The sequence below is a fragment of the Gastrolobium bilobum genome, unplaced genomic scaffold, assembly GCF_033153095.1.
Source record: "Gastrolobium bilobum isolate Gb01-03AN ecotype WA unplaced genomic scaffold, APGP_CSIRO_Gbil_v1 utg16185, whole genome shotgun sequence".
Classification (NCBI taxonomy): Eukaryota; Viridiplantae; Streptophyta; class Magnoliopsida; order Fabales; family Fabaceae; genus Gastrolobium; species Gastrolobium bilobum.
This window is the reverse complement of record NW_026899733.1, coordinates 12,628-156,806: the sequence shown is the minus strand read 5'-3', so window position 1 is coordinate 156,806 and position 144,179 is coordinate 12,628. Positions and strand designations below refer to the sequence as shown.

Genomic DNA, 144,179 nt, shown 5'->3' with positions numbered 1-144,179 from the left:
TTGAATAATGAAAGGATTACGTACAAGTGAAAATATTAATTAATCCTGAAATTAAAGTTTATATTCCTATTTTTCAGAAAGTTTCTGCAATAAAGCTTGTAGTGGGTCGGAATAGTCCAAGGGTATTATTAAACTGGGAATGTCTACTTGGCTAGCAGCAAGCCAGCAACATGTATGCCTAAAGGGACGCAAAGTATAGAGAGAAAAAAAATTGTAATGCACTGACGCCAATTAATTGTTGCAAACTATACTATCGTGCATGAAGATAAAGTAATTAACATTTTTATTTCAAGAGTTGCAATATAGAAGTATGAATATGCAAGTGCAACACAGAAACTTGTCGTGATCAAGATAGCCAGGTTGGCATGGAGCTGTACTGATGTTATTTTAAAAGTAGGCAGAATAACATATAAAATGATTTAACGAAAACAAACTAAAGAGAAGAAATAATAGTAAACGAATTAAGAGGCTCCAAGTATGGAGAGTCTACGGAGAGAGGATATAATTCAAGGCAATTAATGTTTTCTAATATGGTATTGGTGGAAGAATCAATTATTTATGTCCATCACAGGCGTTGTGGAACTTCCTCGTTCACATCTTATATATTGCGAATGCAAAAGCCTATATTCTATTGTTTTAGCATGCTTCCATGAATTGGTCTCAAATCTCATATGATCATTAGTCGGAGATAGGCAAAAAAAAATGTATTTATTGCAATTTAATTAAATAATTACGCAAATATCATAGTTTGGGAAATATTTACGCATTTATTGTACACTGTGACGCCCCTTTTGGGCGTCACATGTAATGCTCCACTGGGGCGTCTCCCATGAGAGGAAGACGCCCAAATGGAGCGTCTCTTATGAGGTGGTGACACGTGTCACTTGTTTTTTTTAAAAAAAATTAATTTAATCATAAAACTTTTAAAGGCCATAACTTTTGACTCGAGTATTCAAATCAGGTAATTCTTTTTTTGATTCCACATAACTTTTCGAGATCTACGCAATGACATCTCATTTGACATATTTTTTTTCTCACAAACACAATTTTAATTTGCAAGAATGATATTATAAGAGCGATTAAACCCAGAAGCCTCTGAGTTCTGGATTTGTGATTTAATATAAAAAAATAAATAAAAATTTTGATTTGTGATTTAAACTAAAAAATCAATTTGAAAAATCTGTAGAAATAAAGAAAATAATTAAATAAATATTATAAATTTCTAAGGAAGAAGGATATTATTTTTAAAATTAATGATTAATGCTATAAGCTTCTGGGTTATTATTCGTGATCTGAAATTAATGATGGCTTATGAATGTTTTTCAAAAATAAAATTACCTAAATTAGGCGTGATTTCCTCTTGATTGAAACACAATTTAGACGTGATTGGTGATGTGTTAGGTTTTGACAAGTACTGACACGTGTCACATTTTTAACCCCAGAAGCCTCTGAGTTCTGCGTTTGTGATTTAATACAAAAAATAAATCAAGATTTGATGTGTGATTTAAATTAAAAATAATAATTTTTTTTTATTATAAAAAAATTTGGTTTGTGATTTAAATTAAAAGTAACAATTATTATTAATAAGGAAAACAAAATAAAGATTTGATTTGTGATTTAAACTCAAAAATCAATTTGAAAAATCTGTATTAATAAAGAAAATAATTAAATAAATATTCTAAATATCTAAGGAAGAAGGATTACCTGATTTAAATTTAAATTATGTTGGTGAGAAATATATCAAATGAGATGTCATTACGTAGATCTCAAAAAGTTATGTGGAATCAAAAAAGAATTACCTGATTTGGATACTAGAGTCAAAAGTTATGGCCTTTAGAAGTTTTATGATTAAATTAAACAAAAATTGAAAAATTAAGTGACACGTGTCACTACCTCATAAGAGACGTCCCATTTGGACGTCTTTCCCTCATGAGAGACGCCCCAGTGGGGCGTCACATGTGACGCCCAAAAGAGGCGCTACAGTGTGCAATAAATGCATAAATATTTTTCAAAGGTGAAATAAGTAAAATTAAATAATTTTTTTTCCCGATTTTAGCAAGTGATGTTCCGAACCTTCATTGTTTTAGCCATGCTACTATGAATTGGTCTCAAATCTCATGTAATTATCAGTATCATTGGAGTTCAGACTTCAGAGTAATGAAGATATTTTTCACCGAGAGAGATATTCTTACAACCAAAATTTTTTACTACAAACTCGCTACTTATCTAATCATCATTGAATCAATATTTTTTCTTTTTTCAAAAACTTTTTAGTTTTCTCTCTCTTTGATTCAATGGTGATTAGATAGGTAGTAAATTAGTAGTAAAAATTTTTAATAGTAAGAATACCATTCTTCATTTTCCAATTGCAAATCTTATGTCATTACTGGAAGAGGGTAGGATAGACAATTCTCACAAAAAGAGTAACTTTTCCCGAAATATTTAAGATACTACTGTTGTATTATTAATTGGGTGCTTCAATAAAAATATTATCTTTTTATTATATATATATATATATATATATATATATATATATATATATGGAACATAAAAGAAGAAGAAAAATTCAAATATAGTTTTTTAAATGAAAGTCATATGTACCAGCAGTGCACAGAAAGTGCTCTCAACTTATTGAAACATATGTAGTAACATACAGAAAGTGCTCTCAAGCATGCAGGAAGCATCTGAAAAACAGAGGGGAAGCTAGAAATAAGGCCAAACAGAGCAACAACCATTAAGGAATTAACACGCCCTAAAAAAAATGTCACTAGCTATATACACGTGGCTATGCATCCCCTACGAATGTACTTAAAGCTCTAGCATGCATGGAGAGTCAGACATAATTGGTTTGCGTGTCAGTGTACTTGTGTAGATTTGGATGCCATAATTGGTACATGGACTTTCTTAATTTATATTTATTCACAAAAACGCGTATACGAACACTTTAGAAATCTGAGGTGCCTGGAAATTAAGCATATGAAAAGGATATACAAGTATACTTCAACACTTATGATATAAATTGAAGAGTTTTATAAGAGTTATGTTGTAAGAAAAATGATTGTGTTATATGTTATAGAGATTCGTTTTGCGTGTCAAATTTTTTTTTTTTTTTTTGCTGTGGATCCCACAAAATATTGTGTGTAGAAAAATTTTTGTAATCATGCTAAATAATGATGATAAACCCTAAATTGAATACTGTTGAGCAAATATAAATTGAAGGATACGGACGGCAGGAGGAGGGAAAACAACATAAACTTCAAATAAATATTATTAATATGACATGCCTAATGCAACCAATAGTCAGTGTATTTAACGTCCGACCTACTCAATATTTTATACTTATCTCTCTTAGACATAATATCCTATAATGATTAGAACAGAGATTCGAATTCCCGCGCGGCGTGTAACCTTTTGAACTACATATTCCGATAATATTCAATTATTCATGCTCTCTAAGGATGTATATCATAATCTTTTCTAAATTAGTTTTTTTTTAATTTTTTTTTCGAGAATAAAAATGGATAAAAAAATTATTTGGTAAAATTAATTTATCTTTTTTTTCAGGATGAACTAATTTAATTTTTGTGCTACGGAATAAAAAAAATTAAATTTTTTTGTTTTTTGTTCACGGACACAAAATAAGAAATACTTATCTCTCAATCACTCTCCACCTCTACCATCGTCACCACCACCACCATCACCATCATCCCGACATGACCACCGCCACCATTATAATAACCCTCACTAGTAATTGTGGATTTAATATTGAAGAATAATTAGAAGTAAAAGAAATAAAGTTACCTTTGGTGAAAAAAAGTTAAAATGACAGTTAAGGGATAAAAATGCGAATAAACAAAGTTACCCGAAAAGTGAAAGTAAAGTTAGAAATATGACTAGAAAAATATTCTAGTCCATTGGGTAAAGTTTGGTAATGAATGAAGGTGTGTAGATAGATAAGTTGTTACCCAGTTAAAGTAACTTAACATTTTATAAACCGTGACTGATGACTCCTTATTCTTCCTCGTCACTGTGTGTCTCTCTTTTCCCCTTCTTTCTCTCACTACAAGAAAAAAGTTTATTTGTGACGAAAAATTTCGTCATAAATTGTATCACAAATGACAATTTTCGACACAAATAATCAAATTTTGTCACAAATAAACTTAAGACGCAGGAATTTGTGACAAAATTTACTTGCGACGTAGGAATTTGTAATGAAATTTCATAAAATTTTGTCACCCATAAGATTTTTTCTTGTAGTGTCTCTCACCGTGGCTTCAATAGTTTTAGGGGGTTAGGGTTTTGTCTCTCTCTCTCCTCTCTTTCTCACTCATCTAGCCACTAAAATACAAAGTGTCATACATGAAAGTTTAAGTAGAGATCATGGTGAATCAATCCCACTACTTTGTTTAGGCTGAAAAAGGCTTGTGTGAAGAGCTCTCTTCCTCTCAAAATTCGGTTACTATTCATCCTAGTGAGAGAAGTGGATTTTTGGGTGAAATCAAGCTTGGGTTTTGTTCTCCAAGCCTTGTATAGGTGATTTGAGGCGTGCCTAGGGATTGGGAGGGTTTGAATTTCCGTTGGAGCTATATAAGTAACTTGTGCGACAAGTAAGCGAATTAGTAAAGCTTCAAGAGGTAAGCTCTATGTTTAAGGAGAATTTTCCTGCTTGAGTGTTCCACCATGGTTAGTGAACTATGGTTGGATTGTATGATTGTTTTTGATTCTTTGAATAGATGCATTCATATAGAGCTATTTGATAACATAATATGATTTGTTCTGATGTAATTTCTGTATTGATCTTTGGCCATTGATTTGTTTGTGCATTAATGTCTGCTTGGGGTCCTCCCTCGGGACTGACTGTGTACGCCTCTTTTATATTCTGGTTCTGCTTGGGGTCCTCCCTTGGGAACACGTACGTTGATTTCCACTTTGGGTCCTCCCTTGGGAATGACCGCGTGCGCTATAAGATATGTATATATGCTTTTTTCTGTTATGATATCTGTTATATGATATTTTGTATACTCTGTATCTGACTCTCATGCATGAGTGGGCCGAGGGGTATGGAGAATTCTCTATAAACCTGGAGCTTATTGAGATTTGTTATCTCACCCCTTTTTAGGGACATCATTTCAGGTTCTCAGATTCCCGGTGAGCCCTCACGAGGCAGGGACACGACCCGTGGGTAGAGGTGCTACGACGGACCAGATTTTGAGTAGTTGTAGGCTACTGCCATTTTGGAGTGTATTTATGTTGTTTCGTATGCCATCATTTTGTGGATCATGATGTCTGATCCTTTATTTTGTATATGATTTGTACATGTTTTATGCTTTGATGCATTTACAATTATGTATTCAGGCATGTTTATATTATGATGCAGTATTTAGTTATATGTTTACATGTTGGATTTGCATGCTGTTAGACATAGTGGCACAGAGCCAGATTATGCATGCGCCCATTGATGGATATATAGTCCTAGATGGATGTTTTGTATTCCTAAAATCATATATGGTATAAACTGTTTATCAGGAACCCTTGAGAGTGGGATTTGCAAATCCCCAGTTGTCCGATTTACAGAGGTTACTTTGTCCAATTTTTGTCTCCGTCAAATGAGAATTAAATTAGAAGAAGTATGCAATGTGATATGTTATGTGAAAAAGGATTAAAGAAAAATAAAAAGTTAGCTCGTATTTTCGTAAGTTAAGTCTTTCGTTGTTTCTGTTTGTATCATATGTATGTTAATTGAACCGGCTCGAGACGGGAATGTTACAACCATCGTCGCTATCGCCGTCGTCACCACCACCCCGCCACCACGATGTCACAGCCTCCATTATCGTCGTCGTCGCGGTCACCACCACTACCGTCACCGTCACCGTCACCACCATCATTACCACTACCACCATCATCGCAACCACGCGCTGCCATCACCGCTACAGCCACCATTGCCATCACCACGTCACTATCACACCACCACAACGCAATCACTATCATCACTGTATCGTCACCAACCATCACTATCATTGCCTCACCTATTGTTGTCACCACCATCAGCATGTTGTCCGCATCACCACCATCGCCGCCACCAACCACCACCAACGTCACAGCGACGACCGTCACCACCACCATCATCGTCACCATTACACTGGCATCACCTCGCCACTGCCACCATCACCACCTCCACTATCACCTTCCACTCATCACAACCATCATGATGTTATCACAACCACCACCACCACCATTGTCGCAGCCACTGTTGTCTCCACCATCTCCACCACTATCGTCGCTGCCACCACCATTGTTGCACCCACTGTCATCACAACCACCACCACTATCACCACCACGCCACTGCCACCACCACTATTGCCACCGCCAACACCACCACCACACCATATGGAAAGGAAAGTGATGATCCAAATTTTTTTTATGTTTAATAGGAATTATTTTTTATTATATTATTTGTTCTGTTACCAAACGTAATTCTCATTTCGGAATAAAAAAAATACATCTTACCAAATACATTTTTTTTTCCAGAAACAATTCCAAGGCACAGAAATAGAAAAAAAATTATTTCTTTTCAGAAACAGTGCTAGAGAATAGAATCATTGTCATGCATACTATAATTGACTGAGATGATAACCAGTGGAAATTACCTACCCTATAATTAGTCATATTGGACAACTGTTTTATTATCCTATACCTTTTTTGATTTTCTGCTAATTTTTCTTTTATATATATATATATATATATATATATATATATATATATATATATAGGGAGGGTTCTTTTGACTGTAGAGTAAGATTTTTAAGACTTGCTCCCCATCTCAGCCTTTGATGGACGAAAATCAACGGTTGTCATTTATAGTGTAATTAATAAATAAATAATTAATATAACTTCGTAAACTATAACCGTTGGATGGACGAAAATCAATGGATAAGATGAGGAGTAAAACTTATAAGTCTTACTCTGGAGTCAAATGATCTCTCTCCTATATATATGGGTTAGGATCATTTTACACCAGTGTAATCATTTTACACAAGTGTAAGTTACACTTTCAATTTTGATCGTTGATCCTACTTATATCTAAGGGCTCTAATTTTTTAGTAATGTGAGCCATTGGATACAAGTGGATCAATGCTCAAAATTGAGTGTAAGAATTCTAACTCTTATACCGGAGTAAGAATATTCTGCCCCTATATATATATATATATATAGAAGAGAGATCATTTAACTCCAGAGAAAGACTTTTAAATCTTACTCTCAATCATAACCGTTGATTTCCGTCTATCCAACGGTTATAATTTAGGAAGTTATATTAATTAATTAATTATTAATTACACTATAAATGACAATTGTTGATTTCCGTTCATCAACGACTGAGATGGGGAGTAAGACTTAACATGATATGATCCCCAATAGGAATGGAGGAATGGATCTACTAGGAATGGAATTCTAACCCCAAATTCATCCACCAACACGACCTGTTAAGAACAGAGCGTATCTCACGCCACAGACCTCAGAATCGGACGTTTCCAAATCGAGGTGAAAGATCTCTTTTTGAATCGCGACTTTGACTCAAGAATCACCGAAAACCGACGCGTTTATCAGGAGATATGAACCGAGACTATTTTGGACGAAAATTGAAGGTTTGGGTGATAGGGTTTGATACAAGAATTTGTGAACACAATCAAGAAACGATAACAGGAAGGCGCCACAATCCAAAGATTGATAAGCCTATGAACGCCACAAGGATTAGCACCCTTGATAAGTTCTGATATTCTCAAAAGAACCCTAGAGAAGCTAGTCTTACTTTGAGATTAGACTTTTAAGTCTTACTCTGGAGTCAAAAGAACCATTCTCATATATATATATATATATATGGGGAATGATCTATTTACAACTTTTTTGATAAATTTTTACAAATTACACTATCTTCTCCCGAGAGAACACTATCTCGGGAGAACATAGTGAAACTAGTGTTCTCCCGGGAGAATATAGTGTAGTTTGTAAACAAAAAAGTTTGTAAATATAACCTGCCTCATATATATATATATATATATATATCATTTTTTTAAGGATACCAATTGGTGTCCAAAATTCTAACGGATCCAATTAATTTGATTTTCAATTTGTATCTTTCTATCCTCAGTATAAATTGACTTTTAAAAATTGAACTCATTGTCCTTTAAGCAGATGAAATATAAGGATCTGCCACTATACAAGTTTTAGCATGGTTAAGGTTTTGCGGAGTTTGTAGCAGCCATGTATTAAATTTTTACCCCACAAATTTAAGTAGCAATTAATTAGCCCTAATATCAGGAGCAGTGCGCAGTACTTAAGGAGAGAAAAACTTAAGGTCAACTAATGCCTTTATGGTTAATCAAATTAATTAAGTACGGACATGATGTGTTTCAATATGCATTCCTTGCAATTATTGGTGACTGACCGAAATACTGCATTATGCAGTGTGGAAGTATATCTCAGTAATGTTACATATCCATATTTCTTTTAAACAAAAAGTACACAAAAGCGTGGCCCCTCTTTACTTTCAAAAAAAAAAAGAAAAAAGTACACATAAGCTAAAATGAGTGATTAAAATAGTTTTAGTCGTTATTTTGCATACAATAATTTCATTTGTATATTAAAATAAGATAAACAAAATTCTTAACAATTTTTTTAAAAGAAGTAGTTGTAAGTGTAAACAAAAGTTGTAAAAATATGACGAGCAATAATTATTTTCTTTTGGCTATTTACAGTTTTATGTGTTCCGTTTTTGTGTATTTATTTATTTAATTTCTTCACCGATTTATGTAAAGTTTGCTAATTCGATTCCAATTCTCTTAAATTCATATAGGGAGCGGTTTTCACAAAATTATTTACTCGATTTCGAAAGTTTAAACTTGATACTTCTTGTTAAGAGAAATAAACTTCTTAACTCTCAATTATTAATGGATATATGACAAGAGCTGAAATAACAAAGAATAACATTAAGAAGATGTGCGTTTGAGACGTTTTATTTCAAATGAATTAAGGGGGTGTTTGGAGGAATTTTTTTTGGAATAGTAGGGAAATGAGATAGATAGAGAAATGATTAGAAAGATAGATAAAGTGAGATAGGTAGAAAAATGTAAAAAAAAGTTGTTTGGTGAGGAAAAACTTTACTGGGAAAACTAGGTAGCTTTATGAAATCAACAGTGCATCAAAAGTCAGATAACCGGTTTTCCGAAAAATCCCACCTTCAAATTGAGTTTCTAAACAGTGCGGATATCTATGTTTCTCATAAATCCAGACAAATTGGATAGATGAGTTTTTGGTGAAAAACGTTGAAACAAACATGATGTTTCTAAAAGCCATACTTGAGAAAGATAGATATCCACTGGAAAGCTCTCAACCAAACACCACCTAATGCAATGGCACTAAAAGGACCGTAAAACCCCTCATTGTCATTTACAGTATCAAATATTTATTTTATTTTATTTTTGTGTACGTGTGTATGGGGGTGGTGTTGTCAAGATGAAAAAGACATGACATTTAGTACAAGTTTTTTCTCTTCACTTATTCATACAATCCAAACAAGAAAGTGATCTTTTTATTCTGTTTCTTACTTTTTCATTTCATTGTATCATTAATTATTATTTTTATTTTCTTTAAATCTCTCAAACATTCCTTTTTCTTAATTATAGACACAAAAATATTAGTTAGCAAAAGTGAGTCATTGAATACAAAAACTAAAAAAATAAATAAGAACCAATAAAGCGTGACAAAATTGTTAGATAGCTAAGTCTTTTAAACATGATAATATGGGTTCAATTCATGATGATATATATGGGAAAAAAAATTGTTAAAAGACTATACCCACTTTAGTGATATTAAAACCTCAAGGGAATTAATCTTCAATTATCGGGGGAATTTGTAAAATTACGATTCGGTTAGTACCGTGCTAACTAGCTAGGAAATATACAGCAAATTAGACAGCATGAAACATCATTTTATTTGAAAAATATTTCCCTTTGGTTGTTATTTTACTTGTTAGTTCAAGTGCAAAGCGTCGACATCAAGTGACATGATCTTGCCCCTTCACTTTGAGTTGACACTCTTAGCTGTTAACAATTAAGAAAAGATCCCCTATCTCAAGTACGTGTTGATTTTCTAAACTTTGGTTTAGAAAAAGTTGTTGATGTCGGAGAAGAGCCCAAGCGAACTAGTCTTGTAAACTTCCTTCATGGGCAATATATAGATCAGTAGTCGTTTTCACATCTTAGATTTTCAAACCAATATATTGATTTAAATACTTAAGATAGCTATCTAGATCTTCCTGATTCTTCTCTATAGAGATAATAATGCTTTTGTCATCTATTTATTTATGTTCTAACCAAAGGCTAAGGGTTATTTTTATTCAGCAAAGAGATCACTCGATGCTTTCCAGCCAATAATATTTGATTTATTTTATCTGGGTAGAAAAAGAGGTACTAGTCTAGTAAGAAAATATAAATGTACTTGTCCCCAACTACAACTCCATTATAAATCCCACAAACTATAAACAATGAATTTCTATATCTTCTGAGCCCTTTGTTTGATACTTGTCTCTACCCTACAGGCCGAAGTCGCTGCAAAGTCGTCATATACATGATCCCTCCAATCACGTTCTCTTTCTTGCGTTAAGATATTCACCATATTAACTGTAGATCTTATTAGAGTTGATCTTCTATACCACATGGATATTCATGATGTCGAGCTCCACACCCTCGTTATGAGGAAGCATATTCTTCTCATCATTGCTTATCATATCATCTTTCATTTTTTTATTTTATTTTTTTCTATCTTTGAACGATGCTTAATATTTCAAGTTAGTTAGTTGAAATCCACAAAAACAACAAGATCTCGACAAATATCTTAAATTCCTAACTCCTAAACGTTGTTGTGCATGCATATATACATGGCAAAAATTACTTCTCCAAATTAATATTATCCAATGATAAGATTGTATACAAGAAGATCCAAGCGATTATATATATATATATATATATGTATATATATATATATATATATATATATATATATGTAAAGAGAGGGAGGGGGAGAGAGAGAAGAATAGGAGAGAAGAGATAATGCACCCAGTTTATATGGTGCGCATATATCCTAGATACCTAACCGTTTAATCAAGTCAAATCACACTTAACTAATTAATTAATCTTGGATTCAAATGACAATTATTCATGTAGTGTTTCTTTCATTTAATTTTTAACATTGGTCTTAAAACTTATAGCTAGCTAGAGTATGTACCTACTATAAATAGGTTACGAAATAATTTTTTTTTGGAAATATATATTTCAATCGATTCATTGCTTCACAACTAATTCGATTTAGGACGAGTCCAGGATTAAGGCTTTAAACCCCTCTCAAAGGTGATACTGGAGAGATTCGAACACATGCTCTCATCCCCACCTGCTTAGCTCTCATGCGCCAACTGAGCTACCACCATTTGGTTACTTACGAAATAATTCAACCGTAGATTTCCTTGTAACTGTTTTCTTCCTTATTAATTATCACCTGAATGATCATATATATTCAAATTAACATTTACATTGAGATTTATCATAACACCTCTTAAAATTAGACGATCTATTTCCTCGATATAGGAGTGTAACTGATACTTAATTAATGTATTTAGTGTATGTCCTTTTAAAAGATATATATTTATGTCATTTCACCATTTATAACTATGTATTTTGAGGAATGCATATTTATAATATTAAAGCTATTTTTTTCTATATCTTCATAAACTTTTCAGCTAACGACGTAAGAGAAAAAAATAAAACTTTAATATTATAAATATATTTTCCAAAATACATAATTATAAAAGATAAAATGAGATAAACTTATATCATTTAGAAGAAGAAATAGTTTTCACTTAATTAATTGCCTTCCGTTTTTCTTAACCAAAAAGAAAGCCATATAAATGAGTCAATCATTACACAAATCACAATTTAATACATCCATATAACTATGTTAAACTGTGGAATGAAAATGAAACGATATACAAATCAATCATCATGAATGATTCAATCATTACAGAAATCACTTTCAAGTTCAAAACTTGAAAGAAGTCGTTAAGTTCTGTTGTTTGTTATTGCCTCCCTCTCTCGTGCGGCTTCAGTGTGGGGTAGCTTCTCTTATATACAAGATGCTTGCACATCAAAATCTTGTTCAATCTTTTCGGTTACTTGAAATATCATTGTCACATGTCAGGTCTACAACTATTGCAAATCCTTATCTAGCACAGTGTTAATCCTGTTCAGATGATCTTAATAATATGATTTGGTTTTCGCAAAGGAGTTTTTGGAGTTTGTGCTGCAAGGGATTTTATTAGTCATAGGTTGAGAACTGAAAATTCTTTTTGAGAACTCAACCACTTTTAATTTAATAAATAACAATTGAAATTTGAAATTGAAACCATATAAAATAGCCACACTACTAATTAACAAATTATATTATGAACACTACCCCATTAATAAACCGACATATTAAAAATCTTCAAGCTATGGAGAACTATAATGAGGAGAAATCCAAGACCCAAACAACAACCATATATTTTCCGTGTGATCTGGCAAGATGTACAGTTGTCACAACTCACAAGTCACATCAGATAAATCTATTTCAGTAAAAAACTAAAAGGTAAAGCTCCGATTTGTTATCAATAATTGATGTTTTTTTTTTTTTTTTTCTATTAGTGTTTTATGTAGAGACTCAAACCCTATATATAGAGGTGGTTTTGACAAACTCTAAATCAACAACTCTCTTTAGTTTCTCTCTTCCATTCTTCTTACTCTCCTACCAACACAAGTTTTCTGCTTCCTATAATAAATAAAAGCCTCTGCAATTGCAGTTTTTATTTTTAAACCCCCCCCCCCCCCCCCCCCCCATCTTTTCTTAGCAAGAAAAAGCTAGTTGTTATGGGTATTGAGATAGGGCAAGCTTGTGTGCAGCTTTCAAAAGTGGCAATTTCTGAAACTCATGGGGAGGACTCTCCCTATTTTGCTGGATGGAAAGCCTACGATGAAAATCCTTATGATGAAATAACTAACTCCTCCGGTGTTATACAAATGGGATTGGCTGAAAATCAAGTAAGTGGATATATCTTGCAACATGTTTGATAAATACTTATTTCAGATAAATATTTTTCTTGATTTTTGTAAGAAATTATAAAATAATAATCTTAAATGTTACAAAATAAATTAATTCAAATTAAACATGTTTCTGTTACTACTAGAAAAATTGTGTATAGCGAGGAAATTGCTATTCAAATTTCGTCGCTAATTTTATCCTCGCTACTACTTTTCCTTGCAAATTCCCTCGCAAACGATTTTGCGAGGGAATTTGCGAGGGAAAGTAGTATTAAGGATGAAATTAGTGAGAGAATTTGCATAGCAATTCCCTCGCTATATAGGATTTTTCTAGTAGTCATTCAAAATATAGTCAAAAAGCAAAACAATTAATAGAAGAATTAATCATCCCAGTGTAATTAGTTACATAGCATGTAATTAATTAATTAGCTATTAATCTTGTTATATTGTACCGTTCAGGTTTCATTTGATTTGCTGGAAAAGTACTTAGAAGAACACTCAGAGGCCTCCATCTGGGGAAAAGGAGTTTCTGGTTTCAGAGAGAACGCTTTATTTCAAGACTATCATGGACTTGAGTCATTCAGAACTGCAATGGCAAGTTTCATGGAACAAATAAGAGGAGGGAGAGCAAAATTTGACCCACACAGAGTAGTCCTCACTGCAGGGGCAACTGCAGCCAATGAGCTCTTAACTTTCATTCTCGCAAATCCAGGAGATGCTTTACTTGTTCCAACCCCTTACTATCCAGGGTAAGAATCAAACACTATATATATATATATATATATATATTTTTTTTATTTGGAAGCACGTAACTGCATGCTTGCTTAAACTAAGATCAATAACCTGGAATTTTTATTTATTTAATTTCTTTCTTGTTTTACAGATTTGATAGAGATTTAAGGTGGAGAACTGGAGTAAACATAGTTCCAATCCACTGTGACAGCTCAAACAATTTCCAAATTACTCCTCAAGCTTTAGAGGCTGCATATAAAGAAGCAGAAGCTATGAACACTAAAGTGAGAGGAGTGTTAATCACAAACCCTTCAAACCCGTTAGGTGCAACAATTCAACGCTCGGTTCTGGAGGAGATTCTTGATTTTGTGACTTGCAAGAACATCCATCTTGTCTCAGATGAAATCTACTCAGGCTCAGTCTTCTCCTCCTCTGAGTTTGTAAGTGTAGCAGAAATCCTTGAAGCTCGTCAGTACAAAAATGCAGAAAGAGTTCACATTGTTTATAGTCTCTCAAAAGACCTTGGTCTTCCTGGTTTCAGAGTTGGTACTATTTATTCATACAATGATAAGGTTGTGACAACAGCAAGAAGGATGTCAAGTTTCACATTAATATCCTCTCAGACACAACACTTATTGGCTTGTATGTTATCTGATAACAAGTTCACTGAGACCTACATTAAGACTAATAGAGAGAGACTGAGGAAGAGATATCAAATGATAATTGAAGGGTTGAGAAGTGTTGGGATTGAATGCTTGAAAGGGAATGCAGGATTGTTTTGCTGGATGAATCTAAGTCCACTCTTGGAGAAGCCAACTAGGGAAGGAGAATTGGAGCTTTGGAATGTTATTTTGCATGAAGTGAAACTTAATATCTCTCCGGGGTCTTCTTGCCATTGTTCTGAACCAGGTTGGTTCAGGGTATGCTTTGCAAATATGAGTGAGAAAACGCTTGAAGTAGCGTTGGAAAGAATACGTATCTTCATGGAACGAATAAGGACAGAAAAGATATGATCAGAGGAAAAAAAAAAGTAATGCTATTCGATAAATTACATTGCAATTATGATTTTTTTTTTCTTTTTTCTAAATGGTTCTGGCCATTTTGATAAATTCTTTAATTGGGTAAAAGCAAAACCCAAAACTCATATCAGGGAAGCACATACTGTAATGCAGATTCACCTTAAGTGTCCAAGTGTCTCAGTTCTTGTTTGCTTGCTTTTACTTAAGCAAGTTCCTTAGAAACTCTTTCTGTATCATCAAAGTGAAATTACTGATTAATGAAAATGTTTGTATCTGAATTATTTATTTCTGATTTTTATGGATTAAATTAATTATTTCTTTTCAAAGCTGTTTATGTAATTCTAAACTGCAACTCGGAAACAACATCGCTATACTAGATACCTATCGGTCAAAGGTTGATACACACGTGTGCGTGTTTGTGTGCGCAACAGCTAGCGAGGGACCAACCTTATATAGCTTTTAGTCTTCGTGTCAAGGTTGGAATCATTTAAATATGGAAACTCTTCACATTTAATTCTCATTTCAAAGCCGGTGTGTTGTTGCCATATACTTATTATATAAGAATAATTAATTTGAGAAGATATTATACTTTGTTTTCCTAGAGTCGCGCGTGATGTTCCAAAATAAATAATTAATAGTCCATTGCTTATAACTACTAAAAAAAAAAAGCTGATTTGCGACTTGCAATATCTATCGAAAATTTCATCACAAACATTAAATTTTATCACAAATGATCAAATTCCATTGCAAATAAAATTTACGACGATGGAATTTGCAATGTAATTCCACATAATTCTGTCCCAAATCAACTTTTTTTTAGTAGTATATGGCATCCGATTGAGACATTACAAAGCTCGATTATATTAATAATCTCACCACCAAACTTTGAGCTAACGCTGATCAATTACTTGTAGTATAATAAATGACATTACATGCAACGCTGCCGTCTTTAGTTTATGGAAAAAGCTGCTATTATAAGGTAAGTTTATCTACATAATTAATAAATAATTATATATTTGGCAATACAACCCCTCACGAATGAGTCATTTGAACTTGAAATGTTGATATTATATAGACTCATTTCTTGGTAATATTTTGTGTTGACTTAATTTCATTAGAAAGTGGGAATGATGATGATCGAATTCGTGACTCGTGATTATTCTGACTCTGATATCATGATAAACAATCGTTTCACCTAAAAATTTAAGTTAATAAGTGATGGTCTTCAATAATTTTATATTTTATCTCTTTTGACAATATCTACCTTTGGTTTAATCTAAAAAAAATAATTGTGATTTTAACTTATTGAATAGTTCAAAGTTGAATAAATTTTTATCAGCTCACTTTATTGGCTTTAAAGGAATCTTATTCTTAGTTTTGTCTACTGAAGAAATGATAAATTAATTTAAAAGCAAGAATTAACAAAACCGAGTTAAGCATAAGACACGTTATCAATTGGGACCACCGCGCATGGTTTAAATGAAAAAGGTATATATAATTAATACGGTCAACATTTGTAGATAGTCATTACTACTTGTAGAAGCTAGCTAACACACTTAATTGTTGTGCTATCTGGGGTTTCCTTAATTATTTTAGTAATTACTTTAAGAGAATGATTTGATTTTGATAATGATCTATCGACTTTTCAACTAAATCTTATTAATTGAACTGAATTGAATACGGTTTAACATCTTAAATACGAAATCCGATTGATTTGTACCATACTAATCAACCAAGATTATATCCAATCAAATGTAGTCAAATGGCTAGTAGTCTAGTTTCTTTGGCCTTAAAATAGGAGTTAAAAACAATGTCTTTATTCGAATTTGTTAAACAATTGCTGAATAAAAAATTATTTAGTAAACCTCAGTTGCGGTAAAAATTAACACTAGCTTACGATACTATTATTTTATATTTAAGTCTTGGAAGTTGGAGCGATATATAGATATCACGTTACACTCGACCCTTTCTTGTGTTACTTGGCAATAAAGAATATTCGTGATCAGATTAAAGGATAGAATACAATGAAATAAAAAAAAAAAAAAAAACTATTTTCACCAATTGGCTGGAAATGGAAAAGATATCCATTTCGTAGAGGGATTTGAAACAAGAAAATATTGGATAAAAGTATAACACATGGATTCATTAAATTAATAGATATCACAATACATGCAAAATGGAATTTTTTTATTAATCAATTCATCAGTACTATTAAATGTTTTTTATTAGATAATTATATCATAAATTTTCTAGTTCTTATTGATAATTTTTCAGAACCTAAAAAAAAGGTTCTGATTTCTGAATTTTTTTTTTGGATGGAAATGTGAACTTTTGGACCATAAATCATCAATATGATAATAGTTCCCAAAGACACTATATGCTACTATGATATTGTACAAACAAACAAGTAACCAACCAGAGTCGTAGATGGGGCTCGTGAAGGTGAGGAACAGAGGAAGAAGCTGCCCCTCAAGCATGGCTGAAAATTATACGACTCTAGTCTTATGAGCCAACTACTTTTTGGGATTTAGCATGTATGTGTGCGTGTGTGCAATGCTAGCTGGCTGCTTTAATTTTCTCTCATGGTCAAGTACATTAATTCAAAAGTCGGTGGGTGGGTGTGAAATGAAAATGCAACCCAAAGCTTTTTTAAGCCGTCATGAAAGATACCAAAAACCATATGCTACGTGTATATATATATATATATATATATATATATATATATATATATATATATATATATCATTATATTATAATCATTATATTATAGCGTGGTCCTCAAGCACAGGAAGATTTTACCTATTGGCGTGAATTAGGTTGTGTGTCAACTTTTGTTGCTCCCATGGTGCTTTCTGAATTATAAGTTTCAATGTTAAGTCAATTTTAATATGCTCGACCTATTCAATTTGTCTTATAAAACAATAGCATTCTCTGGTCTAATTACTATTTTTTTTTCCTATATTGATTATTCAGTCAATGAATGAGGAATGCATATCGTTTCGTTTGGTTTTCTATATCGAAGTGAACTGGATTGATAAAGCGGTTTTGATTATCGAAATTGAATATAGCTTAATGGTTCAATATTTAAATGAATTAAAAAAATGTAATTCATTTTTTAAATTTCTTCAAAAAATATTATTATTTATGATGCCATTTGATTCAATTTATATAAAAATTTTTTCTAGCAATACACATATAGTTTAGTTTTATTTTTTATATTAAACTGAATTAAATTAATAGGTGATCAAAACTAATTTTACTTTGGCTGACAATAATGATATTCCTCTACACAATTAACATAGGTGATTTGATATAACTTTTAACTCATAGGTTTTCATTGGAACAAGTATAAGTATACTTACAAAACACTCTAATACTTAAATCAGATTTTATGTAAGCAAGTGCATGTTTAAATATAGAAGAAAATATGTATCTTTGGTTAACACAATATAATGCAATTTCAAATCAGCATACTATCTATTAACTATGGTAATAAATAATACCATAGCAATAAGGAATAAAAGTATTTGTATTTATAGAGCAAGGGATGACCAGCTTTGGAGATGTCCCGACAAGTGATGAGGCAACAGGATTTCTCTATTGATTGTTGTATAGGTGGCTTGACATGGTTTTTGCATAAGAATTGCATAAGTTGCTTGGGTAGCCTTTGTTAACTTGAAGACCCTTTAGAAGATATTTGTCTTCATGGTAAACACTCACATGTGTTTTCTACCCAAAAAAATAAAAATAAGATTCACATGTGAACTTTAATATATTTATTGCGGATGAGTAGGTATTTAATTCATTAAACGTAAGTTGATTGATTACTTACCATCTCGTATTTAATTCATTAAAATGAACCAAGTAATACACTCAAGCTAAATTTTCTTCTCGAGTTCAGTCAATGATTTGGTAATAAGTCATTTAGTTGCAAAGACAGCCTCAGTTCTCTTTCAATTGGTTTAGTTTGCTTATATTTCTAACAAAATTTAGTCTTCAATTCTCACCAACAGTATTTGTCCACGACAAGAGAATCTGAAACAGCTAAAACCCACGTCATCATCGCATACATTGCCCTACCACAATTTTAAGCCAAGTTTTCTTTCGACTTTGGGCTGTATGAAGTTTTTTTAACAAATAATAAAATAAAGGGTTTTATAAGAGTTATGTTGTAGGAAAAGTGATTGTGTAATGTTATAGAGATTCGTTTTGCGTTCCGTAATTTCTTTTTTTTCTTTTTTCTTCAAAAAGTGTGGACCCCACAAAATGTTGTGTGTAGGAAAGTTTGTTGTGTCATGTTAAATGACAAATGCAAATCCCATAAATAAATTGGGTTTAAGTAGATAGGGCGTTTATTTTAGCTTTTTTATTAAATGAAGAAAATAAAGTAACCAAAAATAAAAATGAATAAAATAAAGTAACAAAAAAGAAGAAATAAAAATCAAATAGGATTAGAAAAATAATTAAAAAAACTTTGGAGTGCTTTCTTTATTATGTAAATTTAGCTTGTTACAGGGAAATATTGTTTTTATATATTTTTTATTTTGGTAATCAATATTGTTTTGATTTTAAATTGCATGTTGTGTGCTAATTTGAAGAAAAAAAATTGTTATCGTTTATTTATTTGCCCATATTGTCATAAGATATTATTTTCATTTCTATTTATTTGCTAAAAAATATATTTATCATTACTTGTCTAATTTTTAATGAAAATTTAATTCACACAACAATCTACTGGCGCACGCGCGCACACACATATATGTGTGTGTGGGGAAAAAAATATTTCTCCAGCCACTTGAGATAAGTTTATCTCAAACTATTTCTTTTTAACTATGTATTACGGATAATATATAATTATAATGTTAAAGTAATTTTTTTATCTCTCTACACATTAACAGACAAGTTATGAAAAATGACTTTAACATTATAATTATCTACTATCCGTAATATATAGTTAAAAAGAATAACTTGATATAAGTTTATCTCAATATGCTAGATAAATGTTAACCCGGATATACATGATAAACACAGCGATGTTAATTTTGAGGTGGACCAATCACCATTCTCTGGGGAACTTCCATGGGCTTAAACAGGTCGTGGACTGTGCTGATTTAGTATATCCAAACATAGTCCAGACTCCAAACCAAACTGTTCAAGAGTGAAGACAAAAAAAAAAATAGAAAATAGAAAAGAAGACACAAGGTTAAGACTTGACAGTAACACAGAAGAAAGAGCGTCCTTGGTAATTGCAACGTCGCAAGGTAGCGGCGGCGGCGACGGAAGCCAATCTCAACCAATTTCTGATTATTGCATTCATCTAGTCAACAAGGTAATGTCCCTCCCCCTTCTATTCTTTTTTTCCCTCTTTCTTTCATTACTGATCACTACACTTTAAGTTATTCATTTTTGCATTTCATCTTCAGATCTTGTCTCTCTTATTTTTTCGATCTTCATTCTGATACTCTACTCCCTACCATTTATTCTTTTTTTGTCTTTTTTTTTTATTTCCATTAAATTAGTTTCAACTTTTCATTTCTTGTTTTGTTTTGTAAGTGTCATAACGCAAAAAGGTTGAACGTTTAGGGTTATGACTTAGCACCACAACCCAATTTTCCATTCAGGTATATATAGATTTCCCAAACAATCTCTTATAGGAAACTTGGAGCTGTCGTTGATTGAGTTTTTATCTTAATCCATTGCTATTTACAGAATATAAAAAGGTTTATTAGATAATTATATCATAAAATTATCTAGTTCTTATTGATAAGTATTCAGAACCTAAAAAAACCTTGTGATTTCTGAATTCATTTTGGATTAAAATGTGAACTTTTCGACCATAAATCATCAATATGATAATAGTTCCCAAAGACACTATATGCTACTGCCTACTATGATATTCTACAAACAAGTGACCAACGAGAGTCGTAGGTGGGGCTCGTGAAGGTGAGGAACATATGTGTGTGCGCGTGTGTAATACTAGCTGGCTGTTTTTCTCTCTTGGTCAAGTACATTAATTCAAAAGTCGGTGGTTGGGTGTGAAATGAAATGCAACCCAAAGCTTTTTTATGTGGTGTTGACGTATGCACTTGATCAATCTCTCTCAAGATAGTTTACGTATGACAGCTGACGTGTCTCAAGCTGATTGGCTCCTAGCCTTATGAAAGTAGTTATATTTTTCTATTCACTCTTTCTTTTAGTTAGTTAACTAGTTCATTAAGCTTCTTTATAGTTTTCACATAATATATATGTGAACTTGTAACTCTGTATTCATTTATTCACAATATGAAATACAATCACGTTTCCACTCATAAGATGGTGTCAGAGCTTCTCGAGAAGCTCTGATTCTCCAATTTCTTCCATTTTCTTTTTTGTTCATTGTTCTTCTTCAAGAAATCCTTTACTGCATTAATGGCGAATCAACGTTTAGGTTTTGACTTCGTTTCAAATCCTTCTCATCCATATTATCTACATCCAATCAAAAATCCCTCTCAAGTGCTAGTTTCAACATTGCTTGATAAGAAGAACTACCACATATGGTCAAGAGCATTCTCTATGGCGTTGCTATCGAAAAATAAAATCAGTTTCATCGATGGAAACCTACAACCACCTCCAACAATGGATCCATCATTTGCTGCATGGCAACGATGCAACACTACGGTATTAGCTTGGATTCATCATTCTATTTCTCCATCCATACTTCAATCGATTGTATGGATTGATCGAGCAGACAAAGCTTGGAAAGATCTGAAGGAGAGATTTTCACAGGCAGATATTTTCAGGATCTCAGACTTGCAAGAAGATATTTACAAGTTGAGACAAGGAGATCGAAGCATTGCTGATTATTTCACATAGTTGAAAGGCTTATATGATGAGCTAGAGAATCTGAGACCACTGCCTATTTGTCAGTGTCCTACGGAATGTAATTGCCCTGCATTAGTTGAAATTCGAGTTCGAAGAGATCAAGAGCATACAATAAGGTTTCTGAAGGGATTAAATGAGCAGTATGCTCATGCACGATCCCAAATCATGCTGATAAATCCAATGCCTGATGTTAACAAAGTCTTCTCGATGCTGGCTCAACAGGAGAGAGAGTTTCATCTCAATCTTCCCGTTGATGATGCACCAAAGGTATTCTTAACTGAATCTGATGAAAGCAAAAGAAATTCCTTTCAAGGCAGAGGACGTTCCAATTATAATGGAGGTAGAGGGAAAGGATGTGACTCAAGGTTTTGTACTCATTGTAAGATGAGAAATAATACGATAGAAACCTGCTATTTCAAGCATAGTTTTCCTCCAGGTTTTAAAAGAAGAGCTTCCTGCCAATAGTGCAATGCTAGCTAAAAGTACAGATAAAGGCAATGATGCATCCTCCAATGTAACTTTGTCTTCTTAGCAATTTCATGATCTCATGCAAGCTCTGCAGCATTCAAAGGACATTCCCAATTCTGTAATAAACACTGAAACCAATAGTCATGTCAACCTTGTATCCACCTCAGCAATGAATGCAGCTACAAATACCATTGTTCCAGGTAGTCAATTGTGCTGGATCCTTGATACTAGCGCAACTGATCACATAACCTCTTCATTTTTAAGTCTTGTTTCAGTCCATAAAATCAATCATGTGTCTATAAACTTACCAAATGGTTCAAAGGTCATAGCATCTTATGCAGTAAACGTAAAATTTTCTGCTGATTTAGTTTTGTATAATGTACTATATGTACCTAAATTCTGTGTCAACCTTATCTCAGTTACCAAATTGCTTTCTACCTTGCATTGTTACTTGGTTTTATCTAATTCTTCGTGTTTTATCAAACAGGTGAGTACCAAGAAGAAGATTGGTACAACTGAACCACATAGAGGTCTTTTTATATTGGTTGATCCTTCTTGCACAAATATTGAAAACAAGTTCATTCCAAATATTGTTGCTATATACAATTCTAGCTCTTGTAATAATAATGACCATATTCTTTGGCATATTAGGCTAGGTCATATTTCTCCTACATCTATTAAACAAATGTCTATCAAGTTCCCTTTTATTCCTTCTAAAATTATGTCTCCATGTGATGTATGCCACTTTGCTAGGCAGCACAAATTGCCATTTTTTTGTTGTTGTAATAAAGAAGGGCAAAAGCCCCAAAAATTGCCATTTTGTTCTAGTACCATAAGATCAAATAAATGTTTTGAATTGTTACATATTGGCATTTGGGGTCCCACACCAGTCGTTTCTGTACATGGGCATAGATTAGGGGTGGCAATTTGGGTTGGTCCGCCATTGAATATGGGTTGAAAAATTGAACCCACCCCGTTTTATGGTGGGTTGACCCGTCAACCCACCAACCCGCCAATTAAAAAAAATTATTTAAAATTTAAAAAAAAATATATTTTATAAATTTTTCTAATATTATTTTATCTTATTTCACATTTCTCTTAATTTTTTTGACTCAATCTTAAATGTATACTAATATTTGTCAAACATTCTTTAGGAACTCATTTGTCTCCATATATAGATAACATTTGTCATAAATAAATTTGTTATTCTTTATCTTTTCTAGGAAGGATTAAGATAAATAAAAAATTGGATATCACAAGAATTTAATGACAAATGAAATACTACCTAATTGTAAAAAAATAAAACAAAATTATAACCCGGTGGGTCAACCCGCCCCGCGGCGGGTTGAACCCGTTTTGACCCATTTCTAGGCGGGGCGGGTTGAAGTGGGTTGGTGGGTTGAAAACCTCAACCAAACCCGCCCCGTTTTGGCGGGTTGGCGGAATGACCCGCTGGGCTCAACCCATATTGCCACCTCTAGTATAGATATTTCTTATCAATTGTGGATGACCATTCCCATTACCCTTAGGTCATATTTCTCAAAAACAAATCAGAAGCTCACAATGCCATTCAAAATTTTGTTACCTTTCATGAAAACCAGTTTCAAACAACTGTAAAATGTATTAGAAGTGACAATGGCCATGAGTTTCTCATGCACGAATTTTTCAAAACCAAAGGAATACTTCACCAAACTACATGTGTCGAAACTCCAGAACAGAATGACATAGTGGAATGTAAACACAGACACATTATGAATGTTGCTAGAGCTTTGATGTTTCAAGCCCATATCCTTAAGTCTTATTGGTGTTACTCCATAGCACACTCAATTCATCTCATTAATCGTCTATGTACCCCACTGCTTGCACATAAAATGCCATATGAAATCCTACATTGCAAACCACCCTTCCTTAATCAACTAAAATCATTTGGTTGTTTATGTTATGCGTCCACTTTACATTCTCATCGTACAAAGTTTGCACCAAGGGCCCAGAAATCTGTATTTCTTGGTTATCAAGAAGGTGCTAAAGGATATCTTCTCCTTGAGTTACCTTCTCATAGGTTATGCTTTTCTCGGAATGTCATATTTTATGAGATGGTTTTTCCATTTGCTAATTCATCCACTGTAAGTGAACATACCTCATCCATTTTTCCATGTACATCACCTATTATTTTTGATGACCCTTTTGTTCCTATCCATCGACCACCCAATGATATCCCTTCTGATACACATCCTCTTGTTAGTTCTGATACAATTCCATTAGTTCTCATTGTTACTCCTCCTCTTTATCGATCTTCCAGGACAAGAAGACAACCAAACTATCTTTTGGACTTCCATTGCAACCACGTTGTTTCAGCTGCTCAATCTTCTTGTTCTGGTACTCGCTATCCACTTTCTAATGTTTTATCATATGCTGCATGTTCTCCCTCATATACACGGTTCTGTTTTAATCTTACTACCCTGTTTGAACCTAAGTCCTATACTGAAGCCTCTAAACTCCAATGCTGGAAAGAGGCCATGGCAGCAGAATTATCTGCTTTAGACTTGAATCATACTTGGGATCTTGTTGATCTTCCACCTAGGAAACACATAGTTGGCTGTAAATGGGTGTATAAGGTGAAATATAAAGCAGATGGGACTGTAGAACGTTTGCAAAGCTCGCTTATTTGCTAAAGGGTACACACAATTGGAGGGTGTGGATTATTTTGATACTTTCAGTCCAGTAGCAAAAGTTACTACTGTCAGAATACTTCTTTCGATTGCATCAGCCAGAAATTGGATTGTTGAACAACTAGATGTCAACAATGCCTTTTTACATGGTGATTTAAATGAAGAAGTTTTTATGGCTTTACCTCCTGGTGTCCAAGCTCCATCAGGCAAAGTCTGTCAATTACGCAAATCACTTTATGGCTTGAAACAAGCTAGTAGACAATGGCATTCTAATTTTTCTTGCACATTGATCTCTCTTGGTTATATTCAATCTACAGCTGACCACTCCTTATTCATTAAGCGCAATGATAGCTCTTTCACAGTCCTTCTTATATATGTTGATGATATAGTCTTAGCTGGTGATAGTCATGCTGAGATTCAACGTGTAAAAGCAACCTTGGATAGTAAATTTTGAATAAAAGACTTAGGCCCATGGCGTTTTTTCTTGGGTCTGGAAATTTCAAGGAGCAAAACTGGTATTGCTGTGAATCAGCAAAAATATGCCTTGGATATCTTATCTGACACTGGCTTCTTGGGTGCTAAGCCATCCTCTACTCCTATGGTGCCTGCAACCAAGCTCTCTCATAATATTGGGACTCCACTTTCTGAATCAGAGGCTGCTTCCGATCGACGTTTAGTTGGTCGTTTACTATATCTTACAACTACTCGTCCGGATATTTGCTTTCCTGTTCCACAACTCAGCCATTTTGTAAGTGCTCATACTTCTGATCACTCTGCTGATGCTAATTGTGTCCTTCGATACATTAAAGGATCTCCTGCAACTGGCTTATTTTTTCCCTCTGTGAATTCTCTTCAATTGAGTGGCATCACTGATTCTGATTGGGCATGTTGCCCAGACACCAGGAGATCAGTTACCAAATTATGCATTTTTCTTTGTTCTTCATTGATTGGTTGGCATTCCAAGAAACAATCTACAGTGTCTCGTTCATCCAATGAAGCTGAGTATCGAGCACTTGCTTCCATGACCTGTGAACTCCAGTGGATTTCTTATTTACTTCGAGAATTTGATGTTCCTTGTTCCACACTAGCTCTCGTTTATTGTGATAATGTATCAGCTATATATCTTGCCAAAAATACTAATCTTCACTAGAGATCAAAACATATTGAGATTGATATTCATCTTACTAGGGAAAAGCTCCAAGCTGGTTTATTATGTTTATTCCCAGTTGCTTCATCTGCTCAGTTGACTGATTTATTCACTAAAAGTCTTCATCCTGATCCATTTGCTGTTATGGTTGGCAAGCTAGGACCTCGTGATATCCACCATCCTGCTTGTGGGGGGGTTGTTGACGTATGCACCTGATCAATCTCACTCAAGATAGTTGAAGTATGACAGCTGACGTGTCTCAAGCTGATTGGCTTTTAGCTTTATGGAAGTAGTTATTTTTTTCTGTTCACTCTTCCTGTTAGTTAGTTAACTAGTTCATTAAGTTTCTTTATAGTTTTCACATAATATATATGTGAACTTGTAACTCTCTGTATTCATTGATTCACAATATAAAATACAATCATGTTTCCACTCGTAAGATGTGGTCCTCAAGCATAGCGAGATTTTACCTATTGGCGTCATTTAGGTTGAGTGTTAACTTTTGTTGTTCTCCACCCCATGTTGCTTTCTGAATTGTAAGTTTAAATGTTAATTAAATTTTAATCCGTTCCACCTATTCGATTGTGTTCTTATAATACAATCGCACTCTCTGGTCCAATAACTATTTTTGAAACATAAGTAATTAATGATTTATCAGCTGATATTTAATTCAATTAATTGAACCAAGTAATACATTCAAGCAAAATTTTCTATACAATCACTCTCTGATCTAATAACTATTTTTGAAACATAAGTAATTAATGACATATTAGCTGGTATTTAATTCATTTAAATGAACCAAGTAATACATTCAAGCTAAAATTTATATACAATGGCACTCTCATATCTAATAACTATTTTTGAAACATAAGTAATTAATGATTTATCAGCTGGTATTTAATTCATTTAAATGAACCAAGTAATACATTCAAGCTAAATTTTCTATACAATCGCACTCTATGATCTAATAACTATTTTTGAAACATAAGTAATTAATGACTTATCAGCTAGTATTTCATTTATTTAAATGAATCAAGTAATACATTCAAGCTAAATTTTCTTCTCGAATTCTTTCAATGATTTGGTCATAAGTTGCAAAGACAGCCTCAGTCCTTTTTCAATTGGTCTGGTTTGCTTGTATTTCTTACCAAATTTCCTCTTCAATTGTTACCAACACTGTTTGTCGAGGACAAGAGAATCTGAAACAGTTAAATCCCACATCAACATCGCGAACATTGCCCTACCACAATTTCAAATCATTTTCAACCATAGTACCCCAACCCCAACCCATAATCATAAAAAAAAAAAACCCTCAAATTTCAAACACTTGTGCCTTCTCCCATAAAGCATAGCCCCATTCTCAACAACTTTGATTCAAGACCAACTGTCTCACTGCCAAATAGTTCACGCCTATGGTTAAAATATGGTTGTAAACGAAAATAGATTGTAAGGATAACCTTCCTTTTTATTTTGATATATTTAACTACTTAATTTTTGTTTGTTTGTTTGAAACAATATTTACCTACTTTTTCTAATTTTAGATACATAATTTAAAGAAAAAATTATCTATTTATAAGTTATGTTAGTACATTAAGTGAACTTCTAAAAACACACAAAATATATATATATATATATAGGAGAGAGATCATTTGACTGTTTTTACAAAATATTTGTAACTCAATTTAAATTATGTTTTTCCTTTTCTCTTACAATTTTATTAAACAAGACTATTTTCATATACTGAATATTTAATAATTCATTAATTACTTTTCATTTAAGATAACTTCAATTAACTTGATAATTAATAATAATATTAAATTCATAATAATATATTTTTTGAAATGTAACAATGAAATTTATATGTAGATATAAAATTAAATTCTTAATAGGTCAGATTTTTTTAATTCAAATAAAAATTTATTTTATTTTACAATTCATTTGATTTGTCAGCATTAGGCAAACTCATAATTTTAATTTTGATATATTGAAATATTTTATTTAATTTTTTAAATAATTTTTTAATAATAAAATATTTAAATATATATAATATAAGGGTTTAATTTTCTTCTTGCAAGTAGAAAATAAAGTTATTTGCTAATATTGACGTGTGTGTGAGCAGTGTTAAGAAACCTGGACCGACCCAGCCGGGTCGACCCGGGAACCGGTAAATCGGTCATATAACCGGTCCGGTTGAAGCAACGGACTGGTCATGCATCAGAACCGGTGTGACCCGATCCGACCCGGTCGGTTTTCCTGAAAACCGATGACCCGGCCTGGTCCCAAAAAAAACCAATTTCTTTTTATAAAAAAATGATAATGACATATTTGAATATTTTTTTCTTATTGACTTATATAAGTTATGAACCTACAACACTAATATTATCTCAATTATCCACTATGCAGAAAATTTTGATTTGATTTATTGTTAGAGATATAGTTTTCTTAACCAAAGCCCCATATCACGATCATTATATTTTTGTTTGATCTTTTATTTGATAATAATATGTGATTTATTATTTTTTTATATTATAATATTTGAAATTTTTATCATCTTTTTTAGATATATGAATATGTTTATAATTTTTTAATATAAATTATAAAAATTCCATGTAATTACCGGTTCATGCGGTTGAACCAGTTACCCACTGATTGAACCAGTGACCCAGTACCTCGACCGGGTCAATGACCGGGCCGGTTTTAATAGCATTGGATGTGAGTCCTTGGGAGGAAAAGATAAATAAAAATAAAAAAGGACCCCACGCAATCCCCTGTGTGGCTTTGTCTATAAAATATATTTTTATTTCTAATCCATAGGAAAAATATCAAACTAATGTGCATCAAAGCTTTTAGTATACCTTCTTCCAATCCATTCCTTCACTTCGCAACCAAGAAACTTTTGTTGAGATGGCTCAGGTGAGGCTAGGAAAGAAGCTTAAAACTGCTAAGAAGGCTTGGAAGAGTTTCTCCAAAACACTCAACATTCCAAAAGACATCAAAGCCATCAATGCCACCTTTACATGGCTTTTACCCTCCAGAGGCCGTGCTACAAGACCATTTGCTGCTGCTGCTTCTAACTACAATGTTCATAGCAACAACATGTCTACCATACCAATAGATGACCTCTTTGCAGAACCTGCTTCTGATTCCATGCACGTGCATGCCTACTACACTCATGCACAAGGGGAAACAATCATTGGCAACGAGGTGATTGGAAGCAGTGTCATTGAAACGCTTGAGGATGCATGGAGGGTTGTGGTTGCTAACTCACCTCAGCTGCAGGTTTATGAGAGGGCAGAACAGTTCATCTCCATGTTTTATGAAGATTTAAGGATTCAGAAAGAGATGTCTCTATTGGAATTCCAAGAAATGCTTGCAAGAGGTATCTGAAATTGATGTCCTCTACTCATTTTATCCGTCACATCATGGTATGAGGTTCATAGTGATCTTTGGAGCATGGTTGTTTGGGATTTGCTTTTCTTGGTCTTTATTTTGTGTTCTGTTCAAAGGGAGACATAAAAATGTTTTGCCAAAAAGCGTGTCAAGATATACCCTATAAGCTTTTGTAAGGGGAGTGTTTTTTTCGGTTTCCCTTGTTTTTATTTTTCATTTCCTTGGTTCAGAGAGTCATATGAACATCTTGTCAATGGTGCATTAATCTAATAAACACTAAGAGATATGTGTTAATTATACCTCTTCATATATGACCTCAGTTTCACTTGCCTGCAAAACAGAAAGCAAAAGAAAACCAGAAGAAAATTAATTACAGATTAGTATGGGATAATTGTGCACAAACCCAGAGAGAGAGAGAGACCACGAAGAATTGTTGACGTTGAGCTCTGAAGTTTTGTCGTGATCTTTTTTTTAATTTTGTAGAGAAGGGTATGAATGGGAAATAAGGTAACAGAAGAAAAGTGGGTTTTGGATTACAAAAAACAGAGTCTTTTGATGAGTGAAATAGGAAACAGATATTATTGCATGGAAATTAGGGAATCACATAAGTGTGAGATAAGAGTGCCATTAGCTTCTCCTAATCTCCTTTTATAGACGAGAGAGAGAGAGTGTGCGCGTGTGTATCCATTTGCTGTGTGTATCCAATGAAGCAATGTTTATCCCACTAGGCTTGGCCCACCCTTTAATTCTTTGCTAATGTAAAAATGCTTCTAACTAAATTGTAGATATATTATTAATTAATAGTTAATTATATAACAATAATTTGTTGATCAAACATTTGGATGCTATATATAATAAATTTTCCTTATTTATCTCAATCCTTATCAAGTTGGAACGAATGACGTTGTGGATCACTTGGCAGGTATTAAGATTTGGTTTAAATTTTCAATTCATAATTAATAGAAGATATGCACACACACATAAAAAAATAAGAACAAAGAAAAAAGAAAAAGAGTGGTTGAATTGATCAATAGAAAGGGTCAAGAAGGTGTGGCATAGGTTTTAGATTATTATGCAAATTTAATACAAAAGAAGCACTTCTTTTGTGGATTGAATCTTGGCATTTAATTCATTTAAATGAACCAAGTAACACATTTAAGCTAAATTTTCTATACAATCGCACTCACTGATCCAATAACTATTTTTGAAACATAAGTAATTAATCACTTATCAGCTGGTATTTAATTTATTTAAATGAACCAAGTAATACATTGAAGCTAAATTTTCTATACAATCGCACTCTCCGGTCCAATAACTATTTTTAAAACATAGTAATTAATGACTTGTCAGCTGGTATTTAATTCATTTAAATAAACCAAGTAACACATTCAAGCTAAATTTTCTTCTCGAATTAAGTCAATAATTTGATCGCAAAGACAGCCTTAGTCCTTTTTCAATTGGTCTAGTTTGCTTGTATTTCTTACCAAATTTCCTCTTCAATTCTCATCAACACTGTTTGTCGAGGACAACAGAATATGAAATAGTTAAATCCCACATCATCATTGCTAGGGGTAAAAGTAGATTAGGTTAAGTCAAACTTTATCCTAAAAAGTTCAAGCCTATATTAAAAAATTCAAATTTGATCTGACCCGATAATATAATACGAGTCTAACTGTTAACCTGACTTAACTCATTTATAAAAAAAAAATAGTCTGACATGATTCACTAATCTTTTAATTTTTAACTTACTCAAACATATCTATTAATAAAAAATTATTTCGGAATGTAGGAGTTTAGAAGAAACCTCCGTTCAAAATGAGGAGGGATATATTCATAAATTTTCTCTATTAGTTTGCCAGGAATTGGATCTCCCCTACAAAATTTTAGTTACAAGCATGAGAGGCCATCATACAAATAAAAAACAGTCAACACAATCATTCATCATAGAAACTAGCATGTTACGGAAGCACATCGGCAGAAGCAACAAACGAAACACAATTATCATGCGAGATGCATGAATAAAGTACAATTAAACGAGAGTTTATGAATAATAGAAGAACACAGCTACTAAAATACGCAGTTTTTTAAGCTGGAAAAGTCATAAAAATTTAATAGATAGACTCCTTTTGAACTTTAAACTTCAAACTGCTCAAAAGACCATTCGATTGCCAATTGTATGCATAAAAAAATATGGCATTTTTCCTTATGTTCATTTCTTACGTGACCTGGAATATTTATATTACCAATTTTTTTACTATCATTTTAATTATCATTGGATTTAAAAGTTATTTTTCTTTTTACTCTCTTCATTTAACTTTTCATCTAATCCAATTATGATTAGAATGATAATAGAGTGATAGAAGAAATAATTTATAATATTAATATCCTACCTCTTCTTCCATATCATCAAATTCAAACTATTATTTTAACAAGAAATCAAAGAGCCCTAAAGAAGAAAGTGTACCACTTGGTCAAACGGCTTCAGACATCCTTCCTCTTCTTTGTTAAAATTATGGATTCTGTTGTAGTGTTTATTTCTTTGTTATATGAGTTTCTAACCCTCAAAACGACGTAACTTTATCTCATGTGGTAGGAAAAATAATAAACCCTTATATATTTTGTACAAATGTAGAATATTTTTTGTGCAGTCAATGTAGAGAAATTATTTACATTGATCCCAAAATAATGTCATTTTGATATGAAAATTAATGTATTTTTATAATTATAATTTATTTTAGGATTATAATAGTCTTTCTCATTATAATTTTTAATATTTCAACCTAAAATAACATCATTTTAGGAGTGAATGTAAATAATTTATCTAAATTAACTATAGAAACATTAAAACCTATTTATATTGATGGGTTCATTTTTTCTGCACTTAATGCAGATAAGTTATCTGCATTGAGCTTAAAACGACATCGTTTTAGGACGAAAATCAATGTATTTTTGTAATTTTAATTTATTTCAGGGTTATAATAGTCTTTATAATTATAATTTTTTTAATATTTTAAAATCAAAATGACATCGTTTTTGGAATAAATGCAGATAACTTATATGCAGTAACTGCGGAAACATTTTTCTGTATATTAAAGGTGTTCGCGGTCTGGATTGGATCAGTTTTGGAAGCAAAAATCATCCGATCCAATCTCTTCGCTTTAGATTTTTTTTCAAATCCGATTCAATCCAATCTAATTTTTTTCGGTTTGGTTTAGATCAAATTTCGATTTTTTGAAAATCTTAAAATTTGTTTCAAGATTATTGTGCAAATAACATCTTTTGTACATATTGACTTTGAATATTTATTTTTTTGAAATACAAAAAGATAATATAGCTTTTTTTTTTGGGCAATGAGATATAAAGCTTTACAAAGATGAAATTTTGTTGATGGGTTAAAGGATCTTTGGTTTAGGAATTTTTGGATTATGATTGGGGAAAGACCCAAGTAGATAGAGAAAAATTAATATACTGGATCGGTTTTCATCAACCAATCCGAAAACCGATCTAATCCAATTAAAAATTGCGGTTTTTTTTTTCGATTATTGTTTTTTCGATTTTCGGTTTATTTGGTTATCGGTTTTTCGGTTTGGTCATCGTCATCGCGGTTTGAATCGGTGGATGAACACCCCTATTGTATATTGATATATTTAACTACTTAATTTTGTTTTGTTTGTTTGAAACAATATTTACCTGCCTTTTCTAATTTTAGATACATAATTTAAAGAAAAAAATTATCTATTTATAAGTTATGTTAGTACATTAAGTGAACTTCTAATAACACACAAAATATATATAATTTTTTTATCTTTATTTATTTCTTTTGAAAAATTTTATAATTAAATTTAAATTATGTTTTTCCTTTTCTCTTACAATTTTATTAAACAAGACTATTTTCACATAGTGAATATTTAATAACTCATCATTTACTTTAAATTTAAGATAACTTCACAATTTACTTGATAATTAAATAATTAATAATAAGTTCACCAAAAAAAATAATTATTAATAATATTAAATGCATAACAATGAAATTTTATATAGATATAAAATATAAACTCTTAATAGGGCATATTTTTTTAATTAAAATAAAAGTTTATTTTATTTTACAATTCATTTGATTTGTCAGCATTAGGCAAACTCGTAATTTTTTTTTTCCAAAAAAAAATTAATTTTGATATATTGAAATAATTTATTTAATTTTGTTTGAAATAATTTTATAATAATAAAATATTGAAATATATATATATATATATATATATATATATATATATATATATATATATATATATAATATAAGGGTTTAATTTTCTTCTTGAAAATATTGGTTGGGTGAGGCCTTGGCAGTAGGGCTGAAAGTGGGCTAGGCTGAGCTTTATCTCGAAAAGTCTAAATTTATGTCAAAAAATTTCAATTTGACCTGATTCGATATCATAATACGAGTCCAACTGTTAATCTGACCTGACACATTTATAAAAAACTAAATGGCCTGACCTGACCTATTAGCATGTTAATTTTTAACTTCCAAGCAGAACCATGAATTAACTTCACAAAATACTCAAATTCTGTTGTTAAAACAAAAATAACAATTTCAACGTCCCAACAGAACCATGAATCACAACAACTTATCACAATCTCTATTTAAGTCGCTTGAAAAGCAAAATATTCAAACTAAATAACATATATTTCATCAGATCCAACAAGCAAATCCATACTATGTAAATTAAAATAACTTTATGAATTCTACAAACACATCATGATGCTTGTAGTAGCCAAAAACTTTTCATCATCTTCTATCCCGAGTAAATACAATTTCAAGGTTACATAAGTTGGCAAACAATTTGAATATGTAGAAATCGAAAAACAATATTAAAGAATAGAAAGAAAATAAGATTAAGAAACAAAAAATCTTTTTATACCTTTTGTTTTGTCTTCAAGCCGCTATACTTATTACGTAGCCAATCTCTCCACCACATATTTAAGCTTGGATGGTATCCTATGCCAAGATAGAACGATAAACATCAATTTCTCTTCCTCCATCACTAAATGTTGATTCTGATGTTATTGTAGAGATTGGTATAGATCTTACGCCCCTCTTAAAGATGGTATTGATAGGGATTGAACCTAGATCCTTCCACCACCTACTCAGCTCACATGCACCAACTAAGCTATCACCATTTGGTACTACCATGAATAATATTATTTTATTTTATTTAAAATAAATAATACAATATAGATCGACCTATAAAAAAAGCCTATGACCTTCTTCCTAAATAGGCTTTCTTAAAAGTGTGGGCTTGTTCTATTTACCTATATATAGTTGGCGAATCTTGCATGATTTGGGCTAGGTTGTGGGCCCCTATAGGCTGGCCGACCCACTTTCATCCCTACTTGAGAAGAAAAGATAAAGAAAAATATAAAAGGGCCCCACACAATCCCCTTTCTGGCTCTGTCTATAAAAAAAATTATTGTAGGAAAAATATTAAACTCATAATTTAAATATAATTATGCACACAATAACTTTTTAAGTTTTTTTTTAAATTATTATCTCATGCTTAAATTTTAACTTTTTTCTATATTTTTTTACCACAAGAAAGTGGGTGGCAAAGATTGAATTCTAGACCTTTTAGTCATTATGCAATTAACTCTTCAAAAAAGATTAAATTATTTAGTGAAGGCACATAAATAATTTTAGACTCTATTTGACTTGTACAAACTACTTTTAATTTAAAGTTAAAAAAATTAAAAAATAAAGATAAAAGTTATTGGTTATTATAGAAAGATTTTCTCAGGATTTAAAGAGGAAGATAGAATAATTTATAATTAAGGTAAATTATAAGAGTACATGATAAAATCTATGAATACAAATTTTGAATAAGGAGAAAATTGAAAAATAAATATAAGGACTCAAGAAATTTGATATATATCTTAAAAAATTCCTTATGAGAACTGTTAACTTTTTCTTTTTTTATTCATTATAAAATGTTTTTTATAATAATTTTTTTAAAAATTATATTTGGTTAAACTTTTATTTTTAAAGAAAGGAGAAGTGAGAAAAAGACCTACCAAACATGTACTTGTTATATCTAAAATAAAAATAAAAATCAATCCCTTCAAATAAATGATTATTATTAATAATTTTTTAATTAAATAAATAAAAGAAAGAAGTAGGTGCAAAGAAAATATATCTTTAAATTATGGTCAATAATAAAAATAATAAAAAATTATAATTCCATGGGCTTTAAACAGGTCATGGACTGTGCTGATTTAGAGTATATCCAAACAAGTCCAGACCAAACTGTTCAATCAAGAGAGAAGACAAAAAAAAAAAAAAAAAAAAAAAATTGAAAATAGAAAAGAAGGCACAAGGCTAATAGACTTCCCAGAAACACAGAAGAAAGAGCGTACTTGGTACTTGCAGCGTCGCAAGGTAGCGGCGGCGGCGACGGAGGCCAATCTCAACCAATTTCCGATTACTGCATTCGTCTAGTCAACAAGGTAATGTTCCTTCCCCTTCTATTCTTTTTGTTCCTCTTTCTTTCATTCCTGATCACTACACTTTGAGTTATTCGTTTTTGCTTTTCCTCTTCAGATCTTGTCTCTCTCGTTTTTTCGATCTTCATTCTGATACTCTACTTCCTACCATTTCGTCTACTAAACTAAAATACATGTTTTTTATTTTTTTTATTTCCATAAATTAGTTTTCAACTTTTCATTTATTGTTTTGTTTTGTTAGTGTCATAACGCAAAAAGGTTGAACATTTAGGGTTTTGACTTAGCACCGGAACCCAATTTTCCATTCAGGTATATATAGATTTGCCAAACAATCTCTTTAGGAAACTTGGAGCTGTCGTTGCTTGAGTTCTTATCTTATTCCATTGCTGTTTCCAGAATTTAAACAGGTTTATTTATAAATAGATTTGTTTGTTGTAATGGGATTTATTTAAGAAACAAAACCTTTGTGTTTCATGCGCTGAGGCTGTTCTTTCTCATATATATTTGTTTAATTGAAGTTCGATGCATTTCATATCAATGAATAGAAATGGTCAAGGTAACAACTAGCTACAATCCATCATATTGTATTGTAAATATTACTTGAAGATTAGGCCTTTTTGTAATGAATTTTCTTTGTATCCTGAATATTATCCGTGAGTAGCAGAATTTACGGGGTTTAAAATAAGAAATGTGGATTAGGAATGTTATATACTGTTCACCTGATGCCTTATTCTACATTGGCTTTTTTCTTTTGGTCCAGGGCTTTGTTCTGATCAACTTCCAGACTTGATGGCGTCAAAGTTGCGGCAGTTGCAGTCCAAAGCATGTCAAGCATCCCAATTTGTAACCAAGCATGGAACTGTTTACTACAAGCAGTTGTTGGAGGAGAACAAGCAATACATTCAGGAGCCTCCTACAGTAGAGAAATGCAACCTATTGGCGAAGCAATTGTTTTACACCCGCCTTGCTAGGTTATATTTTCTCTGTCCTTGTTTTTTTTTTTTTTTTTCTTGAAAATGTCTCTGGCTGGACTCACTGTATAACATTCTCTAATTCTATATGCTTGTTATTGATTTCAAATAGTTTTTTTAACATTCTTTATTACACTTTGATGTTGCTGGTCATGTCTAAATGTCTAATAGCTCCTCCCTTCCCCTCTGTAGACAAGGGAGGAAGCCCTGAAGGGCGAGATTTCAAGCTTTGAACTGACTGTTCAGTCATTTTTTTGGTACCGACACTTGAAAATCAAAGTAGGCCGTCAAGTCTTGCATCTTAATTTTGTATTAGATTAGTATTTGCTAGTTATTTAAAAAGAATGGACAGATGATCATGTAATCCACATTATTCCTTTCTCGGCATTGAAGTGCCAGTATGACGCAGCCCAGGAATTTGTTTGGAATTAGGGCTGGATGAAAAGGGAATACGTGGATAGGCTGGGTGGGTATCTGGGATAAGGGTTTGTGTGGGAGGAAATCTACCTCAGAGCTCAGACAGAAATCAGAGATAATCAGAATTGTGATCTTATCTTTTAAACAACCAACCACTCTCCGTTAAACCCGACTAGCGAGTGCGGGGTGGAGGTAATCTTTGTATGCAGCCTTACCCTTACATAATTGAAAAAAGGCTGTTTTCTGGATTTGAACCCATGATCTTTCTGTCATGAAAGAACAGCTTTATCACTGTTCTAGTTCGCCCCCTTTATCTTTTAAACAACCACCGGAAGATAAATTCAAAATATACTTTACTAAATATTGTTCTGAACTGCCTTAGAATGGCATGGCATTGCATCAAATAATTTCCGTAGATGGGCATACTGATTGATGTCCGGTGCTTGTTATCAGCATTTTGTTGGTGCTAAATTTATTCTTGCATGCCTAACATAGTAAACCAATTTGGATTGACACCAAAAGTTCCTTCAACTGAATGTATTGCAAAATATTACGTACATGTTAATTACCCAGAATAATTACTTCCAGAGGTTTCCAAACCCCTTAATAGGACCTGAACTGGCTGAACATAACATGCTCAAGTAAAATTCTGCCAAGTGTAGACCACTGTTTCTTACATTCCATTAACAGTTGTGCCTAGAGATTTTATTTGTTCAAAAAGATATAGCTCTAGCATCCTTTGTTTTTCCAACGAAGTGCTTTGGCAGTTTAGAAATGCATTGAATTGTAGTTGTAGCCTCAAAATAAGGTCTTAAAAAATAACTTCTGAATTTTAAAGAAAAATGGAATGGTTGTCAGTGAACAACATTTTTAATCAATATATTTGACCGCCATTCTAAATCATAGAATCAGAGCAGGGTGGATGATATGGCGTAGTGCATCTGGGTTTTTGTGTGACCGCAAAATGCCCTTATGCTAAAAGGAAAATTCTATAGAATAGCAGTAAGACTTGCAATGCTATATGGAGCTGAATGTTGACCAGCACATAGGCAACATGAGCATAAAATGGGAGTAGCAGAGATGAAGATGTTAAGGTGGATGTGTGGTTATACGAGAATTGATAAGATGAGAAATGAAGATATTCGACGAAAGGTAGGAGTACTACCGGTGGCTGAAAAAACGAGAGAACATAGATTGAGGTGGTTTGCGCACGTAATGAGAAGGTCCCTAGATGCTCCCGTAAGAGCAAAAGTTTGTTACCAAGAGCTCAACACAAAGAAAGGTAGAGGTAGACCGAAACTTACTTGGGGGAAGGTAATAAAGCAAGACTTAATGGATTGGGATATAGATTGGCGGACGGTGTGCCTTAGAACGAAATGGAGAAAAGCTATAAGCATGGTGGATGGTTAGACCCGTTGTTATTCCTATGTTCCAGATGGTCCCTTTTTAGTCCTTCTTCCTCTTCATCTCCCCTCTCTTCTTCTTTTCCCCTTCTTTTATCACTTTTATATATATATATATATATAGAGGAGAGACATTCTTACTACTAAAATTTTCTACTACCAACTTACTACCTATCTAATCACCATTGGATCAACATTTTCTCTTTTTTCCAAAACTTTGTAGCATTCTCTCTCTTTGATTCAATGGTGATTAGATAGGTAGTAAGTTAGTAGTAGAAAATTTTAGTAGTAAGAATATCTTCCCTCATATATATATATATTTACTATTTTATTTATTTATTTTTATTTTTTATATTTTTTCAATCCTTTCGTATCTTTTATTTGGGTTCATCTACCTCCGACCCCAATTAATTTGGGATAAAGGTGTTGTTGATGTCGATGTTGCCACTGAATGTTTTACATTTTGAAGTTTCTCCATAATCCATCGTAGTATGGTTTGACTGTATGCCTTGAATTTGGGCAGCTCATAATGTGCTTTTGAGTAGGAGTGGGAATGTCGGTGTCCTGCCATAAAACTGGTTAACCCGCTTTGCCCCAGCTATTGAAAATAGGTTGAAAATCTCAACCCATCTTGAGGTGGGTTGGCGGGTTAACTCGTCTATAGTGAAAAATGAAGAAAGAGAATCAAAGAGAAAGATTGAGTGAGATGTTTTACCCAAATTACCTAATTAAGGTTAAAAAAACTTGTTGGGTCAACCATTATCCAACACCCTTTAAGCGGGGCTGGTTAGAAAATGTAACCCAACCTGCCAAATTAGGCAGGTCAGGTGGGTTGACTTAATTGGTCAAACCCGTTTTGTCACCTCTACTTTTGAGGATATCTATAAGCACCATTATTTGTGTAGAGCTCCTTGTTTGTTGATGTAATCATGTTACTATTGATAACAAAGTAACCTTAGCTCATAAATTTCCACCCAACTTCAATGTCACAACAACTTGCTGCTTGTTGTTTATGTGCTGAAGCTCACTTCTATTGTTATTTAAATTTTTTGCGCTGGCAGCCTATGCTGCCTTCCCTCACTTTGGTAGCTATTTGCATATGTCAATGCGTGTGTTTCATTCCAATATGATCTTCGAATCAGACTTGCATTTCAGATTATGTCAGCCTGTCTTCACTACCATCCTTAGTGAATTAGCTAAGCAATGATATAGTGGATTCTGAATGGTCAAATGTCAGACACTTGCTAATTATAGATGAATATATATGTATAAACTGTCTATAATTTGCAATAGTCTGTTCTATGCCATTTAATTTTGGCTGCTTCTGCTACTATATGTAACTTCAATCTTTTGCAGTATTCCGGGTCGTTATGAGTCCTTCTGGAAGGAACTTGATCATGCCAAGCATTCATGGAAAAATAGGCAAGAGTTGAAGGTTGAAGATGTAGGTAGCGCTGCTTTGTTTGGCCTGGAGTGCTTTGCATGGTTTTGTGCTGGTGAGATTGTTGGAAGGGGATTTACTTTCACCGGTTATAATGTCTGACAATAACCACTTGAAAGTGTAGGTTTTAGCAGGGCTATATACTCCTAAAGCCATCTGCTCTGGTCATTTATACATTTTATGGATTATGGGCATTCTGCAAAGCAATTTGTGTTATTCTGAATTTTTTTTGGGAAAAAAGTTGAGAAACTAGTGGCTATGACAAGCCTCAATAACCCCTTGTATTTGAAGCGGGACGGACATTGTGTTGTTCTCTTGTCATGTTGGAAAGTTAGTGGTGGTACTCGACAATGAACATGCCCCTGCAATGTTTTTAGTATTTTTTTGTTATAATTTTTTTAAAATGATATTACTAATTTAGGTTCACATAAAATATTAAAATGAGAATAAAAAATTGTTGAATCTCCATATTGTTTTTTGGGCCTGTTGTTGAATTTGGGCTGGGCACATGAAAACTTGATGTTCAGCAAAGTAAGTGCTTTTTGTGGGGTATAATTTATTAAGAAGTCCAAGCTTGTTTACCAGTAGCGAATTAGCAATCGTTGGGCTTTCTGTTCTTTGATATTTTAATATGATAAATATAAGTGAAATGAAAGACCGCTACAAGCCTACGACGTAAAGAAATGGGTTCAAGTTTGTGAGTGGCCTCGGTCTCGAGGGTCTACATAGCTTTCCTCGCTCACCCAAGTGCAGTATCCTCCAAGAATTGAGGTGTTTGTGAATTTTCAGAACCACCTTTACCTCTTTTGTACGAAATAACTTGCTCTGACAGAAAAGAAAAATAAACTTCTGAATTAATATAATCCGTTTCTTGTGATCTCTTCGTTTAATTTGTGCATTATCAATTTGCATAAAGCACATGTTAAGAAATATGGAAAGGTAGATTTTTTTAGGAACGTCCTTTGTGATAAGTAAAATAAGTTACTTTAATATTATCTTATAGGGTGTTAGAGGTATGTTTGCTTGTCTGGGATTCTGAATGATAGGAAAAGGTTTATTTAGAAAATTATATTGGGGATACTCATAGAATTTGTGCTCAGAAAATGCTACTTATTCATAGTCCCTGAATGGCATTAGATATTTCGGAAGATGAATGATCAGCGAACAAGATTATTGAGAAGAGCACTTGGCCTTAAGCAGATTCATTGAGGCACTTAAACCAATACAGATTGGCATTGGATGATTACCTAGTTAGTCACGCTGCTGGCCCTCCATTCACATTTACCGTCAGTTAACTAAATATATGAAATAAGAAAACTTGAGGTTGAGGCAATAACGCAAGACCTTTTTTTTTTTTTTTTTTTTTTTTTTTGAAATCAATCATTATTATACCTTTTTTTGTTACTTATGCAACAAGGGTGGGTGTAATACAATATTCGTTTCGTAGTTTGAATTCAAAATCCCAAGTTTGGTGGTCGGTCCAGTTATCCAACTGGGGAGAGGACATGTGAGAGGGATGGGATGCCTGCCGGCGAGGTGAGGCTAGATTCTTCATCTAATGCTGACATGTGTCAAAGAAGAATCGTTATAGTTCAGTCCTCATAAATTATGAGCTATAAAATATATAATTTTTTTATGAAAAAATTATTTTTCTTGTAACAGGAGATGAAATTTATCTTTTGTGACTCTAAAACAATTCATTTTTGGGTTTAGGAAAAAAAAAGAAAAGAAGATATTTTAGAAATGTTATTTTCTTTTTGTATTATAAATTTTATGAAAAATACCTTGCAATTTTTTTCAAATCTCAAAACAACATTGTTTTGGAATTGTTAGAAATAATTATATTTTCTGTTTTTGGAGAAATATTAATCCTTTTTTATTTGCAAATTTATTAATATGATTAACAAAGTTTGATTATATGCACAATAAGGGCTATTTGACCATTTTGCCCCTCATTAATTAATTAATAATCATTTTGCCCCTCTTTAATCGACTACTTTGCATATTTAATCGACTAAATGGTTGTTGGGAGATTTAATCGACTAAATCTCCCTACTTAATCGATTAAAATCATATTGACTTATTTTTTTTTTTTTGTCAAATATGGAGATTTAGTCGACTAAATAGAGAGATTTAGTCGACTAAATCTCCCAACAGCCATTTTTTGTCTGTTTTGACCATTTAGTCGATTAAAAATGCAAGGTAGTCGATTAAAGAGGGGCAGATTAATAGATAGTTTCAAATCAGGAGAAAATGGTTATTAATTAATTAATAAGGGGCAATGAAAAAGCCGCACAATAAGTGTAAAACGTTAATGTTAAATTTTTTTACACTAATATTCATTAATTATTTAATACATAATTATTTATCACTACTCTGTTTTCTTAGTGACTAGTTATTACATAATGAATGAAAACGGATAACAACTAAAAGATGGTAGTCAGCCATGAATAGTAGACTTATTTAATAATTTAATATTTGAAAAAAAAGACTGATTTACTTATTTACATTATGATTTGTTTTCCATTCACCTTATCTTTTTCAAACAGAATCACTCTTAACAGTGGAAAAAGAAAACGGTTAAGGTTATCATTATCAAATAACATTAATAAAAAGAATTTGAGTTTGATTAGTGCTAGGAAACTTTGTTATCAGTATCGCTGTGAAGCTTGTGTTATCATTATTAAAAAGATTTGAAGCTTTTATTATATCATATCGTCATGAAATCATGTCCTTAGAGTAGTTCTTCCTCCTAAACTTTAATTGGGAAAAAATGGAGAAAAAATTATCGTACCCTTTGATTTATGCAAAGGTCCAATTAAACGGAGACATCAAAATTTCTTCATAAAATCCAATAGTCGTTACGCTTCAGAGACACAAACAATCAGAGTCCCTCTACTTCGTTCAAGTTTTGTGTTATGCTTTTACAAGCAATGCTAGGTCGTGGAAGCTTCAAGTCCTCAAAGTGGTACGAAACTATTGAATTTATTTATTTTTCCCTTAAATTTTTATTTTATTGATTTATGTATCATCAGTGGAGAAGGTTTCGATGATTCGAGAATCGAGAGAGTATGTATAGATTTGAATTTGATTTATTTGATGCAGCAAAACTGCATTGAAGCTTGCGATTTCACGGATAAAGCTTTTGAAGAATAAGAGAGAAGCCCATGTGAAGCAGCTTCGGAAGGAATTGGCCCAGTTGCTTCAGTCTCCCCATAACTACGCCGCGGCTAGAGTCCAGGTAATAAATTCAGAAACTAAATAAAAATTAATTCGATTATTCAATCCAAATATACGAGCCGATCTAATCCATATTAAATTGAAATTTTATACATATATTTTAAAAATAATGAAGTGCTAAATTTTTTTTTTCATATCATTCACATTTATTTATGAATTTATTTATTGTATTTTAAGTAAAACTTAATTTTCTATTATTATATCCACAGTTAATTATTGTAAATAACCAATTCAACTCAAAACTTAAGCGGTTGGATAAGGTTACATTAATGATTTTATATATCTCTAACGCATTCCCTCACACGAAAGCCGACTGGCTTGAAAGGTGGATAATGCATATGCTTACGTACCTGTGCTAAGAAATTTCACAAGACTTAATTAATTATTAACTAAATGAGGGGTATTGAGGATTGAACCTGTTGCATAAGGGCTCAGATATCATATAAAGAATCCATTCAATCCAAAAACTTAAGTTGTTGGTTGAGGTTACATTAATGATTTTATATATCTCTAATAATTATATTTAGAATTTTGATATATAATTTAGGAAATTATAATAAATTTATTTAAACTTATATGTACTGTATATCTGTATTTTGATGAATTAGTTTAGACTTATATTAATGTAATTTAATGAGATTAAATTTATATAAAAAAAAATGATAACAGACTTAATCTAAATGATTTTAATTGAATTGGGTTGAATTAAATCAAATTTACATTATAAAGCAAACAGAACCGATTAGATTAAATTGAAGCGGGGACAATTTGCTGGTAAGAAGGAAGTAATGAATGCTAAATAAAGGTTACAACATCTTTGTATTTTTTTTCTTTTGAATTTTGGCCTATTTTGCATTCAGGTTGAACAAGTTGTCACGGAAGAGAAGAAGATGGTAGCATATGATCTTATTCAGATATACTGCGAGCTTATTACTGCACGCTTGCCGGTGATTGAATCACAAAAGTATTTGAAACTCACCTAAACAACTCCAGCATGTGTCTTCATATTTAACATATGGATTTTTATCTAATTTAGAGGGATTATCATACGTATATATATATATGGGTTGCTCATTTCTGCTGTCATTGCTGATGGAAAAATTTGCAGCAAATATATTTACATAAAATACGGAGTCGGATCCTGAAATTAAAAAAAAAAAAATTTCCAAGATACGAAACCGGATCCTAGTAGAAGTAAGTGTTGCTGCAAATTTTCTGATCTCGAGCGACATGATAACTATTAAAGTCATATATATATATATATATATATATTTTTTTTTTTTCGAGATTGATTGTACTTATATTTATCATGCGCTTTGGCCTTACTTGTGTGTGTCTTAAGGGAGTAAGTACTGCATGAGGATTTTTCTTTCCGAAACTATTAATATTTGCAATCTAGAGACTAATTCATTATGATTGTGCATTGTCATTGTTGATCTTTCTTTCTTTCTTTTTTTCTTTTCTTTTTTTCTGTCTTCAGATACTGCCCCATTGATTTGAAGGAAGCAATTTCAAGTGTAATATTTGCATCTACAAGATGCTTAGATATACCTGAGCTCATGGATGTGAGGAAGCAAATTAAGGCTAAGTATGGAAAAGAACTTGTCTCAGCCGCTCTTGAATTACGCCCTGACTGTGGTGTAAATCACTTGGCAAGTTTCTCTACCTGCTTGAAGTTGGGAAGGATCATGTTAAATCTCATTTATAGTCACTTTTTTTTTTCCTTCCTAATTTAATGTTGTCTTTACAGTTGGTGGAGAAATTGTCTGCCAAAGCACCCGACGGTCCAACCAAGATCAAAATACTGAGTGCAATTGCTGAAGAGCATAATGTCAAATGGCAACCATCATTAGAAGAAAATGATGTGAATTCGTCTCATGATTTGCTGGTAGGCTTTGTTCATTATGGATGATCTACGATTGATTTTATATCATTATAGAAATATAAGTTTGTTGTATCAATATGCTGTATTTTATTATTTTTAACATTATTTATATGTTAAGGTTGGACCAAATACTTTTGAGAAGGCTACTTATGTTGAACCTCCTCAACTCCATGTTCCACATATTCGTGATGAAAAAGGACCTCCTGATTTTCGTGCTTCTTATCAACTTAAAGAAATACATGATATATCTTCAAATTCATGTGAGCAGAATGCATTTTTTGCTGCTAGAAAAACTGGTGGCGATCAATCAACAAAATCAGACAGGTCTAGTCCAGAAATCAGACCTTCAGGTAACTTTTTAAAATCACTTCATGAGAATTATCTTCTCTGAAGATGGTAATTATGTTACTGGATATTCGGGGTTGATTGTTACAGGAACTGGAAGTCAAGAAATGGATTTTAGAGATTCATATCCTGAAAGCATGAGTGCTTTTCCTATGAATAGACAGAATTGGAATATGGAATTCAAGGATGCTGTCTCTGCTGCACAGGCAGCTGTAGAATCTGCAGAACGTGCAAGCATGGCTGCAAGAGCAGCTTTAGAACTTTCCAACCGTGAAAAGTTAACAAGGCAGTATTCAAGTGGATCGCAGAGTTCTTCTGGCAGCGGGTTTAGAGGTGAAATACCTCAAGAATATACTTTTCATGCTGACAAACATCTTTCTACAGGTTCTGTTAATAGCACCTTTAACCTCAGAGAGTATTGCACCAATAGTAATGAAAATGTGGTGAAACGAAACCATCCAGCTTCATTGACATCTAACACTTCATTTCGTGATGATAACCCATTTCCCAATGTTTCTGGAATGGCTGAAATATATACTCATAATAACTTACAAGAGGCAAAGACCAGTACCAATAACCCTCACATTAAGAAAGGGAAAAGTGAAGCAAACAAGAAACCAAGCTCAAGGGCCTCAAATGCATACCTTGATTCTGATACCAGTGATTCTGAGGATGGACTTCCTAAACAAAATTTAGTCAGTCTTACCTGTCCCGTTGGTGGATTTTCTGTAAGGACGTTTGTTCCTTCAAAAACTGGTACACGCATAAGTTTGAAGGATGATGCTTTATCCAAGGCTTCTAAAACGGTTGGTACAGGACTTGGATGGAAGCCTTCAAGGGTTTCTTATGAGAGTAAAAATCAGAAGGCCTTCAAGGTTTCTTATGAGAATGGATCAGCAGAAAATGTAGCATCTAAGCCAGGTTCAGAACCTAAAAATATGTCTTCAAGTGAGGAAATTATAATATCATCTCCAAGGGTGCAACCTTCTAGTTCTCCACCTAAATTAATGATACCATATAGTGAAGAGGCTTCAAAATCTTTAAATTCTCACGGGGATATTCCCTCTGTGGAGAAGTCGTGTCATGTTCATCCAAAGCTACCCGACTGTGATTCCTTCCTTGCCTACTTCCTCTCTCTTAAGGGTCCTCAATAAAATTTCATTTGCTTGCATAGCAACATAGTGACACGTCACGTGCCTAGTCTTTATAGTTTATCATTCTTCTACAGCATGTGTGTTGGACATATGGATGCGTGACTTTAGCTTCCTGTTACTTGAAGAATATAGATTCTGTCAGAATACATGCTCAGGAGCTGTTAGTGTAGATGTATTGTGTGGACTGTGGAGGAAATTATTTTAAGTTATTTTCCTCTTTTCATTATGTAATGGGTTGTTTCTTTTCATGTTCTGAAGTGGGTAGTTTTCTTTTTTATGTTTAGTGGGTAGTTACTTCAAGTAAGCAGTTTATTTTATGTTATAAATGTTGTGATGTTGCAAAAAATCAGTGATTGTAATCTAATTCAGTTTGGTACCTCTGTTCCCATTTTTAACTTTTCATAATTCTTGCAGATTTGCAGATTTGCAGAAACAGTCTTTGCTTCTTTTACTACTAAAAATATCAACAGATTCATAAATGTATATTTCTTGTATAGATTCCAGTCAAAGCATAGGTTTAACTATCTCATTTTTGGTACATCTTTATTTCAGGACTCCTATCGAGATAAGGAGGGTTTGTTTAAAACATTATAATAATCAAATTATAAAAAGAAAAATTAAAATCATGTGTCCTAAGTGTCTTTGAAAACCATGAAAAGATGGTGATACATGAGCAAATATCGGTTCCCTTAAAGAAGCATCAAGATCGAAACGCATTAATGTCGGTACACTAAAAAGGAAAGAAAGAAAATAAAAAGCATTCTTCGCCTGAAAGATCCAAAAAGAAGCAATTCATGTTCATTAAAAAACTTGCTTACAATTCAGGTGTGGCTTCCTTTTCAACCCATTCTTTTGTATATGCCACCACACCAATGCATTCACTGATGAGCATGCCTGCATAACGTGTATGCGTTTAAGAGGAATGGATAATATATCAAAGCCAAGAGTTCTTCCCAATCCACTCATATTGCAGAGTCAGGGCTTACTGAAGGTTTATATATAAACAAATTTCTTGACATTTTCATTGTCTCCATACTACAATGCTTAGATTCTTGGATTCATTTTTCCTACTTAACCCAACGAGGCAACAATTATATGCCAGTATATACTGGAGACCAGCGTTTACCCACGAGAACCAGAGACTCTGAAAGAGCTAAGGAATGCCACTGCATGCCACCCTATGTAATTCTTCTTTCTAACACAGTTTTAGTGTTCTACCTTAACAAACATTGACATTAACACCATTATGTATCTAACATCAATTAGGAACTTTGTTTATATATGTAAAATGTAATATCATTTTCATTCATCAGGGGCTTCATGGGCACAACACCTGATGCGGGTTAGCTAATGGCCTTGCCTCTTGAAGCTTCTTAATGCTAAGAAGACAATTGAGGTTGGAGTTTTCACTGGATACTCTCTTCTCCTCACTGCACTTAACATTCCTGAGGATGGAAAGGTTTGCATATGCTTTCTGTTAGCTTTGCCGCCCCATGTGGTACTTTTCAACTCGAATTGGATATTAGATAACTTTTATCTATATAGATAGATAGAAGTTATCCAATCCAACTAATTCAATTCGAGCCGAAAAGGATTACAAGGGCAACAAAGCTTTCTTTACGAAGATTTTAATACAACTGAATTCAAATTCAAGATCACTGATTAAGCTGAAACAACCTCTTATCAGTTTATCCACGTGTTTGGTGTTATTAACTCAATTCAATTATATGCTTGTTGTAGATCATAGTCGTGGATCCCGGCAAAAAAGCTTATGAGATAGGAGTGCCATTCATTGAAAAGGCTGGTGTAGAACACAAGATTGACTTCATAGAGTCTCTGGCTTTGCCAGTTCTTGATGAACTCTTAGATGTAAGCATCTCCACAATACTTTGAAACTATTACATGGCAAGTCCTGAGTGTGAATTTTTTCTCTTTTGCTGTAGCCTGTAAATGAAGGGGCTTTTGACTTTGCCTTCGTTGATGCTGACAAAAATAACTATTGGAATTACCATGAGAGGCTTATCAAATTGCTTAAGATTGGTGGGATAATTGCCTATGATAACACACTCTAGGGAGGAACTGTTGCCTTGCCTGAAAAGAAAGTTTCAGAACCAAAAATAGAATGGAGACAGTATGCACTTGCATTCAACAAAGCCATTTCAAAGGATTCACGTGTTGAAATTGCTTTTGTTTCAATAGGTGACGGGATCAATATCTGCAGGCGTGTTAGCTGATTTTCGTCCCAACATTGCATTATGATCAATAATCTAAGCCTTTGTAAGGCACTATTTAAGTGAATTAATAAAATTATATTTACTTGATAAAACTTTTGGATCCTGAAACTTTAAGTCTTATCTCTCTAGGGTTTCCCCCCCTAAGAATTATATATATCTCACATTAGTATTAATTTTGATTTAAGGAATAAAGAGGATGAGGGTAATTTAGCAAAAGGATAAGAAATTTATGAAAGGATATAACATCTGATGCCGTTACAAATAAGTAAGTGGCTTTTGTTTTTAAAATGAATACAGAAAATATAGAATCCTCATTGTCTACTCATTACATTGCATAGAAATGATAAGGATCTGAAAATATATATATATATATATATATATAAAATAAAGTTATGGACATAATACCTATACAGGTGTTATAGTTACAACTGTGAGGGACGTCTCACTATATATCTATAAGTCCATAAGGGACAGACACATACAATAGCTTATATGGGGTCTAAAAACCCATAAAATAGCTTTAGATGACTAACAATATTATATTTGTGTACATGATCTTTCTCTGAGTTTTGTGAAGCTATATATGCTTGCTTACTTGCTAAAATATAGTATTAATCAAGGCAGGCCCTTGAATCACTGTAGAGTATGGTAGTCAGTTTTACAATTTAATGGAATTCACATTTTATCCCGTTGGAGTTTTATTTTAGGATACTAAGCTAAAGGTACCAGCCCCAGTAACAAGTGAATTTGTATATACAAAGGAGGAATGCTTTTGTGCCAGTGTTTTGTTGGTGTATTTGCAACTGTTTGCATTTTGAGAGTTTCATAAATCTTGTAATTAGAGTATTTTGGAATCTTTGCGTTTGAATGAATGTACGTATATTTGTGAGTCAGCTGTGGAATTTACCGGTGTAATAGAACACCCTTAGGTGGGATGTTAATAAATTTTTCTCTTTCTTTTTTAGTTATGTGGCACACTATTTATCAAATACATATATAGTAGAATGTGTTCTCAGCTATGAAGCACCGACACTTCAAAAATCCTGACGTGTCGTGTTCGATACTTCTCGACACTCCGACACTCCCCGACACTCCAACACGCGTTATAAAAATTCAAAAAAAGATTCAAATGTTGCGTTGCGTTGAGTTTTTAGTTTCAACTATTAGATTCGTTGGATTATGATTACTATTTTATTGAGTTTAATATAAATATCTGAAATATCTTATGTTTCTTTGCAAAATTGATGAATATTATAAGTTTAGTTTCATTTTTTTGTTAAATTATTGAATATTAAATATAATATACACTACATAAATTAAAAATATTATTTAATATTAAAACGTGTCGTAACGTGTCGAAATCTAATATTTTTTAGAATTAACATGTCAGAATGTCGTGTCGTATCGTCTCACGTGTCCCGTGTCAGTATCAGTGCTACATAAGTTATCAGAATCAAACACACACTACTTATTAATTATAAATTCTCTCTTGATGGCAATAAAAATAATTTGGGTTATTAAACATATTTTTTATGCACAGAAAATGTTCCCAAACATAGAAATAAATAAAAAATATTTCTCTTCAAAAAAGGCTGTGGAAAATGGTTGATGGTGCCTCTTTAGAGTGATTCATTATCTTTGTGTTGTGTGTGTTTACTTTTTCAAGGTTTTGCCAACTGAGAGGCTAAGAACGTGCATGACAATGTTCCCAGCAACAATTTTTTTCTTTTTTAGTTTGGAAAAAAATGGCTAAAAATAATATTTGATAAAATTGATTTATTTGTTTGTTCCCAAGAAGGACAAATTGACATATATAAGAATTTTCTTTTTGGTTTTTTGTTTTCTTACACACTATTTATTAAATGAATAGTTAGTAAAACATGTTACCAAGATTAAATACACACTATTTATTAACATGAGATTTTGATGTTCGAATTGACCTGCATTTATATTAGTGTGATATGTGCATTGACAAAAAATAATACGAAAATATTCATTTCATGTTGGGTTTAAACTACAAACAAACTTGCATTTCTATGGTTAATTACATTATTGACCAATAAGTCATGTAATGTCGTGTTATTATTAATTATCATTGTTAATTAATGAATATCGAGTTATTCATACCTATCACGTTATATTAACCTGGAAAAAAATGAATGAATTCTATTCCTATTAAAAATTTTACCAACATTTACAAAATAAAAAAAAATTTACCAACTATTTGGATTGAGTTTTGAAAAGGACTACTTTAATTCAAAATCTTAAGGTATTGAGTGAAACTTAATTAATTATTTTGTATCTTTTGTATATTTCTAACACATTCTCTCACGCAGAGTCTTTTAGATTTGAAGCACAGATATGACACAAGCTCATTCTTTGTCTATCTTATGCTTTTTCTTAATTCTATTTGAAAGTGGGGTTGGAAAGAATTGAACTCATGATTACTTAAACTCTAATATCATGAAAAGAATAATTTCAACCCAAAATCAAACAAGACTTAATTAATTAATTTATATCTTTTGTATTTGTCTGTAAAATTTAGTTATGTTGGTGGGACCCATTTATGTTGCTACTTAAAGCAACTTTCTATCTTTTTCTCTTTTTTTAATTAAAAAGAAAAAAGAAAAATGGAAAAGGCAAAATTTTCTTAATTATGGCATGAATTGTACCTCTATGGTTACGGTTATAATAAATAAAAAAGAAAAGAAAAAGGAAGAGAACGATGTTGCATGGGGAGTAAAAGGATAGGAATTTTGGCGCCATTGACAACTTGGGAGGTGGGTGTGGTGACTTGGATATGTCATTTGAAAATGATTTAAAATTGATCAATATCTGAGTGAGGCGACGTTGCTAGTTTTGGGTGGTGCACGTCAGAGGCATGTGAACGTTGGAATAGGAAAAAAAAATTGGTGCTCCGACTCCTCCATGTGATTCTTCCAGTCAGTAAATGACATTTGTATAAAAATGTATTTTTTATTTCTCCTCTTTTATTTTTTTTCAATAATTATTTTATTTTAATTGATTTGTACCATTGAATCAACGGTGGTCCAAAATCACCAAAATTCTTCTCCTTGGAATAATAGTCCCTTATCATATATATTAACATTGGTGCTAGTGCATAGTGGTGTTTTTACTTTTTACTAGTTGAAGCCGTGGTGGGCTGTTTTTACTTTTTACTATTCCTTTTCCCCCATCAAAGTCTCCCGTACTTTTATGTTTGTTCTCGGAGTAAATATTATTTTTGGTCCTCAGCAAATTTTACGATGTCCGATTTAGTCCCTAGCAAATAAAAAAGCTCATTGTGATCCCTAAGAAATTCAAAATAGACCAATTTAGTTGAAATCGTGGTTTCTCACAATTTCAAAAAAGGCCCGTATTAGTCCTCAAAAGGACTAAAATGGGTTCATTTTATATTTCTTAGAAACCACAATAGACCTTTTTATTTACTAGGGACTAAAATGAGCATCGTAAAATTTACTAAAGACAAAAAAAAAGTATTTACTATTGTTCTTATTAATTTCTCATGCTATTCTGTCGGGCCTTTGATTGTTTGGTACTGCTGTAATATTGATAGTATTAATATTTGATGTTCTAGCAATTAATGGCTTAACGACAAGAGCTGTTGGGATTGGGAAACATGCAAATAATGGATGATCGTTGATAAAAGATTATCATATCGTCCTGTTCCTGTATTTAGAGGAAATATAAACCTAAATTCATGCCGTTTTTGAGTCTATGTATTAGAGATCTATTCTCTCCTCTCTCTCTCTCCCTTTATTCAATAATTAATTTGCTTGCACTCTTCTCTTTGTCAGTATGGTGAGAAATTAAGTGGGCTTCTCGAGGATCTCGATCCTGCCGTGTGCTGACAAAAACATTACAAGGCGTTAGGATTGGTAGCCCGACGAAGGATTTGAACAGGTGATATTAGTTGATATATTCAATTTTTACTTATATCTAAAAAAAATAAAAAAATGATACGATGACATGAATAATTATAATCATATAAAAATGAATTAATAATAGTGAAAAATAATAACAAATATTAAAATAAATAAAAGGAATGATTTATGTATATTTTTTTTAAAATTTTTACAAATTATATTATGTACTATCAAAAGCATATTATTAAACAAGATAATTTTGAAAGTATATAATTTATAAAAGTTTGTAAATAAAAAATTTATAAATATGAAATATTTTTCAATAAAAAATTATAAAATTATAACGGTTAATTTATCATTTAGTCACAAGAGGTGAATGAATAGAGGTTGCGGTGCGTTCAACCCAATGGCTGGTTGTACGAATGGGTGTTGAGAGTAGTTGCAACTTGTTGAGCATGCTATATTAAGGCATGTCATGTCTTTGTGCCTCATTCAATTGAAGCAAAAAGAAAACTCCTTTCTAGTCTCTTCTTTCCTCTTCGTTCAGGAGTTTACTCCTATCACTGCACCAGGAGAGGCATTGTAAGGCTAAGATTTTTTTACTTTTTTTTTTTTTTTGAGAGAGAAATGGAAAACTTACCAAAGCCTAAAATGACCGCAAATCCCGTTATACTGCAGAGTGAGAACTTGACCAAGGTTCGTTTAAACAATTTTTTTTATTTTTTTTCATTTTTCTTGTCTTCAATTTCATAAATTGTTTGATCCTATTTGTTTAATTTAACCCAACAATGTTGTGGCAGTATATACTGGAGACCACCGTTTACCCAAGAGAACCAGAGACTCTGAAAGAGATTAGGAATGCCACAGCAAGCCACCCTATGTAATTATTATTTTTAACACAGTTCTACCTTAACAAACATTGACATTAACACCAATATATATCTAACATTAGGAACTTTGTTTATATATGTAATATCATTTTCATTAATCAGGGGCTTCATGGGCACAGCACCTGATGCGGGTCAGCTAATGGCCTTGCTCTTGAAACTTATGAATGCTAAGAAGACAATTGAAGTGGGAGTTTTCACTGGATACTCTCTTCTCCTCACTGCACTTAACATTCCTGAAGATGGAAAGGTTTGCATATCCTTTCTGCTTATGAGTGTGGATTATTGCACAGACCCAATTTTTTGATTAAACTGTATATCTACCTGGGCGAAGCTCTGATACATGTAAAGAACCTTGGGATACACCACTCCAAAAGCTAGCTTGGCCTTATAAATTCCACATTAGTTGCTCATACAACCAATGTGGGACTATATATCTCAATATATATATATATATAGGATAGGATCAACTTATGTAAGAATAATAAATCTTACACCAAATCTTAACCGTTGATTTTCGTGCATCTAACGGTTGAGATTTATTGGGAATTAAAAATTAATTAATGAGTGAGACCTAATAAATCTTAACCGTTAGATGCAAAAAATCAATGGTTAAGATTTGGTGTAAGACTTATTATTCTTACACCGGTGTAAGATGATCCTGCCCCATATATATATATATATATATATATATATATATATATATATTGATACAATGTATATTTAATTTTATTAACTTGATTCAATTATCTGCCTGCTGTAGGTAATAGCCATAGATCCAGACAGAAAAGCTTATGAGATAGGACTGCCATTCATTAAAAAGGCAGGTGTTGAACACAAGATTGACTTCATGGAATCTCCAGCTTTACCAGTTCTTGATGAACTCTTACAAGATGTGAGCATGCATGATTGTTTGATATTCCTATCGATGTTATCTATTTGTTTGATATTTGGAGTGTAATACTAGCTAGCTAGTGATTCTATATTGTTTTTTGTTGCAGCCTTCAAATGAGGGAACTTTTGATTTTGCCTTTGTCGATGCTGATAAACATAATTATTGGAATTATCACGAGCGGCTTCTTAAACTGATTAAGATTGGTGGGTTAATTATCTACGATAACACCCTCTGGGGTGGAAGTGTTGCCAAGCCTGAAGAGGATGTTCCAGCACCCAAAAGAGGACCCAGGCAGGCTGCACTGTCTTTCAACAAAGAAATTGCAAACGATTCCCGCGTTGAAATTTCCCTTGCTTCAATCGGTGATGGGTTCACTATCTGCAGGCGTGCTCCCTGATCCTCATTTTCCTGTTTTGTATCATGCTTGAGAATAAAATTTAATTTTCGTTCTACTATGTAGGGACAATGTTGTGACTTTGATGTTGTGTGTGTAACGAAATGTATGTTTCATTGTAATTTCCAGTGAAATAAAGTGGAGCTGCTCTCGCATATGGTTGGCAGAGCAGAAATAAATTTGGTTTTAGTGCAGTGTTATTTAGTGGGACACAGGAATTTTGAAATAAAAGAAAGACAAGTAGCAGTGCAGTAGAGGAAGGGGCTTAGCATCATCACAGAGAATCAAATTAAAGACATAATTAATTCACATTAAGGAGTTTGTTATATGAGACAAAGCTGGGCTGAGGAACTAGAAACCTATCCTAGCCAAGAAATTAATACTGCGGTTGCCTCGGCAATATACATACAAAATGGTAACGCTTCATAATTATATAATTTGACATAATTTTTATTTTAATTACATTAATTATTATTTGAATTATATTTGACATTAAAAACATATTGTCTTTGACATGCGGAAAGCATGTTGTATCAAGTGAATTGCCTACCCATGTGTAGTGGCTAAGTTGGTAGCATGGGGACTGAGTGGTGGGAGAGGAACTCGGTTCGAATCCTACTAACACCATCTGGGGAGGGGCATAAGTACCGTAATCCTTGAACTCGCACCCAAACTCTGATTAGTCCCATAGGCGGCTCAAAGAGTCGAACCCCCATGAGGATACCGAGAATTCTGATTTGCCTCAAACAGATAATTAGGATCAGTTTAAAAAAAAAAAAAAGTGAATTGCCTCTAAACAGTCGAGTCCTACACACACAAGGTGAAAGCAATGATCCCAAATAATTGCAAGTCCCTCCATGAAGCCTACAGAGCTTCCCCTGCATATTCATATTCATTGCCCATTCTATGGCAGGCAGCATAGCCATTGAACTCAATGATCCATGGTCGTATTCAATATGCACCAACCAACGTGACATCATGATCAGGATGACCCACTCATTCTGGGCCAGCCATTAAATGTATTGAGCAGATGTGGATTCATACAATCCACATGATCCAACAACCACCAGCAAAATTTGGTAGATAATAAATGCTATTATATATATGCAAGAATAGAAGAAATTTACGGTTGAAAATGCACAGATGACACTAGTAGTAGAATGGTAAAATAGAAAATTTATGCATGTTTTACAAATTACAACCCATTAACATTAGTGTTTTATTAATCTCCTTTTACATAAGATAGTTATCTTATGTTGTAGAGAGAAAATAGGTAGGTCCCATCATTACAAGAAAAAAGAAATAGAAGAAAAAAGTGGGGTGCGAAAATCGAAGTGAGAGAAAATGAGATAAATTATCTTATGTAAAATGAGAGTAATATTTTCCTTTTAACATTAACCGGGAAAAGATAATTTTAGTGGCTCAACTCAAACGGTTGAAGTAAACAAGAACTTAAGCAGAAGTCACAGTAGATTCTTTCATAACGTGAACTGTCATACATCATAAATGTTTCCGTGGGAAGGAAACTCGAGCAGAGTAGATTCTTTCCATAAAATGTCATGCAAGTTTTTCATGATAATTTCTTATTTTACCAATAATCTGTTAACCTTTATCGTGACAAGAAATAAATACGAACCGAGCGGGTTTGCTGATGCAAACTGCTTTATCTTCTTCCATATTAATACTCCTCAATCCTTCCTTAGAAATCAAAACCAATTTTTTTTTTACATAGCTCAGATATGGTAATGATTATTTTCAGTGAAAGTAACCAAGAACTTGGCCACCTACATTCTTTTTAATGGCCTCTTCATATCCAAAACACCATCACAAAACAGCACAGTACTTGAAGAGACTAGGGGCATTAATTTGGATATTGAATTATGACTTGGGACATGATGGGAATTTGTGTCACTGTTGTTTCTATTGTTCATGGAATTTTTATCCCGAACATTAATTACATACGTTTTGCAGAAGGATGTGAATTCAGCTGACTCAGTTAGCGGGACTAGTAAAAATTAAGTGATATAACTTCTTGTAATTAGGGTTTTGAAATGTATAGTAGAGTTTAGATCAGTGCATGATAGATATTGTTTCCAATTTTTCTTTTTTTCTTTTTTAACTCAGGGAATAAAAGTTGTTAGAAATAATGTTTGATAAAACCAATTTATTTTTATGTTTCTTGAAACGAACTGGTATCTCAGTAACATAAATTGACAGAAATAAGAAATAATTATTGTCTTTTTTAGTTCTTTGACACACTATTTATCAAATACATATATTTTAGAATGTGTTATCAGAATTAAATACACACTATTTGTTAAATACACTATTAAAAACATATTCTCTCTTGATGGCAATAAAAATAACTTGTGTTATCAAGCACATTTTTTTTTGCCCAGAAAAAAGTTCCTAAACATAGATATTAGCATATAAATATAAATGCTTGGTTTGTTCACTGATGTATCATACATGGAGTGCACATGCTGTACATGATTCTTTTCTCATTACTGTTAGAGTCTGTTAGTTAGAGTTAGCTATTGGTTAGAGTTTGTTACATGTTGAGTCGTCATCTTCTAACTCTATAAATAGAGTTCTGAATCACACTTCATTCATAATAACAAAAGCTTCTTCTTCTCAAATGGATTCTCTCTTCTCTCTTATTTCTCACTCACAGATTCATTTCTATTAATAGAAATAAAAAAAAATTATTTCTCTTCAAGCAAGGCTATAGTACAAAATGGTTGTTATTCACACACCCTTAAGTGATTCATTATCTTTGTGTTGTGTGTGTTAACATTTTCAAGGTTTTGCCAGCCGAGAGGCTAAGTGTGTACTTGAAAATGTTCCTAACAACATTTTTTTTTCTTTTTTTAGTTGGGAAAAATATGGCTAAAAATAATATTTGATAAAATCCATTTATTTATTTGTTCTGGAGAATGAATCTGTATGCAAGAAACATAAGTTGACATAAATAAGATTTTTTTCTTTTTATTTTCTAACAAACTATTTATTAAATGAATACTCAGTCAAAAATATTATCAAGAATAAATACACACTATTTGTTAACATGAGATTTTGTGTTCGGATTGACCTGCATTTAAATTCGTGTCATACTTTTATCTAAATAAAAATAAAAATTCATGTTGTATATATATTAATAAAAAATAATATGAAAAAATTCGTATCGTGTTGGGATTAAATTGTAAACTGTAAAAATAAAAAGACACAGAGATTTATCGTGGTTCAGCCAAAAGGCCTACGTCCACACTGATGATATTTCTCCCCCTCTCAGTGATAATTTTGGAGGGGGGTTCCCTTCAATATAAATAATAAGTGATACAATAATTGGACCAAATTATTTTGCCCACAATCATAGAAATCACATGATTTGTTTCCCTTTTTATGAGCTATATTTGATACATGATTACAATCAATCAAATCCCCTAATTTATCTCCTCTGACATTTCTAACACTCCCCCTCCAACTTGAGGCAAAGATGTCAATCAAGCCCAACTTGGTAATGATGTTTTGAAAGAAGCTTTTAGGAAGAGCCTTTGTGAACATATCTGCAAGTTGATCTTCACTTCGAATATATGGTGTCTCAATTATCTTAGCTTGAACTTTTTCTCGAATAAAATGGCAATCCACTTCAATGTGTTTGGTTCTCTCGTGAAACACATGATTGGATGCGATATGAATAGCTGCTTGATTATCACAGTACAACTTAATAGGGAACTCCATTTTCTTCAAGGTGAGGTCGTACAGGAGATCTTTGAGCCAAATAAGCTCACTGGTGGCTAAGGCCATAGCACGATATTCAGCTTTTGCACTGGAACGAGCTACTACACTCTGTTTTTTACTTATCCAAGTAACAAGGTTACCTCCCACAAAGGTGCAGAAACCAGAGGTAGATCGTCTGTCATAAGGGCTACCAGCCCAATCAACATCAGCATACCCAATAATATCAGTGTGGCTATTCGTTTTCAACCATATACCTTTTCCTGGACATGACTTCAAGTAATTAAGTATCCGATATGCTAGATTCATGTGATCTTGTGTTGGTTTGTGTAGGAATTGACTAACGTAGCTCACCGGATAAGAGATATCTGGTCTGGTTATGGTGAGATATATTAGCTTGCCAATAAGTCTCTGAAATTGTCTTGGGTCAGATAGAGGAGTGGAGTCATTTTCAAACTTACCCTTATATTCCATAGGAGTATCAACCGGTTTGGATGCCAACTTACCGGTCTCCTTCAAGAGATCCAAAACATATTTTCTTTGTGAGATGAATAAGCCTTTATTAGATTCAGCAATTTCAATACCGAGAAAATACTTTAAACGCCCCAAGTCTTTAATATCAAATGTCATGTTGAGATGTTTCTTCAATTTATCTATCTCAGTCACATTATTCCCGGAAATAACTATATCATCTACATAAATAAGGACCACAATAGTATTTCCGCCTAGTGTTTGATAAACAAGGTATAATCTGACTTACTTTTGAAGAACCCAAATGCAGCGAGTGCCTTGCTCAACTTTCCATACCAGGCGCGAGGAGATTGCTTTAGGCCATATATTGCTCGCTTTAGTTTGCACACCTTACCAGGTTGAGTTTCAAGAAGGTGACCTGGAGGTAGATCCATACAGACCTCCTCTTCAAGTTCTCCCTGTAAGAAGGCATTTTTAACATCCATTTGGAAGAGTGGCCATCTGTGATTGACAGCAACTGACATAAGGACCCTCACAATGTTCATTTTTGCTACCGGTGCAAAGGTCTTTGTGTAATCTACACCATAAGTATGAGTGTACCTTTTAGCAACAAGCCGAGCTTTGTGTCGCTCAATGGACCCGTCACTTTGATATTTTATTTTATAAGTCCACTTACAACCAACAGTGTGTTTGCCTTTGGGAAGAGAAACTATTTCCCAAGTGTGATTTTTATCAAGAGCACCAAGTTCGTCATTCATAGCAGCTTGCCATTCTGGAATTAGTTTTGCTTCTTCAAAAGTGGCTGGTTCATGATGCTTGTCAATGGCAGTCAGGAAAGCCTTATGTCCATTAGAAACATGGTCAAGATAAACATAATCTTGAATAGGGTAAGCAACAGCCGTAGAGACATAGTCCTTCAATTTGGTTGATGGTCTGAAAGTTCTGGTGGACTTACGCACGGGCTGATCTTGCATTACTGGTGGATTAAAGGTGGATGTCTCAACTTCAGGCGAATCGAGAAGGGGTGATGCTACATCTGGTACAACATCTGCTAGTGGTACTTCATCTAATTCCACATTTTCTGGTGGGATGATGGAAAGGTTTGCATTTGCTTTCTTCCAATATATATATATATATTGGTACAATGTATATTTAATTTTATTAACTTGATTCAATTATCTGCCTGCTGTAGGTAATAGCCATAGATCTAGACAGAAAAGCTTATGAGATAGGATAGGACTGCCATTCATTAAAAAGGCTGGTGTAGAACACAAGATTGACTTCATGGAGTCTCAAGCTTTACCAGTTCTTGATGAACTATTACAAGATGTGAGCATGCATGATTCTTTGCTCTTCCTATCGATGTTATCTTTTTGTTTGATATTTGGAGTGTAATACTAGATAGCTAGTGATTCTATATTGTTTTTTGTTGCAGCCTTCAAATGAGGGAACTTTTGATTTTGCCTATGTGGATGCTGATAAACATAATTATTGGAATTATCACGAGCGGCTTCTTAAACTGATTAAGATTGGTGGCATAATTATCTACAATAACACCCTCTGGGGTGGAAGTGTTGCCAAGCCTGAAGAGGATGTTCCAGCACCAAAAAGAGTATCCAGGCAGGCTACACTGTCTTTCAACGAAGCTATTGCAAACGATTCTCGCGTTGAAATTTCCCTTGCTTCAATCGGTGATGGGTTCACTATCTGCAGGCGTGCTCACTGATCTTCATTTTCCTGTGTTGTATTACGGTTGAGAATTTAATTTTCCCAGACTATGTAGGGACAATGGTGTGACTTTGATGTTTTGTGTGTAATGAAATGTATGTTTCAATGTAATTTCCAGTGAATAAAGTGGAGCTGCTCTCGCATATGGTTGGCGGAGAAGAAATTAATTTGGTTGTAGTGCAATGTAATTTAAAGGTACAGCGAAAATTTGAAATAAAAGAAAGACAAGTAGCAGTGCAGTAGAGGAATGGGTTTAGCATCATCACACAAAATCAAATTAAAACCATAATAATTCACATTAAGGAGTTTGTTATGAGACAAAGCTGGGCTGGGGAACTAGAAACCTATCCTAGCCAAGAAATTAATACTGCGGTTGCCTTGGCAATATACATACAAAATGATAACGCTTTATGCGGAAAGCATGTTGTATCAAGTGAATTGCCTCTAAACAGTCGAGTCCTACACACACAAGGTGAAAGCAATAATACACAGCTTTCCCTGCATATTCATTGCCCAATCTATATGCAAGAATAGAAGAAATTTACGATTGAAAATGCACAGATGACACTAGTAGAATGGTAAAATAGAAAATTTATACATGTTTTACAAATTACAACCCATTAACACTTACCAGGAAAAGATAATTTTAGTGGCTCAACTTAAACTGTTTAAGTAAACAAGAACCTAAACTGAAGTCATAGTAGATTCTTCATAACGGGTAACTGCCATACATCATTGTTGGGAATGGAACGAGGGAGCCCAAAACCCTTTGCAAAGGGTACATCCACCAATGGGCCAAATGACAAACCATAATAAGTGGGCCGACACCACATTTTAACCCAAAACCTTAAGGCTATAGGTTTATGGGTCTTTTTGCACTTATATAGTCATCACTTAGTCTATGTCTAGTCGATGTGGTACTTCTTTATAACTCATACTTGAATACTTCCAACATCTTCCCCTCAAGTATGAGACCCAACATTATGCTCCCCCTTAAGGGCAACTTCTGCGGAAGTCTTTTTTCTTTAAGTATTGGAGTCACACTAGCCTTCTGCGGAGGCCTTGAAACATCACCATCTCTAAATACCCGGCCCAGCCAAACCTTTGGCTCTGATACCACTGTTGAGAATGGTACGGGGGAGCCCAAAACCCTTTGCAAAGGGTACATCCACCAATGGGCCAAATGACAAACCATAATAAATAGGCCGACACCACAATTTAACCCAAAACCTTAAGGCTATAGGTTTATGGGTCTTTTTGCACTTATATAGTCATCACTTAGTCTATGTCTAGTCGATGTGGTACTTCTTTATAACTCATACTTGAATACTTCCAACAATTCGTTCCCTCAAATCACAATTCCTCATTCCTTAGTATGTGAAGAATGTGTTGTTAGCAAACAACATCGTTCTGAATTTGCAAAAGGGAACTCATGGAGAGCAAAGGAAATTTTGCAATTGGTGCATTCAGACATTTGTGGTCCAATAAATCCAATTTCTAATGGAGGTAAAAAATATTTAATTACCTTCATTGATGATTTTTCTAGAAAAACGTGGGTCTATTTTTTACAGGAAAAGTCAGAAGCTTTCTCTACATTTAAAAATTTCAAAGCTCGTGTGGAGAATGAGACAGGAAGGATGATTCAGACACTTCGCACAGATCGTGGTGGTGAATATTGCTCAAAAGAATTTGAAGCTTTTGTGAAGAACATGGCATCCGAAAAGAGCTTACAACTGCGTATACACCACAACAAAATGGTGTATCAGAGAAATATCCATGGAGAAAAAGAGCGAATCAAATGGCAGGTGGCCATGAGAAGACTCAGAGGAAGCGCAATCAAATAGTTCCGTACATGGAACTGCCGCGACTTTAATAATACGTGGAAGGATTTTCTAATGGCCTTCATAACAAAATACTTGCCTGGACGTTTTGATCTGATTAATGAAGAAGATGAAATCTTCAATGATGATGATGAAGATGAGGAGAATGATGTGGATGAAGAAGAGACCGAGATGGCGGAATCCGAGGTTGCCAACGGCAACGTATCCGCGGAGAAGATCGACGCGTTGGAGCGTGAGAGAGATGAATCAGAGAAAAAGACGATGACTGCGGCTATGGGAGCCGTGATCGAAGACGCTGAGAGCGGCGAGTCAATTCAGAAGACGGATAGAGAAGATAAGGAAGACGACAATGAAGGAGCCGAGAACGGCGAAAAAATAGAAGGTGCATAAATGTTTCCGTGGCAAGGCAACTTGAGTATAATAGATTCTTTCCATAAAAAGTCATGCGAGTTTTTCTTCATAGTTTCTTATTTTACCAATAATTGTTAACCTTTATTGTGACAAGAAATAAGGACGAACCGAGCGAGGGTGCTGGTGCAGACTCCTTTATCTTCTTCCATATTAATACTCCTCAATCCTTAGCAATCAAAACCACAAAATTTTTACATAGCACAGATATTTCTTATTCTACCATAAATTGGATGGCAAATATGTCTGCGCATGTCTATTTCAACATGTAGAGTTAGTTACAAGAGCAAAAAAAATTGTTCTTCAAATTTTTAGATATTACAAATCTAAGGACGGAGTGAAATTTTATTTTTCTTAGGGAAAATTAAAAAATCTTTGTTTTTGTGTATTAGTCGTTAAAATTGAGCAAGGTTCGAAAATTCATTATGCGCGAAGAAATATAGAGAATAAACCCCACATGCCACAGCCCCCAACACACTTATCCTTAGATTGATCACATAAATTTTATTATACCAATTTGATCAATAAAAAATATATAAAGTTTAATAAGGAACTTAAATTCTAATATTCACAAGAAATTAACTTAATTATGTATAGGAAAAAAAATTATAACTCTAAAAATTTCACAAAAACAGAATAATAAATTGAACAATTTTTTTTTCCAGTTTGGCTTAAGGGAAAAAAACCTCGCTCTTATGCATTCCTTGATGCAATGGAGAATTCAAAGTCACGTAATTCTTTATAAAATACCTAATTTTGGTTACATTGGAATATAATTTATTTATTTTTCAAAAAAACATAAAATCTAAAGACAAATTGCAATCTCTTTAATTAAACAACCTAAGACTAAAAAATAATTCTTTTTTTTTTACTTAAAATGTATGTATATTTTTTGAATACTTTTTTTACTTAAAAAACACACAATGCAAAGTATACCTACATCTCATTTTATTAAATAAAACAACACAAATGACATATACATGTTCTTCTAACAAAAATTCAAAATAAATTGAATTGACTTTTATTAATGAGGTTTGATTTTCTCATGTTGCATGAGAATTGAATTCTCATGTTGTGACTCAACTAACGGTGAATACAAAATTTATTAAAAAGAGAAAAGGAAAAGAAAAACTTTGCACACAAATCGAAGGATCACAATATGAAAATTGAATTCTAATGCAACAAGAGAAAATGTTTTTCCTTTATTAATATCGCAAAGCAAGTTCGTCAAAAAAAAAAACACAAATACATGTTTGGCCTATAAAGTATTAAAAATGATAGCTATCAATTTGCCATTAGCCTTTTGCAAAGTTAAACAGAAAATATTGCTAGAAAGTCATTTTTATTCATAATTCAGATTTTTTTATAAGTTTTATTAGTGTTATGTAACATAATGTAAGTGTTGTTTCCAACTCTCACATCAAAAGGGAGAGAGAAAGTGGAATGATGAAAGAAAAAGAAAAACATATGGACCCCACCTCTTTAATGTGTGTGTAGGAAAGTGAAGTTATATTATGTTAAATGATAAACATAAAACCCTTTTTTTATATACATACACGAGAGTTTTCTTTTTTAAAAAAAAATTAAATTAAAATAAATTCTAGCGTAGTTTACGAAACAAATTACCTTAAATCCATATTCTAAAACAAAAATCTAATTCTTTCATTCAAAAGGACCCACCTCCACTTAATTATAATGAACAAAACAGTTTCAAGAACCAAAAAAAAAAAAAAAATCAGAACACAATCCAACAAACCCTAAATTTTGATATTATTTTCCTTCATGATGGTTCGTGAAAAGAAAAAAATAATAATATTAAAGCCTTTAAGATCCCTGCAGATTCCATTCATTGAGAAGTTTGCAACTCCATGCTTTAATCTTAGAAGTCCATGCTTCTAACAACTTCAAAATTGATTGGAATATTAAAACTTAAAAAAATCAACACACTGTCCAGCATATCTAAAAAACAAGTAGAAAGTTTTTCTCACTGAATTCTAGACATTAGCAAAATAAAGCCAAAGAAAAGCTAACTAAAAGTTGAGATAGATACTTTTACAAGACCCCAAAAGGAGTGCAGGAGTGATATTTTGCACATGAATTCAAAAGAGAAAAAACATCACATGTTCTGCGGTAATGAGTATTTGGACCAACGAATCAATTAACTAGAACATTCAAAAACAATATATAATATCCAGCATCACAAGACAAACAAATCTGCCCATTGTAAATGTTATAAGATTTGGCACCAATTCAAAGTGTATTATCAATTTATCATGATGAAATCAAGCCAAAAGTCAGAGAACCATCATATGTAATAACACTTATCCAAAGCATCCAAACATCCCACCAGTTGGATAACACAAATAGCAACATATGCAGTAAATCATAAAGTAATCTATTATTTAAGTTTTTTTATCAAACAGGTGCTGTGCAAAGTATCGAAAAATGGATATTGCAAATACTAAATCATTAAAAATTCTGTTTTACAAACTATCAGAAGATCAACAATGCACTCCAGTCTTCTTTTCCATTCATTAATCACAATGAAGATGAAACATGTGAGAAAGAACGAGAATCAAAGAAACTATTACTCACAAGTTGTTTCTCAATATGAAATGAGGTACTAAGAATATTTTTTAGACAGGATAAACTCTTGAATCTCAGCAACATATTACCTGAACTCACTTATTCTCTCTTTCCCAGTGACAGTGTTTTTCTTCCTCTCTCCATCTCCCTCCATTCTCAGCTTGCTCTCTCTTTTATAATGGTTGTAGACCCACCGAAATTCCAGATAAAAATATGAATATACTCTTCATTGAAAAAAAAAATTTGGAGACAACCCTTGCAACTGCCACATGTATGCTCTCAGTGGCCATTTTTCCACCACAATCTCTTCTTTGTGTAGCCCTCAATGCTTTCCTTCTCTAAATAAATCCAGCAATTGCAAATCGAGACAAAGAGGGGCACGTGGGATGATTGAAAAAGAAAACAATCATTGATGGGGTATGTGGAGTTTGAGAGCAATTTATCCGGAGGAAAAAAAACTTTTAGTGAATGTTCTTTTAAAGCATATTTTCTTTTCTTTTCTTTTATTTTTTTAAAAAAAACCTTCATCAATTTTTATTGGGATAGAAAATTGTTCCTACCTATTTTCATGTCTACTCTACCTACTCTTCTTTAATATAATTAGATCATAATCTTAAGAGGAGAGAGAAAGAGTGAAGGTTAATTAAGATTCTGATCTAACATTGTTGGAGAAGAATATGTAGAGTAGGCATAAAAATAGGTAGGCATCATATCCTATCCCAATTTCTTAAATATTTTTAACATTTTATAAATAATATTTAAATTTAAGAAATTAAGTAAGAAAATGAAAAAAAAAAAAAGGGTGCTCACAATAAATATCCACTTTGACAGGGTTGGAGACAAAATGTCAACAATAACTATCCTCTAGAAGGAAGCATTCTTAAATTAACTAAGGACTACGTAAGTGCAACTCTGAAATTGAAGAAAATTACAAACTAAGGTGATGTAACATCCATTCATGATTTCATGTCTAGTCTATTATTTAACAAAAACAGTACTAATTTCAACAAAGCATGAAATCCAATCCATCCCGCTCATCACGCATGAACTGCGGTAAAATTCATACATGACAAAGCAATAATTGAAAGCAAAACCCCCTTTGCCGAACAAAACATTCTGTCATCGCATTCATTCAATGTTTATCAGGAAATATAGCTGAACACAACAATATCTGGCCAAATTAACATGGTGATGATTATTTTCAGTGAAAGTAACCAAGAACCTGGCCACCTACATTCTTTTTAATGGCCTCTTCATGATCCAAAACACCATCAGGAGTAGTAATCACAACATAACCCCACTGCAAAGAGAGAAAGAGAACTGTATGATTAACCTTTTCCATTTCTTTCTTTTTTCCTTTTGATTTTTTGAAACTCAAAAAGTATAACAACTAGCATCTCTGATACAACAACATTCTCCACATTCAAAAGCAACTAGCAAAACCGATATAACTTAATATGAACCGGAAACACTAAGCATTAAACAACCTGATGTGTAGGAAGAGTGCGCAATCTGTAGGCTTCAATATCCATTGCCTTGAGGTCTTGTCGGTATGTAAGGGCCTTGCAATCGTTAATCCTACCTTGTAGTTGTACTGTTATCCTCCCCACTCTATGCGGATCATAGACTTGAAAGTCCTTGATATAGCCTATCATATGTCACACCGAATTAGCAAACACTTATCGTAAGAGACATTTCGCATACAGAAATTAAATATATTATGTGATACAAAAATTTCAGAGTGGAAAACGCAATTTTTGCCATTGGGACTACACAATCACAAAACGGCACATTACTTGAAGAGACTACGGGGGGAAAATAAAATTAAATAAAATAAAATAATCACCCCCAATAAAAATTAAAAAAGGGGATTGATTGATTTCATTGTTGTCCTCTTATGGCAGTTAAAGGGTTTCCAAATTCCAGGAAAAAGAATAAAAATTTAACAGAGAGGGTAAACGAAATACTTGAAAGGAAGAGAAAATCAAAGTGTAGGAGTAATAGAGTACCACGGTGTTTCATGATGTTGAGAAAGGAAGAGATGACAGTGGAGATGGGGTTGAGCTCCACCGTAGATTTCCCTCTCCTCTCTGCATTCACCATAGTCCTCAACGCATCATTCAGTATCCTCCTCCCCATCCCACTCAAAACCCTCTCTTTCTCTATCTGTATCAAACCAACACTGTAGCAGCCAAGGGTTTTTACTTTTTTGCAAATACCTGTTTTTGATTATAAAGGGCATATTCGTCATTTCAATGATGGAAAGTGAAGACACGCGCCTCCTTTCAAGTCAGAGAGCTAAAATTCTGTAAATGAGTTGGGTTAGGTTAGGGTTTGGCTTAAATAGATTAAGTCTGTGTAACAAATATTAGGTATTGTGTAGGCTCTAAATTACAAATATGACGTAACTTATATTCAAAAAATAAAAGTCTTGGCCTAAGCCTGTTAGCCTATTTAAGTTTATTAAACATTCAACAATTAAATGAATAACTAAAATAATATTATTTTATTATTCAAAATTATTAAATAATAATTTTATTTATTATATTTAAATAAATAATATGATATAGGTTAATTATAACCTATTTTCTAAAATAAATTTTTTTAAAAGTTTAACCATATTCTATTTTAGTGCGAGTCACATTATATACGCTAGGCCGTATTACGCCTCTAGTAACCACACACGCAAACTCTCTCTCTCTCTCTCACGCACACACACACTCCGTGGTTTTGTTTTGGTGGTGCAATTGATTTTCAATTCCGTTTGTTAATGAATGAAAGTCGATGGAGGAGCTGCCCCCTTCGCTGGTGATCGAAATTCTGAGTCGACTAACGGACACGACCGATCTGGCACGTTGCAGGGTCGTGTCCAAGACCTTAAACGCCTCCTCCTATGATGTCCGGTCGGTGACACTCGTGTGTTCCATGTCTCGTTACCTCAAGTCTCGCTCTCCGGAGACCAAGCACCTCGTCACCCCCTTCAAGATCGTGTTCAAGGAACTCGTCCGCCGCACAACGCACCTCGACTCCGTCTCTATCGGCGTCGACCGCTCTCTCGGCGGCATCTCCTTCGACGACGTTGAGGACGAGTCCGATGATCTCTATCTCACAGATTTCAACTTCGTCAAAGACTGGCTTCCTTCAATTTCCCATGGTTTGAAATCCTTATCCGTTTCCGATTTCTGGGTTCAATCTTGTTGGCGGCGATCCGAAGCCTTGTCCTTGATCTCTTCCACCTGTGAGCTTCTCGATTTCTCAACTTTCATTTTTTCTTTTCTTTTTAATTCTCTAATTGTTTGTGCTTTTATGATGCAGGCCATGTTCTTGCGAAATTAGTGGTGAGGAATGCTTGGTTATCGGTGGATGGTTTGAATTCAATGCCAACGCTCACCAATTTGACCCTTGAGTTTGTAAGGTTGGATGATGAGGACCTGAGCAAGATCAATACTTGTTTCCCTAATCTGACACAACTCAATCTTATTGGAGTTGGAGGACTTAAAGAGCCTAAGATTAATCTTTTACGCCTCACAACTTGTCAATGGTCAGTCTCAAATGCTCCTCTTTCTTTGATCATATGTGCACCTTGCCTTGTTGATTTCCATCTCAAATGCATCAAGCCTAGATTGATTGTCCTTGAAGCCCCATCCTTGTCTACTTTCAATCTCTCTCTTGAGAATACAGATGAACTCAAATTGATAAATTGTAGTAATATACAATGCCTTCAGCTTAATGTAGAGTCCCCCTCTCTTGCTTTGCTGTTAAGCATGTTTCGCCATTGCAACACGGTCAAGAGGCTTACATTTGATTCGGTCAGAAGAGGACAAGTTGAAGTAACTGAGTTTGGCCTTCATACATTGTTGGATTCTTTCCCAAATATAAACTATCTTAATTTAGGTCCTGGTGCTTGGTATGTAATGGAGAATTCTTTCTGCCGGGGAGGTTTGGAAGATGGGATTGGGATGAAGACACTAAAAGAATTTGTTGCGCATCTTGTGGTCCTCGAAATTGAGTTTACTCTAGCGTTTATTTCATCCGTTTTGGATAATTGCCCGAAATTGTCAGATGTTTCTCTGCTTATCCACCGTGATGTTGATTCTTATGTTGCTGGCAACCTCATCTCAGCATGCAGAAGCAAATTCCAAAGAGTTAGATGGAGATGGGGAATATGGAAAGAAGGAATCAAGGATACTTGGGTCTCTGATGCTATCTAGTTTAGCCACTGCTTTGTCTAAGAAAAGGGAGAGTCATCTTTGATTTGCTGTATTGTAGGTCTACCCTATTTAGAAATAGACATATGGTGTTAGGACAGATTTTAAATAAATTTTACATGAGGAGCTCGAAGAAGTAAGAATAAGCATCGGATATTTAGCAACTCAATTTCTTTCCAAACTGTATTGGCAAGCTAGTGGGAGTTGGAAGAAAATACATGAGGGATCAGAAAGAGGAGAATGAACTATGATGTTATCAGTATCAAGAAAAGTTTTTCCGAACTGTATTGGCAAAGTAGATGAAGTTAGAAGAAGCCAGATGATTCATCAGAAGTGGCATTCTTGCGTGGATTGGTCATTGGTGTATTATGAACTATGAATCAGCATTGCAAAATATCATGATAATGGTAAACTGTCTGGAAGACCCCCACCTTGTGGATAGATCTTTTATTTTTATTTTTATTTTTTTCATCACGTTTCTTTGTATAAATCTTTGTCCTGCTCACTTTTTTTGAACATATGTATATTATCGGATTATTCATCCTTATCGTTCATTCACATGTATATTTGGTAATGTATTAGAATAAAATTCTGTATTTTATGAATCAGGCATTTTTTCTTTAATTTCAATTCGTTGTCTTCTGTCATGCTTAACTTCTGCTCAGAGGTCATGTAACTGCACTGTCTGTAATGTCAGCTTCAAAATTTGGTTACACATATTGTTCAATTTTTGTCAGTATGGCATTATCATTTCTCAGATGCCATGTGAAATCCAGCCGAGATTGGACTTACGGACAAGGTTTGAGAGGTTTTTTTTAGCATATTTTCTCGATAGACAGAGCCTCTAATTACACATCTTGCAATCCATCCGTGACCATATACCGGTGGATACATTGATAAACATCACTTAATAGAAGCTGAGTCACGTTGCCTTTACTTTTCTTTGTTATTTATAGAAGCTGAGTCATGTTGTCTTAAGTATGTGATTATGTTTAACTTGTAATTTCTTGCAACTCTAGCATATCAATGGACGCTTAAAGCAAGAAGGAGCAACTTTTTTATTCAAGTGGACCAAGTACTGTTGGAAACGATGCTATAAGGATTTGCAATGTAGCATTTTTAGTTGAGTTGGTTAAATTTGCCAAACTATATCTTTTTTCCTTCCTCCAAGTGATTCGGTTTGGTTTACTCTGTATAGTAAATTGGTCATCATTTATTCGATATCCCACTGTAAAATAAAGTGTTAAATGGACTCGCACTCTGTCTTCTTTGTGATTGATTCCAGGCACATTCTCATTCTATTGTTAACAATGAGTATCAGGTCCAAACCCTATTGACTTGGATCCTATAATGGTGCAGATTAATCATTCATCTTTGGCCTCGGTTTATCCAGCTTTCGGTGTGTATTTTATTCCAATTCCAAATGGTAATGCTGGACCTACTTATAAAGCACTGTTTGATGTTGGAACCTAAAGTTAATTAAATTAACATGGGATAAATTGTGTCAGAACATCACATTAGCAGGTTTCCTTGACTTAAAACATCACGATTGATAATTTATGGAAACGCAGCTAACAATAATTTTTGTAAAATATTTTCATCTTGAAACCATGGCTTAGCTATGTGGTTGATAGAACTATGAGGGAGCAAATTGGTTCTGGGTAATATAGGATTATTTGCAGATTTCATGAACTTTATAAATTATGTGTATGAACAATAACTGCCTATGAATGATAGAAATTAAAAGAAACAAGGATAAGAATATTGTTCAATCACAATCAGTTTGTCTACTATCCCCATCAAGATACTTAAAATCAAGTTTTTACCTCAAAATGGAAGGAATAAAAAATCGTAAAATATAAAATTATAATAAAATAAAAGCATATGAAAAAAAAATTATAAAAATATAAAAACTCAATTTTAAAAGGAGTTTTTAACTATCATGACTTATTGTTAGTTCTCAAGTAACTAACTACTTGAGTTTTTTTTTATCAATTTTCTATGATGCTTTTGCTTATAAAGACACCACAAAGAACATTCCTCTACTTATATCCCCAAAGTAAAGAAACACTTTAGTTGTTAACTTGTTATTCATAGAGAATACTACAAGAAGCCTCCCTCAATTTCTATGTGAAGAGGAGAATCCTAAATGCCATCTCACACTCTCTTCCTTTATCTGACAGAACAAGAGTTTGATTCAAAGAAACTCATTCCTTTTGTAATTAAAGAAAAATAAAATAACAATGTTTTCCTTGACTTTTCCTAACTATCGGAGTTATTTTGCCAAGAAAAAGTGTGTATTGTACTTCACATATAACAAATAAAGTGGTATGTTGTTTTAGTAATTGTTTCTTTATTTTTTAGTACTCCCATTAATTTTTATTTTTATTTTTTTTTGAGTAATTGATTCCAAACAAAGCTGTAAAAACGAATCGCCTTAGAAACTCAGTTCAACTCAATATAGGTTTTATCTTATTTATGTCGTATATTTTTTCGAATTACCTTGTTTTTTTACAAAATGATATTCAAAAGAAATTACATCAACAAGAGGAAAAAAAGAAAAGAGAGAAGGAAGAGTGGGAGTAACGTCAGTAGCACTAGTGGTGGTTTAGCAGTAAAGAAAAAGAATATTAGATAAAGTGAGTGGGATTGACTCAATCGAGGAGAGAGAGAGAGAGAGAGAGATAGCGAAGAAGGATGGAATTGCTTCCCGGTGGTGGTGGTGGAGCTCCGATCCCGAAGAAACAAGGGTTCCGATCACTGAAACCGGTGAACGCCGACATGGAGCAAGTGCTGGCAGAGCAACCTGTTGGCGTGGACTACGGCACACTCGATAATGGCCTTCGCTACTACGTTCGCTGCAATTCGAAGCCGCGCATGAGAGCTGCTCTCGCACTTGCCGTCAGGGTTGGGTAACCTAACCAACCTTACCTAACTTATCATTTCTATTTTCTTTTTTCTTTTTTGGTTCATGTGCCTCAATCCTCGCTGTACATGCAGATCAGTTCTGGAAGAAGAGGATGAACGTGGAGTTGCTCACATTGTTGAGCACCTTGCTTTCAGTGCCACTAAGAGATACACTAATCATGACATTGTTAAATTCCTTGAAAGTATTGGAGCCGAATTTGGCGCTTGTCAGAATGCTGTTACCTCTTCCGACGACACCGTTTATGAGCTGTTGGTTCCTGTTGACAAGCCTGAGCTCCTGTCTCAGGCCATTTCCGTTTTGGCTGAATTCAGTTCAGAGATTCGAGTCTCCAAAGACGACTTGGAGAAAGAAAGAGGAGCTGTCATGGAAGAGTACAGGGCAAGTAGAAATGCCACGGGGAGGCTGCAGGAAGCTCATTGGATTTTGATGATGGAAGGTTCAAAGGTAGATATCTGTTGTATCCAACACTTGCTACTATTAGTCAATGTTAAAATGGTCTTGTAGTTTAGAAGTTATTTTTTTTTTGGGAATTTTTATAAATATGTGTTATTTCATTAAGCTTTTAATTGATTGTAGTATGCCGAAAGGTTACCGATTGGACTAGAGAGAGTAATTCGGACTGTTGCTCCTGAGACTGTGAAGCACTTTTACGAGAAGTGGTATCATTTGTGCAATATGGCTGTGATAGCTGTTGGTGATTTTTCTGATACACAGGTACTTTTGTTATTTATCTCTTTTTTATGTTCATGCGGGAACTATGAGTCTATGACGACTGTGTTGTTTGTTCAACATTTTGGCTAACCGTTCTCCCTCTCGCAATTTCAGGGTGTAGTTGAGTTAATCAAGACTCATTTTGGCCAGAAAATTCCAGCGCCTAATCCTCCACTTATACCAACATTCCAAGTTCCATCGCATGATGAACCACGGTTTTCATGTTTTGTTGAATCTGAAGCTGCTGGGGTAAGTAAGTGACAAATCATTGACTTTTAATGCAATTCTCGTATTTGTTATTAATTTTATCTTGCTTGCAAATTAACATGCTACTCTGGGTTTGCCTAATCACAGTCTGCAGTGATGATTAGTTATAAGATGCCAGCAGATGAGCTTAAAACAGTTAAAGACTACAGAAATTTGCTTGCAGAATCCATGTTCCTCTATGCATTAAACCAGAGATTCTTTAAAATATCGCGTAGAAAGGATCCGCCCTGTTTCTCCTGCTCAGCTGCTGCTGATGTTCTAGTCCGTCCATTAAAGGCTAATATAATAACTTCATCTTGTAAAGGAAAAGGAACTATTGAGGCCCTGGAATCAATGTTAATAGAGGTGTTTTTCATCTTAATCTTAGGAGCTGCATCTTCTTCGTCGTTCTCTCTTTTTTTCCACTTTCTTCTCTATTTTCCTTCTTTCCAGATTTATGACATCTATATTTTAGGTTGCAAGGGTACGACTTCATGGCTTTTCAGAGCGTGAAATATCTGTTGTTCGTGCACTACTGATGTCAGATATTGAATCTTCCTATTTGGAGCGAGATCAAATTCAATCTACCAGCCTGAGAGATGAATATTTACAAGTATATTAATAATTTATCTCTATTTTTTGTTCACATTAAAATGACAAATAACAGTGGGCGATTTTGGAGATAATTTTCTCTTTGTTAATGCAGCATTTTCTCCACGATGAACCTGTTATCGGGATTGAGTATGAGGCTCAACTCCAAAAGACTCTTCTACCACGTGAGTTGATATATCATGTTCTTTTGTCTTCTGTTATTAAATTTCTGGATAAATTGATTTTGAGAGGTCTTATAGTTAAGCTTAAATTAGTTATTTGTATGCCTTAGATATATCGGCATTAGAGGTCTCCAAGTGTTCCGAGAAATTGCGGACATCATGTAGCTGTGTCATTAAGACCATTGAGCCCCAACCATCTGCTGTTGTTGATGATTTGACAAATGTTGTTAAGAAAGTCAATCTTCTCGAGGAAGAGGGTAGAATCTCTTCTTGGGATGACGAGCACATTCCAGAAGAAATTGTCATTACAAAGCCAAATATGGGGTGAGTTGGAACAAGATGCCTTTCTCTTTCTTGTGCATTACATTTTCATTTGCGAATATCGTTCTTTGCTCTCTGATTCCAGGCCTACCTCATATAAATCAGTCTTTAGTGTGATTAACATGTGGATATATCCTTGTGATCATCATTGGTAGTTCATAAAATCAACTCTCTCCTCTTCTGTTATTTAGTAGGTCCTAGGTAGCTGATTTAGGGGCTTTGCAACTTCATCTATTATGAAAGAGTGGCTGACATGTTTCTTCCTCTTCTCCCCATGAGCTAGCATTTACAATTTTAGTGATTATCATGAGATCATTCTAGTGTGATAAGCATTAAGCTTTTGTGATTCTTTTGTAACTTCTTTTGATTGGGTTCATCTGAAGAAAATAATGGAAGTTCCTTTTCCTTGGTAATTATTATAGTTGTTTGAGCATACCTTTCCCTCATTTTAATCCTCTCTGGATATCTCGTTATCATAACAAGATTTCCAATTGAGTTTTGGAATGATTAGAGAAAGTGAAAGGCTTCCTTGCTTGGTTTGTCCCGTAGGACCCAATTACTTATGCTTTTAGGTATATTCATTTACTTTGCTGTTAGGATCTGTTTCATTAAAATCTTTATTTTATATGCAATGAAATGTTTAGTTGTCAGTCATCAAACCATTATGTGGGTCAAGTTTCCATCTTTATGGGGTGGAATGCGACCTCTTCTGTGCTGTGATTACTATTATCTATCTGGTTTAATTAGATCATTTTCTACCAGTCAAATATATGTTTAGGAAATAACATTCAAACCTCATTTACTCTCCTCTTATCCATCCCCTTCTTTCAAATTAGGCATGTCGTGAAGGAATTGGAATATTCAAATGTTGGAGCTACTGAACTAATTCTGTCAAATGGCATGCGTATCTGTTATAAACGTACAGACTTTCTCGATGACCAGGTTCCAATTCTCATAGGCTTTGCTTATCAAGTTTATCATAGTTCAAATGTATTTCTTAAACAGACATTGACCGACTTCTCTATCAATCTGATTACGATTGACAACTTGCTTATAATTTTGTCAAATTATATTATGATCCCTATAATAGAGTTTAGTTAATATGACCCATAAACCACTGTTCATATTAATGAGTAGTAAGTCAAGATCGTAAAGAATTATGGAAATCAGGATATTTGTTGCAAATTACAAGTGACCTATGTGAGGATGAGGGAAGTCATTTGAATGCTCTAATACATAGTAGCAAGAATCATTTAGGATAATCAAATCGGGAAGTGTTTTGAAATTGAAATGCAAGGGATGTATTTACTAAAAAAAAAAAAAATGCAAGGGATGTGATGAAGGATTTTATTGTAAATAGGACAAAGTGCTGGAGTGAAAAAAAATACATGTTCATGATTATGTTCTAAGGACTCATAATTAGCCTCTTGGTGATTTGGGGTAAGGTTAATTTGCAATTTTGGTAGTTTCGAAATTTATTTATGTAGTGCTGGAAGTATGGAAACTTTTGTAGAAATATTGGGATTAAGAATATTGATGCTGTTTTATAAAAAAAATAGAAAATAGAAAATGGAGAATGTAGGTAAAGCTGATAAGAAAAAGAATGAGTAAGTGAATATTAAAATTTGGGGAATATTACACTTACACCACTTAAACTTTATCACTTAGACACATTGTGGTTACAATGTGTATCACTTGAGCCCTTGAATGTAAAAAATGCCCTTATCATATAAAATGTCAAAAATGCACTTAATAAACAAAAGTCTAAATTATAAATGAAATCTCAAATATGCCCCTAATTAAAAACAAAACCCAAGAAAGCATGGTGTTCAGAAAGACAACAATTGAACCTTATCAAGGCAAACCAAAAACAATTGAACCTTTTTTGGGGTAGAAAATAAAAAATAAAGATTTCATTGTCCACATAAATTATACAGGATTTGACAACTGCTAAAGTATTTTTTTCTTTCCTTAAATGGAGAACAAATGTTTGCCCCTTTGGCAGCACTGTCTATTGTCCAGATCTTGTTTCAAATATTTAGATTCTAATTGTCAATTTAATATGGTCATTCCTATATGGTCCACTCGAGAACAAATAATTGATTTTTCGTATCAACATTTTGGGGCTTAGTCAATTGGTGTTTATTGCAAGAATGATGCTGTGTTTGAGACATGGATCATAAATTTTCTTTCTCACTCCCATTTTTTATTGTGATATGCGGTACATCTAATTTTGAAGGGGCAATAATCATTCTTGAGAAAATGCTTCTTTCTGTGGCAAGTTGTCAATGTTCTTTGGATTTTCTTGGTTTGTGCACTGAACTCCAGCCTCTTTCAATCTTCATCAGTGTATTCTTTTGTGGTTTTGGGTATGATTTCTCATGTCATTCCTTGTAGTGATTTGAAATCTCCATTCTCAATCACGTTCCAAACTTGGTAGTTGTCAGCCTTGATGAATATTTCCATTCTATTTTTCCAATAGTTGTAAAATTTACCTTCAAAGAAGGGAGGTCTTTGGACGGAGTAGTCTTCTCTAATATTTTTCATTTTGTTCATCTTTAGGATCTTCTCTTTAGGAGTTTCCTACACTTATCAAAGAACAAAGCTGCGGCACCAATTGTTGGTACCAAATGAACCTGAGAAGGGGTGAATTGAGTTATATAAAACTTTTGGGTTTTAATAAATGAGGTTGTCAAACCTGTATCAAAACTTACTAAAACTAATAGCGTCAATTTGTGAGATTAATTCACATATAACCTCAATATGTTTGTTATCAATAAAATCTTTCTAGGTGTGGGACTTAAACAATAAACTGGTGCTCCTTTTTTTATACGTGATCAACTACATATGCTGTTTGTAGTGCCACAGATTTGAGTTTTTTGTTTTTTAGTAACTTGAACTTGAAATTAGCATACACATGCATTTTTTATTAGGCATCAGCAAATATTCATACTCCCATGCAGTGGTGTTTCATTATGAATAGCATGGATAATTACATCAGTTCTAATCTAAAGTTGTGTCTCTAGGTTATCTTCACAGGGTATTCATATGGGGGCTTGTCTGAACTCTCAGAGAGCGAGTATTTCTCTTGCTCAATGGGACCAACCATTGCTGGGGAAATTGGTGTGTTTGGTTATAGACCATCTGTCCTAATGGATATGCTTGCTGGTAAGAGAGCTGAAGTTGGTACCAAGATTGGTGCATATATGAAAACTTTTTCTGGTGACTGTTCACCTTCAGACCTGGAAACTGCTTTGCAGGTATATTTGATTTAATTAGCAAAATTATGTCGTTTTTTTTCATGATTTGGTCTCAATTTATATTAGTATGTAGTTCCACACTAAAGTGAGAAATTTAAAAACCATTATGAAATTGTACATCTACATGTTTATGCCTTAAATCGGGAAGCAATTATTTTTACTTTTAAGTTAGTGTACATTAGTAATCTTGTTCTTAATGCCTAATAATATGTTAGCAACAGACACACAATTAGAAGAAAAAATGTAGAAATAAGGATGGGTAGGAACAAGGTAGTCAAAATCGGGATTTTACCTAAAATCGAAAAGGAAATAAAAAATCGTAAATCGTAAAATCGTAATAAAAATCGTAGATTTTACCTGCACTCTAAAATTAAATTTTTATATACATACGCTTATGTATAAAAAAAATTTAAGAAAAATAGACTACCTGCCACCATCCTTATCCATTTGTATACAATTGTCACACTCTAAGGGTCTAAGCTAATAAATCATTCAAGTTATTATCATCGAAGACATTCTGTTCCACGTGATCTTCAACTACATCATTTAAAATTGTCTTCATCTAAACTTTCATCATGAGATAAAGTTTCTTCATTTTCCACAATCCATTCATCTTCGGATGAAACATCAGCTATGTTATATTCAACAATTTTTCTAACTTGCTTAACATCATTCCAATACTTAAAATCGGGATTTAAATCTTAAAATCGGACTTAAGTAAATGTCTAAATCGGGATTTTATATTGGAAAGGATTTTAAGTGAAATCTAAACCGTTTTAGCAAAAATAAATCGTTAAAATCGGGATTTTAAGATTTAAATCCCGATTTTAACTACCATGGGTAGGAAAGTATATGTAGAAGAACTAAGGATGGCCCCGAAGAGCCAAGTGGCCATCCTCTGTTAGTCGGGCCTTGTTAGTTAAAGTTGTTAGAGTTTGTTATCCCTCTAACTACAGTAGCAGAGGTAGGATATAAATAGTGGGAGAAAATGTAAATGGAGTTAGTTGGTCAATTTATCTTGGAGGTAGGGAGCACGCTCTCAAATTCCTGGGAAAGTTCTTGCGCTTTTGATCTCTGGATACCCATTGATCCTAAGTTGGATGAGGATATTCAATAAAATTCTCATAGTCTCTATGTTATTCTCTAATTTCTGGTCCAGTTCTATCGTAATACTTCTCCTTTTTTCTTCATCCATTCATTGTTTGGACTTCATGTATGTTTTCTGAACTTAACTTGAATATATCAATATCTTCTATATTTAAGTTACAGTTAATTTTTGGTGTTCTTATGATTTTATGCTATGCTTTAATGTTGTGTAATCCCTCAAAACTGTTAATTGTATTCTTGGCTTTTCTACTTATCATTCTGTTGGTTACTATACATTCACCAAGACTTATGTTACACATAGGTGTATGTATGAATGCCTTTGTTAAGACCCGTATTAGGAATACGGGGCTACTTGGCAAGTATATTCCCAAAGGACAGCTAGAGTGGTTAGGGGCATTAATTATGGCCCTGGTTAGTTAGTTGTAACTGCTCTATCAGGCAGTTTGGTCAGAAATTATATGGTTAGGCTTTTGGGGGAGAGGTTTAGGCGTTTAGCCTGATGTATAAAAAGGGACACTCTGAGTGTAGAAGGTAGTTTTTGGTGAATTGATTGTTTGACTGAGACATTGCTCAGTGTAAGGGATATTTGCTCTTTGGTGACAGTTAGATGGGTTTAGCATCATATTACTCGTATGTTTTCTTGATGGGATTTTAATAAAGATTCCTGTGGTTATGATTTACACAGACACACTGTTACGACCCCTAACAGTAAGGCGTTTAGTCAGTATGAGGTTAGTTATGGGAATAATAGCATGTGGTTAGTTATGGGAATAATATTCCCTTTTTCTGTTATGGATGTCTTTTTTGAGGTGAGTCTCATGTTGTATAGAGGATAGGGAATAGTTGCAAAGGGGCATAAGGGATATCTTGGAAATTGGGAGAGTCTAGGAGCTCTATAATTCTCCTGGGTTTATCTTTTCTTTTCTGCACTTTTGCTATTTCTCTTTGTAATCTGCCATTGTTGCAACCTTGTTTGTAACCTTCCATTTTTTCAATCAATATTATACCAGTAGTTTCCTTTACTATTTCTTTCCAACTTTGTTATTTGGATCCTACCACACACACACACTTTGTTATTCGGATTCCTTTCTTTACTATTTCTTTACTTTTCCACTGTTCTATTTATTGCTTATCTCTTTCTAATTATTTTGACGTTTATTTGTTTGTTTTCCAGCTTGTCTATCAGCTGTTTACAACAAATTTAACACCAGACGAAGAAGATGTCAAAATAGTGATGCAAATGGCTGAAGAGGCGGTCTGTGCTCAAGATAGGGATCCATACACTGCTTTTGCAAACCGTGTAAAGGAGCTTAACTATGGAAATTCCTATTTTTTCAGGGTATGCGTATTTTGTGTTGTCAATTTAAATCATTCACCGAATAAACTACTCTTGACTTTCAGCTATTATTTTTTATGCAGCCTATTAGAAAAAGTGACCTACAAAAAGTGGATCCACTGAAAGCTTGTGAATACTTCAGCAAATGTTTCAAAGATCCATCAACTTTTACTGTTGTGATTGTTGGGAATATTGATCCTACCATTGCACTGCCCTTGATATTGCAGTACCTAGTGAGTCGAAATCCATACACCTAAAGCCCAGAGATCTTGAATTATTCTATAGCAAAGAATTTCTTTTATTTCCATGCAGGGTGGAATACCAAAACCTCCTGAACCTATTATGAATTTTAACCGTGATGAGCTGAAAGGATTGCCTTTCACTTTTCCGACAACCATCTATAGGTACATGAATTCATTGCATTTGCAAACAAAAGGTGTTATAATATTTGGTATGTAGTTTTGTACCTAGAGGTAAAGATGTGAAAAAATTGTTAGGCTCTTAAATGAACCATATTATTTTTTCAAAAGAAAAAAGAAAAGACCATGCTTATACATATCTCTAGGAAAAGACTGTATATTTTCACTTCTCTATTGCATCTTTTTGACAATTTGGATGTTACTAGCATCTTTCTACATTATCAATTGTGCGTGGATACTGAGACACTTTTGAAGGATTGAGTGAATGCATCTTCCAAATAAACCATAATCTGTGCTTGTAGAGAAGTGGTCCGGAGTCCAATGGTGGAAGCACAATGTTTGGTGCAGCTATGCTTTCCTGTGGAACTGAAGAATGGAACCATGGTTTGTGCTCTTTTCTTTTCTAATTGCTGAATTTATGCAATTATCTAAAAAACGTGTATTTACTAAATCTTACCAATAGCTTGTATAATGTGTTTTGTCCTGCTTTGGGGGCATGATTTGGCAGGTGGAAGAGATTCACTTGGTTGGGTTTCTGAGCAAGCTTCTTGAAACAAAAATAATGCAGGTTCTCCGATTCAAGCATGGGCAGGTGTGTATGTGTTAATAGCATTTTCCTTCTGTTGTCTTTTATGGTATATTAATTCTGAGGCTTTACCTCTCTGCACCAGATATACTCTGTCGGTGTTTCAGTATTCCTTGGTGGTAATAAACCGTCGAGAATAGGTGATGTTTGTGGTGACATTAGCATAAATTTCTCTTGCGATCCAGAGATATCTTCCAAGCTGGCAAGTCTCCTGCATATGCAAAATAAGTGAACTTTCAATGTAGTTATTCGGTAAAATTTACTGTCTTGTAAATCATTTACAGGTAGATTTTGCTTTGGATGAAATGTTGCGTCTTCAAGATGAAGGGCCATCAGAGCAAGACGTTTCAACAATACTTGAAATTGAGCAAAGAGCTCATGAGAATGGACTGCAGGTTAATTTAGCCTTTAAAAGTTTGTTTTATTAGCATCATAGCCGTTTCTGAGCTGTCAATGGAACATAATAAATTCATGCAGACATACAAGTTCTTATATCTACAAGGGCATTCAGATTTTTGGATTAAATGATGGAAGTAACATTACCCTCCCAATTTCATTTTTCTTATTTGCACATGCTCTTTCAGGAAAATTATTATTGGCTGGACAAGATTTTACACAGCTATCAATCAAGGGTCTATTCTGGTGATGTTGGCACTTCTTTTGTGGTTAGGCTATTACCATATTTTTGTGTTTTTATTTCCCGTTTCCATAAATTGAGATGCCATCTGTCATGGCTATTAATATATATTATATTCATTTTAGCTTTCCTCAATTATAGGAAAGGAATGAATTCTATTTTCTAGTTCCAGTACTGTTGCTTTATGGCCATGATGGAATTTTTAGTTTGAAATGAAGTTTTACATGAATTTATGTAGAGTATCTTTCTCTTTTAGTGAATTTTGATTCTGACAATTGAATGCTGCAGCGAGAGACTTTTGACCCTTCTGATGCAAAAATACAAACATTTCACCGATTTAATTCTTGTGGCAAACTATTTACCAATCTAATGCGAGTGAAACACACATGGGGAGTATGCGCGTTAAGTTGCGTATCACCTTCATGCACGGCTTGTGCAAAAATCAGCGCATTGCAAGACATGCATTCTGGTAGTGCGCATCCAAGTCTTGCATGCACCCCATACGCGTATTAGCATGACAAATGGCTGGCGCGTTTTGGCTTTTGCACAAGTCGCGGATGGGGTTGATGCGCGACTTAAACGCGCACACTCCCCATGCAAGTTTTACTCATTAGATTGGTAAATAGTTTGCCAAAAAGAATTAAACGGATAATATGTTTTGGATTCTGCATCAGATGGGTCAAAAAGCCAGCAGTAGGATGTTGCTTGTAAGTTATGATCTAATGTAAATAAATAACCGTTTGACATAAGCTGCTTTTTTTAATTAAATGATCGTTTTGTATGATGCAAATTATGTTGACATCATAGGTTATAGAAAGCATATTTACGCATTTTCATATAAATGAAAAGTTATTGATTTTGCAATTATCCCTGCTGCAGATCCAAGATGAAGGGCGATTAAAAGTTAGATCATCCCTTACACCATCAACTGCACGGTTGGCACTACAGAAAATATTGCCTTTTCCTTGCAAAAACCAGTATACTGTAGTGATTCTAATGCCCAAGTCATCTCCCTTTAAATTACTGAAATCAGTATTCCAATCTACTCGAACAAACTATGGCAGAAAAACAAAGGTTAGTTAGACAGGCTTCTTGTAGTGAGAAATATGGCTGGAGTATATAATAGACAACCATAATCACATTACATTTTTTTTATGTTTTGTGGCAGATTTTAGTCGGAATCGCTGGCCTGGCAGTTTTGGCCTTTAGTTTGTTGAGGCATTCACGGAGTGCCCAAAATAACAGCAAACATTAGCTTCGCAGAGCCCTGAATTAGAAGTTTTCCAACAGCAATTCTTTACTTCATAAAGATAAAATGTGCGTACCAACATTGTAAGAATAGATCATACATAACACAGGTTAGTTAGGAGGCAAATTAGGTGTGTTGAAATGAATTATTTGTACATTGATTTTATGTTTTGCACAGAATTGTATCACTCAGCTTCACTTGCATACAAAAATATTTGGAAACCGGATAATAGGGCAACATTTGTGTTCATGACTCTGGTTATATTCTAATCTTTCAGAAAGTTGCTCTGGTAGACACAGTTCATGGGCATGAGTGCAAAATTAGAAGATTGGTGACGCATGGCACATTGGCGTTGCATTCATCTTTATGTGTCTTTTATTATTATTTTTATCTCTTACCTTTCAAATATATGGAAATAACTGAAATATGAATTCGTTTATCTTCTGTGGACTAGATGAGTGGTTGCACAATCGCTAGCATACGTCATGAAGCGGGATAAAAATAAAAATAGTATGGATAAGTATAGTAAGGTGTATTGATTGAAAAATATATATTTTTTTATTTGGTAAGAGAGAATTATTTTAATTATATATTAATATTTGTAACTGTTTGTATTGGTTTAGTTATCAACTTTTGAACAAAATGGATGACTTTCAGACCTTTGGAACATTAGAGTAAAGATTAAAAAATATGTATATCTTGTTTAATTAACGATAGGCATGCTAGTAATTAACTACTCTATTACTTTGTTAGACTAGTGAATTGCATTTATTATCTAGTTATATAGTTTTTCTTCTTCTCGGGATTAGTGTTATAATGTTAATCTTCATTTGTTATATAAATATGGAATGTTTTTTTTATTTCTGTGTAAGACTAAAAAATTTTATTTCACATTAGTCGTTAATTTTTGTCCATCTAATAATAGTAATTTATTGAGTTATAGTAATTAATTAATTATTAATTTTAAATAAATTATAGCAATTAAATGAATGAAAATTAACGGATGAAATGGGAGTCAAAAAAATTACTGCTATATATATATATATATATATATATATATATATTCTTTTAAAATATGAATTAACATAAAAGAGTTTTATATTGACACCTATTAATATTTTAATACATTATTATTCTTATAATTAATATAAAATTAATAAATAACAATATATCCAATTATTAAAAAAATTAGTATAAATATTTTTCGCTCACAATACATCTTAATCAACGTTATATATATATATATATATATATATATATATATATATATATATATATATATATATATATACATGGTTTAGAGGGAATATAAATACATTTGTTTACATAAAAGGGTAGAGATGCATTGGTCAAATCTGTGGAGCTCCCCCTCTATTATGATTCTTTCCGCAGGAAGTAGATGACATAGGTATTAATGTATTATTAGCTTTTCTTCCTACTCTTTTTCACTGATTTTAATTTTGTTTTTTAAGTATAGGCTGAAAACAAGCTCATACTAATAAGGAACCCAAATTCAAACTCATTTCAATTTCGTAACAATATTTTGTTAAAACTCTCGTTGATAATATTGAAGCTGAGCCTTTTCATTTGAGCTTTTTAGTTCAAAAAGTTCCTTGAACTTTGTTGGACTGTCAAACTTGAATTAATTGGGGTTATAGATGTCAAATTACCTCTTAACTTAGGCCTCTTAATAAGTCGAATGCATGCCATTTTTTATTAAGGTCATGTTTTGTATTTGTCATGTTACATAATAAAAGTTGAGTTTCTTACACATACATTAATATTTGTGCTGTATTTTTTTTTTTCTTTTTATTTTAAAAGTAATGGATCCGACACTTATTGTCTCTGTAGCATTATACGAGAATTGTCTTACAATATAATACTTATTTTTTTCTATATTTTTATAGAGAATGAGCACTCTTCCGCTTCGCCTGTGTAAATAACATTAACATATCACATCAATCAAGAAATGGCCCAAAGGTGGTGGCTATGATGAGTGTAGACCCGATAAAGTATGGCAAGTAGTGTTATATACGTTTAACATGCTGGTTTGAGCATCATTTAATCGAAATAGTAATTGTAAAAAAAAATATTGCATTTGATTCACAAAACTGTTCATTGATAAGTTATTGAAAAGTATGTTAGAATGAAATTACTTAACCTTCCGTTCCTTAAGTTATTGAATAAAAAAAAGTGTCAACATTTTTATACAAATTGACTCATAAGTAATATTAAATTTTTTAGGGATAGGATTTGGTGTCAACATTGGGAATTAAAAATTAATTAATGAGTGACACCTAATAAATCTTAACCGCTAGATGCAGAAAATCAATGGTTAAGATTTGGTGTAAGACTTATTATTCTTACACCGGTGTAAGATGATCCTGCCCCTAAATTTTAAACTTATACATTTAATTATATAAAAAAATACTAACTAAATGGAGAAGGGCTGTACCCATCGTGTAACAGGCCCATTAGGGTTTATGTTCTGATATTTAAAACACTTTTCGTCTTTCTTATTATCAACCTTCGGCCTCCGACACCTGCTAATCGCTGCGTTTTCCAAATCCCAATCGAAAGGTCTGTTCTCTGTTTGGTTTTCAAAGGAAAATCATTGTATTTATATGTTGTATTCAAATCAAAATGAAATATTGAGTAATTGATGAGTAAGTTGGATTGTGTGTTGTGTTGTGTGTTGTGTAGGTGTAAGTGACAATGGTGGAGAACACAAAGGGTAGGAAGGAGGAGGTTGTTACCCGAGAGTACACCATCAACCTCCATAAAAGATTACATGGCTGGTAATCTCTCTCTTTTTTTCCTTCCCTTTTCTGCTTTTGTTTTTAGTACTACCCTAATTCATTGTCATTGTTTGTGTAATTAAGTACTATGGTGACTTGTTATATTAGGGATGTACTACCCTAATTCACCTGAGATGATCTTAATAATTTGTAGAGAAATCAACAGACTGTGATGAGAGATGAGAGAGATAAAATGTTGGGATAAAGTGTGAGAAAAAAATAACAGTTGATTTGTCTATTTGACTATGAATGGTTGAGATCCTCTCACATGACCCAGTTATATTAAATCACACATGAGAGGATCCATTTGCCATTTTTAAGGCTAATGACTTGGGTTTATTTTCTTGGAGTGGAGTAAAGTTGTTGCAACCCCATTCTTGTTGCAATTGGGGATAAAAATCTGCTATTGCACACTAATGTTGTGCATTGATCACTTGACAATGATGGACAATTTCACCATTACTTTTGTCTTTGTCATTTATTTTATTTGGTGGTTTGTCGGGATGAAGTAACATCTCTGTTAAAAAAAGTGTATAAACTGATAACTAATTCATATTGTTTGTCTGTAATAACATTCTGAGATATCTTACTTTTCATTGTTTGTGACGTTATTATGAAAATCAGCACATTTAAGAAGAAAGCTCCTAAAGCAATTAAGGAGATTAGGAGCTTTGCCCAGAAAGCCATGGGCACCAATGATGTGAGAGTGGATGTGAAGCTGAACAAGTATGTCTGGAGCCAGGGGATTCGAAGTGTACCAAGGAGGATTCGGGTACGAATTGATCGCAAGAGGAACGACGATGAGGATGCAAAGGAAGAGCTATACTCCCTTGTTACCATTGTTGAAATCCCTAAAGAGGAGCTGAAAGGTTTGGGCACCAAGGTCATTGACGAAGAGGATTGATATAGTGGATATATTTATTGGCTATGCTAATGTAGTTTTTACGTTTACATTTGATTTTGTTGAGACATCAGGCATATGTAGTTTGATAACATCAATTGCCTTCTGTTTTGTTTGCGTTAGAAAAGATGAAACAGCATCTATGTTTTTGAGTTTGACTTTCTCTCTTCTTTGTTTTTTCGGGGGCCTGAGGTTGATGAGAAAATGAAAAAAGTTGACTTCGAACGGGATATCATATAACAAAACTATCTATGTTTTTGAGTTTGACTTTCTCTCTTCTTTGTTTTTTCGGGGGCCTGAGGTTGATGAGAAAATGAAAAAAGTTGACTTCGAACGGGATATCATATAACAAAACTATCGGTGAAAACGAAAGGAATGAAGTGGCTTGAGGTGCATAATTGTTTGTTTTTATTCTCTATGCTCTATTGTTTGTTTTTTGTTTTTTTTTTGGTGTACATTCCTTTTATGTGCAAGTGTTATTAAGTGAGCTTAAAGAATAAAACTACAATTGATTACAATGACAACGTTGATGAATGCGAAGACTGATGCAATTCATTTCACTGTGCCAATGATTTTTACGTTTTTTTTTTTGTATTCAAGCACGCCCACTCTTGAATCTTGATTGTCTTCATTGCTATCATTTCCGTAACTCTTCATTCTCCTGGATTGTTTAGTTCAATCTCTCACTAAAGCACTGTAAAACTTTGTCCTTGTGCAATGATCACAGACACTGCCATAGTGATTCATTAGCATGTGTTGCTATTACTGTCCGTGCCTCATCAATTTCGCCTCACCAGAAGTCCAGAACTATCTGATAATAATATATGATTACAACTACAAAGCATTCATTAACATAATGCTCCAAAGGTTGTTGCAGTCTCCTCATTTAACAAATCGAGTTCCAAACACCTTGTGATTGGGCTTTGAAAAAAAAAATTAGTTGCACTTCATTAAGCTAAATAAGTTTTTCTCTATTAAAAATGTATTTTGAAAATATAATTGTGTGAAAAGAAACTATTGTAAAAATGAAAAATAAAAGCCAAGTGCATAAAAAATGAGCATTGCTATTTGTCATGAAGAGATATCACGAAAAAAACTTAGGAACGACATTCCTCTCGGTATTCTGATCTGTTCTCTTTTTAAATTAAAGAAAATGGAAGATTATACTTACAACCTATTTTCTTTTACAACCTCTTACAACTAATATCTTAATCGTTGATTTTCGTCAATCAACGGTTAAGATTTTTGCAAATAAAATTTATTAAATAATTATTAATTCACAATAAATCTTAACCGTTGATTGACGAAAACTAACGGTTAAGATATTGGTTGTAAGAGATTGTAAAGGAAAATAAGTTGTAAGTATAACCTCGACCCTTAAAAAAGGGAAACTGAAAATCATTTATATTCATAACATAACCACGTCATTTGTATTAAAGTGACGATATTCTAACTACCAATAGTTCTTACTACTAACTTATTATCCATCACATTTGAAGAGAGAGAAAATATTAATCTAATAGTGATTAGATCAGATAGATAATAAGTTGGCGGTGAAAAATGGTAATATTTGTATTGTATTATAGTAAGCAAATCCTAAAATCAATTGAATAACAAGAATTTCCGAGAAAGGCTTTCAAATTGGCGAAGGGAGAAGTGTTGTGGGTGAGGAAAGAAATCGGAAAATTAGAGAAATGAAGAAGCTTTCGAGAACGTTGCGGAATTCAGAAGGGGACAAGTTCTCTCTTCCTCTTCAAGACGAAGACTCTCGTCCCTTGGACTCACAAGGTTCGATGCTATTTTTATAATTCCTTTTCCTTTTACTATGAACCATAATTTCCTCAACTATTTTGGATCGCAGAAAAAATTAAAAAGATTTAATTTTTTCAAATAGATTTGAATGGGGTCATCTTCCAGTTCTAGTTAATGAACATTTAGATTTTGATGTACAGAGCAAGAAGAGTTGGTTCGTTCTTTAGAACAGAGTCAAGTTCAGCAGAGTCGCTTATGGAGGGTATATATATATATAAAATTCGATGCCATTTTTGTTTTGTTTTTACTCGTAACTTGATTGAAATCTGTAATATATTGGGCTCAGGCTCACCTGAGATTTTTTTTTTTTTTTTTTTTATGTAGACGGTATTTGCGACTCTATTCTTCTGTTACATCCTGTTTCTTTTGTACTCCATCTTCCACCAGGCTACATCACCTTGGGAACTGGTATGTTTCAAGATTTTTAGCTTGATTATGCACTAAAATCTGCGAAGCTGTGTATCAGTGTAAGGTAGAAAAACAATGAGAGACAGTTTATACTTTAATATTAAAGGAGGTTTATGTTATAACAAGTGGTCTCTCAAGGTTGCATGTGATGTGAGAATATGGGTGTTGTTGAATATCTAATTTCTTTGTGCGTTTGTTTTTATTTTATTATCAGAATATAATAATCTGTGTGCATAATGTATTTTTGAAGAAAATAAGTTGTTTGGCAGTGCTTCTGTTAACGTCTTCAGCTTGAAGATGTGGAAAGACTCTACCTTCTTACTCTTCTTTTTACAAATTTTATAACATTGAAATCTTTCCAGTTAATTTTTTTTTTTTTTATCATTTTCTGAATTTCATGATTGTTTCTTTTACCGAATATGTTGTTGCCTTTCTTTGTTCTTTGATAAACAGCGGTATCATGCATATTTCATGGAGGAGATCTACTCATGGATGATTATATCTGCAGGTTCATTTCTCCTTTTGTCAGGAATCATATACATGTACTTCAGCTTCCTATTAAATCATGACCTCTTTCCTCGATTCTTATTGTATTATCCTTTTACTATATAACTGTGGTTTTTAGTCCCTTTATATTCAGTTTGCACCCTTTACTTTCCTTATGTGCTTTTACTGATTTGCAATTGAGGGTGAGATATGATATTCTATTCACTTATAAAATTATGAGGATTATCTCTGTAAACCTTGTTAATTGAATAACTTCTACAGACTGGGTGGCTGTTTTAGCATGCTCATTTTCCATCATAGGAATGCTTCATGATTCAATGCATCGCAGGAGATGGATCCAGTACTCATGTTATACTGGAATTATTCTGGCAATTTTCTGGTTATATTACATGTTGAGGTGAAGTTCTTAGATAAGCACCAGCTGATGCATTTTGTATACTCCATATTTGATTTAGTATATTGGTAAACCAGTTACAAACTTACAATATAGAAAAGTGAAATAAAATATATAATGAAACTCTATGTATTGGTATTCGGTATTATATTCAGTTTGGATTTTCTAGCTAGATAAATCAATAGGCTCTACCATTGGACCCAAATAAAGCAGAAAAATATAGGATAAAGGAAGCATGTACACATTCTTCTCTAGTATAGTGGGATGGAGGACTCTTTAAGTTGTGTTTCCTGGTTTATATCCCCTATTTCAGGTGTTTCTCATCTTTTAATTCATAGCAGTAACAATTTTCTTGGTAGGTTGCCAAAGTTCCATTGGGATGTTATCTGGCTGCCATTTGGTCCTCTTAGGTAAGCCATGATTTCTTCCTGTTGGTGTTTCATTTCATCTTTTGTAAGCATAAACTAAATAAGTGCATTGCTTGGTTACTATGCTACAGTGTAGCTGCAATCTGCCTCTACGTGGACCATTTACTAACAGAGTCATCAGAAGAGGTCAGAAAGCTTCGCGGATCCATGTATTCCTACAAAGCAAGCTAGAATTGATGTTCTGCCTCGGTGATGGAGGAGTGGCATGAAAAACAATTTGGAGCAGAATGGCCAAATAAAGTACTAAGTATTTTCAATCTATCATATGAGTTGACCCCGATACCCTTATCAGCCAACAGCACACAGACCGGAGATGACTTCTTGTATGGATTCACCTACTCTTTTTGTATTTCCTTTGGTTGTATAGAAAACAGATGATGAGGATAGGACCAGCTTATGGAGTTAAGCTGGCATTTGGAGAAAAGGGCACTGTTTTCGTGAGAATGTGTTAGTTACAATTTTGGATCCTCTAAAATCCACAAGTCCTTTCACATTAGTAAGAAAGTTGCTATATTTATTATGTAAATTACACATCAAATTCTACAAATTGTACAGAAGTTGGGAAGTTGTATACCAATTTCGATTCAAGACACTAATGCACTAATGCCGATGCAGACAATTTTTAGTATGATCATTTTGATTAAACAAATTCATGCATGGGAATTTAGGATTTTAAAAATATTTTTATTAAAAACCTATTCCTAGATTTTCTATGATTCAAAGATAAGATACACGAAAAAAGTACTTTATTAAGGACTTCATTTTCAAAATTAAAGTTGGAGTTTTTTTTACAAAAATACAAAGAAAATAAAATTAAAAAAAGAAAAGAAAACCATGAACACACATACTCCTCGAACAAGGATGAGACTAAAAAGGCATTTGGAAAGATGACAAGGTAGAGAGACTTGAGCTCAGAGCTAACGACTTGTGAAATAAAAAGAAAATGAGAATCAACAATTGGAGAAGTGAAGTGTTGGAGTAAGTGGTAGAATCAGCCATTGCAAGTAAAGCTTTCGTTTAGGAAAAGTTCTGATTTTTTTTTAATTTTGTGAACAAAACAACATTATTTTATTCTTTAAAAAAAAAAATGCATGACCCACCGGTGTTTTACTGACCCACCGGATCACCAACACTTCACTCCTATAAGCTGAGTTAACCCAGCCAGTTCACCAACATTATTTTGAATTAACCCAGCCAGTTCGAGCCGAGTTGATAACAGTGATTCCTATCATTTTGGGGATAGGATAGGATCCCAAAACTTGATTGGGGTGGAATAATATTTGTCACGTGGCGTTGCAAAGACAAAATGCTAGATCATCCACCACATTTTCCTAGTACTGACACGTGTGATTCATCTTATTTTTTAGAAAAAAAGATACGCTTTTTATTTTAAAAAAGCCATATCATGGTAATTTTTTTGGGCACAAGTCAATCATCCCAAACAAACATAAAAACGGAAGTAATAAGTTGATTAAACATATAAAACCCAGCATCCTTTCAAAAGGAATTACCAGCACCCTGACTCTGGGCTGTAACCACCACAGGACTAATTTTTATGCTATATTTAAAAACTACATTTCTGTCTAAACTACTTCAGCAGAAGAATTGTAATAGCCGCTTGTAATTTATAATAACGATCATAGATCTGCTCTGCCAGGATATCGTGGGAAGGGAATCACATCTCTAATATTTTCAAGGCCGGTGGCAAAAAGAATCATCCTTTCAAAGCCAAGACCAAATCCAGCATGTTTCACTGTTCCATACCGCCTTAGATCAAGGTACCACTCATATGGCTCAAGAGGCAGCCCCATCTCCTTTATTCTGCAGTATAAAAACAACATTAACAGGTAATAATAAAGTGAAACAGCTTCCGAGTACAGCAAAATCCTTTACAAAAGAACACAAATTAAGAAAAGAAAGTAAAGAGAGCACATTTATGTGTCATAAACAGATACATTACAATTCTTGTACCTTTCCTGAATGACATCATAACGCTCTTCCCTTTGGCTTCCACCAATTAACTCTCCAACCTGAAAATACATTCAAATGCGTCTATTATGCCAGCCTTAAAAGCCACTAGGTATCTAGGTACATCATCAGTAGCCAGGACATGTTTAAAATATACACCTACAACACACCTTTGGGACAAGCACATCCATAGCAGCCACTGTCTTTAAGTCATCATTGAGTCGCATGTAGAATGCTTTGATTTCTTTTGGATAGTTATAGACAATGACAGGCTTCTGAAACTTTACCTCTGTTAAGTATCTGCATAACACCACACCCTCAAGATATCATACAACCACGTCAATAAGAACAAGAACTTGAAAAAACAAATTTGAAAGTACCTTTCATGCTCAGATGCTAAATCGATCCCCCATTTCACTTCATTCTCAAATTTCTTACCATTCTTCACAGCCTCCTCTAGTATTTCCACTGCTTCAGTATATGAAACACGAATAAAGGGGGTGGAAGCAACCATTTTCAATCGGTCAATGCAACCTTTATCAAACTTATCAGCCATAAACTCCATATCTTCAAGGCAGTTCTCAAGTAACCACTCACACATAAATTTCACATATGCCTCAGCGCAGTTCATATCATCCTACACAATAATGCAAAACAAAGAACTTCAATATTTCCACCACAAAAGCAAAAGCACCAAACATAGGAGTGAGTTGGAGGGGGGAACTGGGCAGTTCAACATTGCACTAGAAAAATAACAAGTTTATTGCACTAAAAATCAAATATTTGAATTGACATTCGGCTGATAAGTATACCACCGGCAACAAACAACGCATCTGATGATGAGAAATTAGATAAAGAGAGAATGAAAGAAAAGAACAACAGCATATTTCCTTACACTTAAAATAATAGCCACTAACCATGATTAGGCATGCATGAGAGTGAGTTCAAGTTTTGTATACCTTCAATTCTGCAAAAGCTATTTCAGGTTCTACCATCCAAAATTCTGCCAAATGCCTGGAAGTGTGAGAATTCTCTGCACGAAATGTTGGCCCAAAGGTATATACACTACTAAGAGCACATGCATAAGACTCAACTTGAAGCTGGCCTGAAACGGTGAGAAAAGCTTGACGGGCAAAGAAATCTCTAGTATAGTCCACCTTTCCATCCTTCTGAGGAAGACCAGGCTTAAGTTTAGATCTCTCCTCAAGCTTCGAGAGATTCTCCTTTGCTTTTTTAAGTTCATCCACAGAAGCACTAATTTCCTGCTTACTTGCTTTAGCAGATTTCAATTGGGAAACAATCTCCCCCTTCTCCTGAACAAGAACCCTAGCAGCTTCTACATCGGCTTCTGTTGGAGGGGGATTTTGTAAAAGTTCCTTCTCCAACTTCTCTGCTTCACTGAGCAAAGTTGTCACCTGAAACATTTCACCTGCACCCTCACAATCACTCGTCGTGACAATTGGCGTGTGCACATACAGAAATCCATGCTTATAGAAAAAAGTATGTGTAGCATAAGCAAGAGCATTTCGAATTCGAGCAACAGCAGAGATCTGCAATCAAACACAATAATCATATGAATATATTTCCTATTCCTACCTTCACAACAAAATAAATCCACCAACTATTATACTCCTATACTCAATTGGCATCAAAAAAAAAAAATGAGAAAAGAAAAGAAAGAAAAGTACCGTGTTGGTTCTAGAACGAAAGTGAACGATATCTCGTAAGAACTCGAGAGTGAGTCTCGTTTTGGGCAAAGGGTACTTAGCGGGATCAACGGGACCCACATGGAGAACCTTGTCGGCGCGAAGCTCCACCTTCTGCCTGGTGCCGGAGGGGGGAAGCTTGAGGTGACCGTCGACGACGACAGAGGTTCCGGTGGGGACGAGTTCTCCTAGGTTTGCAAGCGAAGCCTCCACGATCACCTGAAGGTTCCCGGCGCAGGATCCGTCGTTAAGCTCCAAGAAAGCAAACGCGTCCTTGTCCGCCTTCCTTCCCGTCTTCACCCACCCGCCGATCCTCGCCTTACGACCGGCGAGACCCGACCCGCCGTCAGACCGGGATATTATGGAACGGATCGGGACGCGATCGGAAAATTCGGCTTTGGGAACGTCGTCGAGAGTAACGGCAGCTAATTGGTCCGTCGGCGGAGAAGAAAGCTCTGCCATTGTTAGCGGCGGCGACGTCGGCAATAACAGCCACACCTCAAACTTAAAACCCTAAATATCAAAGTGCTAAGTTGCGTATGAGGTCTTTGAAACGGAAATGCTCAGTGTCCACTCTTTTAATTTCAGTGTCATCAGTTTAGAAAGAATTTCAGAGATTCTTAAGTCATATTTAATTGCTCTGAAAAGTCCGTTACTAACGTATTCTTAAGTGGTTTAATCAAATCAACCAAGTCAAGTTAATTTGAAGATTATTAGATAATTAGAAATGTTGTTCCCAAATCTAATTGCTTGAACGATAGTAAAACCCAGATTAAGGACCCGTTTTATGAATCGTACGTACCTTCTATAGTTAAAGTGCAAGATTTCCAACCGTAACTTCCTTAAAAAAAATTACTTATGTTACCAATTGTCGATTAAATAGGTTTAATTATATGCAATCAAGATTAAAATCACTGACTAAGTAAATTTTGGGTTCCTTCTCTTTTCTTTTCATTTCTTCTTATTACAGTGGATTAAAAAAAAAAAAATTCTAGCACAGATATAGATCTAAGCTCATCCAAAGAGTAGTGGGTTTCAAAAAAATAGACTAACAATGAAGGTGAATATGTATGGCACAATTATTATTGTGGTTGTATTTCGGCATAATACCATTACCAACAAAGAAAATTGATGTGCAAAGAGTGCCTCTCAATAATAGTGAGGAGTATTTATAGGGTAGAAAAAGTTCACCAATAATAAAAAGGAATCACAATTGTTTTTTTTTTTTATCTTGTATGCCCATTTAGGTGGGAGACAAATATCTTTAACGTAAAGGTGTATAAGATGCGTGTGATAAGGTTCCCCATTTTTCAGGCAACCTATAAAGAGAGGATTTTGCTTTGAAGTTTTTCAAGAAATTGCATGTGCAAAAAAATAATTGATAATTTGGTTTAAAGTATACAATTTTTTTTGGTAGTAATTCAGATTTTAATTCTTATTTTTTTACATTTTAATTTCCATATTTTTGTAGTCGTTATTAATGAATACCAATTTTTGCATTTAATTAAATCTTATAATTTCTATTTATTAATAATAAATCATCTTTATTTTTTTCAAAAATATATTAATCTTTGTTTGATTCCAAAAAAAAATATCAAAACCTTAATGGTATAAGAATTAGGGGCGTAAATAGGCTAGGCTAGGCTTCGACTTAAATAGGTCAAGTCTGTGTAAAGACATTGAATATGGCTTGGCCTATTAGCCTGTGTAGACCTCGAATTACAAGTCTGCCATGACCTATATTTAAAAAATAAAAACTTTGGCCTAGGCCTATTAGCCTGTTTAAGCCAATTAAACATTCAACAATTAAAAGAATAACTACAATAATAATATTTTATTATTCAAAATTATTAAAATAATAATTTTATTTATTATATTTTAAATAAATAATATGATATAGGTCTGCCTGTAGGCTTATAGGTCCGACATATACAAAAAAACCTATGGCCTATTTTCTAAATAGGCTTTTTTAAAAGTCTAAGCTTGTTCTATTTTACTATTATAATAGGCCAAGCTTGACTTAATATAGCCTAGGCTGTAGGCTCCTGTAAGCCGACCTAGCTCATTTATACCCCTAATAAGGATGTATACCAAAAGAAAATATAAAGACGAAAAATTAAATAAATAAAGATATAAAAACCAATTTGTTATTAATTTAAAAAATTATATAATTATAAAGTTTTTCGATAAAAGAGATTATTATTGTAGGATTTTCTACCTGTTTGAATGAGATTAATTTTCTTTATGGCATAAAACACAAATATTTGGGTAAAATGTGTGTCATTTTAAAGAATGTAAAGTTGTGTCATTTTGAGGGTGCGCATGACAACCTTTCCGGAATCAATTCTTTTTTAATTTCTGTTCCCAAAAACAGAAATGGATAGGAAACTCGTTCGGTAAAATCGGTTTATTTTTTTGTTTCCGGGATGAACCGGTTTAATTTTTGTGCCGGGGAACAGAAAAAAGAGTCAATTTTTTTTTTTGCTTTTTTGTTCCCGGGCACAAAAAGAGAAACACTTATCTCTCTCAATCACTCTTCACATCTACCGTTATTACCACCACCTCCACCCATCACTACCACCATGCCATCGTCGCCACCACCACAACTATCGCCGCCGCCGCCACCACCGCCACCACCACTGTCACCGTCACCACTACCGCCATCAACCACCACCACTATTATCGCAACCACTGTCGTCACTACTACCATCGCCATCACACGCCACTGCCACCACCCCATCGCCATCACTACTACCACCACGACGCCACCACTATCATCACCACCACTGTCACCAACCACCACTACCATTGTCGCAGCCACCACCGTCGTCGCCGCCGCCACCACCAACCATTACCACCATCGTCAAAGCCATTACATTACTGTCACCACCATCGCCACTATTACACCACCCCGCCACTACCATCACCACGCCATCGCCACCACTGCCACCATCACCACCACTGTCACCTACCACTACGGCCACTGCCGCAGTCACTACCACCACCACCATGCCATTGCTACCATTGTTACCACCACCAACCACCATATCCACCACCATTGTTGCAACTATTGTCGTCACCTCCACCACCAACATTACCACCGTCATCGTCTCAGCCACTGTCGTCACAACTACCACCACTATCTTCACCGTGTCACTGCCACCACCACTACCATACCGCCGCCGCCACCACCACCACAACCACACCATATGGAAAGGAAAGTGATGATCCGAATTTTTTTATATTTAATAGAAATTATTTTTTATTATATTATTTGTTGTGTTATCAAACACAATTCTCATTAACGGAATAAAAATAGAACATGTTACCAAACACATTTTTTTTCTCAGAAACTGCTCCAAGGCACAGAATTAGAAAAGAATTGATTCTTTTCAGAAACAGTGCTAGGGAATATAATGGTTCTCATGCATAGATATAGATAAAGGAGGAGAGAGAATAGACAAAATAAAAATAAAATTGTGGGTCCCACCTCTTTGTGAGAGTGAAAGGATATAAGTTGTGTCATTTAAAAGGACAAACATTTTTCCCCAAATATTTTTGCCACGCGTCCAAGTTGCTTTGCTTAATAATTAGATAGAAATCATTCAACTCTAACAATCCACTTATTGGATATAGCTCACCCACCAACCATGCCACCTCTCCAAATTTAATCATTGTATTTCAAAATCTTGAATAAATTAGAGGTCCAATTTTTTTGAATTAATCGAGCTTGATCTTACTTGGGCTCATCTGCCTGATTTTTCTTGTTCTTATCGGATATTTACTTGAGTTATAGATAATAGATGGATCTGAATATATTATTATTATTAAACATGTGTAATGCAAGTGGAATTAATATATAGTTTTTCTTTTCCAATTTGTTTTTTTTCTATTAGTGCACGTAAGTAACAATATAATTTTTGTTATTTAATAGTCGATGCACAACTTAAACAAATATACATTGAATATTATTCATGTTATACTTGTTATACAAAATGAACAAGATAATATTTAGGGTTTTGCTATAGTCCTATTACATGACCCCATTCCTGTTCTTGCAGACATATGCATATTTTTTTATTAAGTTGTTTTTTTCAAAAAAAAATATATATATTGGTGGACTCCACAAATATTGTGTGTGGACATGATGCAACAAATATCCTGTTACACGATACTTCTATTACCCTAATATTTAACCAATATTAATGTCAACAACATTCTTTCACACACAAAAATGTCAACAACATTCTTATTTCAAATTAGTTAGAATTGGTGGTAGATGAATTTAAATAAAAATTAATCACAAAAGTATTAAAAAATTGACATATATATATAAGGTTATATTCACCTCATTTTACACGAGAGAAATAATTTTCTTACACATACAAAAGAGGGGTGGGATCTCTTTTTTTTTTTTCTCTCCTCTTACATGTGGATCCCATTTGTAATTTTATTTCGACAACACGAGACAAATATTTTCCTACCACACAAAAAAATTATTTCTCATATACAAATAATGTTGTCCCCCGAGATAATATTTAATAGAATTTAATGTTTCTACTTTTACTATATTATATTTATTTAAAGGAAAAGTTATATTTACAAATTTTTTGTTTACAAAGTACACTATACTCTGACCAGTCATATTTAATATAATTTGTAAATTTGTAAAAAAAAAATTGTAAATATAATTTTTTTATTTAATATTTAAAATAATTTGCCCTTTGACTGACACCTCTTTTGTACAAAGCAATGTTGTGAAAATCGGACCGGACCGACCGGGTTGACCCAAAACCCAATGAACCGGTCATCTGACCGGTGCGATTATCACATTGGACCGGCCAAGTACCAGACCTGGTGCGACCCGGCCGATTTTAGTGAAAACCAATGACCCGACCCGGGTTTTTTTAAAAAAAATATTTTCAAAAAAAAAAGTTTTCTAATTTTTTTTTCATAATTAACATATTTTTGTGATCTGTTTCTTATTGACTACATGAGTTATGTATCTACAATACTAATATTATCTCAGTTATGCACTATGCAGAATTTTTTTTTTGATTTATAGTTAGAGATATCATTTACTGAACCTGAAACACCAATATCACAAAATTATATATTTGTTTGATCCTTTATTGGATAATAATGTATAATTTATTATTTTTTATATTAAAATATTTAGAATTTATATTATTTTTTTAACTATTTGATTATGTTTATAATTTTTTTAATATAAATTATAGATTTAAATATAATCACCAGATCATACAATTGAATCAATAATTTAATGGTTGAACCAATGATCTAGTACCTGGATAAAGACCGAATTAATTTTAATATCATTGATACAAAGGTAAGGCGCGAAGTGCCTTGGGGGTTGTCAAATATGGCAGCGTTGTCAATTCCAAAAAAATAAAAAATGGGAATGACAAAATAAGAATTATGCACCTCTTACTATTACCATACAATTGCAGTTAGAACCATAGCTTATCGCAATTATATCCACTATTCTGTTCAAATGAGAACCACAGATTGGGTTTCGAAACGAAACGAAATCAGAAGAATGTGAAAGATAATAAATAATTATTTTTATTTGCATTATAAATAAAATTTTATAACTAAATAAATTCATAAAGAGGTGGAAGCGTGGCCTATCGATCCAACATATTCAACGTAAACAATTTAATAGTAAAATTAATTGGTAATAACATTAGTAATAACACTATTTAGGGAATGTATTGGAGTGAGATTTCAAAGATTTTAATAGATTATTTTTTAACAAAAAAATCCATTGATATTTTATAAAGGACTGAAAAAAAGTCATGTTTGATTAAGATTTTAAAAAATTATTTTAGAGTTCATCCAAATCCGTTGGTATTTAATTAAGATTTTAAACAAAAGAAAAACAATATTGTAGTATTCAAAAATCTGATGATTTTAATAGATTTTCTATTGCTGTGGATTTCGTGAGACTTTTTAGTGAAAAATATAAATTAGATGTCTCTTTTATAATCTCACCCTAACCCGAAGGACTTCTTGAGATTTATCTATTGCAGTGTTTTCTTCTTCCTTTGGTGGGTTGACTCGCTCAAAATCAGATTCCACCATGAGAGCTTTGTCAAAGCTCAAAAACAATAGATTTTTGAGCGATTTTCATCACAAGACAAACCAGAAAAAACAAACCAACAAGATTCTAATATATTCCATTTCAAAAACAACAAATTTTTGAGAGTTTTTTGGAAGTTTTAAAAATAATTTTTCAAACTATGGGTCTTTCTCATCACATAAGGTATGATTTTGTATTAAAAATAACATAAAATCCTCAAACCAATTTTTGTTTTAGATCAATGAAACAAAATCAATTTTAAATAAAGTTTGAAACTTTCATAATATAAACTCTATATTTCGTAATAATACATTCATGAATAAAATTCCTTCACTATACGAAACGATTTCAAATAATTTTTGTATCAGTAGATAACTAAAAAATTGTTTTTCAAAAGCCCCAAAATAATTTAACGAATGCTTAGAAATTCAGGTTTTAATGCCGATTGAAAGTAATTTTAGAAATTTTCTAAACTTTCATATAATAAAACCCAGAAATTCAGATTCGAAATTTTCTTAGAATACTCAATAAAAACATGCATATGATACATGGTTAGAAAACTCTAACCACGTATAACAAAACCCCCAAGGTTTCCAAGATCAATTACAAAAAATTCAAACGAAATTTTGTCATGAACTTTAGGTTCTATACTTAAATTTAGAAATATTTTAATAAATAAATAAAAATTGGGTCTTATAATCATATATGCGTAGCTCTGATACCAAATGAAGAAGATAATTTTTAACTCATTGGTCAAACCTAAGAGCATGAACGAGAAAATGTTAATTCATGGATAACTAGTATAATTTTAGATATGTGAAGAGTTATTGCTAAGTAATTTTGAATATCTTTAAAAAATTATATTATGTTTTACTTTTTTTATTAATATTATTGCATTTCTTTGTTATTGTTTTAATGACTCTTGTAATTTTGAATGTTTGTTAAAAATTCATATGATTTTTTAAAATCTTATAAATCCATATTGTCGTTTCAAATATTGTAAATTCTATTAAAATCCTGTAAAATTCAATCTTATGAAATCTTTAACTCTGATACAAATGAAGAAGATAATTTTTAACTTATTGATTAAACCTAAGAGCATGAACGAGAAAATGTTAATGCATGGATGACTAGTATAATTTTAGATATGTGAGGAGTTGTTACTAAGTAATTGTGAATATTTTTTAAAAATTATATTAGGTTTTACTTTTTTTATTAATATTATTACATTTTTTTGTTATTTTTTTATTGACTCTTATAATTTTGAATGTTTGTTAAAAATTTATATAATTTTTTAAAATCTTATAAATCCACGTTGTCGTTTCAAATCTTGAATTCTATTAAAAAATTTTAAAATCTAATTTTTTAAAATATTGATTGTAAACAATATTTTTTAAAAAAACTTTAAAATCCGTCCGATTATAAGTAGTATTTTAAAATCTCTAAGAATTTTTATATTAGAAAAATATTTCAAAATCATAATCTAATACACTCCCTCGTTTATTACAATATCTTCCCCCTAATTACAAAGGGGCCACAAGGCCACAATCCATAGAACTGTGTGTGTTCCATTCTACGATACCCTTCTTTCTTACTCGTTCTTTAGCAGATCTTTCTCTATTTCATTGGAAACATTAGTTAATCTTCCCTCTCTGTGTCACTCCAAACCCTAATTTTTCAACAGGGTTCGTTCATCTCCACCTTTTTACACGCCATCATTCTTTTATTTACAATTTCAAGTCATCGATCTTGATTGATTCTTTTGTCGTTCCAGGGAGATCGGTTGGCGAATTCGGGGGTATCAATTGACCTTGCCCCTTTAACATTCCTCTGCGACGCATAAGGGTATCGCTGTTTCAACATCTCCTAATCAACCATGTTTAATCGCATTTTTGGTAAACCTAAACAGGAAGCCAATCCTCTTACGACTTTGGAAAAGTTATACGAGGTAACTCGGATTTGACTAACCTAACTGGGAAATTGTTCTTCTTCTTTTTTAACTCGACATTGCTTTGTGAAGTGTACATATTTGATAATTAAAATATAACTGTTCTGTCTTCAAATTCCGCATCAGTTAGATTTATATTGTAATTCAGAGTATAGATTTTTTTTTTTCTCGTGATTGATCAACGTTATCGTATTGGGAACAATGAAGAAATGAATTTCCTGTGTATTGTGGATGTTGAATATCAATTGCTCCATATCTCAATTAAGCCTTTAGTTTCTTCTTGCTTGTAATTTGTTTTCCAACATTAGGGATGATACGTTTTACAATCTGGAGGAACATAAGACTTTTTTTTATCTTATAAAGGTTTTGTTCTGTTAGTGTTACTCTTATGGGAATTGCTTGATCTTAGCTAGACTAGTAAACTAAATACATTCACATCATTATCAGTATATGCTTACTTTTTTTCTTCTCTTCTAAAACACAGTTTCAATAGCCAAGTGATGGTTTTATTATCTGATTTTTTGCTTATTAAATCCTGTGTTTTTTCCTGCAACTTTATATTTTATTTGTATAGTTTTTCTAGATATTATTACATAACCTAACTCTCGATGTGTGCAAAGTTCATTGGTTGTTTTCAGCGGTAATTTACAGTTTGAGGGAATTTTTTTCTCATTTTGAATGTTTTGTTCCTTGAATCATATAGACAGTTGAAATGTTAGAGATAAAGGAGAAGTTGCTCGACAAAAAGGCTGCTGGAGAAGTTGAAAAAGCCAAAGAATTCACTCGGGCAAAGAATAAAAGGGGTATGTAACCAAACTCATGGACATGGATGCTTGTTCTAGTGAATATCCGCTTTGGTTAAAATTTTGTGTTCAGTTTCTTGACGATAGAATAATGTGTCATGCGTGTCAACAAGACTTGTATCATCTAATATGAATAAAAATTTTAAGTGTTAAATGATTTTATTTCATGATTTATAAAAAAATTAATATGGCATGTGTCTCTCCTATGCTACCAAGCTGTATTTCTTAATTGCTAATTTTTGTAGTTTGGGTATGTACTTGAAGTCGCCTAAAGTTGTAGGGGTGTGTTTGCATTTTCCCTATTCGATTCAATTACTACTAAAGTAATTCTTAAATACAAGTGGTCATGAACCATAAGCTAGCATTGGAAATCATTTATTTTACATATTAATACAATTGAGTCCTTGGGTTAGTCAAGTGAAACATGGATGTTGATTGGATGTGACATTGTATTACACTCTGGCCTCTGCAGTCTATGGTGCACTTGTTATCAAATTTCTATGAATGAGCTTTACCAGTGCAAATTTTATCAAAATAAATTAATAAATAAGTATCTAAAGACAAACACATACAAACCTCTTCAGGAATCGATTATTTTTGGAATTGGATCATGAGCTAATGATATATTAATTTATTGTCATGCAGCGGCAATACAATGTCTGAAAAGGAAGAGGCTATATGAACAACAAATAGAGCAGCTTGTAAATTTTCAGATGCGTATTCATGACCAGGTACGAATGCAACTTTGTATTAAGTAGTTACAACTAATGATTGTCAAATTGATCCAATAAAAAGAAAGGTTTATGGTTATAAGGCTGAACTGGGGTTTTATATATATATATATAAATATATATTATGTAAATATACATGTAGAGGTGTCAAAATGGGTTAAAGTCTGCAGGCCAGCCCGCAAAGCATTATATTTGGCCCTAACCTATTAGGGCTTTTTTGTGGTAGGGCCTTTTTTAGCCCTAACCCTTAAAGCCCTATAATTTAGTGGGCTGGGTTAGGGCTGACCCGCGGGCTAAACTTTTTCTTTCATCAAAAATTTCATTATTTAAAAAACTAAAAATTATATAAATTTAAATATTTATAAATATAAGTAAAAATTATTGTGAATTTGATGGAGAAGATAAGAGAAAGTGAAATATGAAAGAAAGGAAAATAAAGTTTAGAAAAAAATAAAAGAAAGAATAAAATAAGAATAAGTATAAGCAAAGAGTCCTATATAAGGACATATCTTAGATGTATTTTTAAACATGGAAGTCATGAAAAACAAAGAGTCACATGTTATGAACCATGTGAAAAGTCATCCATAATCCATAATATTTTACAATACCCGTTTGGATGTATTCTATAATTCAACAAACCATTAGTGTGATGATTATAGAATATATCAAAGGTCATGAAAAACAAAGAGTCACATGTTATAATATGTGAAAGTTCATCCATAATATTTTACAACAAAAATAAATTTTTCAGTAGTGATATATTTTAATAGAGATTTTTATCTGCGCATCAACATCAACATCAACAACACCTTTATCCCAAATTAATTGGGGTCGGTGGTAGATGAACCCACATGAAAGATACAAAACGGTTGAAAAAAAGTAAAAAAATAAAAAATAAAAAAAAAATAAATAAATAAAAATACACAAATAAAATAATAAAATAAAATAAAATGAAATAAAAATATATGTATATATAAATAAATAAAAGTAAAAAAGAAAGGGACAAGAAGAAGTGGGGGAAATGAAGGGGAAAAGGACTAAAAAAGGACCATCTGGAACATAGGAATAACAGCGAGTCTAACCCTCCACCATACTTATAGCTTTTCTCCATTCCTTTCTAAGACATATTGTCCGCCAATCTATATCCCACTCCATTAAATCTTGTTTTACTACTTTCCCCCAAGTAAGCTTCGGCCTACCTCTGCCTCTTTTTGTGTTTAGCTCTTGGTAACAAACTTATGTTCTTACAGGAGCATCCATGGGTCTTCTCATCACGTGCCCAAACCACCTCAATCTATGTTCTCTCATCTTCTCGGCTACCGGTACTACTCCGACCTTTCGTCGAATATCTTCATTTCTTATCTTATCCATCCTTGTGTACCCACACATCCACCTTAACATCCTCATCTCTGCTACTCCCATCTTATGCTCATGTTGCCTATGTGCTGGCCAGCATTCCGCTCCATATAGCATTGCCGGTCGTACTGCCGTTTTATAGAATTTTCCTTTTAACTTCAGGGGAATTTTGCGGTCACACAAAAATGCAGATGCACTACGCCATTTCATCCACCCTGCTCTGATTCTGTGATTTACATCCTCATCAATCTCTCCACCATTTTGTAAAATGGAGCCCAAGTATTTAAAAGCATTTTTTTTGGGTACCTCTTGACCATTTAGATGCACAGGTTCTTGGTCCTCATCTTGTACCAGAGAAAACTCACACTTCAGATACTGAGTCTTGCTTCGACTTAATGTGAATCCTCTGGATTCCAATGTGCTTCTCCACAATTCAAGTTTTCTATTAACACCCTCCTTGCTCTCATCAATAAGCACAATATCGTCTGCAAAAAGCATACACCATGGCACTTCCTCTTGAATATCTTTTGTTAGTTCATCCATAACTAAGACAAATAGGTAAGGACTTAGAGCCGACCCTTGGTGTACACCTACCGTGATAGGAAAATAACTTGATGATCCGTTACAAGCTTTTACACATGTAGTAGCCCCATCATACATATCCTTGATTGCCTTTACATACTTTAATGAAACATTTTTCTTCTCCAGGACCCTCCATAAAACTTTCCTTGGAACCCTATCGTATGCTTTCTCAAGGTCTATGAACACCATATGCAAGTCCTTCTTCTTTTCTCGGTATCTTTCCATTAGTTGTCGCATCAAGAAAATGGCTTCCATGGTACATCTTCCTGGCATAAATCCAAATTGATTTACAGAAACCTTGGTATCTCTCCTCAAGCGATGTTCAATAACCCTCTCCCACAGCTTCATAGTATGACTCATTAGCTTAATGCCTCTATAGTTTGAACAATTCTGTATATCTCCCTTGTTTTTGTAGATAGGCACAATCATACTTTTCCTCCATACATCAGGCATCTTATTCGTCTGGAGAATCTTATTAAAAAGATTGGTCAACCATTTTATTGCCACATCCCCCAGGCCTCTCCACACTTCAATAGGGACACCATCAGGCCCCAAGGCTTTATTAGTCTTCATCCTCTTTAAAGCCTCCTTAACTTCATGTGTATTAATTCTGCGTACAAATCTTCTATTCATATCATCATACGCGTCCTCTAAGTCCACCTCGCTTGTATTTCCATCCCCATTAAACAGCTTGTTGAAGTATTTCAACCATCTTTCATTTACATCTTCATCTCTCACCAGAAGTTTTTGATTTTCATCCTTGATGCATCTAACTTGAGTGAGGTCTTTACTTTTCTTATCCCTTATCCTTGCAAGTTTATAAATACCTCTTTCACCATCCTTGCTCCCAAGACTTTTATACAACTCGTCGAAAACCTTACCTCTTTGCACTGCTTATCTGCGCATCAATAAAAATAAAAATTTCTATTGACATCTAAGCATGTTATACATCCAAATTTGTATTGAAACATATCGTATACAATGCACTTTAGTAATTTTGTGGATAAAAATAACTAATTTTTTTTTGTAACGGTAGTAGTTAAAGAAAATCAATTATTTTACTTTCAAATATATAACATATTAAGAGCAGTTGTTCAATAATGGTATTAAGATAATTTTTCTATCTTTACTTTTAGTTTTCCACTATAATTGTTGTATTCCATTATGACTCCTGGTGAGAAAATCAAATCTTTATTTGATGGCATCATTTAATAATGAATTTAGTAAAAGTAATAAATAAATTTTCACTTATATTATAATTTTGTTTACATTTTCACTTGTATATTTATGTACAAATCTTATTTTATTAAAAAATTAAATTATAAAAAATTTAGAATTTGTATAAAATATGTTAAGAAAGTGTTAAAAAATTATTTGTTAATATATTGAATATGATAAAAAAATTATAAAATTATAATTTTGGATGGCCCGCGGGCTGGCCCTAAACAATATGGCCTTGATTATTGAGGTTAATTTGGCCCTGTGGACTTTTTGGCCCTAACCCACATGGGCTAGGGCTAAATAAAATTAAATTGATATATCATATTATTAAGTATTAAACTAAAAGTATTATACTAGTACTAGTGTGATTGTCTAACATGTACTATTCCCTCACTGAATTAGTAAAAGAGGAAGGAAGAAGTGAAACTTCTCATAATAAATATTAACCAAACTCTTATTACATTACAAGCTCCTAATTGTCCCACTTTTTACAAATTAAGTGAAAAAATGCTGAGTTTTGGTTATATACAAATTGGGAACTAAATAATCAATGTAGTAAACAAATTTTCAAAAAAAAAAAAAGGGTCTGCTTCAATCATTTGAACCATGACTTGTTCACATGGGTCAACAGGTTCAAGATGGTTTTTCCGTTTTTTACCGTATTTTGAAAATCTGGTTTTTGAAGGTTGCCGGTTCCTGGTTTTTCTGGTCCTGTTCTGGCAACTGTGGTTATGACAATGATTCAGTTTTTTGAGTATCATTCATGTTGCTCTGCTGATAATTTGTTACAGATTATAATGGTGGAAGGTGCCAAGGCAACCACAGACACAGTTGATGCGTTGAGAACTGGAGCAGCTGCCATGAAGGCTATGCAAAAAGCAATGTACATAGACTCTTTATATAAATTTGTTTGTGATTTCATTCTTGATATGCTCTTTTATGTTTTACAATCTCTTTTATGCTTGTTTAAAGACCTGAAATGTTTACCATCTATTTGTGATGTGGTAGATTTTCTTCAGGCATATTATTACTGATATTGTTGCATTCTCTTGTTCATCTTACTTAGTGGGCTGCTGATTGTCACATTGTTGAGTTGCAATATTATATTTTCAGGAATATTGATGATGTTGACAAGACCATGGATGAGATCAATGAACAGACTGAGAACATGAAACAAATTCAAGAAGCATTGTCAACTCCAATTGGTGCAGTTGCTGATTTTGATGAGGTCATCTTCTCAAATATTAATATTATTTATACTCTATGCAAATGTGAAATTTTATCTTTTGACTGACTTGTTATTGAGCAGTGATATACATGTATTATGTGGTATATACGAACAGCATTCTGAATTTATTTGCCTCTACAGGATGAATTAGAAGCAGAACTTGAAGAGCTAGAGGGTGCTGAGTTGGAAGAACAGCTTCTTCAGCCTGCAACTACAGCTCCAGCTGCCCCAATGCATGTCCCAGCTGGGCGGCTACCTACTCGCCCTGTGTCTGCTAAGCCCACTCCTGAGGAAGATGAATTGGCAGCTTTGCAGGCTGAGATGGCACTTTGAGCAGGTCCCTTTTTGCAGCTACGACACTATTAATTTATACCATCTATGCATTAATCATTTTTAGTTTGATTAGTATTGCAATTAATGTGGCAATTGAAGAATTATGGATGCACCAGTTTCATGTTTGATATCAACCTTTGCACAGTCGAGTTTTGTTTGATCATAGTTTGAAATGAATTGTATAAAATTCAGCTTGTCAGTAAAACTTAAACGATCTTATTTTATGCAGTTCTTATTGACGGAGTTGCTGGCCTCTATAAAGAGTTGTAACCACCGTGACATGGAGAATTCTGCCCTTCTCACACTCGCTTATATCTTTTTGAGTTGTTGAACAGACCAGAGGATGTATATAAAGGTGATAAAGATTTAACAGCCCTTCAAAACTTCTACTTTCTCCTTGGATTTTTGTCTCCCTTTTCGAGGTCGCATTTTTTCAAGAAGTAGAAAACCCGTTTTATACTCGTGTAGTGTCAAATATTGATGCATTTGGTTATCTCTTTTTGTGGGGACTTTAAACATTATTCTTGACACTGATCAATGTATATATCAATCTTATGCTATAACGGAGAATAATAAATAAAAAATTGGTTGGAGCTAGGATTGGCCATGCCTGTAGGTTATAAATTATTTTATTACTTTTTGGGTGTTCTGGAAGTGAACCTTTGAAATTATGTCAAATAAACATTTTTCTCAAATTACCTCATACACATGTAAGCTTCATTTTTTACCTAACATCTTCTAGAGTATGCACTCCAACCGCTTATAAAAGGCGCATCCTCACACAGTGAAAAGGTTGTATGATGTTATGCTTCCAAAACCTTTGAATTCTCTGCTCCCCAAATGCCGGTGTCACACATACCCATTTTTCTCCATAAATCACCACAACCTACTTCTCATGAACTAGATCATTGTCATACTAGAATTCCCCAAGTCAGCCTAGACAGTGTGACCAATCCTTCCCTATTTTATACCTCGGAGCATTGGGGGGATTCACAATCGTTTGGGGGAGTTAGATTTTTTTGGGATCGGAAATGAAAATGCAATATGATATCAAGCCATGACGACGGAAAGGTGAGCTTGAAGTTTATATTGTGAATGATGTTTTTCTTTTTCTTTTTTCGCTGACCGTTTGGTATAGGAGATCTTTTTTTTAATCTAGGAATCATGATTACTAAGAATATGGTAGAAAAAAGAGATGGCATGGAATATTAGAAAAAGGATGTTTGGTAGGTCAAAAAATTACGGAGATATTGGTTAAACGAAAAGTGTTTGTCATTTTAAGTGACATAAAGTTATGTCATTTTAAGAGAGAGATAAACACAGAACAAATTTTTTTATTTAAATTTTAAATTAAAAAAAAATCATTCACTTTTTTTCTCCCATGATTTTTATTTTCTGTGTCTATCTCTCTCTTAAAATGACATGACTTATGTCATTTAAAATGACAAATACCAAACCCGTTGGTTAATTTTCCTGATAGGCTGTTTGGTTGGTGAGCAAATATTGCTGGGAAAATGGTGTTGTTTTACGAAACTAGCCTCGTTTATCATATGTAAGTATGGGTAATGTAAACACTCATAATTTTATGCACACTGTGGCTGTATATATGTAACAATGTACCAACTTTTTACAGGTAGTAAAAATTAACGCACAAGTCAAGTGTATAATCAATCCCAGTTATAATGGTAAGTTAAACTTGATATGACATGAACAGAAAACTATCAAACCTATTTACATCGCAGCTACTGGCAACCAATTGCACGAAGCCCTGTGTTGCAAAGCCAATTACATAAAAACAAAGAGGTGCCGTCTTATCGAAACAGAAGATATGCATATTTTATATATGTGGATTAATTTTCTCATGAGAAAATTTTTTTATGCTACACACTCAATACATAAGTGGGATTCACAAAAAAGTAAAAAGACAAAAAAATAAAAATGGGATCCACATTTTAATTGTGTGTGTAACATGAGAATCTTTTCTCATGTAAAATGAGAAAAGATTAACCCTTTATATATATACGTGGGTTCACAAACAAAGTTACAAATAAACTGAACATTTCGTAGCACAAAGTGATTCACACTAAGACCATTTCGTAGCACAACTTATAACCTAAGCTGATGAGGGTAATATTGTCTGAGAAATATGTTAATGGTTTCCAACCACGTAGTAAAAAATAAATACCATATCCAACAAGGTATTTTGGGACGGTAATTGGTAGTGTTAAATGAATTCCAGGTAATCAATTTTTTCTCTTGGGAATAGAAGTTTACCACAGCCAGTTTCCTAGTCGTCATAAATATAACCGTGTACCAAACATCCCCAAGTAACATGAATAATGTGAACTTATTGTTTTTTGGAGCGCAGACGTGGGCGTTATTTCTATTACGGATGGAGTAAACCTAATTTGTTCAAAATCAATAAATAATTAAAATGTTGGACATGGACGGTTTTCTTGATTACTAGATCGGACGGATGATTGTGTCTGGGTTTTCATATACGGTAGCTTTGTTTTCATGGCCTGATTCAAACCTCGGAAGCCAATTATGAAATGAAGATGTTGTTTTATTGGCCTTTTTAACTATTTTAAATGTAATTTTAAAAATAAAATACCTAATTGATGTAAAAGAGAATTTTTTTTTTTTTTTTTTATCAAAATAATGTAACAAAACATGCCCTGCATGTGTGTTTTCAAGTCATTCATGAGATGGATGCACAACTTGTAGTATATGCACAAATCAGGGCCTGCCATGTGATCCGTGGTACAAGGTGTGGAAAGTCCTAATTTGTCCATGTGCAAGTTGCACAATTATTCCATCCAAATTGATAAAACATTTCAAGTTTGCATCAATTCGCCATTATTTTTTTGCGTGTCTCAATTTGATATTATACTTTTGAAATTGCATTAAAATAGTTATAAAAAACCTATTTTATTATTATTATTATTATTATTATTATTATTATGGGTCCGTCGCTTCTCATGTGACTGCTGATGAGAAAAGTTGCAGCAAATTTTTAACACTAGGATGCACGTGCGGATCCTAGGATTCACGTCCGGATTCTATAAAAAAAAAAACAAAAAAAAAATCAGGATTCGGACGCATATCCTGTGTTGCTGCAAGTTCTCCCTTCTGCAGTCACATAAGAATAAGAATTACTTTTCCCTATTATTATTATCATTATTATTATTATTGTTATTATTTTGTTTTGCTGACTTCGACCATCATTGCATGCATGGGTCTGAATTCTGATACGCATATAGCCGAGTATTCATCGTTTAAGGTTAGGATTAATGGGACGCTCCCCGAGCTTTCGTCTCTTTGTGTCTTTTTCACATTTATTCTAGGACTTACTTTTCTTTGGAAAAAGTCTGACTTTTCTGAAGAGCTAGAAGAATCACTGAAGAGGGTTTCCTACCTTAATTCATGCGGCATGACAATTTTACTATCCCAAGTTCCCCACAATTTGAAGCTGCGTTGGCTTTGGTTTTTTTAGCTTAGAGGATAAATACACTTTTTATTATATTGGGGTTCGATTGATATTTGTGTATACCGACATTAAGCCGTGAACAAAAGAAATATGGCATGAATGTACAGATTATCAAAGTGAAGATTCGAAGTATAATATGAGGGTTTGAAAATCTTCAGTTGCATGCCCTGTCTTCCTCGTCGTGACTTGCATTCGAGCTTTATTTAGCTGATCGTGGGAACCAAAATCTATCTGAACTCGAACCGGAAGTATAAGAGATGATCCATGAAGAATGAATGTATCAAAAAAAAAGAAAAAAAAAGACAGAGATGAAGAAGGAAGATAAAAGGCATATATTGAGAAAAAGAAAAAGAGATTGAAGAGTCTTAATGCCTATTTGAATCTTTCTTTCTTTTAGCTTTTTTTCTTCTTATAACCAGAAGCGAGGCTAAATAAGTTTTTATAAAAATTCTTATAATAAAGAGTTTTTTTTATAACGAAAAAAAAAAAAAAAGTCAAAAGTTTCTAGGATAAATTTTTTTTTAATCTTTTTTTGCTTTTTTAGAAATAAAATTTGAACTAAAATTTTTATATAATTACCATCAGATCCACAAGCCAACCTTCAACTCATTAATTGCTGGATAAAAGTTCACCAATTGAGCTCACACCCTTTTTAATTAAAAGCTGGATTTTTAAATAAACCAGTTCAAGTGCATGTCTATTTCATGAATGGCTATGTTGCTGTGACTTAATCCCTGTTACCTTGTCTGTGTATCCTTACATGTTTCGTAAATTATGGTGGTGTTTGATTTACTATACGACTTGACTTGGAAGGATTGGAGTACCTATTTCATGGATGCAAACCATTATACAGGGATGTTATGTTAAGTCAGTCGACATAAACTTGTAAGCAAGATAGCATATTTTGGCCTCTCCATTCCAAGGTGTTTACCAGTGATAACTGAAATGCAAACTCCGCAATGATTTAGAATAATGATAGAAATTCAAAATCTTCAAACTGAAGACCGTGAGCTGAACACTGAACAGTTAGCATCACATTGAAAGTTAACTGCTCAATAAAATTCTATAGTGACGTCTACATGACTTGTACATGAGGAACACAAAAAAACAAAGTTTTCTCTTTCACTAGAATTTATTTCGATTGAGGATCACAGGTCCGCTTGCAGTATTAAAATACAAGCAATTAATGCACGTACTTAAGTGGGTCAGACCTAAGCTTGAAAGACGGTATTCAAGAAAAATTTCAGATCAAAGCTGCAAGGATGCATGTAAGTTCTGTGTATAAAGCCTTCCATTTAAAGACCCTACAATGAGTTGTGTTAGCAGATCTAAAACAATCCTTGGGAATGGTACTGCCTGTAGCCTATTTTTTTCAATTGTTAACTTTCATCAAAGCATTAAGAATAAGAAATTTAAATATATCAAATGCAAACTAAAATAACAAGGGGCAAATAACCTAAAAAACTCTTTTTTACTAGGGAAATGTAATTGATAGGGAAATGGTTGAAAAGTGGGTTTGGTAGAAAAATGTAAAAAAAGTTGTTTGGTTGACCGAAATATTACCAGGGAAATTTATTTAAATATGCAAAATCTATGTTCGGGAGAAACTTTGCACCTGTTTTTTTCACTTCCTCAATTATCTCAAAATACCACATCTCAAGTGGTATTATGTAACAATGAATTTCATCCAAAAATCAACACAAAAGTCATTTTCCCATCTATCCTATTTGCCTAGTATTTTTTGAAAAAACCTGAACCAAACGTGGTATTTTCCAATATCCACTTACACTTTCCCATCAATACTAAAATAAACCTTCAACCAAACACTACCTAAGCGAATTTAAAATAAAAAAATAGATGTGCAATTTATGGGTTCGTTTTTTCTGTAGTAGATAAGTTATCTACATTGAGTCTAAAATGACGTCATTTTGGGACGGAAACCAAAGTATTTTTGTAATTGTAATTTATTTTAGGGTTATAATAATCTTTTTATATAATTTTTTAATCTTTTAACTCAAAATGATATCATTTTAGAGCAAATGTAGATAACTTATATACATTTCAATGTAAAAACATTAAAATCGCAATTTATTTACTTTTTCGGGTGTAAGTGAATTTGCTATTTTACAAAAGTGTTTTTCCTCAGTAACAAAATGGGTCGACTGGGTCACCCTATCTTTACTCAATTTAAAAAAAATAAAAATTAAAGAAATGAAAAAAGAAAAAGAGTAAAGTACATTTTGGATCCTTAACAAATATTATAGACCTTATTTAATTTCTTAGAAAAAAATCGACTCGTGATTGAGTTTATTTTAAATTTTAAAGATACCACAAGTCAATTTTTTTTTTAAATTAAAATATAATTTTGATTGAGAAGTCAAAAGTTACTTTATTCAAAAATAAAATAAAATTTGTTGCTTCTGTCCACATGATGTTAAAAAAAGGTGGATTTGATTCTGAATTCTTTAGTTTATTTCAAACTAATCCAAGTTCTTCATTCTGAATTTTTTTTTGACTAAGAAGTCTACATTGAATCTTTACAAAAGAATGTCAGGGTTGTCGACATCAAACTTCGCTGAGAACTCACGAAAATGAAGGACAAGTAAGCAAGACTTTATTAAGGCCTTGACTTAAGAGGCCTCATTGTACTACATATTTCAGGACCGACCCTCTTTTTGGTCATTGTTCAACTTAAAACAAATCTATTTAAAGGCATATACGCACTTCATTGGGTGAATGTTCTCTGTTTTTCTTTCATGTTAGACCTTACGACACAAAATTAGTATCCTAACTGCATTCAAATCTTAGTCTCTGTCAGAACAAGATTATAAGTTTGACTTAAATCATCTGGATTAATTAACTATTCAATCACGCTTAATTCAATTATTCTTATGTGACAAAAATGTCGCTTCCTTTTGGAAACACTAAATTATGTCCTTTGAATTTGTTACATGGTAACAGTAAGAAGATTACATATCACATCATTTCCTCACGGAATATTGCTTTTCTACATGGACTGGTCTAAATACGAGCGATTACAAAATTAATGGAAGGACCGATATTCTGAATGGTCATTGCTGTAATGGGAATGGTTATTAATCCTTCATCCTTAGTTTTGCATTGTTAATTGTCCTTCCCATTGATAATTCCTTAGTCTAATGTGCTTATAACAAATGTTTTAAAAACTAAATTGGAGATTAATACCTTCTAAGTCATGATTCGATTAGTTTATCTAGTTAAATTTGTAATTAAATTGTTGTCGAACTAAATAACGTTATCAATAGTTATATTTTTATTTACAATTATGCGAATGTTTAAATTCAAATCAATCTCATGAAAACTCTTCCCAAATATAATATTGTCTCAATTATATATATATATATATATATATATATATATATATATATATAAAGGGAAATATAGGAATAATGCTGAAGGAATGTGATTTTGTCCCAACACTCCCTTATAACTCTGTAATTTTCAGAATATATAGTAATATTTATAATTATAAAAAAAATTAATATTATAATTGTGTACTTTTCTTGAAGGACATAGTTACAAAAAGATTACAAGATAAAATCTAATTCCTGCAACGTAACATCCGATCCAGATAGTGAACATGTATTTTTTTTTTAAGAATAAAATAAACTCTACATTGGGTTGCCTCCCAATGAGCGCTTGTTTAACGTCACGAGCCTGACGTTTACCTATTTTAAGTGTTGTTTTCTCTGAGAGACAGAGTCGTAGCGTCTCTCTCACAGGTCCTCCTTTTGGCGCCATTCAACCTCCGGTGATCCACACTTAGGGCCGGCAAAATGGGCTGAGCCCGCCGGGCTGGCCCGCCCCGCCTGCCAAATGGGGCGGGCTGGGTTGAGTCTTTCAACCCACCAGCCCGCCAAACCCGCCCCGCCAAACCCGCCAGCCCATATGGGTCAGCCCGCCAAGTCATTTTTTTTTTTTTTTTTTAGGTTACCCAATTGTTATGTAGCTCCGTATCTTAGATTTCTCTGCTTGCAAGTGGCTTTTTTGAATTGTTGTGGACTGCTCATACAACACTTTGTTACTTGTTTTGTTATTCTATTTTATCCTGATATGATTTTATTTTTTTATTATTATTTTTGGATTGAAAGATGCATATTTATATGCAGATTATTAAACACTGATCTTCTTGGTTTCATAAGCACATTAGGATTTTATACAGATTTTTATGCTTTTATGCAGATTTTTTTATGTGATTTTATGCAGAATTTAATTTTTTGTATTTTATTTTTTTATTTTTTTTTCTTTTAGGCGGGCTGGCCCGTAGCCCGCCAGCCCACTCATAAAACGGGCCGGGTTACTCAATTCAACCCATTTTGTCAAAACGGGCCGGGGCGGGCTGGCCCATATTGCCAGCCCTATCCACACTCATCCTCCAACCAGTAATAATTCTGGTCGGAATTAGTTCATTTTTTTCGTTGTGGACCGCAGTGTCGCCTACTTTCTTCGGAACAGTCTTCACTGGACTTACCCAACCAGTATATGAAATCGGGTAAATTATACCAGCATCAGGAAGCTTCACCACTTCCTTTCTCATTACCTTCTTCATTGTAGGATGATGCCTCCGTTGAGGTTTCCTCACAATTTTGTCATCATCCTTATTAAGAATTTTGTGGGTACGGGAAGAGGAATCTTTATCTTTCAAATCAGAAATAGACCACCCTATGACAGTCCCATGTTCCTTCAATACTTCAATCACCGCCTCCTTATTACCCAAGAAGGTATATTGAAGAGTTTCAGGAAGCTCCTTCAACTCTAGTTTTGGGGCACCATGTTCTTTCCCCACTTGCTCTAAAACATCGTTTAAAACAATCGCCTTTGTCAGAAGATTGTTTCATAGAGTCAAAGACGTTGATGGTAATTGTCTCATCATTCATTCTTAACTCAAGCTTTCCATTTTCAACATCAATCATGGCCCGAGCAGTGGCCAAGAAAGGTCTACCCAGCAAAAGAGGCATCTCAGTTCCCCCTTCCATGTCCAACACTACAAAATCTGTCAGAAAGATGAACTTGTCCACTTTCACAAGAACATCTTCAATTATACCACTAGGTTTCCTTAAAGATTTGTCAGCAAGTTGCAAGGAAACCATAGTAGGTTTAAGGTCAGATATCCCCATAAAAAAATACCCTATGCATACGCATAGCTTTTTGCATGAGAGGTGAATCAGATGATATAATTTGTTAACTTCAAGATAGATGTTAAAAGTATTTACTTACTCCAATTAAAGTATATTCTTGATTGTAATACAAATATCTTCTTTACATGATGCATCGATTTATTACTTAAAACTTTCAAGAGATTTAGGAGGTGGAGAATGCAATTATGATTTATGCAACAGCACTTGAACTATGTTCAGGAACGACCAGAGGCATGAAAATAGTTCATTTGAAAGAGAACAACTTTTGAACAAATGGTGGTAGCTCAGTTGGCGAATTATGAGAGTTAAGCAGTTGGAGATGAGAGTATGTGTTCGAATCTCCCCAATACCACATTTGGAGGGGTTTAAAGCCTTAATCCTGGACCCGTCCCGAATCGGATTAGTTGCGAAACAATGAATCGATTGGAATATTTCAAAAAAAAAAAAAAAAAAACAACTTTTGCAGTAAACTTAAGCTTATGTGAAAGAAATCATGCAGGCTTCTTTTTCATGCCCATTTTGTTATATTATTTTGATAAAATATTTTGATTTTGCATCAATTCACTATTTTGTTTTTGAAATTGTGTTTTATTTTTTTAGTGTTTCTGATGACTTTGAGCATCAGTGCACGGGTTGATTAGCACATAGCTTACTTAGTATTCATCGTATCCGGTCAAGGTTAACGGGGCGCTCGCCTAGCTTTGGTCTCTTATTATTAGTGTCTTCCTCTCATTTATTCTAGGACTTTCTTTTTTGGAAATTTTTTTTATGACTTTTCTGAAAAGCTAGAAGAATCTTTGAAGACGGTTAGTACCGGCATGCCAATGTTACTATCCCAAGTTCCCCACAATTTGATGCTGCTTTGGCTTTGGTTTTGGTTTTGGTTTTTTGGCGTAGAGGGTAAATGCACACGTATTATGACACTGGGGTTCCATTTATATTTGTGTACCTCGGCATTAATTAAGCCATGAACAAAAGAAATAATGGCATGAATGGACAGATCATTATCAAAGTGAAAATTCGAAGTATAAAATGAGGGTTTGAACACGAACCGAGATATAAGAAGTAATGTATCCCAAAAAAAAAAAAAGATGAAGAAGGAAGAGAAAAAGCATTTGTAGAGAAAAAGAAAAGGAAAAAGAGAATGTCCTTGCGTAGCTGACTTAAAGGAATTTTACCTTACCTTTACCATCAAATCCACAAGCCAACCTTCAACTCATTAATTGCCTGATAAAAGTTCACCAATATTTGAGCTCACACCCTTTTTAATTAATAGGTGGATTTTTTAAATAAACCAGTCCAAGTGCATGTCTATTTCTTGTATGACTATGTTGCTGTGACTTAATCCCTGTTACCTTGTCTGTGTATCCATTCATGTTTTGCAAATTATGCTGGTATTTGATTTCATGGATGCAAACCATTACACAGGGATGTTAAGTCAGTCGATATTCTTTTAAGTGAAAACTCGGAAGCAAGATAGCATATTTTGGCCTCTCCAAGTGTTTACGAGTGATAACTGAAATGCAAACTCCGCAGTGATTTAGAATAATGACTGAGATTCAAAATCTTCAGACTGCACTCATGGGCAGGATACCTTGACCCTGAGCTTCTAAGAACAGTCACCATCGCGGAAATTTTTACAATACACCCGAGTAGGTGCGTCCCACCAATTGGACGATGACACAATACACACCGGAGAGGAAAAAAAATCAACTTTATTATTATAATTTTATACCTCACGAAATATATAATTATAATATTAATGTCGCACTAAAAACATTGTGCGACTGTCCCATGGAAAATGCTGTCTAGCCAGTGGTAGAGCTGCTTTGGTGCCTACTGGTATCATGGCACCAGCTCCTTTTCCACAAATTCTATTTATTATATATAATTTTATAATTAATTATAATTTATCAGGCTAAAAATATAATTTGGCACCGTCTAAACATTATTTTGAGAGATGGATGTAAGAGGATGGGTCAGTGCTGTCTCTACATAAAGTAGGAGCAACATGCCTGACACAAGCAAATTATTGGGTTATTTCAGACAACACAAAGGAGGGAGAATAGAAAAGAAAGAAGAAAACTAACAGATAGGTGTCGTAGCACTCAATTGAAAAACAAAGAAAGGACGTATCCTATTACTTTGCTGCCCAGGGATCATTTTTTCTTTTCCTTTACATGAAGTGCTTTGGCCTTTGGGGGTTCGGTCGTTTTATTTTGGAGGAAATCAGGGCCATTTTTTATCAGGAGAGACATCACAAGAGAAACACCAAGAACTGGAAAAAACAGAGAAGAGAGGAGGATGATTTCATAACAAAAAAAACTTGAAAGCTTGAGAGTTCTTTCTTTTCTAAAAACTAAAAAAGTTTATATTGGTGAAATTCCTTTGATTGTGAGGTTTTCTGAAAGGGGAAGAAAGAAGAAAAAAGAACAGGAAAAAGCAGTGAGAACTTAGAAAAAGAAAATCAAAGCAGAGGATATCTTCTAGAGGTAAGAATTCTATATATTATTTTTAGAAATATTTTGAGTAAGTTAGCCTTTAGAAAATTAACCTTTAGAAAATCACATTGCTTGCAAGCTTCGATATGCATCACAGAGTTTCCATCATGGCTGAAGACGTTCCTAGAAATGAATGGTGTCTAATTAAACTTTTAGAATTTAGACGGTTTGGTATGAGATTTTTATACATTGGATTGGAAGTGATGACCGAAACTTAAAAAAAATAATAATAAAAAACCTAAGTGAAGTTTGCATGTGAACTGAAGATTTTAGATTAGTTCCCTACGTGACTCTTGCAGTTTAGTGTTGAGGACTATTCTATTTTTTTCATTCCTAAGAGTCATGTTGTCAATATATGAAATCACCGTTTATACAAGCACTCTCGTAATCCTTTTTTTTTTTTTTAAATTCGCATCACCTATTGTTATCATTTTTCTTTGTCACTTTGTTGTTGTTATGGAGTTATATTCCCTTAAAAAATAAAACAAAAAAGAAAGTTTGATGCTGAAAGGGTCCCCCATTAATTTTTCAAATAATTTCAGCATCAAATTGGTCAAAATATTTGGCATAGCTTGTTGATTGAAATTAAAAATAATAATTTGTAACTAATTTATCTCTTTTTTATATGTGCTTGCTAATTGGAGCTGTGACAATTAAATTTTTTTGGCATTGGCTAAAATGATTTTCTAGCTCCGCCACAGTGTCTAGCATCACATTGAAAGTTAATTGCTCAATAAAATTCTCTATTAACGCCTATATGATTTGTACAAGAGGAACACGCAAAAACACAGTTTTCTCATTCAACGAGTATATTTTTGTTCTTAATATAAGCTGAGTACGTGGGGAGAAAATCTATATTCGATTAATATCAAATATATTTTTTGAGACACGAAGAATTTTAACTATAATTAAATTTCAACTCGATATTAGTCTCATAATCATTTGAAAAAGTTAAAATTTATGGAAATATTTAACGGACTTCTCTTAATTAGCGTTGATATAAAAATTTAAAAAAAAAGTTTTCTTTTTCATCGATTTATTTATTTTATTTTTTTTGGTATGAACCTGGAGGTATTCCCATTCAACCTCCTTCATTCACCTTGTCCTCGATTTATTTTTTATTTTTTATTTTTGTAAACAAAGAGGGGCTAAAACCCCAGAAACAAAGAACAAATCAAGGCACTAAGGTCAAAGCTCTAAAGTTTGAAACATCCTTTAAAAGGAGCTCCCTAAGATGAGGAGGAGGATGAGAAAAAACAAAGAAATTACTATCTCCATCATGAGGATTAGCAGCAATCCAATGAGCACAACCATTGTTTTCCCTCTTTGTATGTTTGCATCTGACAGTCCAATCTTGAAGAAGCCAACTTTTTATACGATCAACAACTTGAGAATCCCTAGGATTTGGAACCAGATTTTGAATACAGTTGATAGCTTCTAATGAATCACACTCCAATTCAATCCTCCTTACCCCTGCTCCCCAAGCCAACTCTAAGCCCTTAAGAATTCTCCACAATTTAGCATCTAGGGGATTCATATAACCAAGCTTGAGATTAAAACCACCAAGGAAAGAACCTGAGTGATCTCTCATAAGCCCTCCACAACTAGTGCTCTTCCTAGAAAGAGATGATACTCCATCAGTGTTAATCTTCAACCAACCTTGTTCTGGAAGAAGCCACTCACTCTTCTGAATGTTAGGAATAAAGCTACTGTACATGTCTCTTCTTTTCCTAGCTACATCAAGCTGATTTATGAAATCAGAAATAATAGCTTTACCTTTAAGAGGCCTGCGAAAATCCATATCATGGATACTATGATTCCTCCAATTCCACAAAAACCAAATCGTTGAAAAAAATATATCTCTCTAATCAGAATGCATATATCGATTCCAAGAACTGCACACATTCTTGAGAAGCCATTCATTTAAATCCAGAGCAAAGAAATCATGAGGCAAACTGATACCAAACCAGTCCCTCCAAACTTTTTGAGCATGACTGCAGTCCCTCAAAACATGAAGAATGGTTTCTTCTTTAGTGACACAGCTGTTACAAATATTAATCCCACCGTTCCAATGACAAGTTCGACTCCTCACAGGAAGCTTATTCAACATGACCAACCACATAGTAGTTTTAATTCTCTCAGGACCTTTCCAAGACCAAATTCTCTTCCAATGAGAACTAGAATGAGACACAGGAAGCTCCATCAGGTTTTTGTATGCTAATTTAACCAAAGAATCTGAAGCATGATCTTTCATCCAAACTAGCCTATCATCCGAATTATTAACTAGCTGAGTAGGATATCGAGTAATAATGGAAGCTATATCATTATCCATATAACTGTTAATATAAGCAACATTCGCCACAGATTTATGGATTTCAGACGTGGGAACAGGATTAAGAGCTAGCAAGCTAAGATTAACATCTAAACCCAACCAGTTATCCGTCCAAATCCTGATTGTTTTACCATTCCCTATCTCCCAGCGATGACCTGATAAGAAATTTTTCCAGCATTTACAAAGATCACGCCACAGTTTAGAATCATAGGACTTTGAGATAATACCTCTCCTTAGATCTTGACCTCTGCCATATTTAGCTAATAAGACCTTCACCCACAAATCATCCCTTATAGTTAGAATTTTCCAAGCAAGTTTATGCATGTAAGCTTCATTCTTCTTTCGTAAATTAATAATCCCAAGACCACCCAAATCTTTTGGCTTATACATAGTATTCCAAGCCACCAAATGAGACTTTTTATTTCCCCAAATAAAATTTCGCTGAAGCTGCTCCATTTCATCACACAAGGTGACAGGCAAAAGCCCATTTTGCATATGAAACGAAGGAATAGCTCCAACCACAGCTTTAATAAGAGTTACCCTCCCTGCAAAAGACAAACACTGATTCTTCCAACCATCCAACTTGCTTCTAATGCGATCCATGATAGCAGCATAATTACGCTTTGTATCACGCCCCTGTCTAATGAAAGATCCCAAGTACCTGCCAATACTTGTCACCCTCTTATAACCAGTAATATTCAAGATAGAATCTATAATTCCATCACTGGTATTAGGAGAAAAGAAAATTGTTGATTTAGGCACACTAATACTTTGACCCGACATATTACATAAGAGATTCAAACAATCCATTACCTGATGAGCTTACTCTTTTGAAGCTTCAGTAAAAAGAATGATATCATCAGCAAACATGAGATGAGAGATTAAAGGTCCACCTCTACAAACTCTGATAGCCTTCCAAAAACCAGAATTCACTCTACTAGCGATCAAATGAGCTAACTTTTCCACACATAAAACTAAGATGTATGGAGACAAAGGATCACCTTGGCGAATTCCTCTTTCGGGCAGGAAACTGTCAGTATGACCACCATTAACAAGCACCTTAAACTTGTTTGTAGTAATTGATGCCATAATAAACTGAATCATCCACGAAGGTAATTGAATTTCCAACAGCACTCTATGGATAAAAGACCAATTCAGCTTATCATAAGCTTTTTCAAGATCAATCTTGACAGCCATCACACCTTTCTTCCCTTTTAACCTTGTCATCGTATGAACCACTTCTTTGGCCACTGTGATATTATCCTGCAAATTCCTGTTAGGCACAAAGTTAGATTGATTTGTAGAGATCAAATTTTCCATCACCTCATTAAGCCTACTAACAATAACTTTGCTCATACCTTTATACAAAACATTGCATAATGAAATAGGTCTGAATTGAGCAACATTTATAGGCTTAAGGACTTTGGGGATTAAAGCAATCAACGTCCCATTGGTCTCCTCAATGGCTGCAGGATTTTGAACAAAGTAACAAAAAGCTTTCCAAATCTGATCTCCAATTAGATCCCAGTTTTTCTGATAAAAGATAGCAGTGTAACCATCCTCCCCAGGAGCTTTTGATCCTTTTATCGAGAAGAAAGCCTTCTTTAGCTCCTCCTTAGATACTTGAGCTCTTAATCTGTCAATAGTATCAGTTTGAATTGCTAGCCAAGTAGTATGCACCCAAGGACAGTTAGTATTGTCTTCTTTGTATAGAGTTTTAAAAAACTTCAGAATAAAATTTTTTAAATCTCCTTCCTCCTTAACCAACATGCCATTAACATCCTTTAATTCAGAAATTTGCCCCTGCTTTCGTCTGATAATTGTTTTGGTATGATAATAGCTAGTATTTTTGTCTCCCTGATTAATCCACTCAGTTCTAGATTTCTCAAACCAAAGCTTTTCTTCATGATCCATTACTTCATCCAATTCAGCTCTGATCTTCCTTTCCATTTTCTCCAAATAGCATTTATTATCCTCGGAAATGGCCCTCTGAATACTTGCTAATCTGCTCAACAACTTATTTTTCCTAGCTTTAATATTGCCAAAAACCTTCTCATTCCACTCTTTAATGCAAGGGGTAAGATTATTCAGGCTCTCCATAATATTACTATATGTACTCCAATTCTCCTTTAGAAACTGATTAAATAACTGGTGATCTTGCCAGAAAGAATGAAATCTAAACGGCCTTGCTTTCCGGTCACTATTAATCCTTGGAAGAACTTTAACATGACCTTCTTCGAAAGATGTCCTCCACTTGGCATTACTACATGCTCTATCGAGACGCTTAAAAACCCTCTCCAAATGCAAGAACCGAGGGCCTCGCCAAGTAAATTTAGCCCCAGAACTATCTAGATTTATCATCTTAATATTAGTCAAAAAAGATGCAAATTTATTGCATCTATTTAGATCAACAGGTGCACCTCCTCTCGTCTCATAAGGATAAGCTATTTCGTTAAAATCTCCTGAAATGATCCAAGGATCCTCCATATTGTCTGAAACCATTTGTCCTCGATTTATTTAGGTATTAAGAAAACTGACGTTTATATTACTGGAATTTGATTGAATCAATAACAGGTCCACCTGCACTATTAAAATACAAGCAAATAATGCACGTACTTGGTAAGACTAGGGGTGAAAGTGGGCTGGACTAGGCCAAACTTTGTCCTGAAAAGCCTAAGCCTATGTCAAATTTTTTTAATTTAGCCTAACTCAAGCCTAGTACGAGTCTAACTGTTAGCTTGGCTTGACCCGTTTATAAAAAAAACAAATGGCCTGGCCTAGCTCGTTAACCTGTTAATTTTTAACTTCCAAGCAGAACATGAAGCAACCTTACAAAATACTCAAATTCTGTTGTTAAACCAAAAATCATAATTTCAACGTCCAAACAAAATCATGAATCACAACAAAACTCATACAATCTTTATTTAAGCCACTTTCAAAAGCAAAATGCTCAAACTCAATAACATATATTTCATTAGATCCAACAAACAAATCCATACTATATAAATTAAAATAACTACACGAATTCAACAAACACATCATGATGCTTGTAGTAAGTATAATCTCTCCCAAAAATCTTTTAATATATTCATATATACAATTTAACCTGCTGAGATGTTGGTTCCTCCTACTTAAGAAATAAAGTCAGATTTCTATTAAAATATAATCAAATATAATTAAGTTATAAATAATTGTAATTGATTAAATTTATATCTTTTATTTTTTCTTCAAGGTATACTTATTATATTTTATTTTATTTAAAATAAACAGTACAATATAGGTCGGCCTGTAGGCTTATAGACTAGGCTTTATGAAAGTGAGCCTACGACATTTTTATTAAACAATTTTTTTCAAGGCCCAAGTCCGACTATAAAATATACTAAGTCAGATTTGACCTGACGTAGGTCAAGCTATAAGTCCCTGTAGATTGGTCCGGCTCAATTTCACCCCTAGATAAGACCTAATCTTAAAAGATAAGGATTCAAGAAAATTTTCAAATCCAAGGCCAAAGTGATGTACGCAAGTTCTGTGTGTAAAGATCCTACAATGGGTTGTGTTACTGTGTTAGCATATCTAAAACAATCCTTGGGAATGGTGCTGCACTGCTGCCTGTTGCGTAATTTTTTCAATTGTAAACTTTTATGAAAGCATTAAGAATAAGAAATTAAAATATATGTCAAATGCAAACTCTAAGCGAAAAAAGATTTTCTTTAAAAAAAAAAAAATAGATGTGCAATTTATTACTTCTATTTAGAGGTATCAAAATAAGCTGACTCCGGTGAGTCAGTACTCAAATTTCTATATTTTGCTCTTATCCATTGGGACTTTTTTGTAGTAGGGATTTTTTTAGCCTAAATCCACAAATCATATAATTTAGCGGGTTAGGCAAAGCCTATCAGTGAGCCAAATTTTTTTTTCATCAAACTTTTTTATATTTAAAATAAATAAATAAATATATATATAAATTTAAATATATATAAATACAAAATATATTATAATCATAATATAAGTAAAAATTAAATTTTCACCGGTGATAATATATTGCAACGAAGAATTTCATCTGCACATAGTAAAAATAAAATTCTTTATTGACGTCTTGTATATCAAATTTGCAATGAAACATATTATATATAGTGCACCTTGGTAGTTTTTCGAATAATAACTAACAAAAAGGTTTTTATAACAGTAATAATTGGAGAAAATCATTGGTTTAAATTTTAAATATATAGCATACAAAGAATAGTTGTTTAATACCTTGTTCAACACAATATTAAGATAATTTTTCCATAGCTCTTGTTGGTTTTCCACAAGAGTTGCTGCGGTGAATGGCGCTCTTATGACTCCTTATGAGAAGATCTTCATTTTATGGTATCATTTAACAACGAAATTTAACAAAGATAGTAAAATTAAATTTTAATTTATGTTAAAAATTTGTTTACATCATCACTTTTATATTTTTTTACAAATATTGTTTTATTAAAAAAGTTAAATTATGAAAAATTTATAATTTTTATAGAATATTTTATACAGTTGTTAAATATTCATTTATTAAAATAATTTTGAATGTATTAAATATGGTAAAAAATATAAAATTGTTTGAAATTATAATTTTGGATGATTTGTGAGCTGATCTAATTCATAGGACTTTTGACCCGTATGGACCTTTATTATTATGTATCATTTGGCCATACGAGTTTTTTAGTTTCCAACCAATAAGAGTTAGGACTTATAAAGATGAGTTGGCCCGTTTTGACAACTCTAAATTTGTTTTTTTTTTTTTTTTGCGCAAGAGAAGTTGCTATTTTAAAAAAGTGTTTTTCTTTCACTGACAAAATGGGTCGAGAGGGTCACCCCATCTTTACTCAATTTGATGAAATGAAAGTAAACACAAGGAAAAAGAAAAAGAAAATCAAAGAAATATAATTTGTTGCTTCTGTCGACATCACGTTAAAAAAAGGTGGATTTGATTCTGAATTATTTAGTTTGTTTCAAACTAATCAAAGTTCTTCATTCTGAATTTTCATTGACTAAGAAGTCTTACGTTGAATCTTTACAAAAGAATGTCAGGGTTGTCCACATCAAACTTGGCTGAGAACTCACGAAAATGAAGGACAAGTAAGCAAGACTTAAGAGGTTCATTGTAGAGAATAATTTCAGTGGTGCATATCACCATTAATTCAGTGGTACACACGGATGAAAATCAGATAATTATTAAGAAAATAGAAGAAAGGAGAAAAAAAAAATTATCCAAAATATCACCCCTTGTATGGAAGGACAACATGAATCGTACCAAAATTTTCCCTCTCATTGTACAATATATACGCACTTTATTCGGGGGACAACGGCCAAATTGTCACTGTTTACCTAAAATATTACCATAATGCCACACCCTAAAATTTTTTTTATTAAAGTGCCACGTCATCAGTCTCGCTACACCACATGGCGAGTCAGGATTGGCCACGTGGTAGCACCTGGTTAACACGTAACTAGCTGCGCAGTGCAGCTAGATTACGTCGTATGCCACGTGACCTGAAGCGCTGGACTACGTGGCGTCTTGCGTGGCCAAGAACAGTGGACTGCGTAGCTGTTTACCACACGTGTCACACTGTGGTAAATTCGTTGGGTTAAGCAGCTGGTTACGTGCATGTGTAACATGTGTCATTTAAATGAAATTAAATAATTTTAATTTAATACTCCTACTTAACACTTACAAATAATTTAACTTAATATATTGCTAATTAAAATAAAATAATTTATAATCCAAAAAATAAGTAATTAACAGTTATAACATAAATAATTAATCGCTATGATCAATTTAAATTAATATAGATTAAATTAAACTATTTCAATTAACAAACATAAAATATATTACATTAATTAACAACCCTTGATCAAGTTAAGTAACGTAACAGTTCACAAATTTTTAACATAACACAAACTACATTAAATTATTTTAGTTAACACCCCTAAAAATAACTAATTAATTATTCTAAAATAATTTAAATTAATATACTCCAAATTAAACTAAAATAATTAACATTAATTTAATTTAGTTTAATTCTTTAACACTCCTCAATTATATTAAAATTTTTAACCGTTACAAACAATTTCAATTAGCATAAATTAAATTAAATTAATATAATTAACACTCCTAAAAATTATCAAATGATAATTGTAAAATAATTTAATTAAATTTATACTAATTTACACTACATTAATTAACAAACATAAAAACTCCTAAATTCATTATCACTCATAACTTATATTAAACTCCTAAATTATTTGTAAATGTTAAGTAATTAAATTTAGGAGTATTAAATTAATGTTATTTAATTTCATTTAAATGACACATGTCACACATGCAAGTAACCAGTTGCTCAGCCAAGAGGGTTTACCACAGTGTGACACGTGTCACACATGCGTTGAGTGTTTCAACAGCCGCGACATAAACAACTACGCAGTCCAGTGATTTTGGCCACATAAGACGCCACGTAGCCCAGCGCTTTAGGCCACGTGGCAGACGGTGACAGGGGTTGTCTGCCACGTAATCTAACTGCACTGCGCAGCTAGTTACGTGGCCAATCAGGTGCTGCCACGCCACGTGGCTAATCCTAACTTACCACATGGAGTAGCGAGACAGATGATGTGACACTTTGATAAAAAAATCATGAGATATGACATTCTGTTAATATTTTAACTAAACAGTGACAATTTAGTCCTCGTCCCGGTCATTGGGTGAATGTCGCTGTGTTTCTTTTTCATATTGGACCTTAGGACACTAAATTAGTAACCTAACTGCATTCAAATCTAGTCTGTGTGTACAACAAGATTTTAAGTTTGACTTAAATCATAATTACCAATCAAATTGACTATTCAATCACCCTTCAATTATGCTTATGTCAGAAAAATGGCGCTTCCTTTCGGAAGCACTAAATTATGTCCTTTGAATTTGTTACATGGTAACAGTAAAAAGATTATATATCAGATCATTTCCTCACAGAATATTGCTTTTCTACATGGGCTGGTCTAAATAATAGCTATTACAAAATTAATGAAAGGACTGATATTCTGAATAGTTATTGCTGTAATGGGAATGGTTCTTAATACTTCACCCTTAGTTTTGCATTGTTAATTGTCCTTCTTATTGATAATTCCTTATCTAATGTACTTATAAACGAATGTTTTAAAAACTAAATTGGAGATTAATAACTTCTAAGTCATGATTAGATTAGTTTAACTAGTTAAATTTGTATTTACAAAAAAAAAAAAAAAACTAGTTAAATTTGTAATTAAATAATTGTCGAACTAAATAACGTTATCAATATAGTTTAATTCTATTTACTTTTATACCAATGTTTAAATTCAAATCAATCGCATGAAAACTCTTCCCAAATATAGTATTGTCAGTTATAGATAAAAAAGAATATCCTATGCGCATAGCTCTTTGCATGAGAGGTGAATCAGATGATATAATTTGTTAACTTCTAGATAGATGTTAAAAGTATTTACATACTCCAATTAAAGTACACTCTTGATTGTAATACAAATATCTTCTTTCCATGATGCATCGATTTTAACTTAAAACTTTCAAGAGATTTAGGAGGTGGAGAATGCAATTATGACTGCACTTGCACTTGAACTTAAGTTCAGGAACGACCAGAGGCCTGAAAATAGTTCATTTGAAAGAGAACAACTTTTGCAGTAAACTTAAGCTTATGTGAAAGAAATCATGCAGGCTTCGTTTTCACCATATATAATGTGATAGTGGTGCCTGAGAAAGAGACACACTACTGTCCTACATAGTAGCAGTTATTGTCAGATGGGGACCCCTTTGTTTTTTTCTCAACTTGTAAATGGTTCAAAAGAGCCAACACAACTTTCGTGAGCACTGGTCACTGAGAACTGCGTGAGTCACATTCACATTCATGAACCTTAGATCGTTTAAGGTCCCTACATAATGATAAAACAAACTATATGACATAAAGAGCATTCCATCAATGAGATTCCTCTAATATGCAAAAAGACAGTATAATTCTTTACTAAAATGTAGTTTCAATGATCCTACTATGATTAAGTTTGAAATTCACTTGCACGAAGCTCGCATAATTCCATATACACCCAACTACTTTAATCAAATTACTGGTACTAGTAGTAATTAACAACTAAATCAATCCATGCATGCCCATTTTTACTTCAATTTTTCTTCTTCTTCTTCTTTTTTTGTTCGGAAACCATGATGTTGTTTTTTGAAGCTTTTGATGGCTATAGAGAGAGCCTTGGCTACTAGCCAGATGATGGGGCAAGTTGGCTGCTTTTATCTTGAGAAGCAAACCCATTTTGCAGGAGATCTTCAAACACAAAATCAAGTAAAATTGATTCATCTTCACCTTCATGGTCATAATACCCAAACCATTGGGTATCAATATCATTCTCCTTGGCCAAGGAAGTTGAATTTGAAAGAACTGAAACTTCCTTGGCGAGTGGTATACCACAAGTGTTACTCATGCTGCTTCCAAGACCTGAAACGTCCGATTCCAAAGGCATTGATAAAGGAACTGTAATTGGTGTTTGCTCCAAACCTAAAACATATTGGGAGTGATCATCAGCAGAGTTCTTATGATCAAAGACAAAGGCTTCAACTTGAGGCTGAGGAGTGAAAGTTGAGAATTGTGAAGAACCAGTGTTCCCAGTGGCATTGGTGTTTGTTGCAAAAAACTTTTTCTTCAACTTAGTGTTCCAGTGGTTTTTCACATCATTGTCCGTTCTCCCAGGTAATTGAGCAGCTATAAGAGACCACCTAACCCCAAAAATAGTCATAATGGCATAAGGAATGAACAAGTAAAACAAGGCATTAAAAAACACAAGCTTCATAATATGAATATACATAGAAAGGAATGAACTTGCCTGCTTCCGATGTTAGCATAAAGGGTGCAGATAACTTTATCTTCCTCCTCAGTGAAACCTCCATGCTTGATATGAGGCCTTAGATAGTTCAGCCATCTCAGACGACAACTCTTCCCACAGCGCTTAAGGCCTTAAAAGGGAGGACACACAAAAAGTATTGAACAGAATAGAATAAACAAACGAACCTAAAAAGCGGGTGACAAAAAGAAACAATATCAGAGGATGTAGTGAAATATAGAAGAAGAGAGAAACCTGCTTTTTGTGGGAGAGCTATCCAATTACCACCTGTGCCATGTTTCTTGAGATAGTTTTTGAGGGTTTCATCTTCTTCAGGAGACCATGGCCCTCTTTTCACGTTAGCTTTGTCACAACATGGAGCTCTTCCCATGGCCAACTCGTGAGTACTGAAGGATCGAAAGAGAGAAAAAGAGATTGGTGAGACAAGATATCAAAAGTGAGCACAAGATTATATGGTTTAGAAAGAAAAAGAAAAAGAAAAACACTTAAAATGGATTGGAAGTTGGCTGGCACGTTTGAAAAGCTTGACTTTGTCTGAGTGAAAGACTGATTGGGGTGTTTGATTTGTTTCCTTTTTGTGGTTTTGTTTTACACTTTTACCTTTTCTGTCCTAACTCATAACCAGTATTGTCAGTATTTGTAACCTACTGAGCTGGCTATCTTAAGAAACAAGGCAAAGACTGAGTCAATGAGATGATGGTAATCAAACGCAACAAAAGGTACTCATATATTACCCTCCCTCTTGCTCCAAATCTCACCCCATCATCCATGGATACAGCAAATAAACATGTTTACATAATGCATGCTGCATCTCCCTCAGTATATTTTCTACTTGCTTTCTAAATCCCTCTTTAGTCTTTAACACTTAATGACGTTCTATTATAACCAACCAACTAATATTTTAACTTAAAAGTATTAATTATTTAATACCTTTTAGCATGTAACATGCGTCTAAGCATAATGGTCAACAGATTAACTTGATATTTTCTTGGTCTACAGATTTTTTTTTTGTTATGAATTTCCTAATCTTGTGTTGAATGAATGATTTACTTTTGACTAAGTCGAGAACATTGATTAACGAAATGTATACAAACTGAACCATACATAATATCTAACCGCAAATATTGAACAAAAGAATATGAGGTAAAAGAATATTTTGTTAAGAACTTGTGTCAGAACTTAGCTATTACAATAAACGGGCACGAAAATGATAAAAGATAAAGCACTTGGTCTTTCAAGTTGCCAGACAAGGGTTCATTCCATTTCATCTTTGGGTTCTCTGTGAAGTCCATTGATCTCTGACAAGACTTTGGCTAAGACACGCAAATTTGGCTGTTTAGTGTGTACTGTCACTGAGTACTGACTTCGGGCGCCACCCATGATGGTCCCCGCCCCCTGTGTTTTTCACCTTTTTAAATGAGTATGATTTTGATACAAATTTATTAAACGATATAGAAAATGATACAAAACTTACGTTAATATATATATATATATATAGAGGCCGTTGACACCAGTGTCAAATTTGAAATTTGAAACCTCATCTGAGAATTATTAGATCAAAAAAGATCAACGGCTCTGATTTGTAAGCATGTGACACCGTTGATCTTTTTTGATCTAACGACTCTCAGATGAGGTATCAAATTCAAATTTCATATTTGACACTAGTGTCAAAGGATCTTGCCTCATATATATATATATATATATATATTGTTGGAGAATAATATAAATCATAAAAAAAAAATTTATCCACCGGCTTAAGTTTTTGGGTTGAATTGGTTCTTTATATAATATCAAAGTTTCATGTCCCGGGTTCGATCCTCACCTAATTTATCACTCATCTTTGAAGTCAAATAGACTCTTTTGTGAGCGTACGTGTTAGAGATATATAAAACTATTACTGCATAAAAAATCTCTTTGTCACATTCACATAAAAGTGAGTGGATCTTACTAATCTTTTCTCTCTCTTCTCTTTACAATGGGACACATTCACTTTATTTTTGGAGTAAAAGTCGAAACATTTTTTTCCATATATATATATATATATATATATATATATATATATATATATAGGGGCAGAATATTCTTACAATGGTGAAAGAATAAGAAGTCTTACACTAAATCTTGATAGTTGATTTTTTTGCATCTAATAGCTTAAATTTGCAATAAATCAAAATCGTTAGATATAAATTTGATAGATGATCAAGATTTAGAATGTAAGTTATACTGGTGTAAAATGATCCTGACCTATATATATATGGGGAGGGATCTTTTGACTCTAGAGTAAGACTTACAACTCTTACTCTTCATCTCAACCGTTGATTTCCGTCCATCTAACGATTATCTATACTAATTAATTTCAAATAAATAATAACCGTTAGATGGACGGAAATCAACGGTTGAGATGGAGAGTAAGAGTTGTAAGTCTTACTCTAGAGTCAAAAGATCCATCCCCTATATATATATATATATATATATATATATATATATATATATATATATATATATATGGAAAAAAAATATTTTTCAGCTACTTGAGAAAAGCTTATCTCCAGCCACCCCTTGTAATTATGTATTCCGGGATGTACATGGTTAGAATACATAATTATATTATTAATTTTTTTTTTCACTTCATGTCAGCCGACAAATTTCTGAAATTTTTTGGAGAGATAAAAAGCAATTTAATATTATAACTATGTATTCCGGAGAATAATAGTTATAAGGAGTAATTGGAGATAAGCTTATCTCAAATACCTGAAATTTTTTTATTCCCGTATATATATATATATATATATATATATATATATATATATATATATATATATATATATATATATATATAGGGGAAATGATCCGTTTACAAATTTTTTTTACACTAGTATTTTTCCGAGAGAAGATAGTGTAGTTTGTAGGAATTTGTAAACAAATTTTTTTGTAAATATAACCTACCCCTATATATATATGAGTTTATCATCTATCATTTAACACGACAACAAAAAATTTCCTACACTCACAACATTTTGTGGGGCCTGCAGCAAAAAAAAAAAAAACTCTTGGCACGCAAAACGAATCTCTATAACATAACACAATCACTTTTCCTACAACATAACTCTTATAAAACCTTATATATATATATATATGTGTGTGTGTTATTCCTTTTTGAATTTTAACAATTTCAATTACATGTATGGCTTTTGAGTTTGAAATTAGGAAGGTATATACTTATGGTGTTGGGTATTTTTTAGATACTTTTTAGATATTTAAAATTTATTTTTAAAATTTTATTCTAATATAAGTAAAGTATAATTTTATATGTTTATAATGATTAGTGTTGACCTATAAAACACTGTGTCTTTATTTCAACTTTGATTTTGTGTTAATATTATATATTTTATCTTAGCCAGGTCTTGTTTTATAACTTTTACAATTTATTGTATCCACGTAGCAGTATTATGTTGCATTCATGTGTATATTTATGCATCTTTAAATAATACAATGGGAATTTAAAAAAAATTAAAATTACATAGACCTTTTTTACAGACAGACACGCACGGAACAGTAACTAAAATGTTACTGTTCATCAACTTTTTTACTTAAATATCACGCGAACAGTCTTATTTCTCAATCTGTCACGGGGGCAAGTTCGCTACCCGGTGTAGCGAACTCGGTTTGCTGACGTGTCACGTTTCTAGTGGACACCAAGTTCGCTACTCTATGTAGCGACCTTCAAACTTTTTTTTTTTTAATTTGGTACTTGTTATCCTCTAAAAATGTGACATGTCAGCAAACCGAGTTCGCTACACCGGGTAGCGAACTTGCCCTCGTGACAAATTAGAAAATAAGACTGTTCGCGTGGTATTTAGATAAAAAAATTGGTGAACAGTAGCACTTTGATAGTGTTCCGACACGCACACACACAAACAAGTAATAACCTTTTCATGCTTAACTTTTTTTCACAAGAATAAAGTTATAAGGGAAAACTTACCAAAAAAAAAAAAAAAAAACATGTAAATTTTCTTTAAAATTACTTACCCTCTTCCTAATATTTTATATTATTTATATTTTTAATTAAATTTTTTTATCACTTACACTCTTAATTTAAAGTTTTTTTATCACTTATCTTTCTAATTTAGAGGAATAAGTGATAAAAAAATTTAAATTAAGAACGTAAATTATTCAAATTTTTAAAGAGAGGATAAATAATTCTGAGAAAACTTACGGCATTTTTTTTTTTTTTTGAAGTTTTTCCAATTTATAATTCATTACACTTAATTTAAATCCTTACGGGGTATTCTTATACGGACAGCGACAATCTATAAAGAAATAATTGTAGCGATATATGTCTTAGAGAGCAGATCAAATTAGTTAATAATAAGAGTAAAGTATTTTGGGTCATCAACAAAAATTATGAAAATTATTTTAATACCTTACGAAAAAAAATTAAATTATGCTCTTTCTAAAATTTAAAATAGATACAGTGAATTGAAATTGTAGTCACTCTTTAATTCAAAAAAGATCCACATTAATTTCTTAAAAAAACTTTTATTTTAAAATTTAAAAATATCACGAGTCAACTTTTTTTTCTTTTCCGAAATGATTAAATTGAGCCTCATACTATTTATCGACGATCCAAAAAAATGCTTTACTCTACTAATAAAGTTCTAAGATGTGCATTGCTTATCAAATCATAAACCAACATTTGAGATCTTAACACGCGGCCAACCTTATCCATTAAACAAAATCTATTGGATCAAACCAGATCTTCACGCTCTCGAGAGATTATTGAAGAATATTGGGTGTACTTAAATTAACCTAAATTGTTTTAAATTAGGTTTTTTTATTTTGCTAATTGTAAGAATAATAATAGAATGAATTGCTAATTGTTATTTTTGTAACATCAAAAGTACTGAATAGTGTATCTCCCAGCTCAAGAAATAGGTTACCACTTGGTCAACACTTGTATTGCACACGTAGTTGTCGGCAAGGAGGAATCATCCCAAAAACCTCAACTGGGCCAACAATTATAGCCCAATATACTTAACAGTCCTGTTATTCTTCTCAAGTCAGATCGTCTTGCAGAAACACAAGGTCCAGGCCCTACAACCACACACAGTGTGTGTCCGAAAAATATAAGCAAGAAAATTATGGAATTCCTACTCGTTATTGCTTTTGTAATTCCAACAAAAAAAGCTAACAATAATGACTGAAAATGAGAGAACATTATGCTCAATAGTTGAAGTAATTATTCAAAAGAAGAAGACAACTATGTCAAGACCGTTGAAAATATAGCTGTTAATTAAGTTAATGATTTTCACAATATAATTGTATTACTATTTAGTGGCACTTCGCTAACAAGAATCATTAGTAGGCCTCAGCACTGCTTTTTCAATATAGGAGGACACTTGGATTGGATTCAATTTTTACATATTTAGTGACCGTATCTATCTCCTTTACCATCCAGAGGAAGAAAAGGCCAACTTCTTCCTTTTTGAGAAAAGAGAAAGAGAGAAGAATCTATTGGTGAACGTGGTAGTATGGCTGTGTTTGTTCTCATGCTCATCTTATCTTAAGAGTAAGTGAAGGATTACAAATTCTGAGAAGACCCACAAAAGAAGATCCGCAAGAAAGACAATATAGATTGGAGGATTTTTTTATATCAGTGTCAAACTTTAAAATTTGACATCAAATTTTAACCGTTGATTTTTGCTAATCAAACGTATTAATTAATTATTAATTCTCAATAATAATCTTTGATTGGTGAAAATTAAGAGTTAAGGATTGATATCAAATTTTAAAGTTTGACACTAATATTAAAGAATCCTGCTGCTACAAATAAAAGTCAAATGAATAATTTACGGAGCATTAGCATATTTGATAACACTTCCATGTAGCAGATTGATATTCTCCTAGGGGAACAATTTCCATAATGATATCATTCGCATCCTTAAATGAAAAAAACAAGGGGATATGGCTTAGTACGTGATAGATAGCTTTACTTTATTAAACTAAAATTTTATGTTCCTTTCTTAAATTAAAGAACAGGGAAAAAAAGAATATGATGGCATCTGAATTAAATAAATCCCAGAGACCGATATGAAAGTATCAAAACACAAGAAAGTGGTTTTATCTTCTTGGTTGGATTCTGTGTTTAGGATAATGTCAAGGATATTAATATTTTCTTTCAAGTTTGGAGAGGTTATCTATCATGGACTTGATTAATGAACACTTGTAATGTATCGTATATATTTAATTAGTCTATTCCATCAGCATCTTATCTCCAAAGTGCAACAACCCCCATGATCTTGTCTGTTGTTGTTGAAGTTGTATTAATAATTCATTTCAAACAAAATCTTTTCTTTTGAAAGCCAAAACCTGTTGGCTCAGAACCAACAGTCTTCCCTCAACCCGGGGTACGCTACCATGCTTTTCCCTTTAGTTTAACTCCATTTGATGGCGACTCTGTACACTAACTACATATTTCCATTTTAATTTGAGGGATTATAATGTTTATTAAACTTTTGTTATTTTAGTAAGTTTTTTAATATTGGTACAAATTTACAATTTTATGCACATAACGAGTAACAATTAAAATTATATTTTATAAATATTTCATTAAATTTTACAATAATTTAAAAACAATATCATTTTTCTAGTAGTGTACATTAGGACAAGATTGAGACTCCTTTGTACATTCTTTTAAGTTTTGACTCTTTTGAGACTCAAGCCTTCAAAAAAATGTTGCCACCAAATTTAGCATGTTTGTTATTCTCTTTAAAGTAAAGAATGTACTAATCTTCTAATAATAAAAAATGTATTTTTAATCCCAATTTGATAAGTATTCAACAGGGAGACAAAAACAATAAAAAAATAAAACTTGCAACTTAAGCACATCTCAAATGATAAGAACAAGATAGAGATAAGGTATGATTCAGTCATTAGATTTTGGCCAATAAATTTATAGTTTAATTTGTTCATACTCAAATCTTCACGTTTACTGTACCATAAAAATGAGTTTTTAAGTTTGAATTTTTTTCAAAATTATTTAGAACTATTTAAGATAAAGTAATCATATAAAATTAATGTTATTTCGAAACTAGTTTTTACTCAAATTTTTAATTTTTTTTGAAGATTTTAGTGTGTTCAAGTCATTTTCCTTTAATTTTAAAGACCTTTAATATATCACTACAAGAAAAGTTGTATTTTGCGACGAACATTTCACGTCGGTTATCATAAAACCGTCGTCTTATCATATTCCATGACGGTTATTGCGTCGGTTAAGTTAAATGCCGACTTAAGTGTGATTCAGCAACGGTGTTAAACGACGATTTCTTTAAACTGCCCTGGAATGAAGGTATTACATGACAATTATATGTAATCACTACAGAATATAATAATCCACGACTAATTATGTTTTGTTTAGAGGCGATTTTATGACGTTCTGCGGCAGTTGGTTATTAATTAGTGGAATATAATTAATAAGATACATTTTCCAATCATTTTTTTTAATCTTTTAACTAGTTATAAGGAATCTATTGGGAGTTTAATCTTGTTACCTCATTAATTTTCTCGAAATTCTTATGTGCAAGCATGTGTACCTATGTTTAATTAATATCTCGCACTCCACATATATAACATATGTAAAGTTGTATATATAACCATCATTTGTTGTATCTGCAATATATTGAGCCATATGTGATTTGTTCTCATAGCTACATATGCTGGTATATATGGGTTTATTTTTTAGCACTAAGTAATTGGAGATTATTTTCTTATTAGAAACCTTATGTATTGGGGGGTTTCATTTTGGCCATTGTTCCATAAATAATTTTAACAATTCACTAGACCAAATAAAGAACATCTTTGTTTATAAATGTCTATCGATTTATAGTTGTGGGTTCTCCATAAGAGGAATACCATAATACCAGTTTAACGAATAATAAATTAAAAAAAGTGACATAAGTGAAGTAAATATCGTGGTGATTGATATTGCGAAGTTGAGACACTTGAAATATAAAAAATATCTTCTTTGATGCAACACGTGTGAGGTGCCTATGGCTTTTGTGCAAGTCACTATCACATGCGCGACTTAAACACTCACACCCTCATGTGCATCTCATTATATTATGTTGGTAATACGTTTCCCTTTTGAATTAATGAGGGAAAATATTTTTCTCTTCGCATTATTACAATTTTAAGTCATGCATAAGAGTAATATGTAACTTGTTCCAAAGTCAGTGTGTGTCTGCCATGTACCACGCATTGCAAGTCACACAACATTCCATAAACATGTGTACCTACACCATGAACACCTTGTAGCGCGCTGGCTTTTAGACAAGCCATGTATCACTGTCATGCGTGACTTTAACACGAACATCCCAATTAATTTGCGAACACTGTATTTTTTTGTAAATAAAATAAAATTTAATTAATATTATGAATAAATAAATTTGAATCATAAATATTTTTTATTTAATAAAATATTTGAGTTCATGAAATATAATAAATTTATTTATTATTTTCAAATAATATTTAAAAATGATAAAAGAAATAACTTCTAATTATTATTTTATAAATATAATAAATTTACATTAATTCCATCTCTCAATTTTCATTACCACCTTTTCACTTTCACCATTCACTTTTACTGTAAAACTCTAATTTTTCACCTTCACTTTCACCGTTTATATTCCCTAAGATTTTCAAGTCACCGTCGTCCACAGATATCTCGCCACCGAGGTAACATCCTTTCACTGCTTTTGGTTCGACTTCAGCAAATAATTCCTTATTTTGGAACAATTTTGAACGAATTGAATGTGAACATTTTGAATGAATCTTTCTTTCTTTTTCTGTTTCTTTTTCTCAGAAGTTTGGGTTTGTGCTTGAAACTCACCCGGTTGTCACCAAGAGCATAACATCCTCGCTTATTATGGGAGTTTAATTGAAGTATTTAAATGTAAGTTCAACAAGATATTTAGTATAAGAGCTGGATAAATAACTTAGGACCTGATCAAATATATGAAGTATGACATGCATGTATATTATGACCTTCGAGTAACCTCATGTGCGTCTGCGTTTATTTTCATGTTATAGCCTATTATTAGATTTATTATCAAATAGGAAACCTTTATTATTTGATAAAAAAACTTTTTATATACATGTTTGTATAATGACTTGACTAGGCAATATACTTTTGGGTGTGTATCTTGGTTCTGTTGCAACTAATACCAATATTTATCCTATTAGATATGAGAGTGGCCTAAAATTTATCCTGTTATCAAGGATAAAGTTTTTGATTCCACTGTAAAGGTATACACTATTGTTGTCATGAATTTGATTTTGAAATTTATTTATTACTATTTATTTTGATAAATGTACTGTTTAAAGGAAAAGTTCACTACTGATAGTAAGGCTCATAAGAACTGGATGATGACGAGCATGACCAAGAAATGGAGGGACAATCAGTCACGATTGTTTGATTTATTTGTCAATGAAGATGCAACTTTTGAAGAAAATATGGACAACTGCCTCCTAGGTATCCCCATTGAGCAATGGAAATTTTTCTTGAGATATAGAAACGATCCCAAGACAAAGGTAAAAAAACATACATGATGCATTGTGTTTAAATATTTTTACTTTTAACATTATGAAATGATTTATTGTTCATATTTCAATATAGGAAATAACTGCAAAAAATAAAATAAATAGGGCAAAATTGACAGTCCTACACACTTTAGGATCAATGAGCATTGCAAGAAAGAAACATGAGCTAGTATATGTATTACTTTACATTATAACATTATTTACATGTTTCTAAAAATCTTATAGAATACAAAGATGGGGCAATGCCTCTAACGATTTAAGGGACAGAATCATTTAGCTTGTATTAATTTTCTCATTCATATGTTGTGTTGCACATGTATTACGTTGAATACTAGTGCTCAAAGGTAATTTATACGATTTTTATGTTTGTTAGGAACTGGAAAAAGGTAAAACACTCACTATAGCAGAGTTGTATGCTGAAACACATAAGAGAAAAAATGGTTCATTTATAAATGAGGAGGCAAGACAAAAGAATGTAAGTAGTCTATCCTTCAATATATACCTTTATATTATAATAAGGTTGCATAATGTGACATGTTTCATTTTAATGTAATGTGAAGGATGATTTATTGGTTGCGCAAATTGATAGATCTTCTCTAGAGGAGAATACATATATTCGTGTTTTTGGGAAGGAACATCATGGCTATGTGAGGGGGATGGGCCTTGAGTTTGTCGTCTCAAGTCTTCAAGCCTAGTTGTACTCTTGGGGCCTCTAAATCTAGGTCAGCTGATGCCAATAACAATCAAATAATAGAGTTGAATGGACGAATGATAGTTTTGAGTAGACAATTTTGTTTATGGTGAAGATGTTGGGAGTGCAATTTTCTCCCGATGTTATAATCCCTGGACTTGATGTGGTACTTTCTCACGACATAAGCTTTTCATTGGTTGATATTTAAGTTGAATTGTTTTAATCATGTGGTGGTCATGATCATGTTGATCTCACTCCTGGTCTTTTGAATTTTTTCATTCCTTGTTGCCTTGTTGTATACTTTTGTAGTTTTGAATGCAGGTACTTATTAAAGTTTCAAATCTTTCCACTTGATCAAAATGGTTTCAACATTAGATTTTATGATTCTTAATCAAATCGTTATTAGGCATGTTTCTTGTTATTGGCTTGTCCACTGGTGATTTGAATTTTTTTATTGTAAATTTTTAAATTGTTTTATTTTGAATTGCTTATTTGGCTTAGTGGCTGTTAAGAAGTATTGTTTGAGTTGTTGGCAACATAGTCCTTTGGTTTCCTGAAACAATTTGATATAAATAAGGGATTTAAACTGAATCGAAAAAAATAAATGAAATTGGATGCTTCTTCTGGTTACGTTTATTGTGTGTCAGGCATAATACATTCTTTTTTGGTTGCTTGTTTTGTCCTTTATCATATCAGTCTTTAGATGACATGATGAAAAAGTACTGTGGAATTTATGTAGGTTGAATTGTCTTCTTTTTTTATAACATTATACTGGGTTTGATTGTAGGCTGAAGACTTGGGCTCCCCAGCCAGTGTCAGACATTTTCTGAGGCTAGCCATGAACCTCAAACTCAAGCACCATCACCAAATGATATTTAAACTCTTAGACAATTATCTCAGCAAATATCTCAACAAAATAATTTCTTATGCCTTGGTTTTATTTTACAATCTCCTTAGTGCTATGAATCTTTTGAATGAGTGTTTTTTGTTAGCAAACTCATATATATAATCTTTTGATTACTAGTTTCACTTGAGGGGATTTTGTTGTTTTTTATGTTGGACATTTGCATTTGCTTCATTAAAGCAAGACTTATTGAATGCATTTTATTAGGAATGGATTTGTACACTCTTTACTACCATGCAAATATGGATTGCATTCATAAATATTATGAGATGGAAACGTTTTATCTATTTTGGTCCATTGATTTTTTGGATAACCATTAGTTATCATTTTGTCCAAATATTTATATTCATATTATGGATAATTACACATGGATTTATATACAATTTGCTAAATTATTTTATTCAATTATATAATAAAATTCTAATAAATCAATATTTAGAATATTTTTCGGCATTGCAAACTAAATTGAGATTCTAAATTATTAATTCTATATAAAAATAAATTTTAATTTTAAAAAAACAAAGCAGACATTTTCTATTGTTGTTCAAAACTGCCTTTAATTAATTTGACTAATGATTGTAAATAGAATTTTGCGGCAGTTTAAGACTGTCGCTGATATTACCAAACCGTCGTTAAATATAGATTTGAGGGAAATTATCAAACCACCGTAGAGTTTTAAATAATGTCATCTTCCCTTCATATGTCGTCAGTTGTAACCGCCTCTTGAATCATGTCCAAACACATATTTGGCGGTTATTTCAATAATTAGACGGAATCGTCGTGGAATAGCTCTCTGACACTTCTAATTACGACAGTTTGGTAACTCTCGTTTTAAACGTTACTGCCGCGAAATGCTTTTTTTCTTGTAGTTATATTGGATGTGAAATGGTTGTTATAAAATGGTATCTCAATTAGGGGTTTTACTTTCTTTCTTTTTTTGAGATATTCCAATTGGTTCATCGCTTCGCGAATAGTTCGATTCAAGATTGGTCCCTAGATTAAGGTTTTAAATCCCTTCCAAATACGGTACTGGGAACGATCAAATACATGCTTTTACCCCCACCTGTTTAGTTTCTTGACACGAACTGAGCTATCATTCTTTAGTGGGATTTTACTTTTAGTGGTACTGGGGTTTCAATAGTGGGTGGATAAAGTTTAAGGGTCTCCAACAGTAAAGTTGTAAGGATATGTTGGCTTTGTTTTGCTTGATTCAGCTAGTGAGGGATTCAGAAATGATGCATTTAAATAAATTGTTTAACGCAATTGGTCTTAGAGTGTGTCAAATGAGGTCCCCGATGGAGGCTCTTAGCTTCAAGTGGTTCCCATTTCTAACGATAGTTGCTGAACTTTTGAAATTGAGGGATTAAGAAAAAATTTATAATATGTGAATTTAATATTATATCTTGACCAAAAACCTTAACGTTAGATTTATATATCATTTCGTTTATTTGTCTATGTTTAACTCAATTCTATCCGATGTGGTACTTTATCACTTACACTTAAATTACTAATAATCTCTCCCTTTAAATGTGGGTTCTATAATAAATATAATAATCTCTCCCTTTAAATGTGGGTTCTATATATATATATATATATATATATATATATATATATATATATATATATATATAAATCAACTTCCTAATCCCTTTGCAAAAGTTTCTTTTAAGTATTCATGAGATAACAAACATAAAGTGGTCAAGTCTTCGATCTTGATGAAACTAAAAAATAC

At 33.1% G+C, this 144,179-nt stretch overlaps 13 protein-coding genes and 2 pseudogenes across 21 annotated transcripts; 12 read left to right on the top strand and 3 right to left on the bottom strand.

The window, feature by feature from the left end:
- The first annotated feature begins 12,950 nt into the window (after positions 1-12,950).
- On the top strand, positions 12,951-14,866 carry LOC133293100 (1-aminocyclopropane-1-carboxylate synthase 7-like). Its single transcript, XM_061491632.1, has 3 exons — positions 12,951-13,121; positions 13,581-13,870; positions 14,005-14,866. The coding sequence occupies exons 1-3, from the start codon at positions 12,951-12,953 to the stop codon at positions 14,864-14,866; spliced, it is 1,323 nt and encodes a 440-aa protein (XP_061347616.1).
- A 14,055-nt stretch (positions 14,867-28,921) lies between these two features.
- Positions 28,922-29,404, top strand: LOC133293138 (uncharacterized). The gene has a single exon (XM_061491676.1). It carries the CDS (start codon positions 28,922-28,924, stop codon positions 29,402-29,404), a length of 483 nt encoding a protein of 160 aa, XP_061347660.1.
- A 6,366-nt stretch (positions 29,405-35,770) lies between these two features.
- On the top strand, positions 35,771-40,515 carry LOC133293126 (uncharacterized). The gene is made up of 3 exons (XM_061491663.1): positions 35,771-35,902; positions 36,660-36,870; positions 40,047-40,515. Exons 2-3 carry the CDS (start codon positions 36,689-36,691, stop codon positions 40,231-40,233), a joined length of 369 nt encoding a protein of 122 aa, XP_061347647.1. The 5' UTR covers positions 35,771-35,902; positions 36,660-36,688; the 3' UTR covers positions 40,234-40,515.
- A 2,549-nt stretch (positions 40,516-43,064) lies between these two features.
- LOC133293137 (uncharacterized) lies at positions 43,065-46,755 on the top strand. Its single transcript, XM_061491675.1, has 7 exons — positions 43,065-43,099; positions 43,237-43,372; positions 44,232-44,335; positions 44,852-45,023; positions 45,122-45,259; positions 45,375-45,606; positions 45,692-46,755. The coding sequence occupies exons 1-7, from the start codon at positions 43,065-43,067 to the stop codon at positions 46,753-46,755; spliced, it is 1,881 nt and encodes a 626-aa protein (XP_061347659.1).
- Positions 46,756-47,677: 922 nt separating this feature from the next.
- On the top strand, positions 47,678-48,989 carry LOC133293128 (probable caffeoyl-CoA O-methyltransferase At4g26220; annotated as a pseudogene).
- A 4,290-nt stretch (positions 48,990-53,279) lies between these two features.
- Positions 53,280-55,190, top strand: LOC133293071 (probable caffeoyl-CoA O-methyltransferase At4g26220). Of its 4 annotated transcripts, none has more exons than XM_061491591.1 (6): positions 53,452-53,470; positions 53,508-53,572; positions 53,677-53,756; positions 53,869-54,013; positions 54,527-54,658; positions 54,765-55,190. In XM_061491591.1, the coding sequence occupies exons 2-6, from the start codon at positions 53,528-53,530 to the stop codon at positions 55,053-55,055; spliced, it is 693 nt and encodes a 230-aa protein (XP_061347575.1). In that variant the 5' UTR covers positions 53,452-53,470; positions 53,508-53,527; the 3' UTR covers positions 55,056-55,190. The 4 variants fall into 4 exon arrangements, with proteins under 4 accessions (XP_061347573.1, XP_061347572.1, XP_061347575.1 ...); XM_061491590.1 differs by having other exon boundaries at positions 53,502-53,572; XM_061491589.1 differs by having other exon boundaries at positions 53,280-53,572; positions 54,777-55,190.
- Positions 55,191-60,255: 5,065 nt separating this feature from the next.
- On the top strand, positions 60,256-60,995 carry LOC133293136 (probable caffeoyl-CoA O-methyltransferase At4g26220; annotated as a pseudogene).
- A 5,701-nt stretch (positions 60,996-66,696) lies between these two features.
- LOC133293125 (small ribosomal subunit protein uS8my) lies at positions 66,697-68,005 on the bottom strand. The gene is made up of 3 exons (XM_061491662.1): positions 67,834-68,005; positions 67,312-67,472; positions 66,697-67,124 (listed from the first exon to the last, which is right to left on the bottom strand). The coding sequence occupies exons 1-3, from the start codon at positions 67,961-67,963 to the stop codon at positions 67,026-67,028; spliced, it is 390 nt and encodes a 129-aa protein (XP_061347646.1). The 5' UTR covers positions 67,964-68,005; the 3' UTR covers positions 66,697-67,025.
- Positions 68,006-68,557: 552 nt separating this feature from the next.
- LOC133293102 (F-box/LRR-repeat protein At4g29420) lies at positions 68,558-70,637 on the top strand. The gene is made up of 2 exons (XM_061491633.1): positions 68,558-69,062; positions 69,140-70,637. Exons 1-2 carry the CDS (start codon positions 68,609-68,611, stop codon positions 70,033-70,035), a joined length of 1,350 nt encoding a protein of 449 aa, XP_061347617.1. The 5' UTR covers positions 68,558-68,608; the 3' UTR covers positions 70,036-70,637.
- Positions 70,638-72,654: 2,017 nt separating this feature from the next.
- On the top strand, positions 72,655-83,893 carry LOC133293079 (zinc protease PQQL-like). 4 transcript variants are annotated; one of them, XM_061491602.1, is made up of 20 exons: positions 72,655-72,944; positions 73,033-73,405; positions 73,538-73,675; positions 73,787-73,921; positions 74,027-74,284; positions 74,394-74,531; positions 74,625-74,694; positions 74,802-75,015; positions 75,849-75,954; positions 78,039-78,272; positions 80,554-80,718; positions 80,799-80,948; positions 81,028-81,119; positions 81,437-81,518; positions 81,643-81,726; positions 81,806-81,922; positions 82,005-82,115; positions 82,305-82,385; positions 83,237-83,431; positions 83,526-83,893. In XM_061491602.1, the coding sequence occupies exons 1-20, from the start codon at positions 72,730-72,732 to the stop codon at positions 83,610-83,612; spliced, it is 3,045 nt and encodes a 1,014-aa protein (XP_061347586.1). In that variant the 5' UTR covers positions 72,655-72,729; the 3' UTR covers positions 83,613-83,893. The 4 variants fall into 4 exon arrangements, with proteins under 4 accessions (XP_061347586.1, XP_061347587.1, XP_061347588.1 ...); XM_061491603.1 differs by having other exon boundaries at positions 81,806-81,926; positions 82,009-82,115; XM_061491604.1 differs by lacking the exon at positions 78,039-78,272.
- Positions 83,894-86,078: 2,185 nt separating this feature from the next.
- On the top strand, positions 86,079-87,457 carry LOC133293112 (large ribosomal subunit protein eL31-like). Its single transcript, XM_061491647.1, has 3 exons — positions 86,079-86,186; positions 86,310-86,404; positions 87,029-87,457. The coding sequence occupies exons 2-3, from the start codon at positions 86,322-86,324 to the stop codon at positions 87,306-87,308; spliced, it is 363 nt and encodes a 120-aa protein (XP_061347631.1). The 5' UTR covers positions 86,079-86,186; positions 86,310-86,321; the 3' UTR covers positions 87,309-87,457.
- A 1,477-nt stretch (positions 87,458-88,934) lies between these two features.
- LOC133293114 (uncharacterized) lies at positions 88,935-91,460 on the top strand. Its single transcript, XM_061491650.1, has 7 exons — positions 88,935-89,093; positions 89,258-89,319; positions 89,442-89,525; positions 89,979-90,033; positions 90,294-90,429; positions 90,786-90,836; positions 90,926-91,460. Exons 1-7 carry the CDS (start codon positions 89,000-89,002, stop codon positions 91,023-91,025), a joined length of 582 nt encoding a protein of 193 aa, XP_061347634.1. The 5' UTR covers positions 88,935-88,999; the 3' UTR covers positions 91,026-91,460.
- An 844-nt stretch (positions 91,461-92,304) lies between these two features.
- On the bottom strand, positions 92,305-95,147 carry LOC133293077 (asparagine--tRNA ligase, cytoplasmic 1). Of its 3 annotated transcripts, XM_061491600.1 has the most exons (7): positions 94,511-95,144; positions 94,169-94,372; positions 93,782-93,988; positions 93,203-93,459; positions 92,993-93,122; positions 92,826-92,884; positions 92,305-92,675 (listed from the first exon to the last, which is right to left on the bottom strand). In XM_061491600.1, the coding sequence occupies exons 1-7, from the start codon at positions 94,988-94,990 to the stop codon at positions 92,492-92,494; spliced, it is 1,521 nt and encodes a 506-aa protein (XP_061347584.1). In that variant the 5' UTR covers positions 94,991-95,144; the 3' UTR covers positions 92,305-92,491. The 3 variants fall into 3 exon arrangements, with proteins under 3 accessions (XP_061347584.1, XP_061347582.1, XP_061347583.1); XM_061491598.1 differs by having other exon boundaries at positions 93,161-93,459; positions 93,782-94,372; positions 94,511-95,147; XM_061491599.1 differs by having other exon boundaries at positions 93,782-94,372; positions 94,511-95,143.
- Positions 95,148-102,166: 7,019 nt separating this feature from the next.
- LOC133293104 (vacuolar protein sorting-associated protein 32 homolog 2-like) lies at positions 102,167-109,422 on the top strand. The gene is made up of 8 exons (XM_061491638.1): positions 102,167-102,316; positions 102,406-102,579; positions 103,283-103,382; positions 104,028-104,113; positions 108,064-108,155; positions 108,386-108,500; positions 108,642-108,837; positions 109,063-109,422. Exons 2-7 carry the CDS (start codon positions 102,508-102,510, stop codon positions 108,831-108,833), a joined length of 657 nt encoding a protein of 218 aa, XP_061347622.1. The 5' UTR covers positions 102,167-102,316; positions 102,406-102,507; the 3' UTR covers positions 108,834-108,837; positions 109,063-109,422.
- Positions 109,423-130,521: 21,099 nt separating this feature from the next.
- LOC133293151 (transcription factor MYB36-like) lies at positions 130,522-131,625 on the bottom strand. The gene is made up of 3 exons (XM_061491687.1): positions 131,490-131,625; positions 131,238-131,367; positions 130,522-131,130 (listed from the first exon to the last, which is right to left on the bottom strand). Exons 1-3 carry the CDS (start codon positions 131,623-131,625, stop codon positions 130,617-130,619), a joined length of 780 nt encoding a protein of 259 aa, XP_061347671.1. The 3' UTR covers positions 130,522-130,616.
- Between the last annotated feature and the right edge of the window lie 12,554 nt (positions 131,626-144,179).

Bases quoted from the DNA above. Each gene is read 5' to 3' on its own strand.
- LOC133293100 (XM_061491632.1), top strand. From the start codon at position 12,951: ATGGGTATTGAGATAGGGCAAGCTTGTGTGCAGCTTTCAAAAGTGGCA. The intron at 13,122-13,580 runs GTAAGTGGATAT...TGTACCGTTCAG, and splicing joins TGGGATTGGCTGAAAATCAA to GTTTCATTTGATTTGCTGGA. The intron at 13,871-14,004 runs GTAAGAATCAAA...CTTGTTTTACAG, and splicing joins CCAACCCCTTACTATCCAGG to ATTTGATAGAGATTTAAGGT.
- LOC133293138 (XM_061491676.1), top strand. From the start codon at position 28,922: ATGGCTCAGGTGAGGCTAGGAAAGAAGCTTAAAACTGCTAAGAAGGCT.
- LOC133293126 (XM_061491663.1), top strand. From the start codon at position 36,689: ATGGCGTCAAAGTTGCGGCAGTTGCAGTCCAAAGCATGTCAAGCATCC. The intron at 36,871-40,046 runs GTTATATTTTCT...AATCTTTTGCAG, and splicing joins TTTTACACCCGCCTTGCTAG to TATTCCGGGTCGTTATGAGT.
- LOC133293137 (XM_061491675.1), top strand. From the start codon at position 43,065: ATGCTAGGTCGTGGAAGCTTCAAGTCCTCAAAGTG. The intron at 43,100-43,236 runs GTACGAAACTAT...TATTTGATGCAG, and splicing joins AGCTTCAAGTCCTCAAAGTG to CAAAACTGCATTGAAGCTTG. The intron at 45,607-45,691 runs GTAACTTTTTAA...TGATTGTTACAG, and splicing joins TCCAGAAATCAGACCTTCAG to GAACTGGAAGTCAAGAAATG.
- LOC133293071 (XM_061491588.1), top strand. From the start codon at position 53,504: ATGGAAAACTTACCAAAGCCTAAAATGACCGCAAATCCCGTTATACTG. The intron at 53,573-53,676 runs GTTCGTTTAAAC...ATGTTGTGGCAG, and splicing joins AGAGTGAGAACTTGACCAAG to TATATACTGGAGACCACCGT. The intron at 54,014-54,526 runs GTTTGCATATCC...TGCCTGCTGTAG, and splicing joins ACATTCCTGAAGATGGAAAG to GTAATAGCCATAGATCCAGA.
- LOC133293125 (XM_061491662.1), bottom strand. From the start codon at position 67,963: ATGGGGAGGAGGATACTGAATGATGCGTTGAGGACTATGGTGAATGCA. The intron at 67,473-67,833 runs GTACTCTATTAC...GACATATGATAG, and splicing joins CAACATCATGAAACACCGTG to GCTATATCAAGGACTTTCAA. The intron at 67,125-67,311 runs GTTGTTTAATGC...CTCTCTTTGCAG, and splicing joins GCACTCTTCCTACACATCAG to TGGGGTTATGTTGTGATTAC.
- LOC133293102 (XM_061491633.1), top strand. From the start codon at position 68,609: ATGGAGGAGCTGCCCCCTTCGCTGGTGATCGAAATTCTGAGTCGACTA. The intron at 69,063-69,139 runs GTGAGCTTCTCG...TTTATGATGCAG, and splicing joins GTCCTTGATCTCTTCCACCT to GCCATGTTCTTGCGAAATTA.
- LOC133293079 (XM_061491602.1), top strand. From the start codon at position 72,730: ATGGAATTGCTTCCCGGTGGTGGTGGTGGAGCTCCGATCCCGAAGAAA. The intron at 74,285-74,393 runs GTGTTTTTCATC...TCTATATTTTAG, and splicing joins TGGAATCAATGTTAATAGAG to GTTGCAAGGGTACGACTTCA. The intron at 83,432-83,525 runs GTTAGTTAGACA...GTTTTGTGGCAG, and splicing joins ACTATGGCAGAAAAACAAAG to ATTTTAGTCGGAATCGCTGG.
- LOC133293112 (XM_061491647.1), top strand. From the start codon at position 86,322: ATGGTGGAGAACACAAAGGGTAGGAAGGAGGAGGTTGTTACCCGAGAG. The intron at 86,405-87,028 runs GTAATCTCTCTC...TATGAAAATCAG, and splicing joins CATAAAAGATTACATGGCTG to CACATTTAAGAAGAAAGCTC.
- LOC133293114 (XM_061491650.1), top strand. From the start codon at position 89,000: ATGAAGAAGCTTTCGAGAACGTTGCGGAATTCAGAAGGGGACAAGTTC. The intron at 90,034-90,293 runs GTTCATTTCTCC...TAACTTCTACAG, and splicing joins ATGGATGATTATATCTGCAG to ACTGGGTGGCTGTTTTAGCA. The intron at 90,837-90,925 runs GTAAGCCATGAT...ACTATGCTACAG, and splicing joins CTGCCATTTGGTCCTCTTAG to TGTAGCTGCAATCTGCCTCT.
- LOC133293077 (XM_061491598.1), bottom strand. From the start codon at position 94,990: ATGGCAGAGCTTTCTTCTCCGCCGACGGACCAATTAGCTGCCGTTACT. The intron at 92,885-92,992 runs GTGTGTTGTAGG...ATGTATTTTCAG, and splicing joins TGGATGTGCTTGTCCCAAAG to GTTGGAGAGTTAATTGGTGG. The intron at 92,676-92,825 runs GTACAAGAATTG...TTTATACTGCAG, and splicing joins TATGATGTCATTCAGGAAAG to AATAAAGGAGATGGGGCTGC.
- LOC133293104 (XM_061491638.1), top strand. From the start codon at position 102,508: ATGTTTAATCGCATTTTTGGTAAACCTAAACAGGAAGCCAATCCTCTT. The intron at 104,114-108,063 runs GTACGAATGCAA...AATTTGTTACAG, and splicing joins AGATGCGTATTCATGACCAG to ATTATAATGGTGGAAGGTGC. The intron at 108,501-108,641 runs GTCATCTTCTCA...TTGCCTCTACAG, and splicing joins CAGTTGCTGATTTTGATGAG to GATGAATTAGAAGCAGAACT.
- LOC133293151 (XM_061491687.1), bottom strand. From the start codon at position 131,625: ATGGGAAGAGCTCCATGTTGTGACAAAGCTAACGTGAAAAGAGGGCCA. The intron at 131,368-131,489 runs GTTTCTCTCTTC...CTCCCTTTTAAG, and splicing joins AGCTCTCCCACAAAAAGCAG to GCCTTAAGCGCTGTGGGAAG. The intron at 131,131-131,237 runs GCAAGTTCATTC...TTTTGGGGTTAG, and splicing joins TATGCTAACATCGGAAGCAG to GTGGTCTCTTATAGCTGCTC.